Below are 108,387 nucleotides of genomic sequence, written 5' to 3' on the forward strand. Positions count from 1 at the left end.
AATGTAAGAAGGAGTTTATAGAAAAATCATACCTGCACAATTGAGAGAAATCCACATGTAAACAGTCACAAGCAGGTATTTATTGAAGGTATGCATGATATATCTAAAAACAAAGAAATAAAAAGAGAAAGTATTTCTACAGTGTCCTAACTTAAAAAAAAAAATCTTAAAAATTCAAAGAATTTAAATAAAACCTCTGTGTTTAAAGTTAGAAAAGGCAAACCATCTAAAAAGAGAAATATTGATTACATTACCATCTTATGTAATTTAATTAAATGACTACTTACTGTGTTATGACATTTCTCTAGAATGAAACCCAGGTTAGAAAATGATATGAGGGTATGTTGTCCTCTAAATATATCCAGCGCAGGACCTTTCCTCAGGAGACAAAATCCACGCCCAATCTCTTGTTGATAAGTTATTTATTAATCATAAAGACAGTAATAAACATAAAAGGATCTGTACATGGGTCAATAAGGAACAGTATCCGGAACCAGTTAATCTGATGATGAACCAGATAATTAACCCTTTCATGAATCTGTTTCTTTTTCACACCACTGAGACCCAGACTGGTAATTCTGATTGAGATATATGCTTGTTTTTTTTAATTTGTGTATGATTATCACTCATGAATGTGGGAGGAGACACACCTCATAAATGGTTAAAGATTAATGGTGCACGTTGTATGATGAAATACTGCAGCAAAGGCATGACTCTTGCTAAATAGGAAGAATATTTCTGATATAGAGTCAGTGGTGGGTGGGTAATGTATTTGTGTAAGCTTGTTCTGTAAAAGTTTAGTGATAATAAGAGCAGCATGTGATTGAAGCTGGAGGGATTGATCACTAAAGTATGAAAGAGCCACATGCTGTATTTTTGGAAATGCATTAATTATAATAATGTCACAAAAGATAGCACATGACAATAAATATGCAGAACTGTTCATGGTTTCATGCATATATTCGTGTGCCCAGTATGAGTCTACCATCTTAACAGGAAGTTGTTTCAGATCTTAAGCAAACAGTTCAGGTAATGTTCCTTCAGGTGTTCAGATTAGATTTGGTTCTTCCAGATAGCTCTCACCAAACAAATTTAATTAGATTTTATTGTGGCAACCCAAAGCTCTCTCTGAGCTTTCATAATTCGTATTTGGACAGATATTTGCATGTTTCACTTGGAGACATACTTTGTGATTATTTTCTATTATATAGCATATTTATCTTTTTATTATTATTAGTTCAATGTGTGTCTGCCATTGTAACATTAAATGACATGGAACAAGTTTTATAATTAATGGCCTGTAATTTCTTTTAAATTATAATAAAATAACTAAAACAACAACAACAGTGCTTGTAATTTTAGATTTCATTACCAATGTTTTTAAACATTTAGAGAGACGAGTAGTTGCTGATTTTATGTGGACATTCTGCGTTATTGAACATCTTTGTCTTTATTCCCAAATACCACATGAGGGCGTTATATTATGTGATATGAAGCTATTAGAAACTAGGGTTTGATTTTGATGGGGATATAACAGCAGACAATAACTACATTATTCCTGTTAGCTAAACTTCATACATAAAATTATTTTCTTTATCCAAAGTTAATCTAGACAAGCAGCCTATATGGAAACTATTCAAAGCGCTGATAATCCTAAAACAGTGAAAATGCATCTATTCATCCTACAGTATGTGTCCCTACAGTCCCGATCTCCCAATCAAATGAGTCAATTCATCATTTCAGATTGGGAGTGTCAACTTGTCTTTTAAAACACATATGATGAATTTATATGCATTATCATTTAGCACTTAGGCCTATCACAAATTATTAGTAGCCTACTATTAAAGGCTTAGCTTGCTAGATTTATAACATTAACTAAAATAAGCTGAAAAGTATGATGTTTACCAATAAAATAGTAAAACATGTATTTTGCACCTCAAAATATATGTTAGTTGTGCATTATGATTGAGCATAATTTGCTATCATTTAAATAGCCTGATCCTGCAATTCAATTGGGGACAGATCAATGGGAAATCAGTTGAAAACATCCAGTCATTTTATAGGCCTAACATTGAAGAATATTAAATGTATTATTATATTTTGAAATAAATATTTGAGAACTTATTGTTGTATTAGTCTAATAGGTAGAGTGATAGTCAATGTAAAAAGAGAAACTGGGAGAAGAAGATGAACACGAAACAGCAAGGGCAAAAATTTGATTTTGACTGTGGAGGGGACATAACACCCCCCTCCCCATCCAACTACCCCAACATTTTCGCATTTCCCTTATGAAAATGAACCATGGGTTTATTATAGTAAAAGTGTAGTAACCAGGGTTTTTTGGCGCATTGATGATCATTTGTGTAACCAGAGTTTTACTACAAATACCATGGTTAGTTTAGCAAGTTTTTTTTTGTTTTTGTTTTATTTGAAGTAAAACCACAGCTTAATGTCATCTAAAGTGTATTCCTATTGTAGCCAACATACATTTATGGTAGCCTACTCATAATGAATAAAGAGAGCTTTTTATGTTAGCATATTCATCAGACAATAATTACACAATTTTGATTATGGATTATGTAAAAACAACAACATTAAAGCAGTATCAGAGTGCTATGAACTCGGTGATGAACTCCAAGTAGGGCTCGCTGCAGTCCACAAGATCCAGGGGGCAGGGTTGGATCCACATCTAGGGGGTGGAGATGGGTAGGTTTAGGGGTGGAGATGGGGTGGGTTTAGGGATCAGGGGGTGGAGATGGGTAGGTTTAGATATAGGCGGGTGGGAGGAGTTGGATCTGGATCAACCACGCCCCCTGGATCTTGTAGGCTGCAGCTAGATGCTTCTCATGAACTCAGCCGGGACCCTGCTGTTGCTATAGTAACAAACACAACCGTCACGTGCATCTTATTCACAGATAAGCCACACACTCTTCAGTTTTAAAGAGGGTAAATATAGGCCTAACATTCAACCAAACATGTGCACATATGTTTTAACATTTTTACTCCACACAAGCATGTTAATTAAAGCATGTGGTTTTCTAGCGTATTTACTTTGACTTGTCAAGTAGGCCTAATATCAATAGTAGACACATCAGCAGTAATTACATGGGCTTGTTTGATCAAAATTATTGCTAGGGACAGTTTAGTCACTGGATATTGGTAGGGGCATGTCTCTAGCATCCAATTCTACGCCCTTGCTTGGAAAAGCATAAAAAGCCCTGATTTCCATTACAGAAATCTTACTGTTTCAAATTACTAGAAAAGTGAACTGCAAGTGAATAATCCAGCATGCCAAAAATAAGGAGGTTTGTCTCTACCTATCTAACAAGACATGAACTAACTAACTAAATAAATATTGGTTTAGTGGGCATTTCCCATATTGTATTTTATAAATGCTTGACATTGAGTATGGACAAAGCTGTGAAACTTATTAAAGAAGAATGTAGACATAATTACAATGAGCCTCTTTCTTCTCTCAGCAAGACAGCACTTGTTTTTTAGATATACTGTATATTTTAGAGGCATATTTCTATTTAATCTTAAATTCTGTACATAGGCTATTTTAATCTATATCTTGAAAATCAAAATACATTTTAGTTAAGAACATTCTTAACAACCACCATCTCTGATTGATTTCAATGTGCAAATGAAGCTATTTTAAAAATGAGTGGCAGGTAAGTTCTTGTTCAATGTCTCACGAATTGAGCAAGAACATACCTGCCGCTCATTTTTAAAATATGGCAAAATCATTGACTGCTCTTAGTTTCTTTCTTATATTTCCAAAGATTTACACTGTGTGTTTTTCATAAATAGAAGAGGGAGTGTTGCTAAAACCGTTTTCAAGAAAGGGATTAATCAACTTCTGGTTTTATGTCTCTCTGTACTTTTAACACAAGGGGAAAGGAAGGTTTCAGCCTCCACTTCACAATTTCCTCTAAATTTCCCATTCAGGGTATTTCTACAAGAAGCTTGAAAGTATTTACCACAAGCCTGTGAAAAATTACACAACCGTGTTCCTGTGTAAGAGGTTTCACACATACTTTTATACATCGCTTTTTTCAACATTTGACACCAAAATTATGATTTCACGCTTATGGAAAGACTGTCAAGGCTGTGACAGATATCAGTTATTTTAGTTTATATTTAGATATCATCAGTGTTCAATTAAAATACATTCAGTGCTGCTTATTATTTTTTTGACAATAATGATCAAAGCACAGTCATTGTGAATATTAATACAAAAAATACTACCTTTTGCAGAATGCTAAAAGTGTAAGACACTTATAACATAGCATATCTTCAGCTGCAACAGTTACAACTTTAGTTCAGGTCACACAAGTTTTGTTTTACCCTGCACTGGTCAATGAATTAGTCATAGCAGCTATTGTTATTGTGGCTGTGGGATGTATGGGCTAGAGCTTCATTATGCTCTGTATAAAGCCCTGACATTCCCTCACAGGCACATCCATTACTGACTTACAGTAAGTGTTAACACAAGTGCTGGTGCAATATTTAATATGTGTAACTGATACAAGGCTCGGCTTTCTATAAAAGATGAATGAGGGGCCTGCAAACTATGGCTAAAATGAAAGGAAGCAGTCTGAGATGCCAGAAAAGCAGTACTGCCAAAGGGAATATGCTGTTTTCTTAAAGGGAGGGGTTGACCACAACGTTGCTGATCCTGTCAGTTTCTCATTCAACATATTGTCAAAGCTCCAGTGGTAAAAGGAAAATATGCTAAGCCTGTGCACCAAATCCCTTGTTTATTTATTTTATTTAATTTTTATTTTTTTGGAATTAAAAGCATAACTCAAAAAAAAATAAAAAAAATAACAATAAAAGTAAAGTAAAATTATCTAAATTGTAATAATAGTCCTTGAACTTGAACTGCTTACACTTCACATAATAGGCCTGTGTATGGGGCTTCATTTAGCCAACAAGTTTCATCTAACAATAAACGGTATATCAATACGCAGATGTAAATAAGAATAAATTAATACTTAGAATGAATGTCACTTCTTCTACTTTTGCTATTTTAGTTAAACAAAGAAACAAAACTAAAAAAAAAAGACAGTGTAGGTTTCAACCGATTTACGAATAAGACCGGGAAGATACTGCTCCATTCACATTGTCCAATGAAATTTGAGCTTGTTTAAGATGCACACAATCTATAGAAATACAAAAACGTCTCAAACTGAAAGATATAAGTAAAAAATAAACAGGTATTTTCAGAGTTTTGAGCCATTAGTTACTGTTTTGTACACAGAATACTGACCACAATATATTGTTGATAACTGTTGAGAGAAGGGCACTTTTGGTTCATTTTGGAAAAAGGCGGGGGGGCTCCATCCATACATAGATACATAAAAGATAGGCTAATAACAGTGGAGAGTTTATAATAAGGATTTTCAAACTGTTTGATGCTAAGGACCCTTCAAATATTATATTCATTCATAAAATATAGCCAATTTTCATCTTTTATAATGTGTGAGAAAAATGTTAATTGTGATTTTAATAAGACAACATGCTATTTCCAAAATCAATTAAATAGATTTTATATTGTCATTGTACTAAAGTCAAAGCAATTTTTTTAAAATATTATCTATTATCTTTACCTTATATGTGACTCTGGACCAGTCATAAGAAGCACAGATATATGTGTAGCAATCGCAAATACACTGCATGGGTCGAAATTATTGATTTTTCTATTATGCCCAAAATCATTGGGATATAAGTAAAGATCATGTTCTATAAAGATATTAATTACGATTAATATTTTTGATCAGGAATATGCAATGTTAAGAACTTCATTTGGACAACATTAAAGGCGATTTTCTCAGTTTTTAGAATTTTTTTTATTTTTTTTATTTTTTTGCACCCTCAGATTCCAGATTTTCAAATAGTTATATAGTCAAATAGTCAGCCAAATATTGTCCTATCCTAACAACCATGCATCAATGGGAAGCTTATTTATTCAGCTTTCAGATGGTGTATATCCCTGTTGACTGGTTTTGTGATCCAGGGTCACATATACCTTTTTTAACTTTTTCTCAAATTTCCACGGACCCCATAGCACCCTCTTGCGGTCACGGACACCGGTTTGAACAGCACCGAGCGCTCTTGCTTTGTTCTGCAGTGCGTGCTGCCAAACGCTAGATGTCGCTGTCGCCGTCTGCAGTCGGCGTCCCCGCGCGCCTCTAATGTGTCAGCGTCAAACAGCAGGAAAAAAAACTTCGGCAAAAATGGCGGAGGGTGCAACGTCTCTGAAAGGGTTGCGGGCGCAAATGGGTAAGACTTCACTGATTTACAACCAGTTTTGACAAGTTTTCGTTGTGTAAACCAGTCATATGGCAAATCTTTAGTATTGTGGCTTTGTTTGGACGACTGAGGGCTTAAATCCGTTACTTTCATTGAGGCGGTTTGAGGGGGAGAGTTAGCGGGCTTAGATGGACGGATAACGGCCAGCTAACTGCTAAACTTACTGCAGCACCAGACAACAAGTTTGTGTTTGATCACGTTTATGTTCTTGTACAGTTTAATGTTTAGATAGGATGAATTTAGTGTTGTGTATGCTGGGTCTGTAGGGAGGCTTGATAAGTGATGTCTGGTTTGACAGCGACACATCATCTCATATTTGTATGTCTCTCTTACCTCTACAGAGACTATATCCTTGCGTTTATTGTTTTAAACGTATTTTTTCCCTATTATACTGAATATTCACTTAATATAATGCTGTTAAATGTATATATAAACTGTGCAGTGTCATACGTTGGTTTCTACATACACTTCCTATCTACAGTAACGTTACATGGCCAAAAGAGACACTGAAATTGTTCACTTGTAAGTTAAATTACAGAACCAGTCGGAGAACTTCATGTGATGGAGGTATTTTGTATTGTTTTGAGCTATATAAGTGAAACCATCAACGTGTATAGTTCACCTGCAACAATAAACTACACATAGGCAACAATAAACTACACACAGGCAACAATAAACTACACACAGGCATCACTAAACTACACACAGGCATCACTAAAGTAGTGTTTACTGATCTGTGGATGTTTAGCAGCATTTTTCTCTTTATATCTTATGTTGAGTGTATGAGGTGAGCTTTTGTCTTTTTGGCCATCTTGATCAGTAATTGCTAAACAGGATGTCTACACGTATGACTCTCATTAAAGTTGGAGATGGACCCATAACTTTGTCGTTTACCATCTGATCTTTCAGCAATATAAATGGTCATTTTCTCACTATCAGTATCATTGCAGTTCCTGTGTGCTGCAAACCATCAAACTCTATTTACTAGTACCACCCTCAAAGGAAAACATGCATGGGTTGCTTGCTTTGCATCCTCTTCTGCCTTGCTAATGAAGAATGAGTTGCACTTTTGATGCATTGTGTTTAGCCTATCCCACTAATAAACTAGTACCTTTAGCTGTCACTGTAGCCTGTGGTTAATCTCACGGAGTGGTAAAAGTTCTTGTGTAAGAAACATAACAGTCTTGAAAGACTTATGCTTTTTGTATGTCATTTTAGCTTTTATTCTGGAAGGTTCGTTGTTGTAGAGCTTTAATTAAATTTATTAAATCGCTCGAAACGGGTCACAGTGTGGTTAGAAACCTCAAAGTTGGTTGACATCAAGATCTGCATCCTGCCAGTGTTAACCCTGGCCTGACTGCAAACGTAATATAGGGTGGAGACCAGTTGTCAGAAACTGCACATATTTGGTTATGTCTGCAAGAATGAATGCTCAAATACCACTTTACTTTACTTTTTAGGTCTATTCAGTTTTTTTGGCAAGGAATTCATTCCTTTGTGTTTTTAAAGCTATTATTGAAGAGCATGAAAAATAACATGGCAAGTTAGAGTCATGTGATATTGAGCTGTTGTTATTGTAATCCACCAGGCTGGTTATAAGTGAATATTAAATGGGTAGCACCTTTGTTTATCAGGTGTACTCATCATTCTTGGCTGTCAGAATTGTCTCCTTGTTAAATAGTCAGTGCCTCTCCGGGTGATTATTTTTAAAGGCAATAGCTTTTTAGAAACACAAGTGTGTATGGAACAAATTTGTGAAGCAAAATGGCTTATATTTGTATTTCAGTCCTGCAGGTGATGAACATTGGCCTGCAGAGCTTTTTTTTGCTTTTGCTTTTGTAGTAAAGACATTTGTTTAAGTCAGCAGTCAGATATGCAACCCAGGATCATTGCATAAACCTGTGTTACATTTCTCCAAAATGATATTTCACAACACTTTCAAAGTGAAATGTCTAGTGAATGGTGTTGCATTCAGTTTTACCCAAACTTGATTAATGTGAATTTGGTGTTGTTTTATATGGTTGGTTATTGTTTGCATTGCAGCAGTTTTGAAATGAGATGTCCAATATGTGGTGCTAAAAACTTTAGTCCAACCTTAAAAGCGTTAAAACACCTTAAAACGTAATGCATTTGCTGAAGCAATCATGTCATTTTAGCTCGTTCTACAAGTTATTGAGCCCTTTATCATGACTTGTGATTAACGGGACTCTTACCCAAGCACTCTGCATCGCAAGTGCAGTGATGTACCAGGTGAGCTACCTACGTTGCAAATAGTAGATAGTAGATATGCAGACTTGCTTAAAGGTCCTGTGCTGATGATAACACTATTATTAGCCTCCAGGAAGCAAGCATACTTTGCTTTCTACATGTCATCATCATCTTGAAATAGCCCAAGCTTACATAGTCCAGGTGTCCCCACTAATCCTGTACAAGAACTGCATTGTGGATAGGGTTGTCAACCAATTAGTCAATATGAGGGTGACTAGTTCTTTTAAAAGTTTTGATATTTTTAGCGGCAGTGCTTTTGCTTTAATTAATGTGCTATAATATAGCTCTGATACAGTTTGCTTGGAAATACCCACTCAGAAAAGATGCATCTTTTAAATTCGTAGTCTTTAAGCACCACTGGTACAGGCACACGTGTTCACATGGATCTCTTTAGATATTTAATAAGTTGCTTGCACTGTTTTTCAAGCATCACATTACAAGGCTTGTATTTTTAAGATGGTTTCAAATTAGTGTCAAAAAAGACTCTTGCATTTTGTGCTTATAAATTTTCGATAAAGGTCAGTCAAACCCTGAACCAACCTATTGTATATGACTTACTTAAGACCAATTAGTTATCCATGCAACTCGCAAGCTAGTTGATTTTAAAAATATGTATTTTTGCTATTATGTGTTAGTATGTGAGTGTATGTAAAACTACAGCTGTGCGTTCTGTTGAGGCCTGAATAATTGGAAAAGGCAGGCACGTTCCTCCCCAGGCATCTGCCCTAGAGACTTCCTGTTGTCCCAATAACGGGACAACAAACCCAAAAGAGAAAGAGAGTGAGGCAAACAGTAAGCGGTAACAGGACCCCACTGACCCACTGAGCACTGACTCTCCCTGACTGCTGCCTCTCCTTGGATGTGCATGGCAGGACATAGAGAGCGTAGTGTTGCTATTTGTATAACTGTTCTTTGTGTTCTGTCAGCCTGAGTGAATGAGGGTTTGTTGAACAGCCCAACTTGTCATCTGACAGTTTGAACTGGGCAGCTGTTGTCAGAAGGGGTGATGCAACCCTAGTCTGGTTTTAGTGTGTGTTTTTGTTCAATATACAATTTAAAGCTCAATGATCAGCAGTCACGGTTGTTTAAATATTGGGAACAATGCAGATTGGCTTTTGATTTTGTCTATGACCATGACATAAGGTAATATTGAAAGATCTGATAGCCAATGATATGATAGCTTTGTTTTGGCAACCGGTAATCTGGAGTATTTTAATCTCATCAAAGCATTGTGACACAATGCATTTTCCTTCTGGTACAGATTAAAGAAATAGTTCACCAAAAAACATTTTTTTGCTAGAAATTCAGTCTCAGGCCATCCAGAATATAGATGAGTTTTTTTTTATTTACTATTTAAATTTTTTTTTTTATCAGAACAGATTTAAAGAAAATTAGCATCGCATCACTTGCTCACCAATGGTAATGAATGGATGCCGTCAGAATGAGAGTCCAAACAGCTGCTAAAGTCATTACAATAACCCACATGACTCCAGTCCATCACTTAATATCTTATGATGAGAATAAAATCCATCATTAAGGGGTTTTAACTTTAAATTGTTGCTTTCAGGCCAAAATATGAATCAATAATTATGCTTCCCCAAGTAAAAAGTCTCCCCTGTTGTCCTCTCACATCAAAATCCATCGACATGTTTGTTGAGAACCGTTTCATTTGTAAACCATGCTTAATATGTGAATATTTCTCTCCTGATTCAGATGAGATTACTTTTTCACATGAGAATATATTATGGATAGAGGACTCATATTTTAGCCAGAAGCAATGGATTGAAATTAAAAATGCCTTAATAATGGAACTGTTATTTACAAGTGCACAGCTTTTCACTTCACAAGATGTTAACTGATGAACTGTGGATTGCTTGTGGATTATTTTGATGATTTTATTAGCTGTTTGAACTCTCATTCTGAAGGCAGCCATTCACTGCAGAGGATCCATTGGTGAGCAAGTGTAATGCTAAATTGCTCCAAATCTGTTCAAATGAAACACATAATCAGCCATTAAAGCAATTGGTGGTCCATGATGATGAACTGTTTGCTTTGTTCTCATTGATGCCGGTCTTATTTCCCCTGTAAGGTACCAATAAAGGCTTAGTTGATGCTTGCAATTCCACAGATGTTCATGTTTGTTTATATCATTAAAACATTATTGTTTAGTGGCCTGTAAAGAACATGCAGACTAATTGGAGTTGCACTGAGGAACAATATGAGGTCAGCTTGGGCTTGGCTTCATTGTCTTTACTTTATGAATGTATGTGCAAGGTCTATACAAAGTCTCCATTGTTTTTATCCATTGTAGGGCCGGTGTTCATTTGCATGCCGCGTGTCACAGAGCCCACAGTGTGAGGTTCAGAGTATGACTCAGATGGCGTTTGCATATTCAATAAGCACTCGGACTATGGCCTGAGTGCTCTTCAGACACATCTCTCCTGCTCATAGGTCATCCCAAGCTTCAGATGAGACATTAAAAAGGACAATACTAAATTCATTTCACAGCAACTTTCTTTAAATGTACGCATGTCCTTTAATGAAGCATTTTGTGCAGGTGAATGTTATTTTCACTTCAGCAGGAATTACCCAGCCTCCCCCGTTTGCTGCTATTTTGCATCTGTCAGTAGCTGCAGGAGAAAAGCTTAAGCTATTTTAATATAGGGATGTGCAAAACTGCACTTTAAAAAAAAAAAATTGGCTGCTTGGTGGGCTGTCAAAACAACTAGTCAATTGGCATATTAATATAATAGCAATTATGATATCAATAATTAAGATGATTTAATGATGATATTGTTAATGCATTTAAAAATTAAAGCTAAAAACATTAAAGAACTAGTGAACTAATCTGTCTGCCAGACAGTTATTTCATGATTTGTACCATTATTTCTACCATTATTTTATTTTAATAAAACATACATCGATGTTGCATATCAGGTATCGAACACGTCATAATTTAATACCAGTTGATCTCCAAACATAAGTCATTTTTCTTCATTGCTAATGTGTTAATGTAACTGATTGATTGAAGTGCTCTGACTGTTGTATTGTAGTAATACAGCACACAGATGCAGGTTATGTCGTGCATCTGATGATTGCGCCGTTATGAGTGTCACTCAGCAACAGTTGCTATGCAATTTCCACACAGAGGAGGAATCAAACCGTCTCAGGCAGGCTCTTACATTTTTATTAAAGCGTTGAAACATGTTTTTGTAATCTCACTCGTTTCATGCTTTTCTTTTTTTTTTATCTCCGTTGTCAAGAGGTGAATTGCTGTTCTTTATTTAGAAGCCTGCAGTCTGACGGCTCAGACATAACATCCTCCTACATCTCTCTCCTGAACATTCATAATTCAGCTGTCTGTAGTGCTCATTAGGCAGAGCTTGACCTGCCACAGGTTTTGTGCTCTTTTATATGGATATGAAGGTATATTCATAATACATCATCTTTTTTGAGACCTCTGTTGAAAACATCTCATCTTAGGCATGAATATGAGAGGATGGCTCTTCCCTGCATATACATTCATCTAATGGTACAACAGAGATTTTTCTAGACAGATTTTTGTGCTACGTCACCACAACAAAAGAAATCATAGTTTACTTGTTGAATTTGAAATGATTGTGATGAAATTAAAGACAGTTGCTGAAAAATATAATTACAAGAAAACATCTTTCAGTTGACTGAAGTGACGAAAGTCAAGCTATTTAGACTTGCCCTTTAAGAAAGAAGCTTGTCTCATGCTAAGATTAAAAGATTTAAAAAAAAGACAAGATTAAAAAAAAGACATTTTCAATTGAAATTCAGGCAATAACATTTTAAATAAAAATGTTTCTCATTTCTCAGCCGTTACCATAGTTTCTGCAGTTTGTTATTGGAAGGCAGCATACATAATACAGTTTAACAGCAAATGATAATAACAATAATAATATTTCATCAAAATTCAATTGAAAAATTTAATAAAAATCTATATACTTAAATTATCATGCTGATAATCTCAAAATTATAGAATCCGATATGTGGCTCTCTCTGTAGCTTGCAGCTTGTTTTTATTCAACTAATCAGTCCTTAAAGAACATGTCCATTGATGGTTTGTCTTTAGTGTTCCCAATTTTACTTTGCTGATTAAATGAAGTGTTTTTGTACCCTCTAGTCTATACTGCATACTTGGTCAGCTGATAACCCCCTCTGTTTTATTGTTGTCAGACTTCCGGTGGAGTTCCTTTTCATCATGCTTTTCTGCTGTGGCTTTTATAGATACTCACACTGCAGCACATGCCAGCGTCTCGGCACAAACATGCCTTCAGAAAGCCTGATGTCTTATTCAAAGTCTCTTAGTTTCACAGTGGACCACATGATCACCAACAAATCAAAACACTTTCCTAATGAGCATAAATCAGTGCGCTTTTTCCTCATCCAGTAAAATGTGCCAAGTGGTGCCCTCTCTTCAGCTGACGGTCTATCAGCAGCATCTTGATTTTCACCATACAGACATCACATGCTTTTTAATCGCCAGAACAACAAACACCCTCTCTTTTCCACTCTCTCTGACACTCTGTTTGGAGGGAGAGAACTGTTACAAAGGCACACGGACTTGTTGGTCGCGTTTTTTCTATATCCTTCCTTCCTCCTCTCCTGCCTGCCACAAGACCGCTGAAGAGCATTTGAAAGGTGTATTGTTTTGAGCAGAGATGCGAGTAGAACAACTGTATTATTTTCTGTTATTTTAACTTCAGCAAAATGTACACAACTCACACAATAACATGCCATCCAGATGAGCAGTCAGAAGCAGAGTAGTTATTTATGCTACCTTTTTTTTTTCTTTTTTCTTTTACTGTTTAAGCAGTAGTGATACCTGTTTTTAAGTGCATTTTGTATTGTTTCATTTCCAGCTGCAGCTGCGCAGGCGCAGGCAGAGGAACGGCGCAGCCAGGCAGGGAACAGCCCAACACCACCAGCTCCAGCCAGCACAATGAAGAGCCAGAGCAGGCCAGGTAACAAACAATGGTCTCAGGTCTCAGTCTGTCTGTCACTGCAGGGATCCACATGGACTTTTATTTTTTCTGAAGGCCCAGTTATGCAAGTAGTTCAGAATTTTAAACTGAAACAAATTTAGTTATTAATGTAATTAAAAAATTAAAAATGTAAATATTTTTATTTATTAAGGAGGGATTTTCACAGATTCAAAAGGTAACAGTTAAAAAAAAAACAAAAAAAAAAAACAGGTTTGCACTAAAACGATCCTTTTCCTGTTTTATTATTATTTATTGTTTTGTTTATCCCACAGTCTTGCTTTGGTTAATTGAGTAACATGCTGTCACATGACCGTCTCTACACTCATTAGGGCCATTGCAGCACTTCCTGTAGCAAGTCCTCACACACACCCATGACTCAGTGTCAATAATGTATCAGGTGTGGTGAGCTCATAGCTGAATCTGTAACCTGAGCCATACGTAAGACCATGCAAAAGGATTATCTGCACAACGGATACTAGTGCAATCTGTCTAGAGCCTTTTGAAGGCCCAGGAAGTGTTCAGATTTCACCTGATACACTAGTTAGTGATGTTGTGTTCTGTTATGTGTCCTCAGTTATTGATGGGGCAGCCCTGAGGATAGATGACAAACTCCGAGTGGCCAAAGAGAGGAGAGAAGAGCAGGAAAAGCAACATGGTGACAAAGCAAAAAAATTCACACATCAGGTGTTGGCAACTTTAAATGTGCATGTGACCACTGACTTGCAGAAGGGTAATCATTGGCACACAGGTGATAAGCACAAGAGAAATAACACGTAACTCAAAGAGAACAATAACGCTGTTTACAAAACAGTGAGGCAATCATTTGCATGTTTTATTCATGCTTAGGCGGATGCTGGGAAACAAGAGTTCAGCATTCTTTGAAAACCATAATATATACTGTATTAATTTTGAGTGGTGATGTGACGCAAAGTGAAAGTGATAAAAAAAAAATTAAAAAGGCCCTTTGTGTCAAAACGTTTGCCAACACCTGCACAGAGCTGGAGATAATTAATTTTCTTTCTTTACAACAAATCATACAATCACACCTGCTAACGCACCCTGTTTGGCCCATTCAGCGGCCCGTGAGACTCAGCTCCTGGAGCGAGAGCGCAAGGCCCGGCTGCAGGTGGAGAGACAGATGGAGGAGAGACAGAAGAAGCTGGAAGAGCAGCGCAAGAAAGAGGAACAGAGGAGAGCTGCAGTGGAGGAGAAAAGGAAACAGAAATTAGAGGAGGAAAAGGTAAACTGTTTTTTATAGGGTCTTAGACCTTACCCTTTGTAAAACACTACCACCCAACTCACAGAGAAGCAAACTACCATTCAAAAGGTTATGGTCAATAAGATATATTTATATAATAAGATATTAATTTTATTCAGCAAGAATTCATTCATTTGGTCAAAAGTGACTCTTATTCATTGATGCATAATAAATGCTCTTCTTTTTGACTTTATAGTCATCAAAGAATTCTGAAAAAAAATTGTCATGGTTTTCACAAAAATATGAAGCAGCACATCTGTTTTCAACATTAATAAATTAATAAGACATGCTTCTTGAGCAGCAGATCAGCATATTAGAATGATTTCTGAAAGATTGTGTGATACCGAAGTGGTAAGTAATAATGAAAATTCAGCTTTGCATCACAGGAAGAAGTTGTATTTAAAAATCTAAATTCCTAATAGAATACAGTTATTTTAAATTGCTGTAATATTTAACAATTTTACTATTTACTGAATGTTTGATTTAATAAATGTATCCTTTGTCAGCATAAGAGACTTTCACAAGCTTCACAAAAACTTTTGAATGTGCACATTAACCTCCTTCGGCAATATTAAATATTCTTTTTAATATTAAAATGCTTTCCTACATAAAGACTGTATAATCCTTTTGTCACCGAATATAATATTTTAAAGCCATGCAAAATGCTAAGTCTGAACCTAAACCAGCCTAATTATACAGGACTCCCTTAAGCTTAACTAGCTGTTTAGACAACCCACCACCCAGGCTATTTCTGGAAATGTGTGTTTTGGCATGACCATACAATCAGCTGACCTCACTGGTCCCTTCACTGACTTTTAGAGATGGGCTATGTATTTAATTTGAAAAAGGTGATTTTTTTTTAGTCTTACAGTCATACAGCAGGAGTCATGTGTGTTCTGTTCAGTACCTAACATGCAAAATAGCCTGGAATCATGGACTTTGTTTTAGTATTGACACCCACACCTTTTCCATGGTCCAGTGCTGCACAGCTCACAGGAAGTATCATGGCTCTATTTGTCTAACAAAGTGTGTGTGCGTGTGTGTGTGTGTAGGAGCACTATGAGGCCGTGATGAGACGTACCCTGGAGCGCAGCCAGCGAGTAGATCAGAGACAGAAGAGATGGTCCTGGGGTGGACTTTCAGATTCTGACAACAAAAATGGTATGATTGCCTTTTCTAAATTGCAAAACATCAGAAGCACCTGATATGTTCAATGGTTTTTCTTTATAAAACTTGAACAGCCCTCTTTCACTGATTGTCCTACAGCCTGTCCAAGTGTGTCACGACTTATAACTCTATGAATAATCAAAATCTTTTGACAATCCTGATTCCGGTGATTTGTTGTTAAAGGTGAAGTGTGTAATTATATATGATTATGGTACTATTTCCCACACATCCCAAAAATGACACGCTTCACCTTTAACAAGTCTGTCTGTTTTGTTTAATGTTTGTTGGTGGTTGTGTGCAACACCACAGGGATGGAAGGATATCTCTTGTTGTCAGCTGCATTTTTCCACCTCTCTCACCTTCTTGTGGGAGAGAGTGTTTCCAATAGCGACCTGTCTGTCCCTGCCCCTCCCACAGGACAAAGTGACAGTGGCTCCGCCTCCTCCCCGATTGCTATAGTAATCTCCCCTGCTTCTCCAGCCTCCAAGCCACCCAGGATTCAGACGTCACAAGGTGGTTTATACAGTTTGCCTGCCCATGGCGTGACTTGACACAAACTACCCACTCCTCCTCTTCGCTCACACGTGCACTAATCTGACTGGGGCTGTACTGGCTGTTACTCGTTCACTCACTAAGTTGTTTAAAATAATAAAATTTCTTCACTTGACAGGGATTGTAACAAAGACTGTGTTCTTCGAAGCACTTACCTGGTTTCTGGGGATGCATGATGCTTTGAGATTTAACTTTTTTTTTCACTTTTTATCCAGATTTAATTACCATTTGAATGTTTACTAACAGTGTTATGCTTGATGTTTTAGACTGAGTTTGCTGTAGTTGCAACTTTTGCAAAATACTGATTATTTATAGTTTTATAAATATTAATTACTCAATAAAAATTATATATATATATATATATATATATATATATATATATATATACATACATATATATATATATATATATATATATATATATATATATACATACATACACACTATTAAATATATTTATAATTATTAAATATATTTTCAAAAATATTATTAGAATTTAACAGAACTATAAGTCTATCGTAATTTCAAGTTTATCTGTTGAGTATTCTTTTTTTTATGTGCAGTTGTTACCCTGTCTTTAAAATGTAGATAAACCAGCTTGTATTAGTGTAATTAACAATAGCTTAGCACGTGCAAACCCCTGTAACACTAATTCCACTCCCTGTCTGTCTCTGTGTGCGTATTTACCCTTACCCGTAGACAAGCGCTCCTCATCTACTACGAACCTGAAACAGACTGACTCAGTCATCAGCAAGCGTCTCTCCTCATCCTCAGCCACCCTCCTTATTTCTACTGATAAAAGTAAGTGCCCTCCCTGCCCTCTCCTGCCCTTTTCTTACCCATACAGCATGAGTTCTTTTGATGCATGAGCATACTTTTTAATGCTGGTCATGTGATCCAAACAGAAAACAGTCACAAGTCATGTCTCACACAGGTGCCTCTCCCTGTGGTTTGCTTGATGAGCTTCATTTTACAATGTTATTTAAATGCAAATTCAGCATTGTGTTTATTTGAATGGACTGTAAGTGTTTTTGCCATCTTGGCAGCTTATGATTTTTGCAGACATGCTGTTTCTATCCACAGTTTCCTTTTCCTCTAACAGGAGCAGTCAGCCATGACTCAGACAGTTTCACACCAGACACTTTGTGTTGGAGTCTCCTCTTCATTTCCTTCTCTGCAGGCACATTTTAGTGTGGTTCCACAAAAGATTTTTGATCACTTTTGTGTTGGCTGTTTTATCTTTGAAGTCTGTCTTCAGTCCCTCTTGAGTGAAACCTGTGTTCTCGATTCAGGAGCTGAGCTCTCTTTTGTCCCTCAGGTGCAAAGCGAAGAAGTTCGTCTTTGAACCGGTTGCCTAGCAATGTTCCTCAGGCCTCTAAAGAAGTGCATAAGCAGCCTCAGGTGGAAAAGACAGGTGCCAAACTACCAGTGCTGCCCTCTTTTTGTTAAAAAATGAAAATTCTGTCTTTATTTACACACCCTCAAGTTGTGCCCAACCTGAATGATTTTCTTCTGTGAAACACAAAAGGAAATATTTTGAATAATGTACTAGTTGTCATTTCCCATTCATTTGCTGACTGGAGCTTTTAAAAGAAAAAGAACAAAAGCTCCATGTAAGTATCTGCAATTTCTCTTAATTTCTTCTTTTGTGATACAGAGAAGTCATATAGGTTTGGAGCAGTGAATAAAATGATGACAGAATTTTTCATTTTTGGATAAACTATCCCTTTAACTTTATTTCTGAGAACAATCACAAGGTCTTATAAAAGAGTTTCCATTTAATTAAGGGTGTGAGCCTTTATTTGCCTACTTTAGCTGAGCAGTTTACTCATTGTCATTCTGAAAATCTAGTTTTAATGTAAATAAGCTTTTAAATAGGTGTATGCAGGGAGCTTACACAGGCAACATGCACCTCTTAAACATTTACAAATGCAATCCTCCACATTGTAATTAAACTGAAAACTATTATGAATACAACCACAATTATAAAGCAGAGTCTAGCTACATTGTTCTCATCAAAATATCCATTTCCTCATTCACTGCAAATGGCATGTGTAAGCTTAGACACAGACAAGGCCTTGCTTCCTGAATGATTTTAACGCCTCCCTGTCCACTTTTTCTGTAGGCCCAATCCTGAAGAAACGAAGCTCCTCCCTCTCTCGAGTAGGGGCTAAAACAAAGCCCACCACCAAACCAGAGAAATCCACAGAAGATGAATCAGGTGCTTAAATCCCTACTGGGACATTTCGCCATGCCTGTTCACCGTTTACTAATAAATAAGCGCAAACTGTGTTCACGTCTATGGTCCGCCCTGCTCTTGTTTAATCCACAGCCAACAGAACACGATATTTGGGTAATAATGGATGTTGGGGGGAGCATGGTGTTTACAGAGTTGGTTTGTGGTTATAAACGTGCAGCGTCTTTCTCCCTATGTTCTTTGCTTGCCATGTCCTTCCACTCGTGCATCACATCATCATGCAACCAGAAATATAACAATCGGCTAATGTCTGCTAATTTGTCCACACACTGGTTGGTGTGTGCTGCTGCCTTGAGCTTCCAATTAGTCTTAACCTCTCCTCGTTGCTTTTTCGTTCTCTCAGGGAGTTCTCACTAACTGACCTACTCACCAGAAATGAGCTCTTTGTGTATGTAAATACAATGTGTTTTTGTTTGTGTGAACATTATGCTGTTTTTCTTCCTATATGACATTAACCAAGGAGTTTGGCCCCTAGTGCCATGGCTGTTTTCGATGTGCGAGTGTGTCTGTTGTCATTCCAGGTTTAAATATTCAAAATACTGAATGGTTTTACAGGAACACCACCATTCTCTATGCTTAGAGCACTTCCTTATTATTGAACTCCCTTAGTCAGATGATCAAAAGCTTCCCAGTCTCACCCTCTCTTCACAACTTGGAGTGCATCAATACAGTGCCAAGGGGCGAAATAAAATAAATGGATCATTCAAAAGGCATATGAAGTTTTTACTCCTTCATTTTTCAGTTTTTCCCAACTGTTGATTTGTAACTCTGATTACAAACATAGATCTCATGAGAGCAAGAGCTTTTTGCACCCTGTTAGCATGTCCTGCTACAGTTTTGCAGTGTACTACAAGCAGTATCAAATTAATTCAGTTTCATCAAATTTTTAGATTCTGTAAAACTGCAATAGAGACCAGACTGAATCAAATGCTGACCTGTAGTCCGTTTCTTAATTTAACACACATAAATTAACACGCCTCAAATTAAAAATGCCTGACTTCAAGCATTTGACTTTTGTCTGATGGATCTCAAAAAGCTCTTCAAGTTACTCTTTAGTCCTGGCTTTATGTTTCCCTTTTGTTTTCACCTCCACTTCCACAGCCCTGGTCCTGTTCCCAATCACCTTCCTCTTATCTCACTAATATTCTTTTTGTCTCACCAGCATTGAGAGTCTGAATTGACATCTACTGTTTACATTTAAAGCACGTTTCCTTGATTTTTGTGTTGATTCTTGTATTTTAATTCACATTGGTGTCATTCCCCTCTCCTTCCTCTTTTGTGTTATTCCTCAACCTTTCTTTGTTCTTTTCCCTTTTGTCTGTTCTGTTTTTCGTGTCTGTACGGGCACACCGTGTCTATAGCTCGCCGCTCGTTGGCTGCCCCCGTGGATATCAGTGTCCTCAGTCGGCTGCTCACACCCACCCAGGCCTCGCTAGCTAGAAGCAAGAGTGCTGCGGCCCTGTCCGCCGAAGGAGGCGACACCCAAGGTAACACTAGAGAGAAAGGGAGGCCCAGCTCATACCGGAACCTTCCACTTGTGTGTAGATTAAAGGAGCTCTGCAGGGGTGCTTGGTTGGCGTGTTGTATTGGGCATGCTAGAATCCTTTAATGTGGCTTGAATCACATTCAAGTTCTACATGCATTGACACAAATTTAGCAATGTTTGATTTATAAGCTTAGCAGTCTTTTCTAGGGATGCACAGAATTTTTTTGTCTTTGAACTTTTTTGCCAGAATGCGGTTTAATTTTTCATGACTGTTTTTATCCAAAAGCAAAAATACCCTGGAAATTATAATAGAAACTGTTACATTAACCAAAACATTTGAATTGTTCCAGGTTTAATTCGATTAAAATGTAGATATCATCTGATGTTATCAGAAATGAGCTCGCATTTACAGTTCATGAGACACGTGTACCTTCTCTGTGTGACTCACATGGAGAAATCCTGTGATGGAATGGACAAATACGTCCGGACATGTGAATATAGATTAAAAAAAGTTTAACAAAAGCATAGATGGAATGCAAGATTGCCTCATACAGAACCAAACTTTAGCATACTTTCTCCTTTGCCTTGAATCAAAAAGCAGCAAAAAGCTGTGCGAAATGTTACTTGTGTATACATTATAGCATTATGTATATCAGTACAAGCATTTGATGCCTCAAGTCACATGCAGAAATGCGCCAAAATAATTTGCACACAGTTATATTTTAAATTTTAATTTCGGTGCATCACTAGTTTTTACCCTGCTTGCATTCTCTAAAATACACATGTACACATCAACATTTGCAAGGTGTTCAAGGGCTATTGCTGAGGGATCTTTTGTAAGCTGATTACTGTGCGTGAGAGGGAATGAGTGGTGTGAATCTGCGCCCTGCTGTTGCTACTTCAATCCCCAGCTGATCCACACAGAGCAGCTCACGGCCCCTGCAGACCAGCAGCTTCACCCTAAACTATCTTCAGTTCCCAAAGCTACCAAACTCACTTAAAATTCCCAGCAAAGACTGAAGGTCATACCTGATTTGTAACTTGTTCGACAGGGTTTGATGTTGACTTGATGCGATCAGCAGAACTGAGCCTGATAGTATCTGAACTGTCTTATTGGTTTCTTAAAATAGACAGAATTATGAATCATCAGCTTATGGATCAATTACATTTATAGGCTTTCCATGATGATAACAGTCAGAGTTAATTATAGTGTGTTGAGATTAGCACAGAAATCCCACTGTCATAGCAGACCCAATCCTTAGGTCAGCTCTTGCTGCTTACCTCACTTCACCTCACCTCCACCAAAAGATACTGGGCAACCCCTGATCAGTTACAATCTCTATAGAGCACAACAGTGACAACCACAATTTCATTGTCTTTGGCTCAAAAGTATTTTCCCCATTTGTTTTCTTCATAGATTTTTTTTTTGTTCTAAACCATTAAGTAAACCAATCAGCTTTAAGATGACACACATTACAACCTTTGATTTGAAGCAAAGAAAATATTTGAAAACTTGACAAAAAAGCAAAGATCCAAGAAATCTGAAGGAATGATGGTTTAATATGAAACGGTTCACTTATTGTCAGTAATTTATAAGTGTAATGTTCTGGTGATTTGTGGCAGTTAACATTTTCATGCAAACAGTGGCTTGTTTATGATTTCGTAAATTTAGCAATTAACAAATTTAAAAGAAAAAGAGAAAAATTCTTGATCCTCTGCTTCCCTGTGGAGAAATGAATGGGGAAATCCAACTGTAGGATGTGCTCTTTTTCTTTTCTTTCCTGTCTTGTAATTTTGCCTTTGTTTATGCTGAAACCAGCATAAAAAGTCAGAATTACCATTAATTTTCCAATAAAACATGATTCCTTAACCACTATTTCTGTAAAATGGGTGGTTATGAGGAATTACGTTCAAAGTAATTTGTAACTGTTAATTATTTTGATGGGGTTTTTTTTAGATGTGTTGGCATTGATTTTTTGTGTGGATATATTCATACATTTATTATTCATTAATTTGTGTATAAGCAGAGGGTAACAGCTGCTTCACGACCAATTTGAAAGTTCAGTACAACTGCCAGTAAATGCAATTAAATGTAAAAGTCGTAAACAAATGTCAGAGATGGTGAAAAGACAGTTTGAGACTTGGCTTGGAGTACATTTTATGCTGTCTGGTGTTCCTGATGTGGATGTAAGGGGAGAATGAGTGAGTGAATGTTCTTTAATTTGTGCTATTGTTGATCTTAATAAAACTACAGCCTAAGGTGCTTGCTGGGTGCAGATGGTGTGCTTTAGTATATTGGTGACCAATGTCTGGCCAGGATGCTGTCTGTCCCCTGCCATGTCTCTCTCTCTGTCTCACACCCACTAATCCACCCATCAAACCAAATCTACCTGAGGCCATCAGTGCTATCAGCAACAGTTCCCCATCAGCCTGTATGATTGATCTAACATACACCAATGTTTTGTGCTTTTATCATCCCTTTTCCCTTCTCCCTTCCTCTTTATATATCTCCCTCTTTCTTGCCCTTCCTATACCTTTGCTTTGCTCACCCACTCGGCTGCTTGTGACGTCCCTTCCCTGCTGTCCCTGGGTGTGCACCACTGACTATGTCCTTTACCAGAGTCTCACCTGTGTCCTCGTTCAGCATCTGCAAGCCCCATGCAGCCCTCGGCCCACGGACCCTTACGCAGTCGCAGCAGCGATCGAAAGAAAGGCCCGCCTACTTCTGTGTCTGCAGATGCCATTTCCAGTATGACACAGGTGAGCAGATGATGCATGGCAACTTCCACTTTGAACTGGGTGTTTTTTGTTATCGCATGATCTTTCAGAAATCATTCTACTGTGCTGATTTAGTGCTTTTTTAAAACAGAAATGTTTTAAAGCATTAAATGTTATTATTTTTGTGTAGAACATGATGCATTTTTTTTGCGTTCTTTGATTAATAGAAAGTTAATTTATTTAAAATAGAATTCCTTTTTAATTTTATAAAATGTGACCCTGGACCACAAAACCAGTTATTGTCAATTGACCATAAGTGTCAATTTTTCAATATTTAGGTTTTTTTTTCAATATTTGGCTGACATACAACTATTTGAAAATCTGGAATCTGAGGGTTCAAAAAAAAATCTAAATACTGAGAAAATCACCTTTAAAGTTGTCCAAATTAAGTTCTTAGCAATGCATATTACTAATCAAAAATTAAGTTTTAATATATTTACGGTAGGAAATTTACAAAATATCTTCATGGAACATGATCTTTACTTAATATCCTAATGATTTTTGGCATAAAAAATAAATTGGATAATTTTGACCCATGTAATGTATTTTTGGCTATTGCTACAGCGACTTAAGACTGGTTTTGTGGTCCAGGGTCACAAATTAGAAAAATGCTAAATTTATGCATTTTTACTGGTGTTTTCAGATATTTTGATCCAGCAAAATCAATGTGTGCTAATTTGTTCATATATAAGTATGATGCTATCAGTAACAGTAAGATTTTTAATGTTTTTTAAAGAAATCTCTTCGGCTCACCAAGCCTGCATTTATTTGATCCAAAACACAGCAAAAGCAGTAATATTGTGAAATATTTTTACTATTTAAAATAACTGCTTTCTATTTGAATATTTTCAAATGTAATTTATTCCTGTGATCAAAGCTGAATTTTCAGCATCATTACTCCAGTCTTCAGTGTCACATGATCCTTCAGAAATCATTCTGATGTGTTGATTTGCTGTTCAAGAAACATTTATCATTATTACCAATATTTAAAACAGTTCAGTAAAAAAGCATTTATCAGCATTTATTTGAAATAAAAAACATTTGAGCAGTGAATCAGAATATTAGAGTGATTTCTGAAGGATCATGAGACTGGAATAATGATGCTAAAAATTCAGCTTTGAAATCACAGGAATAGATTACATTACAAAATAGAAAACAGCTATTTTAAATAGTAAAAATATTTCAAAATTTTACTGTTTTTGCAGTACTTTGGATCAAATAAATGCAGGCTTGGTGAGCAGAAGAGACTTAAAAAAAAACATAAAAAATCTTACTGTTCAAAAACATTTGACTGGTATTGTATAAATAGAACTTCCTGGTATATGTATATAATTTGATTTCCAGAGCATCCGCAGGCTCTTTACCAGGATAAGTGTTATCTGTGTCTTCCTTAGTTGAAATGCCTTAAAACAATATGTACTCATTCAGACATTTATATGTCCGTATATTATGGTTTGCTTTGCAAAACAGCTTGGATTTATCCCTGACGTTAATCAGTGAGCTGTTCGTTCTGAATAACACTATCTGATCCAGGCTTAAGGCCGCTCCAGCAGCAACGTGTGCTGGAGAGACAGGGAACTGGGTTACATCAATCACTTTTTGACCAAGTGCCAAACTGTTCTTTTCAAACTGCTGATTTCCTGTGACAGAAATCAGAGCACAAATGATGGCATTTAAACACATTTCCACAACACAGGAGTGTGTGTAGCTGAAAACACTAGCTTTAACACACTTTAGTAGAATTTTTCATTCAATACTGAAAAATAGTCCAGTCTTATTAAAAACTGCCTATTTCACCCAATATTTGCATGTATTATGTATTGTCTGTTTGATTGAGCATTGTGCTGTTAGCTTAGCAAAACAGGGAAATGTTAAACTACAGTACCATTTCAAAGTTTGGGGTTGGTAAGAATTTTTAAAACACTTTTGAAAGAAATCTCTTAAGCTTAACAAGGCTACATTTGTTTTAACAAAAATTATTGTGAAATATTTCCATTTACAATAATTATTTTCTGTTATAGTGCATTTTTGAATGTAATTTATTCCTGTGATGCAAAGCTGAATTTTCAGTATCATTGCTCCGGTATTCAGTGTCACATGATCTTTCAGAAATCATTCTAATATGCTGATTTGCTTGAGAAACATTTCTTATTATTATCAATGTTAAAAGCAGTTGTGCTGCTTAATATTTTCTGGAATCCACAAAAACTGCATTTATTATAGAAATAGAAGAATTAGTATTATTATATAATTGTATTTATTATAAATATCTTTACTGTCTTTACTACAGTGTGCTAGTCAGACCCCAAACTATGATTATCTTTGGAGATTTTAGGGGCATTTAGGCTCTTAACATGGCGAGTTTTTCCACTTTAACGTAATCAGATGTGAGCTACATGTGACAGTATGATCCCTCATATAGAGGTTTAGAAATGCCCACTTCAGTGATTCATTCAGACACAGTTCATTTGAAACATTGCCCTACATATAATGAATGCTAACCGAGCTTGAGTGTGTGTCTCAAAGAGAAAGCGAACGAAAGCTTGCATTGTATGGTCACTGGAAGAATTTAAATTGAATCTGACAAGTTTCCTTCTGATGGCCAAACTGTACTCTAGCTTCACCAGTGGCTTGGCCTTACAGCTCTCTATATCTGATCTGCCTGATAGTCATTTGGAGAGATATCTAGAGTTAGAGAAGTAAACATCCACATTTATCTTCCTGTCCTGCATTTAGTTCATTTGTCCCATTGACACCCTGAGCATGTGGTCAGAAGATTAAAAATAGATTGAAAGGACATGTTTACCATGGTCATTTTCAGATTGATGACAGCAGTAAAATCCCAGCTGCAATGGAGTGATATATAGCTTTGATTATGCTTAACAGTAATTATCACTACATAGACTTTTGGATCAAAAAGAAGGGATCACATTTGATCACTGAGACAACATCGAAAATCTTGGATCCAAAATCTAATTTAAATCTTAGCCAGTTTTAGTATTTTGCTCATTAGTTCATTGAGTGGATGAGATGTGATCTCTCTCTCTTTTTTTTTTTTTTTGCATTTGTAAAAGCAGAAAGGTGAGACGGAGAAGCGCTTCACGTCACCAGTAAGAAAACGCCCTGCCTCACCCTCTAGTCGTCACCGATCCCCGTCTCCTTCTCCTGCTGCTAACACCACCACAAGAGCGCCCTCACCTGGAGCAGCCAAGTAAGATTCGAGATCAGGTTTAGCCTGCAGTGGTTTCACTTTAAAATGATAGTTTGATTTCAGATCTTTACAATCTGCTGCTCAAATTGCATCTCCCATTGTCTATAGTACGAATGTGTGTAAGCCCATCTTCTAACTTCGCTTCTATGTTTGTGTCCTTTAGGCAGAGTCCACGCTTCCGCCCTCCTTCCCCTAGTGGTTTGAAACAGCGGCCTCCATCCCCTCAGCCCTCTGCCACATCCAAACCTCCACCCATCCAGAAACCTGCTCTCACCCCCACCGGCCCGCCTACCCTTCGCAAGAGGGACTCCAAGCCAAAGGATATGTCTCCCATGATGCCTGTCACCCCACAGTCTCCAGAAACCAGCACACCCAGCCCGACACCTGCACCCAAGACCAAAGAGGGTGAGTAGGAAGTCATTCTCAGTGCTTCATATAAAAAGGGCAGACACTCCTGAGTTCTTTTAGCACAATTTGCTTATTTCAGTTCCATGATTGGTAGAAATGTCTTTGAAGAATCATGGGAAATATAGTTTTTCTCCTGGAATTCCACTGTTAAACAGAATTATATATATATTTTTTTTTTAAATAGGTTAAAATATACAATATAAAAATGTGGTTTGGCAGCTTCAAATGAAAGCCTGTACCATTGATTAACAACATCATAGCTCACGTTGTTATTGTTAAAAAATTTGTTCCCCTGTGAAAAAATGAATGATGTTTTTATACTTCTAGAACCCAACTGTTACACACAATTGTTGATTTTAAATTCTACCTAGAATTTAATTTTGGAGTCTTACTGGCATTTCTCTCAGGATCAATTTCAAATGATAAATTTAAAGTGTGAAGTTTATCAGAAATTTTGTTAAAGATGAAGCATGATGGATTTCAGTATGGTACTGCATTTCAGACTCCCCTTAATGTACCTTACGCACATATAGGATCCTCTGCCAAGTGCTGCAGTCCTGATGATGAAGCAGGTCATTTCTTTCATCTAATGTTTAATAGGAAATAAGCTTTGAAAATGATTCAGCTTTTTACTGCCTCCTGCCTTGCCAAATGTCTGGCCAAAACAAAGCCTTTGAGCTATTACAGCAGCTAACCAGCACCGTTTGTGTAATGAACTGTCTTTTGATATCTACTAACAAGGTCAGATTCTGCTGGGGTTACGGAGTTTGTATACAATGTGCAGGGTTATCCTTGAGACACAGTGCCCTCTGCTGGAAACATAAATCTGTTATAATTTTACTTGGTGAAAGAGACTTTCCCTTTCTTTCTTTCTATCCATTTTATTGTTTATTATTATAGAAGTAATTAATTCATTAACTGTAAATAACAGCAAACATAATGTTAATATGCGTAATGTATATGTGTTTACAGAATCTAGTTCCAAAGCTATCGCAGGAACTAACTCGGCTGCAGAGGCTTCTAAGATCCTGGCGGAAAACCGACGTCTAGCACGCGAGCAGAAGGAGAAAGAAGAGCTACTCCGCATACAGAAAGAAGAAGAGGAGAGGTTTGTTTGTTTGTTTGATAAGCTTCAGTGTTGTGTTTCAGCGTCAGCTTTGACACTTTACTATGCACACGATTCTGCTTTGACTACTTCCGAATATACTAGCCAAATAATATATAAGTATTATGATCTTAAACCTACAATTACTCTGAAGAATCATAACAAAAATACTGGCATTAGTTTGTAGTTGTATTCTTCTTTTTCTTCTTTGTAAGAGCAGGTTTGTTGTGCAGTCATTAAAGCTGAAGTGATCCTCAGCGTGGTGTGTTAAAACTATTTACGTTTGAAGTGTCAGAGGCCCTGAGGTATCATGTCTCGACAGGCTGAGGAAAGAGGAGGAGAAGCGGCTGGCGGAGGAGGAGCGCTTGAGGCGTGCAGAGGAGGAGAAGAGGCTTGCGGAGGAGAGGAAGAGAGAAGAGGAGGAGCAGGCTTGTATAGCAGAGGAGGAGAGACAGCAAATGGAGCTGGAGGAGCAGCAAAGACAGGCTGAGCTACAAAAAGAGGTGAGTTAACAGTCCCCTTGCACAGAAACCCCAATAGAACTGCTCTGTTTGAATAATTGACTCCTTGCTCATTCAATGGCAGCGCGAGGAAGCTGAAGTAAAGGCCCTAGAGGAAGCAGAGCGACAGCGTCAGGAGAGAGTACGCATTATGCAACAGAACCAACAGGAGCGGATGGAGAGAAAGAAGGTAAACACCAACGCCATCACATGATACTGATATTTACACAATTTCAATTTAAGGTAGCAGCTGTAGTTTAAAGAATCGTACAAGTTGCTTCAATGTTCTGTCTCCATCTGCAGAGAATTGAAGAAATTATGAAGAGAACCAGAAAATCAGACCAAATTGATTTTAAGGCAAGTTTACCAGCTCTAATTTGATATGGCTTGTTATATAGATTTGAGACATGATGTATCTGCTTGTTATGCACCATTTCAACTCCCAAGCAGTTACTTATTTTGTGTCTGCGTGTTCTCTCAGGGTAATGATGAGAGAGACATTTCTGATGAAAATGGAGAGGAAGCTGAGGACCAAATAAACTGTGAAAATAAGGGTCAGTTTGTTTATGCCAGAAATGGCAGAATATTACTTTGTTGGCAACAACAGTGAGTTTCTATGTAGCAGATTACTGATTGTTCACTGAACTATAGGAGAATTGCTGAAGGGTCTCAAGGATATAATCTCTCACTATATGTAACATACAGCTGCACAATACTAGAAAAAACTGACATTGCTATATTATACACATTGCAAAAATACTTTTTGTACAAGTCTTGACTCATTCAGTTTGGCTTTAAAATAATAATTATAATTTTTATTGTTTTTTTTTTATTATTTATTTTAATCTGAAACCATTGAGCTGCAGGGATCCCTTAAAGTTTCTGTTTTGCCGAACCAATTTATAAATGACTCTCATGACAAATCTGTTAAAATGAGTGGCACAGCGCATGTAGAGAATAAAGCAGCATTTACTGCAAACTGAAGCCTTTGAAAACACCAGAACACCTCACTCTGAGCCTATGTTTATTTAATTAGATCATACCCTTTGCAGTTTGATAATCACACTAAGACATATCACAATTTTATCTCAATATATTGTGTATCCATAATGTAGGACTAAATGATTCATCTGTGTCATTCAAATTTAGAGAATGAGGCTTTCGAGTCAGAGCAGAATGCCAAGACGACAGAGCCATCAGACTCTGAGGAGGGTCACTTATCTGTGGACGAGCCAGTCACAGAGCAAGACGGGCCAGTTGTTAGTATGAACACGCAAAAAGATGTGGACAATAAAGATAACAGCAATGGACCCAGCACAGATGTTCCCTCAGTGGACAGGTACAAAAATGACTTCATTTACTCTAGTTTCATCTGGGTTACCCTTGTGGGGCATACTTCACCTTTTACATTTGGGCTTTAATCTCCAGCAACCCACCTCCCAAGTCCTGTCTGGTGGAGGGCTCAGAGTTTGTGAACGAGGACTCTAAAGTAAACCTAGTGCAAGGGTTGAATGGTAAAGGAGGATCCTGGAGCTTCGAGGAGCTGATTGATCTGGGTGTTCATACGAAGAGCAAACCCCTGATGGACGATGGGGGCCCTGAAGGGCCTAGAGTGGCCTTCGAAGAGAAAACCAGCTCAATTCATCCAGCCCAACCCATTGAAGCCCTGTCTGGTAAGGGCTTTTTACTCTAAGTCGTCTGAATGGTGTTTATATTGATTTGACCTCACAGAATTGACGATGTTTCTCTTGTTCTCTCAGAGATGTGAATGCGCAAGTCTGTTTAAGGCCTGCTGATTATTGCACTCCGTGAGTCACGTCCAGCTGAGCCTCAGAGTGTCCGCGCGCAGACTCGTCTGGACAGCCAGGGAAAGCGCACAGTGCCGCACAGCCTCTGCAGATAATAGATGGATAAGGCAAGAGAAAATAAAGACAAGTTGGAAGTAACAAGCTAAAGAAATGCTTCAGGGAAAATGATAGATTCCTTCAGTGTGCTTGCTTTGTTTATCAGCTCTACATCTTTATAATAGACATCAGGATTTGTTTTTTCATACATTTCTTAAATGTTTTTTTTTTTTGTCTTTTAAATGTGGAGACAACTTATTTATTCATGCGGCTTCTTCACATTTAAACCACTGCTGTCTCTTGACGGTTACCACGTGCACTTTTTTGCTAAATTCCAGGTGTTCACGTGGCACATACGAATTCGTTATAGCTTAATCTGGTTGGTCGAGTCAGTGTAAAGCATTTTGAAAAAGGAAACTCTCACATATCTTCAGCTGACATCGGTTCCAGTCAGATGTACTAATTAAAACCCTGTGTCTGAACTGTTGAGTGGAGCTCAGGAATGTGATCCAATGTAGAAACATGAGGTTAAACGGACTGCTAGTGCAGCAACTCTCCAGTTCTGATGTGCTTTTAATGTGACCTCAGGATATTTTCCTCTAAGCTTCTGTTTCTCCTCTCTAAAGGCATAAACATGATCATTGTATAGTGTTTAACGCTATATCCCCTGGGCAACAACTTAAGCATTCCTACTGTGTAACACTTGTAGATAGCAAATCTCACTCGAGATGTTTCATTAAAACCGTTTACCAAACTGATTGTAATTGAAATAGAGTGCATAAATGTTCATACTGCCTTGAGCTCTGAGATTGAAGGATGATGGGGCTCAATGCAGACTGACGTTACACTTTTGTTTAATGAGGTTTTTATGTTCGTTCCTGTTCTGTAGTAAATGCCTGTATTGTTGATATCCTGTTCTACCTGTACATAAATATGACTAGTTAGCAAATATCTAATTTAAGTGACCCTCAATATGACTGCATGAATCTATCTGCTACTATATTGCGTAACATAACACAGAGAATTCCTGTAACTCTTGCGCACTTTCTGCATGTTTCTGTTTCATTTGTTCCAGTGGCTAAACTTGAATGATTTCATATTCTTCAATGCCCAAAGTCCCCTCAGGGTTGTACTGTACTACCAGGTCCTGACGTTTCCTCGTGTATATAGTTACTGTTAGTTCTCGCATCCATTCATGGCCTAAATAATCACAATAAATTTAGTTCTCTCTTTAAAAATGCATAAATACACTATATTGCCAAAAGTATTGGGTCACCCCCTTCTAATGAACATGTTTGACTACTTTAGTCATTTCTATGAGTACAAATCTTAATATTTAAGCATATAATGATATTCTAGGGAATTGTGTGCTTCTAATTTTATAGCAACAGTTTGGACAGGACCCTTTTCTATTCTAACATGACAGTGCCTCTGTGTATAAGGCATGGTTCAAAAAGACATGCTTGATTCAGTCAGTGTGGAAGAACTTGACTGGTCTGCAGAGAGCCAAGTCTTGATCCCAGCTGAACACATCTGCTGTGACTTTATATGCAGACCTTGAGCCAAAAACTCATCACCAAACACCAATGACTTGTACATAAGGGTACTGTCGTTTTAGACACGTCCAAAACTGTTGCAACAGAGATGGAAATACAATTTTTAAATACATTAATTGTTTCCATCTTTGTTGCCACAGTTTTGTTAGTGCCCTTTTTTGTTCTAAAGAAGGGGATGTCCCAACACTTTAGTCCTTATAGTGTCTATACAAGTCATTGGTGTTTGGTGATGAGTTTTTGGCACAAGGTCTGCATTTAAAGTCACACGGGTGTTCAGCTGGGATCAGGACTTGGCTTTCTGCAGACCAGTCAAGTTCTTCCACACTGACTGAATCAATCATGTCTTTTTGAACCGTGTCTTATACACAGAGGCACTGTCATGTTAGAATAGAGGGTCCTGTCCAAACTGTTGCTATAAAATTAGAAGCACACAATTCCCTAGATTATAATTATATGCTTAAACATTAAGATTTGTTCTCATAGAAATTACTAAAGGAGTCAAACCTGTTCATTAGAAGGGGGTGACCCAATACTTTTGGCAATATAGTGTATTTATTGAAAACTCTTCTAAGTATTATGTAATCAGTATTAGGCTGTCTGGCTATACTTGTGGTTGGGAATAAGAACTAGGCAGCAGGTTAGTTTACTGTACTGTAAGAAAAGCTGTTGCTAATCTAACAGGCCAGATGTAACGAACTGTACACAGCACTAGCACGCATTTTTGACTGTGAAGTGAGTTGGAAAAACGAATGTGAACTGAGGGTTACAAGTGAAGTCAAGAGGGCTATTTGATTCTGAAGCTGCTTTGTTTGAACAGGGATGTTTGCAGAGAATCCATTAAGCATGTTGCCTCTCATTGAGTTTGAGAATTGCGATTTACATTTGCAGCCAGAGGATTCAGGGGAAGTTCAAGTGATTTATGCACTAAGTGTGATTTGGCATTTGACTGTTGATTCAAATGTCTAGACTGATTGGTCTCCATATGCTTGAAGAGTTTAGTTGGCTTTGTGTATTGTAGTTGTGTAAAATGCTGAGTTTCCTTTGAAATATTATTCACAGATCAGTTAAAGGCCACAAAGCTTAAAGAAACAGTTAAGCTTGTGTTTAGCTGACAAGTAAAGTTTCCTTATTTGTATCATTCCATCCCCACTTAGAAATACTGTAGATCACTCAATATGTATTTAATGTTCTTCCGATATTTTATATGCAACCGCTTTCTGTGATTTTTATCTTTTGTTGTATAATAGTCATTTTCCAGATTGCTTTTGGACTCAGGCTCTTAGACTCCAGTGGAAAAGTGTTTGCGGAGGTTAGAAGTGACCAGCGCTCATTGAGATCATTGTGATTCCCTTGGTTTTGGCCTTTTATACTCGTAACACTTTACATTTCCAAAATTGCTTCATGTTGTGGTGTAGCTGCTGCAGACCCAATCATTGAGGCATGGGTGTATGTTAGTTGCGTTTGCTTTCGTAATACACTAACACAGCCACTTTCAGACGAGTTTACTCCAATGCAGATGTTTCCACTAATGGGACCTTGAGAGCCCTTTGCGCTTTATACATCAGAACTAAAACTGCTCTTTAATGTCGAGTACCCAATACAGGGCTAGAATAGGACGGTGCCTTAGATGCAGAATGGGCTGTATTTTATTTTCATATATTAATACCTTAACGTGTCACGTGAGCTTACCTCGGCCATGACAATCACTCTCCTCGACCAGGGTCATGAATGGGATCTGCTTTTGTTAGAGCAGTTTCTTGTCTTGAAATAGCCCTGTCCACAAATTATATTTGTAAATATATCTAAAGTGTACTGGGAAAATATAAATTGTTAAAATAAAGTTTTGGAAGATAAATGTTTGGAGTCATTTATTGTTTCATGTGCAATGGGTTGAGTCTGTTCATTAGTTTGTTTGCCTCTTTTCATTCTTATAGTTGTATTAACAGAATGACTTGCATAAAAACATTTCAAAGGAATTATCCAGAAACTAATCAAACATTTTTTCCACAAAGCAAAATGAGTTTACTAAAACAATGCATGTTGTATTGCTATTGTAACATCACACACTTTCACCATAGATTTGCAACAACCGAAGCTTAAAATGCATTATGTTTGTAAATCCAGCGATTGCATTTATGATTGCGGTAATATGTTTTGCATAAGAAAAGCCCTTCATATAGCACTCATTATCTGCTCCAAGAATTTGATAAAAATTATCTCAATCTTCCAGTGATTTATCAATGCAAACACCCTCACTGGTTTCTCTTAACTTGAACACTCAAAGCTTTGCAAGATTTCAACACATTTCATCATATCTATCTTTATTGCTCATTAATCAGCTGTATCAGGCCCTCACAGCTTTTTGGCGCAGTCAGAGCAGTAGATGTCATTTCCGTTAATGACAAAGCGCTTGTGGGCCATGGAGAGGGAGCATTTTTTGCAGTTAAAGCAGTATTCGTGCCAGGTTTTGTCCTCGTAGTTTACCACATTGGTCCCTCTGCCAAATCCTGGAACACAGAGAGACAACAAGGGTAAATATGGATTTTTTTTTAATTATAAATGCAATTATTAGTGATGTTTTCTATTCCTTTAAAGGGATAATTCACCCCAAAATGAAAATTCTGTCATTAATTACTCACACTCATGTTGTTCCAAACCCGTAAGAACTTTGTTCATCTTCAGAACACATTAGATTTTAACAATGTCCTTGCTATATTTCTGGGCCTTGAGCATGTCAGAAAGCTCTCGGATTTCATGAAGATGAACGAAGGTCTTGCGTGTTCAGAACAACATGAGGGTGAGTAATTAATGACAGAATTTTTGTGTGAACTAACCCTTTAATGTTGTGTAGTTAGAAGTGTTGCAAGTTTTCTGTAATTGTGGGGAAAAAATAATGATTATTTAATACTGGCACAGATGCATGTTTGCAGATTATACCTGTAATGGGATTTTGACATCCAGAGCACTTCTTGGCCACATCAGCCTTATAGCAGTTCACACAGTAGAACTGATCTTCATGGGCCGTGAAACGAGCTCCAGCCAGAGGTTTCTTGCACGTGTTACACACAAAGCACTCAGAGTGCCAGGGCTGGTCCTGATAGGTGATTCCACCGCTGCTGATGGCCTGATTATTAGGACAAATCAGACAAAAGTATAGAGGGTTCAGAACATGCCTGATAGGAATGGTTAGTTCTGGTCTTCTAATTTGATTGTCTGGGTGCCGTTTCAAGGGTCGTTCATTCAACCGACAAAAGATGAGCAACAGTTAACTCTGCATTGACTTCATTTACTACAAAGCAACAAGAGATCCATGTATACTATAAAAAAAATTATAAAATAAAAAAAAAATCCAAGTTGCATATAAAAGAAAAGATTATTGGAGTATGGTTTTACAAGACTAATTTAACATGTTTCTTGCTGTTTCTTTGTAAATATTTGTGAAATTTACTAGCAATAGTAATAGTTTGTTCAATGAGGTGTTTTTAATGCATTAAACTGATCAAAATAAAATTTTAATGGAGATTTCAAATAAATGTTCTTTTGAACCGTCTATTCATCAAAGATTCCTGAAAAACAAAATGTATCACGGTTTTCGAATAAATATAAAGCACAACCGTTTTCAACATTGATAAAATTGTTACATGAAATGTTTCAGCAAATTGGCACACATGAATGATTTCTGAAGGAGTAATGATGCTGTATCACATCACAGGAATAAATTACATTTTAAAATATATTCAAATAGAAAACAGTTGCAAAAACATTTCACAATATTACTCCGTTTACTGTATTTTTAATCAAATAAATGCAGCCTTGATGAAACAATTCACAAGACTTTTTTTTTTTTTAAACATTCAAATCTTACCAATCCCAAAATTCAAAGTAATTTGTTTGCTAAGTACCTGTATAATAGTTTGCTTCCAAATTAATTTTGCAATAATGGCCGTCTGACTGCATTATGCCCGAGTTTCTACTGCACTGTAATAGCCACATTCTGTTCCATCTATGAAGTCTTTTGACCGTACAATCCTTCAGTATACTGTTAACTGACCTCTTTGCAGCGGACACAGTTCTTGGCAAACTTCTTCTCATGGCAGGCAGTGCAGTACATATCATCACCCTTGGTCAGGAAGCTCTGGGTGTGGATTGGCTGCTTGCACTCAAAGCAGATGAAACACTCTTCATGCCAGACTTTATGCTTGTACTCCACATTCTTAGATCCTACAGAGAAACGCCAGAACTTTGCAGTCATTGACAACACTCTGTGCGCGATATTTTGTCAAAAGGTGTTTGTGTGCAGTGCACACACCTGGCGTAATCGCTTTGTAGCAGCCCTGGCAGCGAGACGATCCGTCACGGTCTCCACACTTCCCACACATGATCTTGCCATCGTCCTTGGCAGCAAAAGACTCATTGGCCAGCGGTTTGTAGCACTTGGCACAGCGGAAGCAGCCCTCATGCCAGTGGCGGTTCTTATGGGTCAGCTCCTGAATAGAAAGCACCGTGAGCTCTGCACAATGTAAAATGCTCTTTAAAAGGATTTCACCACCCACCTTTGCATCAGCACCTATAGGTTTGCGACACTCGGCGCAGGTGTTGGCGCAGAGCTTGTCGAAGCAGCGCACGCACACAGGCTTGTCGTCTTTCTTGACATACTTCTTACCCTGCAGGTTGTCTCTGCAGTAGAAGCAGTCGAAACGCTCGGTCATGGTGGAGCTCAGATAGCTGCGGGGGCCTCCTGGGACAAAACAAAGGCAAAGTATAAAACTGACTTATTTATTGTCGGTAACACTTTATTTTAAGGTGTCCTTGTTACACGTTACATGTACTTACTATTATAATAACACTTAAATATGCATAATTACATGCAAGTAACCCTAAATATAGTAAGTACATGTATTTAATTAATATTACTCTGTACTTAAATGTATAATTACACTGTAACAAAGACAGCTCAAAATAAAGTGTAACCGAACTGTCAAATTAGGACTTTCTGTGAACAAGAGGTAAGAGGTGATGACTTTTCATCTGAACAGTTTGGTGGTTAAATGATCATTCATTCCCACCTAGCAAAAAATAAATCAATGAGATAAAAAATAAAATATATATTCTTTCATTTTAAAATACACAAAATATATATTTGCTAAAATGTTATATTTTTGTACCAATATATTACTGGCTATTTATTCAATAAATGGAGTGCAAAATAAATGTTTTTAAAATATAAAAACACATTTATTTTACCCTCTATGTTTTTAAATCCAAGGAAATACATTCACATACATCCAAAAAAAAAAAAAAGGAAATGTTTTGCCCCAGAAATACATTTTTAAATATATTTTGGTATATGACAAACTGAGTGACCAGACTAAATTTGTGGTCTCTCCCACTCCATTCCACACCTACTTTCCAAATGATCAAACTTGTGCTGAGAACTGACCTGTTCCAAAATAGAGAATATTGGAGCATGATTCTCTCTCTATTCAGTGCTACATGTTCTTTAAAGCGTCTAATGCTGTTGTGAGTAGCGATTATTATAATTATATCAAGTCACCACAAGAGGCCAGTATAATAACGCAATAAGAATCCGTGTAGGCTAAAGGGGACTGATTTGACTGGGAGGGACTCTTAAAGGCTTTTAAATTAACTTCAGGAATTTCCTGTTTCTTTTGCAGATTATGTTTTCTAAATACTCTTGAAATAATGAAGTTGACACACGCACAGCTACTCTTTTATATAGATCATAAAAAATGTTGTACTTGGCATTGATCAGCACATATAGTTCTGACTTAAATTGATATTTCCTTAAACCAGTGTCCCTATAGATATTGTTAGGATGTTAAATGTTTTGACTGCACGTCTGCATCTGTTGTAAACACATCTTAGCAACCGCAAGCCAAACAACTTAGGAAAGTCTGCTAGAAAATCACCCCACAGATGTGGCCGTAACACTTCAGAGGCTCTGATAGTGCCGAAGCTGAATTGTCTGGCCTTTGATAAGTGAAGCTGTATTTTTAGAGTACAGACTCATTCTTACCAGCGGGGTTTGTCTGTCAACATCCTATTGTTAGCCCTTAAGTAAATATAGCCATCGTTATGGTTGCATTCATTAAATTCTACTTATTTAATCAAAACGATAACATGACGATAACTATAAAGTAAAATTATAATAAACAAATATATTATAAAAATAGACTGAGAAACAATAAATGCATTAAACTATACAATTATAGCAAATTAATAAATCATATAAATGAAAAACTTCAAATAATGAATAAAACACAAATATAACAAATACATTAAATTATAAATTAAAATCCCTCATCAAGACCATGGGAATCAGATAAGCCCTTTACGCAATCTGACATGGCTGGGGTTGGAATTGAACTGTGGGTTTCGTCTGGCCAGAGGAGAACTGGCCCCCCCGACTGAGTCTGGTTTCTCCCAACGTGTTTTTTTTTTTTTTTCCATTCTGTCACAGAGGGAGTTTTGGTTCCTTGACACTGTCGCCTCTGGCTTGCTCAGTTGGGGACACTTAAATTCTAGCGATTATAGTCAATTTGATTTTACAGATACTATTTAACTAAACTGAGCTAGACAATGACATCACTGAATTCAATAATGAAATTGAGTGTTTAATCTTATCATTAAACATTACTCACACGCTATCCTCCAATTTGATACTGTTAAGTGCTTTGACAAAATCTGTATTGTTAAAAGCGCTATATAAATAAAGGTGACTTGACATGATTCTTGAAACGAAACGGGTCAGAAATGCAATGTGGAAGTGAACATCAAAGTTTCCCCACTTTTTTTGGGGGGGGGGATCAGTAAGTCTATTTTCCTGCGTTTTCTCCTCTGACTTCAGATTTATTATCAGCATTAGTGTTGTGGCTTCTGTCAACTGAAATATCTTTGTGACCTGAGCAGTATGCTCAATCCTTAAGCCTTTTGGGATACCGTCCATCAGCTGTTCATTTTTATCTAGCTCTGTCAGAGTGTTATCAAATGGACCACTTTGTCCCAAAGCGAAGCGCAAATGCTGCTCAAAAGGTCAACGTGAGATCAAATTCAACCATGAGGAGAACAGTAACCAAAGAGAGCATGTCCACATTAAAGCAAACACTGATTGATGCACCTATATTTGACACTAACAAATGTAGTCCAAATAAGTCCTGACAAAACACTCTCTGATTGTGGAGAATCAGTGAATTAGCTTGAGCACTAAAATGGTCTAGATGAAGACCACAATCAGTTAAATAGAAGAACACAGCTGATACCTGAGCTCACCATCACAATTACACAGAAAAAGAAATATTTACTACATTGGGTTATACCAGGCTAGCTAAGATTGTCTGATACTGATATTGCACAGGTCTTCGAATAAGATTAATATTGAGCTATACTGGAAATATGAAACAAACTTTACTGGAAACCCCTCCAAAAACATGCAAAACCAATGCATTTTCATATTCAAATCACATATGGACAAACCAAATCACAAAACAGCATATACACTACCATTCAAAAGTTTGGGGTCGTTAAAATTTTATGTTTTTGAAAGTCTCTTATACTCATCAAATCTGCTTTTATTTAATGCAGTAGAAACAGTAATATCTCAAGCAACATTTCTTATCACCAGCGTTACAATAAAATACTGAAACCAAACTTTTAAATAGAAGTGTAAGTTCAGCTATAAACCATATCCAGCAAAAGTACCACCGATGGATGCACAAGAGGAGAATCCATGGGCCGATCCACCAAAAGCTTTTCATGACTGCACATCTTTACCTGAGTGTTTGTAGAAAGTCATATCTGCTTTCAGGAAATACAGGAAAGCCTTGAGGAAATGAAAGAGATGGAAAGATGGATGGAGAGAACCAAACAGCCAAAGAGTTACAGGGGAACTCCACTCTTCTCTTTGAGTTATTAGTCATATATACGACCGCAGCTGCCCCTTAACACCTACCCCCTGCCACCAGTTGCCCACCACACCCATGGCCTGTCCTCCCAAACCAAACAACCAAATCCCAACCAAAGCATCAGCTGTCCTCTCCATGTTAGGCTATGCTACAAAAGATAAGTGAAGGGGAGGGAGCCAGAGAGAGGGAACTGAATTCATCTGAATTCCTTGCTTGTGACTTCAGAGAGCAGAATAAAGGAATTTTTCAGGTTGCTGATTGTGATGTATAAAGAAAACTATGCTTCATTTGGACCCAACCAAGATTCCTGTAGTGATTTACAAATATGTTTGACATTATCCAAAAACTCGAAAGATGAGTAAACGCTACAGGAACAAATGGTTTCCATGAAAGGACTGAAGCCGTCTGAACTCATCCACAAACATCTCATCTGGAAGATCAACATTGCAGGATTCTGGACACATTATTCACACAAAACTACTGTGTATTTTTATCACTGGCACACATAACAGCCTTCATACTTCCACTTAAAATATGTTCAAAAATTAGTAGGCCTAAGTCCTGAGAAAAGTGATTCTATCATCATTTGTTTGTAGATGCCACTTGGTTTCAAATTGTATGTTACATCCTCATATTTTTAAAAGTGACTTTTTAGAACCTCTCTATATATTAGAACATGTATGAGGTGTAGAGAAATGTGTTTTTGTTTGTCTGGATGAAATGTTGAAGAAATGACTCATTGGTGGTCAGTGTTGACCCAGTGTGGACAATGAAAACAGACCCACCTGTCCTCTACTAAAGTCCTGTCTCGCGGGAGGCCTGAAATAGCAATCTGGCATCATGCACTAAAACAACCCCCTCTCATCTCTTATCTAAACCCTGCTAGAGAGCAGATCACAGCTGAAGGCTGTTGGCAGGACCTACGACCTGAAGAATCCACTCGTGAAGAGGATGAGGAAGATACTAGTCAACATAAGAGTGGGTCAGTGTTGACGTTAAGGAAAACATTTGCTGTAGGCTCTTGTTCATCTGGATATGATGAATTCACTGAAGAATGTGAGGTAACAATAAATTGGAAGTGTGGGGCAGTTTGGAAAACAAAAGCACTATTATGGCTCATAAAAGTGAATGGACCAGTTCTTCTAAACGTGTAAACTATTCATTTTATCTCTCGCCAGAGATCTTATGCATTTTAGCTTACCAGTGTTACTTGGATTCTGGCATCTATTAAATCTACTCCATTAGGAATTAACCAAGTAACCAAAATAGGCAGCTCCGCTTTCAGAATTTCCAGGAATGTGTCTTAAAAGCCTCTCAGTTACGATAATAAATCCAGCCAATTTATCACAATCCTATTCACAGACCAGTGACTCATCTGATGACCGTCCAGAGCTCACACAGTTAGGAACATGACAACATGTGTGCGGTAGGTCAGCATACCAGTGCTTTCCATCTCATTGACCAAGAACAAGCACTTAGTAAAGATCACTGGAACATTTTCAAACCAGACCTTTTCTTACATGTAAATACATGCAATCTTGAGCCATTTTAACTTTAGGGTGCAAATTACTTTTGTCGACAGACAAGTCTAAGCCAAAACACTGTTGTTTCAGGTCACATCCACAAATGATTCACCCTATGCTTCTGGAGAAAATATATCCACTTGTGCCATAACAGATGACTATTAGAGAGAATGTTGATTTCTACATTCATGGCTCTATGATGAAAACAGTCCACCTTAACCATTGACCATGTTAATAGAACACAAAAATTCTGATTAACTGATTAAACGAATAGAGAATGCTAGTGTTAGAGGGTCATTTTTGAAAATAAAAAGAAATATATAGAATACAGTATTATATATAACAGTAAATAAACCTTCAGACAAAATATTTAAGTTCATATGTGTGTTTTTGTTGAGCATCACATTTGATACATCAGCCTTTCATGGTTAGTCAAGATTCTGATAGTGTATGATAATGTAAAAATCATTCAAATCTTTATAGTAGATTACATTCATAAAACGTATATATTTATAAATATCAGTTATCATTTTATATTTCCCAATAATATATTTTAGTAAGATTATATTTAAATGTTTAGTTTTATAATCAAAGCTCTGTAGTTTTTATTGTGGGAGAAAAACGTATAGACCTATAGGTTGTTTCAGTCCAAGTAAATGTTCCTTTTGAAATATCACGAATGATATTAAAGATATTCTAACATTTAATTTCTTAAATATCAGTTAACCACGACCTGGAGGTGGTCATTTTTATAATTAGACTAAAAGGACTTTTACTCACTAAAAAAGCATAAACTATCAATCAGACGGCAAAAGGCATGCAGTAGACAGGTTTTCCAGCAAAGTTTTCATCATGTTGAGAATTTAGAGGTCTTTGTATATATTTATGTACAGTGGGGTTGATAGGGTTAATATATGTTTACAGTTTAGCTTGAAGAGGGAGAGCAGCAGAAGACAGGAGAGATGTGGGGCCCCCAGTGGACAGAATGAAGTTGCGCAGTCTACAGAGCCCCACATTTCCTAATTAGGACCTCCACAGAAAATGTTGTGTTTTAGACATATACACACAGTGGATTACAAAGATATGTTGAGACCGAGACTGTTCAGCTGAAGTGTTTCAGTGTATGATTATACCTGTGTGGGATCCATAAAAATCTGTCCAGGATGATTTCTACTGACACAAATATTCTGAAAAGCCACTTTACTTCGGATGCTTTCAGGCTAAAAAGCCACATGAACAGAGGTGTAATGTGCATGCAGTGGATAAGATGGAAGTGAGAAATTTCCACAGTATCCTTAAAAAAAAAAAAAAAGATTAAAAACTAAAATAATAATAATAATAACATTCATAATAATAATAATTTTAAAAAATCCTGAAGTCAGTTTAAAAAAAAAGTTTCAAGTGGTTTTGTTTAGAAGTCAAGTATACAATTATACAATTGTATTACAATAGAAATAAGAATCCTTGAAGAATAAAATGTAATAACATTTCAAATGTAATAGAATCAAATGATCTCCTGCTGGATAAACTGAAATTCTGAACAAATCCAAAACCATAATAATTGTTTATTCAGCAGTCACTTTTGTAAAGGATTTTTTTTCCTGAAGGAGTTTGATCCCAATGAGAATTCCAATAGCATTCCTGACTCTCAGAAAAAATCATGGGACAAACTGCAATAAATGTCTTAAATTAAATCCTTTCTCAAATGCAATAATGTCTTTACAGTATAAAAGTAAAATTCTACAGGTGTGGCTCAGGAAAAATAACCTTCAGGACAGATTTAGATTTAAGGGCTATGCTTAACTTCGGCATTTGTTTGGATACAAGTCGGTCATCGCTTGCACTATAAAACTCAATTACATGAGAAAAAACTAAATAAACTAAAAATTTGATTTATATAGATTTTGTGTAAACTCACCCTAAACACCATAAAAACACAAATGTTACATATTCTAAAGTTTGTGAAGTCTACCGGGTACATATTTCATGAGAAAAATACTTTGGTATATACATGATAATTTAGTCTTTAGACATTTCATACGATCAATTACTATATTACTAATAAATACATGCATTTGTATTAAAGAATTCCACAGAAACAGTTATGCATCTATCTTCTATAATCCCTAGATCACACTTACCAGTGAGAGTCGCAGCTGTCTGCAGCAGTGATGAGAGACGGTCTCCTCCTCGTCTGCAGGATCACCGGGCTTAAAAACATCCACAAGGGGGAGTGAAAAAAAAAAAAATCAGGGTATGATCCAAATACTTCGAGTTTATATCAACAATGACATCAGACTGGAATTCACTCTTTGTGCTTTAACAATTGTGTATAAAAGCCTAAAGAGAAGTGCGTTGTGATAAATAATCATTCTATGATTAGTGATTCATTCAGAATAAATTAGAACACGTTTATAGTCTTGCATATACTACAGCTCATTTTTTTTTAACAACTACTAATGCGTCACTTCAGATGCTTTATTCTAGTAGAACACATTCCCTACATGCTTGCTGAAAAGAGAAACCACAAAGATTTCATAGCTTTCAGAGATGATCCAGAGTTTTTCTACTTCTACGGTTCCATGACGAATCTTTGACATCCATGAAAGCCTTACATTCCACAAAAGGTTCTATATCAAGGAAAATGGTTCTTTAGATTGTTCTTCACACTGAGAACTGTTCACTGAAAGGTTTTTGGGGAACTATAAATGGTACAGTGTAAGATCTTGAACACTTGTGATATATAAAGTCTTGTGGAATTAACAGAGCACTACTGAGGGCACAAATATCATCACCTTTAAACAAACTCCAGCTTGCCATCAGTTCCTGGAGAGCCTCCAAACGGTTAAAGACATCAATGACATGGAGAACAGAAGCTATGAAGGGCCTGGCAGCAGCAGCACATCTATGCTTATTTATGTCCTGGCACCAGAGACTGAGCCAAACCAATCCCTTCTGCCACATAATAATGTTTTGTTTAGTAATCATTGATAGCAAGACAGGGGGCTAGTTGTCACAAGGACTAGATCTCAGTAAAATTGGGTCAGAAATCCAGTTGCGTACATTTTGCTAACTCTATATCTTCCAAACAAGCACTTTTTTATAATTGCTGTTGAGTAAAAAAAAAAAAAAAAAAGAAAAGCACTGATATATATATTCAGTCAAGTACATAATTACATGATTTTAAAGGTTGAATTGCATGCTCGGAACACCTAGTCTCTGCCTCTATTAAAGGAGTTAAATAATAGTTTAGAATTGGAGTGAATAGGATTTTTCTTCCATCCATTTGTGTTCACTTTGCCATGTCACAATATTTGTCTCTGCTGTTGATGTCTGAGAAAACAGAGTACTGAAAGTGCTTGTGAAGCAGAGGTGCTTTTACCCTTTATTTAGCCTCAAACAGAAATTAGTTGAATATGAGAAGAAAAAAAGTCTTCAGTCTAGTTCTGAGATGTTCCTAAGCATGTCTGCTTCATTACAGTGTGGCTGGGTGAAAGTATGCTATGTGTTCCCTTATAAACAGACACAAATCCCTTTTTTCTGCATTGTTGTCAGACTATGATGTAAATGTTGGACTGGGTGTGATTCCAGTGAGGATGTGCTCTTGTTAAGAGTTCTGACCATATAAGGAACATATTACCTGATCTCTCCTCTGCTCTCCCCAGTACGAGGGAACAAGATAGACAGAGCAAGAGTAATTAATTAAATCAACAGACATTAAAGTAAATGGTACAAGCTTAAAGACCCTTAAAGGTATAGTTCACCCAAAAATTAAAATTAATTACTCACCCTCATGTGGTTCCAAACCCGTAAGACCTTCATCTTGTGTTCATCTTCGGAACACAAATTAAGATATTTTTTGATGAAATCCGAGAGCTCTCTGACTCTGCATAGACAGCAACGCAACTGACAAGTTCAAGGCCCAGAAAGCTATAAGGACATCATTAAAATAGTCCATGTGACATCAGTGGCTCAACTTTCATTTTATAAAGCTACGAGAATACTTTTTGTACGCAAAGAAAACAAAAATAATTTGTGTTCAGAAGATGAATGCAGGTCTTACGGGTTTGGAACGACATGAGGGTGAGTAATTAATGACAGAATTTTCATTTTTTTTTCCCAAAATCCATGACAATTAAAATAATGCATTTAATATTTATCCAACAAAAAGTTTTGTATGAGAATTGTTTTGAACTAAGAAATTATATTTATATTAAATATAAAGTTAGTCAGAGAAGCCAAGTGGTACCTAGGTAAAAACAAAACTTAAGTCTTTTACCCCAAAATATCCTTTTTTTAAAGGATAGATAGATAATAAATGTTTTATACTGTATTTGTGATAACAATAAATGCAGACTGGGTGAGGATAAGAATTATGTAAAAAAAAAAAAAAAAAAATCCAACCCCACACATTTGAACTGTAGTTTATGTGGAACAGTGATTCTCATAAGCTAAATAAATTGCCAACGTCTAAAAAAAAATGTGAAACATTAGATCAAATTACTTCAAATTCAACCCCAGAGTCTTTGTGCGCAATGATCACATGGATCAAGTTATTTTCGCAGTGCTTAAGGGCAAGCATGTTTAGAAAGGCACTGTCATGGTGCTTGTTGCTATTTAGTGCGTTACAAGAAAATAAATCAAAAGGGCCTTTTATCTAGGGGCCATTAACCCTGCTGTATCACACATATTTCATTTACATAGCTTCCAAACAGCTGCTTTAGGAATGATGTCAAAGCTTAAGAAAAGAGTTCCAGCAATGAACCAGTTGTTGTGAATATAGTCTGGGAATATAAAGATTAAAACAGCCATACAAGATTATTTAATCGAAAGCACAGGCTTCTGTTTATTGACCATTACACGCACATGAACAGATGAGAATATTTACACAGATGTAAACAGTCAGTACCTGCAACACATTAGAGTAGAGCTGCACATAGTGTGACTAACACACAGCTACGTACACAAACAGCACATTTACCACCATTAGAGCCCATTCAACTTCTGCTACTTTGCACAAGCTGGGGTGCACAGGTCTGTTTAGTCTTACACTCAAGCTCTCATTGTTTGTGTTTTAAGTATTTCTGGAGGAGCACATAGATTAATCGAGAGTGTTAAAAAAGAAGAAAGGTTTATGCAAAATAATCACACCCCTGAATAAATGTTTTTTTTTTTTACTGTAACAATGTCTTTACAACATACAGAAACCCCTAGTTTATCTGTACCTTTCATTAACCCTTTAATCTCATAGAGTCACATACTCCTAAATTCATTTGCTGTCTGAAAGGAACAAGATTCAATCTCCAATACTGCAAATACAAACATTTAAGAAATTCTGCTGCAGACATTAAATCCTTTTCCTCTTGACATCTCAAAAAAAACATTTTGCAGGATGTCTGAATTTCATTTGCTCATCTCATAATGCTCTGATATAGAACAGTAGGTATTTCTCAGGTATGTTTTTTTAAAGCAAATTAAAAAGGCCAAAAAATGAAAGTGCAAATCTGCTAATAATGCTTATCTATTCACACACACACACACACACACACAGTTCCTGTGCATTACAATACTGTGGCCACCTCTCACATGATCCTGCACAGCAGGACATATCTGTGATGAAAGCCTCTGATGCCACTGTGATGACCAGTTGTCATCCTCTCGTTCCACAGCGTGTGCAATTTTCCATCACACAGACATTGCTGGCAGGGTGGAGTCTTATCAACACTTCCTGCTCCGCAGTTAATGATGCCACCCTGGCCAGAAGACATCCACACAACAGCGGTTCCTACAATGTCCACAGACAGACAGAAAGCAATAGAGAAACTACAAACACAAAGACTGGATTTTACAAAAGATCTGTTTGGTCCTCTACTAGTATTCCTTCATTATCATGGCTCTCACTTCATCTTAAAATTAAGAATAACTAAATCAGTAGCTGCATCCCAATTCACAAACTTTTAGTGCACACTTAAATTATGTACACTTTACCAATGGTGGGAAAGTACACAGTAGACAGTATCTGGATGTCATGAAGTTGTCATGAAACAACTTGCAGAACTAAAAAAATAATAATAATTTAATTACATGCATGCATGCATACATAGATAGATATAGAACAATAGAATTATGTGATTATCTGACATAAGATATTCACGTATATACATCACAGTTGATCAATGAGGCAACCAATATGATGAACCATGGATATGTAAACTTTTGAACTGAATAATTTGTGTAATTTCACTTTCATGATTTTGTGTATTGGAATGCACTTGAATATCTGTGTTGGAGCTATTTATCTCTCGTCAAATTTAAAATAATGCTGAACACCTTACATATTCTGCAAAAATAGTTTAAAAAGTTATGAGAAAAGTTCAACATTTGGGAGACACTAACTCTAATCCTCACATTCTATTATGGATGTGAAGTATGCAAATTGGGATGCAGGTCTAAAGGTAAAGATCTTACTCTAATGCCACTAATGCCTGTCCAGCCTGAAACTATTAGACAGAACAATACAAATGTTTTTTCTTTCCGTGGGTGTGAACGTTAAAATTTATTTTATTCATTCAGCCCTTTTAAAATGAGTCTAAAATCTGAACAGCTACAGAATTACTCTCAACCCAACCAATGTAAAAATCACAAAGGTGCCGATGCAACGCTCTACACTGATCTAGATAAAAAAAGAGCTTTCAATTTGTTAGAAACTGCTAACACACGAAAAAAGACTTTGGGAGGGAACGTGGAGGGTTATGCTTCTCCACATAACATGTCATGCAAAACATTAGGAATAAAAAAAGCTCAAGTGCCATTAGCATGGGTTTCTTTTTCTTTCTTTTTTTTTTTACAGATTGCTCAATGCATGATCTTAGATGGCCCTACTACAAAAAGTATGGGCAATTTTTATTTTATTTTTGCAATCCCAGTGGTAAACGAATGTTATTTTAGACATTTGTAGTTAAACATGACATTTAGTTCATAAAAGATTTGAACGACATGGACAAAAAGAAGAAAATATATTTTCAGAAAAATGTTGCAACAACAAAAAAAGAAATTGCACTGTATGAATGGCTCTCTACCTTCTGACTGGGCGGAACAAAAACTCAAAAAACAAAGCATAAAAACCTTCAGAGATTCACAGTCAAAAGGTCACAATATAAGATCCAAGCACATCTCTACAGCCAATCACAAGTTACTCTGAGTGAATGGCATCAGCCTGCACATCTCAGACAAACAAAACCGTATCAAAATACAAGGCCTCCCTCTAGTGGACGGCAAAGAGTGTCATTTTGCTCTAAGGGGGGAAACTACATTTGACAGGCACTTGATTGTAACTGCACAGCAAACACAGAGCCACCAACCAGCATGCCTCTGAAGAGAGAAGGCAGTGAAAAGCATCAGACCCACAGGAATGTGCCACGGACTCTTCACAACTCCTAAAGAAGCGCTCGCACGGCAAGAGAGGACACAAATAAGCATGCAGGCCAGGTCCCGGAAATTTTACGCCTTGCTATACAGACGATAAAAGTATGCTTATTCTGTTGTCGTGATAACCTCAGAGAAACCAGAGCATGCTTCCGATCCGTGATATCAGATGCTAAGTGGACTGATTAGCAGCTGTAAACAGAAAAAAGCCTTGCAGATGAGAAGTGAATAAATAATTTACATTTCTGTGATGACGTAAAAGAAAGAGTGAAGAATGAGGTAGAGACATCAAACCAGCTACTTCAGAGACAGGAGAGGTGCTGAGAGAGATCGCTCTGGATGAGACATGATAGAGAGAAGAGACTCGTTCTGTTCAACTCATCGCTTCGTTCTTGTGCCGGTGCCGGTGGGAGTCCAGAGACAGCGGGGGCTCTGAATCATCCATGGGCAGGACCAGTCGGGTGCCTCGGATCACCAGCTCGTGGTCACCGAACGCCAGCTCTCGGTCCAGAGCCTCGTCAGAGTTCACAGCCACTCCTCCGACGGGCGTCCCGCTCGTGTGAGCCCCCATAGCGTCTGTCCTCACAGTGATGTCACCGTACGTCAGCGTGATGTCACCATCGTTCAGGATCAGGTCTGAGTCGCTGTCTTTCAGCTGCTCCTCGTTCTGAGAGAAAACACACAGTGGTGATTTCATTGTTTGAATTTGAGCATGTGAGTAGTCATTTAGCAAAAAGCCTAATAAACCTATTACTGACTACTACTTAGAATCATCTTGGAGCCAAATGAGATCAAGGGAATAAAATTAGCTAAAATGTAATAAAAGTTACACTACCATTCAAAGTTGTTGGGGTCAGTACCATTTTTTTTTTTACAGATTAATGCTTGTATTCATCAAAAACACATTAGATGTGACAGTAAAGACACTTATAATTTTACAAAAGATTTGTTTTATTCTTTGAACTTTTTATTCATCAGATCCTGAAAAAAATGCATCATGGTTTCCACAAATGTCATAAGGGTCAATTTTTAAAAATTGAAGAAGCTTTCCATTGATGTATGGTTTGTTATGATAGGACAGTATTTGGCTGAGATACAACTATTTGAAAATCTGGAATCTGAGGGTGCAAAAAAAATCTAAATATTGAGAAAGTCGCCTCTAAATTTGTCAAATGAAGTTCTTAGAAATGCATATTACTAATAAAAAATTAAGTTTTGAGATATTTACAGTAAGAAATTTACAAAATACCTTCATGGAACATTATCTTTACTTAATGTCCTAATGATTTTTGGCATTAAAAAACAAAACAAAGCAATAATTTTGACCCATACAATGTATTTTTGGCTATTGCTACAAATATATCCGTGCTACTTATGACTGGTTTTGTGATCCAGGGTCACAAATATATTAAGCAGCTATTTTCAACACTGATAATAATAATAATAAATGCTTCTTGAGCAGCAAATCAGCATATTAACATGATTTCTGAAGGATCTTGTGACACTGATGATATGGTAATTTTAATGAGCATAAAATGTAACCCTTCACCTCTGTTAAACTAAATTTAGACTTGATTGCCCCAAACTGTCTCCAGTCAAACCACTGATAAGAGGATACAAGTCAGTTTTTTTCTTAAACATAATATCCATTTGGAAAGAAATTAATATTTTTATTTAGCAAGGGCACATTAAATTGATTAAAACTGATAGTAACAATGTTACAAAAGATTGTCAAATTTCAAATAAATGCAGTTCTTTTGAACCTTTAAAAATATTAAGCAGCACAACTGTTTTCAACATTGATATTAATAAGAAATGTTTCTTGAGCTGCAATTCAGCACGAGAATGATTTCTGAAGGAGTAATGATGCTGAAAATCCAGCTTTGCCATCACAAAAATAACTATATTCAAACACAAAACTTATTTTAAATTGTAATATTTCACAGCAATACATTTTTACTGTATTTTAGATCAAATAAATACAGCCTTGATGAGCCTAAGAGACTTCTTTAAAAAACATTTTACCGACCTCAGACCTTTAGACCGTAGTGTATATGAAGGTTATTTAATAACATGCTGTTTTTATTATCTTTTATATGTAAATGTAACATCTCTGATAAAATGCTTTCAAAAGTCTTTTATCAGCCAAATAAAATAATCTGTACTAGGAATTTACCCCATCACAGTCCAATAAAATATGTTTCAGAAAAAGTGGAACTGGAACTGGAACTACTTACTAGAGGTGGCTCAGAAACAGTTTATAAGCCAGGAAGAAAAGTTAATTTATTCTCAACTATTTGATTTAACTCTAATATTTTTCATGGAAGTAACACAAATGGCATGAACTTAGAGAAGCACTGGGTTTTAAAACAACAAACAGCGTAAAGTAATACTATTAAAAATGCATATGCAATAATAACAATAATACATAGATTTGCTCATCTGTACTATTAATAAACAACAGGCTAAGTGATACGATTTATGCATCTCGCATTACTTGTTAAATTTATGTAAAAGCATACAACTATCAAAACCTAATTACTGCAATAGATGAAAACGCTCTGATTATCCTAACAACACAGCAATAACAGATGGTTTTGCGTCTCTTGTTGATTATATCAATCCACATTCACTGTCTGTTCACACCTCGCTGAATAATCAGCTCTAGGAGGGGGGTAATTTGAGTCAGCTGTTCCAGTCTATTAAATGGCAATTAAGAGTGAATTTAAGGGGTCCATCCCTATAAACACAGACTCTGTCTGTCACCATCTGGTAGTACGCAGACATAAATTACTAGTTCCTTCAGGGTTATCTATCTAATCTAGCTAAAACAAAGGAAAACCCAGAACTACGGATAATTATTAGCTCACTGTGTGTGTGTAAAGTACAAACCTCATATGCCTGTGGGCTGGTGAGGCAGCGTGCCAGAGGGCCACAGCAAGCTGGAAGTGTGGCGGTGAGTGGTGGGCCGCTGTGCGTCAAAATGGGCTTTAGATAACTGCAAGTCAACGTGGTTAAGGTTTTGCACGATTTACCATTTTATGTGATGATGTCAAGATGCACATGTAAAAGAATATGTGAATCGGATTGCATTTGCAACATTTAGGTTTCATATAAACAGAATCTGAAATCCAAAATGTGTGCATGTAAACATACCTATCGTAGCACACTACTTAGCATATAACATGTAAAGTTGGAGGACTGGATTGGTGTTTTAATTCCATCTGATTCTGTCTTTGTTTTTTTACGCAGCTTATTAATAATACTTACTAATACTAATTGCTACACAGCAAAGGATACTTGTGATCAAAGTTGTACCAAATCCTGAAGAGCCAGGCGCACTCCTGTTTAGTGCTCCTCCTCTCCACTCCATCAGGGCCGATCTGCAGACGGACACAGAGGAAATTCATCATTAAACAGCTCTCATTAAACAAGCCGCTGTACGTCTGTCTACAGCAGACAAAAACACTTACAGAGTTCTCATGATCCGTGTCCACCCCAACACTGCCAAACACAAAACAGCATTACAGCAAATGTAATGAAAACACTTACAGAATAAAAACACAGTTGGTCGCAATTTCATCCTCTCTAATTTGAGTTTTACTTGTTAAATGAGTTCAGCCTTTTGAGTTTTAAATGGCTCATGGCATTTACACATTATTCCCTCTGGGCAGAAATGGAAAAGGATGCAAATAAGAACAAAAGCCATGTTTAATGAGTTACCCATTCCCATAGTCTACCTGTGTGACATTCAAACTAAAAGTGAGGTTCAAACTGACCGGATTTTCTGGCAGGACAGCATCTGAGTTGTGCCTCCGCCGCAGATCCAAACGGTGAAGAAGACCACCAGCAGCGTGGTGGAGAACATCATCTGCCGTGCATACGTGGCAGTGTCCCTGATTGACAAGGCAAAGGTCATGGCACCACGAAGACCTGGCGAGGAGTGGAGCAAGAACAGCAAAAATCGGTTCACATTAACCATTTATGACTGAAATGCATTTGCACAAATCTGATTTCAAATCTCACAAGGGATTGGTTTGGGTGGAGTATTTAGTTTTTTTCTGTTCACACTAAAAACCAACAAAATGGATTAAAAAAAAATTAACTCAAGTTATAAAAAAATAAACAAATAAATGAACAATGGGTTCAAGTCTGACCCATTTAACCTTAATGAGACTTTTGGGTTTGGTATGTTATTCTTCATCGTTTGGATATCGCCTGCAGCTCTATGCACAAACCTGCAAACATCATCATGTGCTGGAAGTTGGGGCTGATCTTGTTTCTACGGCCCAAGTTCAGCAGGAAGGAGAGGGGGTAGATGTTCGCCGCTCTGCCCAGAAACACAGACAGCTGGGACAAGAGGTGTCAAGGCGTGACAGGAAAAATGGAGCTACTGCTGCACTGACAGAATCTACACCCGCTTCAAAACCGTGACATTTTGTCCTTCCTGAGGCCTTCAGAGGGCTCTCTTCATGAAAAAGTGGTTCTGGGCCATTGATTTCTGGGAAACACAATGAGCTGTAACTCCCTGGTCATATCACTCAACAACAACAGCTTGCCACTTCCTTGATGACATTAAGCAAAGTACTGCCGCCCAACATAAACACACACATGCTTTTTTTAATAATAGTAATCCATCAGATTTTCCACTTGTTTTGCATTTGCTAAGAGCATTTTGACTATTCTACCTTTTTATTTTCTGCTCATTTATTCATTTTACATAGTCTTAGGATACGAATGCGCCCACTATGAAGATCGGGTTGAAGACGTGGTTATGGAAGGTAAACAGTGTCAAGCCCATGTAGGAAAATATGAAGTTCTCAGCCAGAAAATTCAGAAGCTCGAATAACTGAAAGAGAGCACAATGACAGAGAAACCATGGTGAGATGTTTTTTTATATTATGTATATTTCATATTACGTAGACCTAAAATAAATATTAACAAGTTCAGCAAAGCTGCTCAGCAGTTTTTATAGTTAAAGCATTACCAAGGTTAACAAAAATTCATAATCATGTTGCAACGTCAATTGTGTCCCATGTAATTGAGTCATCAGTGCCCCAGTCCTTACTAGGTCAAGGCCCTTGCTAGTGCAATTTTTTTTTTAAGAAGAAATTAATACTTTTTTTTTTTGGAATGGCACATTAAATTGATCAAAACATTTATAACATTATTTATAATGTAAAGATTTCTATTTCGTATAAACACTGTTCGTTTGAATGTTCTTTTCATGAAATAATCCTAAAAATGTATCATGGATTCCACCAAATTTTAAGCTGCAGAAATGTTTGATAAGAAGAAATACCTCTTCATGTGACACTGAAGACTAATGTAATGGCTGCTAAAAAAATCAGCTTTGCCATCACAACAATAAATTACATTTTAAAATTCATTACAACAGAAGGTAATTCTTTTAAAATGTAATATTTCACAAAATGTTACTGTAACTGTAATCACATAAATGCAGCCTTGGTGAGCATAAGAGACATAAATATGAAACAATCTTACCAACCCCAAAGAATTTAAATGTTAGTGTGCCTCATACACACAAGGAAGTGGAATGAGAAACAGCGTAAAATACTTACTTGTTTTGTCCTGTCCTGAGATTCAGGAGACAGATTGTTAAAGGTGTAATGGGCCTGTGTCATTCCACAGAACAGAACCGCCACCACACCTGAGAAACACAACAAGAAGAGTAGAAACAGCCATTAATTTATACAGTAGGAGTTTGCAATATGTTTATACAGTTTCTAGAAGACTCAATAGGAGTCTCAGTCTCACCTGTAAATCCACAGGCCTCGGCCAGAAGGAATGTGCTCCAGGACATGAGGAAGAACAGTGCCGTCTCCAGCAGCGGCAAGTCCCTAAGCTTAGTGAACTTAGTAACGTGGAAAGGAGTCAATGAAAATAACCTTGGGATGAAGAAACTACTAAATGCATTATTGAACATTAATAGTGACAATCAAATAGAAAGAAGAATGAGATCCATACATGCCACAGGTGAGATTCAAACATATTCCATTTATTTATCATAATACTCACCACAGTCATACAAATGTGTTATAACAAAAATAAGTGACATGCAATATTGAACCATTAAAGGATATCAATGCAGTTACGACTCCAGTTGCCATTCCAAGAGCAAAAGAGCCACTGAAGACCCCCAGGAAGATGCCAAAGGACTTCAGCATGGCCATGGCTTCAAACGTGTTGTCTCCCTGAGGCTGATATGCTACAATTGACCTGTAAAAAAAAACACAGATACATCCACACAAACTCATACATTGTATGATATTAACGTATGAGAGTAATTCTTATCTCAAACTTACAGAAATCTAAACACGTAAAGAATTTTAAAAGAAAGAGATTTCTCTGTTCTTCTTTTTGACAATAATGCAACAGTTCCATTTGCTACTGGAAATCCATCACAAACATTAACATTATGAGCAGGACTGGAAAATATGCTAATGTTTTTGTAACATCTAAACACATTAGTATCAGCTAAGGTGTGCTCTGCAGAGATATTTCCCAGTCTCTGCACTGTTTTCTTAAAGAGGTCATATTACACATTTTCTATCATCTATTGTTTTCTCTTGAGGTCCATAATGTCAGCAAAGTCCCTGTGTTAGTTAGTTAGTTAGTTAGTTAGTTTTTCCAACTTATCTCTGATCCTTAGATTGGAAATGTGAAATGAGCTCTTTTGTTTACTAAGACAAAGGCTGGTTTGCTGTTGTGCTCAAAGTAGTTTTTAACTTCATAATTCATAAAACAACTGTTGCTGAAACATACCACATAAATGGTTAAGACCTGACTAAAATGATTGGGAACCTTACTGAAAATAAACTAATGTAAGAGTTCTGGTGAACTTTGCCATGTTTTGCTGTTATAGCTCAGGAGTTGTTTTGCAGCTTAATTTAAATATATTTTTTCCTTGTATTAGGATAGAAATTAACTTCTGAAAGACCAAGGGAGGTTCGATTCCTCATGATATGACCCCTTTAATTGCTTTTTAAAATCTACCTGATGTCCAAATGATAGGTTCAAATTAATAAATTGCATTTTTAATATTTAGGACAGGCAGGAACAAGAGAAAACTTTCTAAAGGACCACAGCATCACTTCAAACTATGAAGCAAATGGCTATCATCCAATCTGCAAATACCCACAGCTCTGCCCCATCCACACCTTCCATAACTGTGACGCTAACGAACTGCAGAATTCCCCTACAGGTAGTTCAAATGAAAGTAGAAAGGGATTCTTCTTCTTCTCCTCAGAGATTTATTTAGCTTCGTTACAGGTGCTTGTGTGAGGCATAACTGTGGGTCATTTACTCAGCATGTTCTGGTCCAGACCAGTCAATGCACACACTAAAAATCCACTCGGCAGGCTCAAAGCTACATGTGCAGCACACCCATTGAGGGGCGTTCTCAGTGTCTGGTTCCCGCCCTCTGTATAAGCCACACCTCTAGGGCTGTGATGCCCCGCCCCACTTTGCCTCCCGTAATAAAGCAGCATGCTGGAGCAGATGAAAGGTCCAGCAGAGAAAGAATCGGATGTTAAATGAAAAGTATTAATTATTCATTCTGCATTGTGTTTATAAAAAAACAAAACAGTCATATAATATTAGTAAATGGAAAAAAAAGTAGTTTGTAAATATATCACTGTATAATCATGAGCAGTAGAGGACTTACGAGGATAGTACGACAGCGACAGCATCATTCAGAACACTTTCTCCAAACAGCAGAGCGTACAGGTCATCATCCACCTGCAGCTCATTGAAGATGGCCAGAACCGTCACTGCAAAACAAAATACAAATCAACATGTAGCTAAGCCCCGCCTTACAAACATTATCGACCAATCCTGCATTAGCACCTGTTGCAATCTGCCATTTCATCGGATGTGCTATTCTATTGCGATTTCTAAAGGAAGTCTGGATAGATTCAAACTCAATTTTACAATTGAGATTCTAAAAATATATTAAAATGTTGCCAGGGCATAATCGTGACACAAGGTACCGAAGATGATTTGAAGTTCATAGTATGCATTGTGTAATTGTGCATAATTTAACAATGGCATATAAAATATTTGCAATGTCACAATTCCATTCCATGCAAGAATTTAACATGTAGGAACACATTTTTACTGTAATTTGTGTTGGTACCATCATTTTCAGATTGCAACAGTAACCAATGAGAACTGAGCTTTGAAACGGGTTACTTCCAGACAACAAATTGCTTTGATATACAACTTAATTATAATAATTTCCTGAAACAAAAAAATAGCATTAGACTTCAGAATGTGCAGATTTAGTTTAGAAATTCCATAACACACCTCTCTTGCAAAAAACAAAAAGAGACAAGACCACATATCTAATTTTCCAAATAAATGTTTGATTAATACACATTAAAACAACTGAGGACTGCACTTAGGCACTGTTACAGGGACTCTGACTGTAGTACCTGGGTCAGTGGCTGAGACAATGGCACCAAAGAAAAGGCAATCAGTGAAGAAGAAATCGTCGCGAAGATGGCCAATTTGCTTCATCAGCATCACGCAGCCGTACATAAACAACCTGAAAAATAAACCGCACACCTCTGTACGCTGGTTCTCACCCTAATCACTGGAGCAACCACTTGAAAAAGCACTGACAAAAGACATTGTACACACTGACCCAATGATCAAACAAGACACCACGGTTCCCACAAACGCGTAGGCAAGAATGGAGCCCAAGTTCCTGAAGAAATGTCTCTGAAACACAGACAGAAGAATTTAAATGAATAACGAGCTTTGATTTATCTACACTGAGCAGTACATCATCTTGTGCACACAACATCTGCTCTGTATTAATGAATAAAAAAACAGCTCTTACTCGTTTTAAACTGTATCCAGCATGAAATATGATAGGAGGCAAGAGAATATTAAAGAAGACCTCTGGGTCAAAGGTCACCTGAAACAGAATTAGAATGATTAAAAGAAATGGTTTTAAAAACTGCACTACTATTCAAAGTTTTGGGGTAAGGTTTTTTTTATGTTTAGAAAGAAATCTCTTATGCTCACTAAGGCTGCATTTATTTGATAAATACAGTAAAACAGTCAAATTTAAAATAACTTCTCCATTTTAAGATACTTTAAAATGTAATTTATTCCCGTGATGCAAGCTGAATTTTGAGTATCATTACTCGTCTTCAGTGTCACATGATCCTTCAGAAATCACTATAATATGCAGATTTGCTGCTCAGGAAACATTTATCATCGGTGCTGAAAACAGATATTGTTAATATTAATGTTAATATTAATATTAACTGGGGACACCGTGATGCATCTCAATATAATTCTATATATTCAGTGACGAATAGAAAGTAAAAAAAATAATTTATTTCAAATGTGAAAATCTTTTGTATCATTATATAGTATGTCTTTACTGTCACTTTTGAACATTTGAATGTGTCCTTACTGAATAAAAATATTCATTTCTTTTAAAATGGATTTCTAAGAAAGCACATTGAAAATGTAAGCTATTTATAGACTATTTGGGCCAATCAAGACTAAATTCAGTTTGATAAAACATATGCAATTGGCATTTTTGAAGATAGAAGCAGTTAAATTTCATGCATCGGTCATGTGAGGGGCATGTTCTAACACAGAATTACAGTTTGTCAGGCACTGTATTAGTATATGTGAGTGTGTGTGTTGAAATTAAATTATTGGTACAAATTTAAACCAGGAATTTGTTTGAAACACCTAGCAAACATGATTGAGTTCAGCAAAACAAACTGGCTATCTATCTAAAAACAGATGCCTACAGAAGTATGAGTCATATTCAAATAAATTCAGAGTTCCCCATAACACTTGTGGTTTAAGTCCAGCTTTCGATTCAAATTCATCTGAATCTGTGTTGTAGGTCAAATGTCTGCTGTATGATTGTTGTGATGTGATATTTTACCTTGCGGAGCATTTCGTTGTCCTGAATGTCATTGACTTGACCGCCACTGATCTCTCCTTTCAGTGTGTACTCATAGAACTTACCACTGACATTCAGCAGCAGTGTGGCTGGACTGGCATTGACATTACAGCTCAGTGTAACATTGTTCATGTCACTGGGAATATGGATAGCATAACGCAGGACAACACCCACAAGCAACCCTGATGGGAGACAAAAAAATGGCATTGTACGGTTTTATTAAAATGATTCCGTACATTTTAAATTTCTTAATATTTAAGTGTCTTTTTATAATTCCACATCAAAATTTTCAAACTCTAGTGAGCTGCCAACCTAGACTTTGTCGTCATCACAAAAGGTGAAGCGATTCAACTCTCAACAGATTTTTGAAGCGCATCTGTTTGTGTACTATGGCTACTTCTACTAGCTTATAATAAACTTTTAAACATTTTTGTTAACTGAAATAAAAAAATAAATAAACAAAAAATTTAAAGGAAAATTAGAAACAGACCTGAAATAAGTTAAAAAAAAAATTTAATTACTAACTGAAAATGAAAAATAAATAAATTTCACTAAAATAAAAATAAATGCTGACAGTATAAAAATTAAAAGCTGACTCAAAATATGAATTAAAAACTATAATATAATATATAAACAATACACATATTAAAAAAATTGTACAATAACAGTATTGTGTACATGAGCTTCTGAATATCCTTTACTGAGATATGCTTCACAGTCAAGAGTATTTCTAGATAACTACTTGCAAGTTGCAAGTTAAGTACTAACTTGCAAGTTAAGAAAACTCAGTATTAATCCCCTTACAATTAAAAAAAGTTTCCTTAACTTAAGGCCCTAATAGAGAGATGCTTTTAAAATCTTATATGTGTGTTTTGCACATGCATATGCAGGGAAAGCAGTGAGGCAGATTAACTCCTGCTGGACAGGCCCTGGTCTCCAGTGCTAAACTCCCACACTGGCACTGAACAGTCATTATCATGCGTGGCGTACTTTAGTGAACAGATCCCATGCAGTTGTATACTTCACTGCAGTATGCATGCAGCGGACTACACAGTTCATATGTGCGATAAGAGGCAAAGGATCACGCTTATTCTTACCATATATCATAGCCAGCCCCGTCTCGTGCAGGAACCTGAAGCGGCGGTGTTTGAACAACCATATGGTCAAGATTGTCAGGGTGAGGAGCAGGATGAAGACCAGTAGGTCGGCACTGTCTTGTCTGTGGCTTTCTTCAGCTTTCTTCTCTGTCACGATGTTCTCCATCGCACTGTCTTCAGCTCTGCACGGGCACAAGCAGAGGGAGCTCGCCCAAACAAACAGAGACAGTCTTCTCCAAATGCTCATGGCGGCGTTGATCTTACATGTAGAGCCCATGTTGGCATTTCTTTTAGGTGGAAAGATAGAAGAAGAGGAATGCACTATGCTCAGGAGTATTAGCAGATACAATCATAGGCTGCTGTAGATTGTTCCTGATTCCCAACGACGCTCCGCCCACTGCACGTGACATCACGTGACCAAGAGAGCAGTGTGTTCGTGCAGCTCATAATGAGCGCGCGCTGCGCATAAGTGCCAATGTTTTCATCTATTCTGCATCGTCATTGTCGAACATTGGCATATATATTATTAAGTAATATTATGATGTAATTAATATTTTGTCATGACAAGTTCAAATCCCCACGCACTCACTTTTTTTTTTTTTTTTTGCAGTAAAACCTTCATATTTCATTCCACATATTTCTAAACTTTGTGAAACAGGTCAAATTCAGGTGTTACTGAGGGAGAACATTTATGATGCATTTGTCACAGGTATATTTGAACCACACACCCTCAGAAAAACAGCCAATATTTTGATCATTATGTTATTTTTTAATACATTATAAAGTTTCCTGTACAACAGTATACAGATAGATAGATAGATAGATAGATAGATAGATAGATAGATAGATAGATAGATAGATAGATAGATAGATAGACGTTATGTTTAGTTTACACTAGGTTTAATTCAGCGATTTTTTTATATTTTGTGATTTTAAGCATTACATGTGTTGATATTAATTCTGAAGTTAAAATATTTTATTAGTAGTAGTATTATGAATAGTTAAAATCTTAAAATTGAGTGTAATTTCAGTCGTGATATGTAAATCTCCCAGTTATGAATGCTTTTATGTGTTGTTGTTCAAAGCACTAAATAAAAATAAATACAAAACACGAAAGTAAAAATGTAAAAGAAAGAAAAAAATAATAAATAATAAAATCAAGTAAGCAAATAAATAAATAAATAAATACAAAGTAATAATTTTAAAGGGGAATCATAAAGATAGTGTTTCGCCTTATTATTTTATTATGTTTCTTTAAATGCATGTTTAAAGTGGCAGTGGGCAACCGGAAGTGCGATTAGTGCGGCGGTGGTGACGCAGCGCTCATTGAAGAGTGCTTCACGCGCTTCAGCAGCGGCTCCATCGGTTGTGCTCGAGTGAAAATGGCCTCGTCCTTCTGGAAAGGTGTTGTCGGTGTGGGCCTTTTCGCCTTGGCACACGCAGCTTTTTCCGCGGCGCAGCGTAAGTATTGTGGCTCTAAGGAGCGGGAGGTAACGGACAGCCGTGCTGTTGTTCAGTAAGCTGTAACGTTAGCTGATTGTGGTTCAGTGAGTGCGGCCTCTCTGCGGAGCTCAGTGTGCAGACAGCTTCAGTAGCACTCAAACCCTGGTGAGCTAACTATCTAGACAGCATTGTCGAGAGCTTTCGAACATTATATTGTGTTCAGAAATGCGATATAGGTAGGTAGCTCACTAGGTTTTGAGACACAGCCGTTGTAACCGCACCATACACGGTTAAGAAGTTGTTTTCTACCATGAATCATTGATCATGTCAGTCTGACTGAGACTTATGTTTGTGTTTGTGTGTGGTTTTATCGTGGCGTTCATGTAACGCAGTGTGCTTGGTATTTTAGAAGTAATTGTCTTACGTTACGTATTCAAACTTTCTCCAAAGATAGTGTGTTGAGTAACCTTTAATAAGGAACTAAACGATGTTGTAATGAAAAATAGCTCGTTGCCAAGCAAATATAGTATAAATAAAACACATTCATCCGCTATTTCTGTCGTAGCTGTGTCCTTTTCATTCGTTTGAGTCGGATCTTTTCTTTGAACAAGATCCGTTCATTAATCGCTCTGAACGATTCTGTAACATGTTCGACTGAATCGATTCAGCTGTTTTCGATTCACTGAACAGAGAATCGTCTCTTCTGAACAAACTGACTCGTAATGAACGGACAACAGACGAATTGTTTAAAAACCTTTGTTAAATCTAGTCAAATAACAAACAGGCATTTAAACACAATAAATGCATTAATACATTAATCCAAAATAAAATAAAAATATAGTTAAAATTAAGTAATTATTTGTAGTTAATTTTAAGTATAGTCCTATCTTTATTTTGCTTATATATATATATATATATATATATATATATATATATATATATATATATATATATATATATATATATATATATATGAGAAAATAAATAAAAGCTAATTTTTCAAATTTAAATGCAACAAAATTTGACTTCTACATTTGTCTAAATAAAACTTACCTCTAAGCAAAATATTATTCTGCAGAACTTCAACTTCTTTGTTTTGCATAAAAACACCAAACTTTATAATGTGATGAGCAAAATTGAGGCTGAATTGAGGATTTAACTTATGGTATGATATTTTTTTTTTTTGGCTGAATAAAATCATTGCTTCACAAACTGAACTGTGACGCGTGAAGTTACTACAAACACACTTAAATAATAAAACACAATCAAATCATACTAAAAGCAATATGTGCCTAATGTGGCTGAGATGTCAGGGACCTTTGACACTCGCATGTTTGCTAATTCTATATGCTTGGCATATAATGCAAAGTTTGGTTGACATGATAATGATGTTGTTAACCGATTCTTTGACACAAACTGTTCATAAGAACCAATCCACGGAATCAACTCAGGCTTCCCATGACAAGATGCAAACGGTTAGCAGTAGTGACATCCTCTTTTTTTTTTTGCATGTACCATCACTTGCAAAAAGCTTTGCATTACATGCTACGCATATAGAATTAGAAACCTGAGAAAACATGCAAATGTCAAGAAGCTGCACTTAAATATAAGAACGTTTAATATGCAAGGGTGGTCTTATTGTGCACTCTTTGTGTGTGCTATATGAATGAACTACACTTACTTGCTATAGGGTTAAGGTTAGTGTTTGGTTTAGGATTGGAAACTTGAAATGATGCATAATTTACTAATATCACCAAAGTACATGTAACTGTAACACTTGATTTAATGCCTCATACATCCTAAAAAGACATTTTCTTTTCTTTTTCCAGACCGATCCTACATGCGACTGACAGAAAAAGAGAACGAAACATTACCTATCGATGTGAGTTGCAATCAAATACAAGACTAATCATATTGAATCGCATGCATTTGTTGTTTTCCTCAATACAGCTTCTCTTGGGTTGTGTTTTCAGATAGTGTTACAGACTTTGTTATCGTTTGTGATCACGTGTTACGGCATCGTTCACATCTCAGGCGAATTCAAAGACATGGATGCTTCTTCAGAGCTCAAAAACAAGTAAGCACATGCAGATGTGTTTTTCTGAGATCATAAAGTACACCTGGCTGTATCAGAAATTAGCTGTTCCCGATGATACATTATAAGCTCTCTTCCGTCTCTTTTGCTCTAACAGGACATTTGACACTTTGAGAAATCACCCGTCGTTCTACCTGTTCAATCACCGAGGCCGAGTACTCTTCGGCCCTCCAGAGCAAGAGCCCTCCACTCCCAGCGCCCAGGCCTTGCCCTCCAATCCCCTGCGGTTACGCAAGCTGGAAAATTATCATTGAGACTGGCCTTCAGTGGGCTGCCTTGCCCGGTTTCATTTGTTTCTTTCTTAAATTTATTTGTTAGCTCCTCAGTTAAAAGGGAAAATAAGCATATTTTCCTGTCTTGTTGTATATGTGAATATGCTGTACAAACATGCATCTCTTGTGGTTACTATTTTGTCAATGGACTGTGCCAACTCCTTTTCCAGCTGATATGTTTGTAAATACTTGTCATTGCTTGGGAGTCTTAAGTCTGTAGGTTACGGCTGTAGCCCTCCGCTTGGCTGTCGCTCACAAGGCACGAATCCTACCATGTACAATGTCGTTTGCCACGTTTTTGGCTGAACTGACCCTAACTGCAACCAGTTCTTCCCTGTCCCCGTCTGAATTGAGGTCAATGTTGTGGACCATAAATTGCATTAGTGTTCAGAAGCAGTAGCTCTGATAACCGAACTTCAGATTTGAGCTCATAATACTGAAAAAATTATTAAAACTATTAAAACATGTCTGAACAAGGCCATAATAGATTATGTAGATTAATAGCAATTCTAACAATACTGTGAACACTCAGTGGAAATGAATGATACATTTGTGTTTTTTGAGGAGGGGGAGGGGGGGTAATGTTTTCTGGTTTGTGTCTTGTTGAGAGACAACTCCTTATTTTTACCTTAATAAAATGTGAAATTTTATTGATGAATTTGCAATTTGGATGAAATCCTTTTTTTTTTGCTAGATTAACATGTTCATTTTTTTACTATCTCCATTGTTTTATAATACTAAGAACTGGCCAAAACATTTTTATGTTGTACTATAAACAATTTCATGCATGGATTCAAGGACATATTTGGGTGTGGTACATCAACTTGGTTACCCATTGTTTTCTATGTAAGCAGAGGATGGGCAGTTGAAATGGTCTGATTTAAGCCTGCAATTATACTAATCCTTCACTAAGCCATTTTTTCTAGAGGAGACCTGCTAAGTAACAGCAATGGCAACCCCCTTATCCCAGCACTGTTTAGTCTCCTGGCATTAATTGCGGCTTGTGTGACATTCTTTTAAACATGGAGATCATATTTCTTTTGTGGGATAATGTCTGTTGTCAGTATGGCTTTAGAGTAGTTGCAGCACTTTAATATTAACATGATTCAAACACTTTGTTGAAAATCTTAGCCATATGCTAACATTGTAGATTGGTATCTATAATTGGTCAAAGGTTTGATCATGTCTACCATTTCTACAGCTGTATTTAGAGCTGTAGTTGTGGAAAGATGCTTGCATCATAAGTGTTTGTTAGTTTTGATTCGCAATGGCTGTTACAATATTGCAACATCACTGTGGGGCTGATAAAAAGTACTTTGACATTATGGGGTATATACCTGATTCCACCAAAATGTGTAAGCTCAGGAGACGGCAACATGTGGCACAAAACTCCATAGTAGACAATCGGGTCTATTAATAACGTGAGAGATACAGGTGTTAGAAGAGACAAGGCAATCAAATGCAGAGCACTGCATTAGTACAAAAATAAGACTAGATGGAAACCAACCCATTTTAAGATTGGAATGACTTCAGCTGCTTATGCTTCATGTTTTGGGATTTTTCTAAAAGGATGAGAAGAATAAGTCTGTTGACTTAGAAGATAAAGAACAACACGGTATAAAATCCACATCTTGTTAGCAGATCATATATACTTCAAACAAAGCATAATTTCAAAAAAGTGTGTTCTGTGCAAAATATCAACACTGAAGACGGCTTTATACAAAATACATACACTACCATTTAAAAGCTTGGGATGGGTGTGTTATTAAAAATAACAGCATTTATTCGAAATAGAAATCTTTTGTAACATAAAGGTGTTTAACATCACTTTATTAATGCAATGCATCCTTGCTGAATAAAAATATTAATTTCTTTTAAAAAAACAACAGATCTTATTGACCACACTTTTGAACGGTAGTGTGCATATAAAAAGATGTATAAATCATATATAAAATTACAAAATGATTCAAACATTTCCTTTGTAGTTTTTTATTATTTTTCATTGTTTTCATAAAAAAATCATAAAACTTTGTCTATATAATATCGGTTTAAAAAATGTTTTATACAATTCTTAAAATATTTTTATGTTCTTGTTGCAATACCATCAAAAAATAATCTATATTATTATTTATGAACAATAAAAAGTAGTATACATCGGTTTTTAAAAATGAACAAAACAAAAGAATGGGGTCACCAATGTAACTTGCGTCTGTGCAATGAAACGAAGCAGTCCTGCGACTTCTCCCCGATGAGAAGCGTAGGATGACGAAGGATGTCATACTGGACAGAATCAAAACTCTGCTGTGGACCAGTTCATTTCACACCATAGTTGGCATTTCCCATTTGTGTGATGAGCCAAGCGTGTTGTTGTTTTTGGACAGGGTGTTTAATTGGACACTATTGCTTATTGGACACTGAATGACGCTAATCTATGTGACATTACATATCACCATGAATACAACAACAGGCCAGCTAACAAATCTCATAATGAATCTCCAAAGAAAACTCTGCTTTAACTGTAAAAACATGTTTTTCATAGTTAAGGAGTAAAATTGAGCTTGGCGTACTGATGATTGTAGGGTTATTGCTATTGAGTCTACAATAGTGTAGTTCCCAATACAGACTGCTTTAAAGGTCCAACTGTGTTGTTAACCCCATGACTTGTGGGCATTTCATTTCATTTTCCATACCATTATCAGCTCTGAACTATCCATTGATGCCAAATAACAGTGGACGCACAGACATAATATATAAACATACTTCACGTGACAGACGCTGACCTCTGCCTCGGATGACCCTGTAAAATCACACAGTGGATGAGGCTTGGCTTTTCTGGAGTGTACTTATTCATTGTTCATTATCTTATGGTTAAATTACGGCCGCTTTCAGGCCCGGAAAGCCTGCAAATTGACAGAACTCCCCCATCAAACCTGGAACGCCCCTCTCTCCATTGTGAGCACTCTTTCAGAGTTGTGACACAATTCTGTAACTGGAAGCGCCTGGACCGGAGCGTGAGCCAGACAGGCCTCCATTCCTCTCTAATTTATTCTCTCCCTCGCTACATCTCCTCCTAAAGCACAGTACTGAGGCTGATGGGTCGGCCCGTGTACTCAGTTGGCATGCTCTGTCGTCTCGTGTGTCTCTCAGCGCTGAGATGTGACGTCCCACTATCTGCTGTGGACGTTGTTGAGTTGTGTGGGCAGCAACTGTCGGCCTTCAATCTCCTCCAGAGCGCTCTCCAGCTGCTGGATCAGCACACGCTTCTTAAACCTGAGCGAGAGAGAGACAGCTATTTAACTGGATTATATGACATTATATTATATATAATAACATAAACACACTTTACATACACATTACTTTGAAAAGTTAAATTCCATATTATTGCCTGCTTTCAGAGAATGTCTTAAACATTTTTCTGTTTTCTGTTTAGTTTATTCTTAAAAAATACTTATGCAAATTTGCTTCTAAAGTCAATTTATTTTGGTACTTTTATAAGACAAAATTGTCTTATTAATGAGATTCTGCATGAACTTTGGAGACAATTCTGTGCAATTTTATGATGCACATTAATCTTTCAAAATGTCATTTTTTTGAGAGAGGGGGAAAGTGACCTGATATGGGTCCAAGGTGAGCCATCTGTTTCACTACATGTTTCAAAACAATTATAAATTCTAATAATTGTAACTAAACTGTAGTAAAGATAGACAAATACAACGAGCATGCAAGAAATAGGTGACCAGTCTGGTTACTGTTAATTGAAACTAAAAAACTAAAACATTAGTTGAAATAAAGCTGAAACTTAAAGGGATAGTTCACCTAAAATGAGGGCGAGTAAACGATGACAGTTTTAATTTTGGTGAACTATCCCTTTAAACTTAAACGAAAATGAGAAATGTTACCTTGACAACTAACTGAAATGAAATACGTTTACGTACTAAAATGACGGAAATAAAAAGTGAAATAAAAATAAATGAAAACTAAATAGAAACATAAAAAGTAGCACATAACACACAGTTAATAAAATTAAAAAAGAAAATATAAAAAAATGATTCAAAATATGTGACCCTGGACCACAAAACCAGTCTTAAGTCGCTGGGGTATATTTGCAATAGCCAAAAATACATTATATGGGTCAAAATGATTGATTTTTCTTTTATGCCAAAAATCATTAGGATATTAAGTAAAGATCATGTTACATGAAGATATTTTGTCATTTTTTTACTGTAAATATATTAAAAATTAATTTTTGATTAGTAATATGCATTGCTAAAAACTTAATTTGGACAACTTTAAAGGCGATTTTCTCAATATTTAGATTTTTTTGCACCCTCAGTTCCAGATTTTTAAATAGTATCTCAGCCAAATATTGTCCGAACCTAACAGCTAATTTATTCAACTTTCAGATGATGTATAAATCTCAATTTCGAGATATTGACACTTAAGACTGGTTTTGTGCTCCAGGGTCACATATTATTAATTACTTCGGTGTTATATAAGTAATACTAACACAGCAATGCAGGGCACATGTAGAAATATACACATTAGAGACGTGTGGGGAATGATCTGTTTGTCTGTTTGCTTGACCAGTGGCTGGGGAGTATTTAGGAAACCTGTTTATTTGTACAGTCAGTACATGCTGACATCTTCTGTGGTGTCACTGGAGAGAGGAGCATGAAAGGTCTGTGGGTGTTTGAAGAGAGCTCTCACCTGGCTGCCTCTTTGATGGCATGATGAATAAAGTACCTCTGCACTGACACTGGCCCCTTCACCTCCTCCAGTAACCTGAATATTGCCTCATAATCTGCACAAAATAATTAGCAATTCAGTTAAATATATACACTCTTTCATAGTACAAGTGCACTTGATTTAAGCTTGAGAATAATTCAAAGAGAATACAGAAATGAATGGGCATGAATAATTAATTTGGTATTATATCTAGATACTCACTGCAGCCAGGCTTGCGGACTTCTTTGAGGACTCGAGTGCGCAGCTCTGCGTTACTCCCCTCCAGGGGAATCACAACAATTGTGCCCTGTGCCGGAGTGTCTCCTCCATTGCCCTCCTCCACCCCCTCCTGGCCTGGAGGACTCAGGTCCTCACAGTTTTGTGTGAGATCAGAGGGTCTCTCATCCAGACAGTTCTCCAGTCCTATTCTCTCCTCCTCGCCGTCTGGTGTCACCACATCTCCTCTGTCCTCCACAGGTGCAGGTCCTTCTCCCATCCCATCCTCTCCTCCAGGCCACCCGTCTCCAGCCTCCCCGACTGGCGCTCGCTCCCCATTGCTTTCTGTGCCTCCTACACTGTTTCCCTCAGCTCCTATAGGGGAAAATATATGACAGCATATTATTACTTATATTTATGGTAGGTTTTTCAATACACTCAATCTTTGCAACACTGTTTTGGGATAGCATACTAACTACTAACTACTATGATTTCTGCAGTATATAGCACATACACTACACCATTCAAAAGTTTAAGGGTCAGTAAGATTTTTAAGTAAGAAATTAATATTTTAATTCAGGAAGAATGCATTAAATTGATCAAAAGTGACAGTAAAGACATTTATAATGACACAAGGGATTACTATTTCAGATAAATGCCGATCTTTTGAATTTTATATTCATTAAAGAATCCTAAAAACTGTATTACGGTTCCCACACAAATATAACACAGCACTGATATTAAGAAGAAACATTTCTTGAGCATCAAATTAGCATATTATAATGATTTCTGAAGGATCATGTGACACTGAAGACTGTAATGATGATGCAATGATGCTGAAAATAGTGTCATTTTTACACGACATACTTATAGTAATAACAGTAAATTATGCATAATTACATGCAACTAACCGTAAACCAAATGCTAATCCTAACCCTATATTAAGGACATGTTGCTAATTAATATTACACTGAACTTAATTGCATAATTACACTGTAACAAGGACACCTTAAAATAAAGTATAACCTAACATATTATTCGAGAGATCATAACTGGATGCTATGAACATGCAATTTGATGAGTACCTGTGACAACAATGTAGCATACTATTGTTTGAAAGCATGGAATAGTGTCTACTGTTCCTCTTATAATTAAAAAAATAGTAGGCAGTATGCCGTGTCTAAGAATTTAGTAAACAGCAAGCTAAGAATCAGTCAGCTGTGACTCAGAGGACTTTACCTTTGTGTAGTGGGATGGGTTTGATGATCCCTTGCTGGCCCTGAGTCCCTGTGGGGCCCTTGCTGAGGACATGATTGGTTATTATTGGAGGAGATTGGGGTCGGCGCAGCAGAGGGGACATACTCCTCCTCCTCTTCAGGGCAGTGCCTGAGTTAAGATCCCCGGCGTTACTCCGTTTCTTATTTTGTGTGCCTGTCACAAACTCATCTGCTTCATCGATCATCATTCCCTGTTGTTGGGAGAAGAGCAAGAAAGAAAACAAAACAACTTAGCATCTAAGGCACTTCAGTTTTGACCTGTAATCATTTTTATTATCAGAAGACACTTTTCACATTTCTGGGGTTCTCAGAAGCAAAAGTCATCATAGTTGGGTGAACTTCTATAGTGGTGAATCAAAATGGATTTTTTTTGCATTCTCATTTGTTCTTACAAATTCATGATAGCATTTCTATGACTTTCAAAAAGAAAAAAATCAAGAGCTTGATTATGGTGGTCAGAAGAGAGAAAGATGTGAAATTTGCCAACAATCCCTCAGCTGTTGTATTAGAAACACCCACGCAACAGCAACTAGCTTTCTGAAATTTAACGCCAAAATAATATAATACAAAGAACAGTCCGTAGGTTTTACATGCAAGTACCTTCTTGTCCTGCTTGAATGGGTTGCCAAATGTGTGCAGTCGTTTAGGTTGGTCTGGATCAATCTCACGCAGAGGTGATGGCATCATCTTCAGATACTCCTGATAATTTCCCATCTGCCCCACTGGAATACTGTGCAAGGAGTCTACAGAATCATGAAAAAATATTCAATATTAAACAAATATCAGCTGTCCATTTATTAACTTTTTTGATTACATGTCAACATTAGAAATGTAAATATAGTGAAAAGAAATCAGTTTCTCTTGTTGCTATGCTAAATGCATCTGATCATTGTTAATATCCACCACAGTAAACAAAAAGAAACAAAACAAAATGAAAGAGAAAAAACAAAACAAACAATACCATACATGATATTGTGAAAAAAAAGCAAAATGCAATGAAACAAAACAAAATGAAAAACAAAACAAAACAACTACCATGCATAATATTGTGAAAAAGCGAAATGGAACGAAACTAAATAAAAACAAAACAAAACAAAACAAAACAAACAACTACAACACATGATACTGTGAAAACAAAGCAAATTGGAACGAAACAAAACAAAATGAAAAACAAAACAACTACCATCCATAATATTGTGAAAACAAAATAAAAAAAACCCAAAAACAAACAAAACAAAGTTGATTTCTGTTTCCTGCTGTGTTACAATAAAAAGTGAATATACATCGTGTAAAGATGCCATCACAGTTACCATTTTTGCAGGTGAAATCCAGTCATTTTAATAGAAATTGATTGTGAATTTCATGTGAGGGAAAAAGATTTCCCAATGTAAATTTCGCACAGGGCTCAAGTTAATCATGCGGATTGGTCACACCGACCAAAAGATAGCTTCTTGGTTTGTAAGTGACTTCTGTGTGAGCTGAGCTACATACATTTATGCTACTTACAATAGTAAAGTAAAGTAAAGTCGTGACGTATTGTCAAGTATGGTTACCCATACTCGAAATTGGTGCTCTGCGTTTAACCCATCCAAGTGCACACACACAGCAGTGAGTAGTGAACAAATGCACACACACACACACACCGTGAACACACACCCGGAGCAGTGGGCAGCCATGCTGCAGCGCCCGGGGAGCAGTTGGGGGTTCGGTGCCTTGCTCAAGGGCACCTCAGTCGTGGTATTGAGGGTGGAGAGAGCGCTGGATATTCCCTCCCCCCACCTACAATTCCTGCCAGCCGGGGGCTCGAACTCGCAACCTTTCGATTACGAGTCCGACTCTCTAACCATTAGGCCACGACTTCCCCTAATAGACAACAGCTTTTTATTATTGGCTGTGAGAATTTGCCAAATTTCATTAAAATCCGGCAACATGACTTAAGGTGCGGCCACATTAACAGTTATGAAGATTCACTTTGCAGAATGTAATTTTTTTCTCTGGTACAATTACCATCATCCTGGCCTCTGATTAACTTCTGTGTTGTCCTTAAAAGATTTGAACGCATCCGAGTCACTTGATCTAGAAGGTTCCGTCGTGGAATATCATAAGCATTCCTATAGGCCTGGGGCTTCAAATCCTTGAAGAGAAGGTGAGTAAATGATTATAAAAGTTACATTTTTCCCTAACTTAAAGAAAATCGCATATGTTTAAGTCAGTCAGACTTAGATGTCTAGTCAGAAATATTCATCAGATTTAACCTGCATTAGCAAGAAAATACAATTTAAAAGATACAAATGTATATATTAGCATAACTACATTCTGACCTCCAAACATGAACTGAGACATGATTGATTTCAAATAGACCCTGTAATGTAATTCAGCCCCACTCAAACTGTCTGTACCTTGTTGAGAAGTGCAATCTGGAAACCAGCGAGTTCTTTGAAGTTCATGTCGATGAGTCGGAGGGGTACCTCGCCTGTGATGCCCTGCAGGAGCTGCTTGAAATCGCGGCGGTGTGCCAGAGACAGGGCACTCGAGTGGTTCTTAACCTTGATGCCCGTCTCTTGAGGAGGCTTCTTCCCGACAGACACAATCAGACGGTCTGACTCAATCTTTGCCTAGAAAATCAAGTACAACTTGATTTAAAAAGCTGCATCACTTAGGCCTCATACAGATAGGATTTAATACTGAATGAATACAATATGTTAATATGTAATATAGAACATTTCAAGGAAAGTTATGAGTTTGAATACTATTTTAATTTGCAAAAACTGCGTCGGTTTAACTGTCAGCAGCTAAAGCGTGCTCACCTGCTGGCTGAGTTTTTTTAGGTAGGAAATGACACTGTAGCTCAAGCCACAATCCATGTTGTCAGAGATGAGATTTGGGGCTCCCATCATCCTCAGCGCCTTCTTGAGTGGCTACAGAGAGGAAGGGTGGAGAAGCAGAGACAAAGGAAGTGAAAATGAGGACACACTCAGGGTGAATCTGCACTCAGAGCACGTATCCTTGACCTCATTACAGCTGTTAACAGACTATAGAACAAATACAGCTCATAAGAAGGGTTGGATTACAAGTGACCCTTGAGTGCATCTAACAGCCCATGAATTGTATATTGCATTAATTTATATGCACAAAGATGTTGTCTTTTTTGTAAGCACTTCTGTGCTCTATTGGGATGTTTTTTTTTAAAAGTAGGAACGAAGAGCGTCTTACCAAGAGAAAGTAAGGAGGCATGGACTTCAGGTACATTTCAAAGGCCTGCCGCCACTTGAGGATTGGCTTTAGCTTGTGCACTTTAAACAAATCATCTGTAAGGAGAATAAGAGATGGTAAGTGTGCTGAAGAAAATCAGACTCTACATTGCAGGACTAAATTAAATCATTCTCCAGAAGAAGGAAAAGAAAGATGTGCAAAACTTGCACACAATTTACGCAGCAATGTACAAAAAAAAGTATAAATGTTACTGCATTATGTAATTTTTTAAAATAATTTTTGTGTTTTTTTTAAATAATTTTTTTATTCCAAATTTAATTCTTTTTATTATTATTCCTTTGTGTTTGTGTATATGCTGTTCAAAATTTAGCTACAAGTAAGATTCTAAGATTCTATTTATTTGATCAAAAATACATAAAAAACAGCAATATTGTGAAATATTATTACAATTTAAAATACAGTTTATTTCTGTGATGCAAAGGTGAATTTTCATCAGCCATTACTACAGTCTTCAGTGTCACATGATCCTACAGAAATAATTTTAATATGTTGATTTATTATCGATGTATAATCAAAGTTTTGCTGCTTAATATTTTTTTGGAACCTGTGATACATTTTTCAGGATTCTTTGATGAACAAAAAGTAAAAAAAAAAGCATTTATTCAAAATAGAAATCTTTTCTAACAAGCCTTTGCTATCACTTTTTATCTATTAAACACGCCCTTGCTGAATAGAAGTATTAATTTCTTTAAAAAAAAAAGTTTTTAGTTTTTATTCATATTTAGCTGTTTTTCTAAGTTATATTATTTATTAATTATTATTTTTATTCCTTGTTCTTAAATGATGTTTAAATTGAGTTTTACATCTTTTATTGTTCTTTCTCTTTATCATGGCTAAACATATCACTATGTATGAAATGTGCTATGGAAAAAAATGTCCAATTCAATAAATAAGTTAATTTATAGGATAAGGTTGGAAATGTGTTGTGAGGAAACACACGTACCGAGGAGTGGCAAAAGGACGGGATAGTTGTAAGGCATGACGAAGAGGTTGACACAGGTGAGCGTAGTGCTGGCCTTCAGGTAGCCGAACGGATGTGTTAAATCACTGTGTTTGCCGCTGCAGTTCACAAACACCTGGGAGACAGGGGAGAGGAGTTAGCATTGTCTGGTGTCTCCTGAGAGCTCAGCTCTCACATCGAACTGTTTCTCAGAGACAAAACCCATTCATTAATGGCTCATTAGGTGACAGGATTCCTCAGAGACTAGTGTGCTATAAATGCCTCTAAATATGCGTATAAATGGATGTGCTTTTTATCATTTACCTTCTTTTATAGTGAGGCAAGTAATCATGTAACATTGTAACCATGGTAAAAGAACACACACAGATGTTCAGTTATATTGGTATTTGATGAGCTTAAAGGTTAATATGATGCTTTTCTAAAAAATATTTCCACATCTTGGGGGTGTGTTTGAATGAGCCGTTTTAGGGGGCGTGGCAGTCTTAAATTTGATAAAGCATATCTCTTTGGTTTTGAGACTTCAGGGATCTTATCTGTGCACAATCAGCTTGTAACACTCCAAAGAGAAAGGAAAACTTGAAATTGCATCATATGACCCCTTTAAATGTGTGATGCTAGTAGGAAAAAAAAAATCAAAAGAAGCTGCAAAAAACATTTCCTGGTACTGACTAAGGTATTTATAGCAAGTGTATATTTTTTATATATATATATATAAATATATATATCCAGTGACAACAAAATACAGCATGGAAAAATCCTTTAATTTTACTGCATTATTGTCAACCCTCTTTCTTTCAAGAAACTAAATGGTCTGGGTAATAGCTCTTGAGAGACCACTTATCATCATTTCAGAGAAGACTAAAATGAGCTCCAGCAAAAAAAAATTATCTGTATAAAATTATTTCCTTTCCAAGAGTAATCATGCCATGCTCATGGCCCAGTATCAGTCATAGCAGCTTTCAGATTCTTATATTAAAATATTCAATAAAAATTTAATGTTAAAAAGCTTAGAACCACTCAGCTGTTTATAATTTAACTGCAGATACAGTCTGATTAATTTTAATAAAAATCAAATTAACTTGTTTTTAGATTTTCTGAAGAAAATCTCAGTGGTGCTTGCTTGTGATACTCGCTGCCATGACCCTAGGATGCTGCTATTCAGTTGCTAGGTTTTCAAACCAAACACTCAAACGAGGAAGGCCTCATTGCTGCAGGAACAGAAATAATAGTACTTTTTGTTAGTTGTTGATGAGATTGTTTCATTTCAGTGAAAACAAAAAGCAAGAAGATGTTTCAGTATTTAAAAATTCCTTAAAATGGATTAATTCTATTTTTTCTTATATTTTTGGAGATATCAAGTGACAAGTGAAAATTATATGCATTTTATGCAGTCTGTTATAGCAAGTGTGTGTATATATATATATAAAAATCTTTTAATCTTACTGCAGTATTGTCAACCCTCTTTCTTTCTTTTTTTCAAGAAACTAAATGGTCTGGGTAATAGCTCTTGAGAGACCATTTATCATCATTTCAGAGAAGTGAATGAGCTCCAGCAAAAACATTCTGTGTATACAATTATTTCCTATTTTATTTAAAAGAGATGTCATTGATTTTGAATTTTTTTGGTTAAATAAATATCAGTATCTACACAAAATTATGTTTTTTTCTTATACATAAAGTGGGATTTCATGTATACATAAGTATTTTCAGTTTGGTTGCTATTTTGGGTTATATACCAGGAGAAATTACAGATTTTGGACTACATCTCTATCGCGGTTACACACTCACGTGAAATAATTTTTGCTGTTTTATAGGCACTGAACGGTTATATGCTCACACTTCCATGTGTGCAAGTATCCTCCTAAAGTCATTTAAGTGAATAGTGAAAGCAAAACAGCTGAGAAAGAAAACACATGTGTAACAGTATTTTGGATCCAGGCAACTCTTAAAGTGACAGCAGTCTAATATTCCTGCCATTCATGTTAATCAAACAACAAAAGAAAAAACATCTCTCACTGCTCTTGACTAAATCACTTTTGTAACTTTAATAAGAAGTAATATATAATTAATTTACACAGAGAAGAATATGCAGTTATTCATTTAATTGCTTTATACAATGTATGCAGCATTTCTTATTTATTTGTTCTACTGTAGTTTTTTTGTCCTATTTCTTGTAATTAGTTTCTTATTCTTATTTAATCGCTGACTGTTTGTCTTCAGTGAGCTTGAGTTGTTTTGTTTATTTGGGCTAGAATTAGTCTTTTGTGATACTGACACTGGTGACAAGAATTATGAAATTTCTATGATATAAATTTTTGTTATATCATATTATTTTATATCATACACCTTATTCAAACTCATAACTATGTATATTTGGGCACTGGTTTAATTTGACTCTATTGCACTTTACGCTGCTCTGTATTTTGGACTACTACTGTGGCACTGATTATATCGTTGTTCCTCAAGTTTCCTCTAGTGTAAGTCAGTTTAGACTGTAATACTGTAAGAAACCTTGCACAAACTCTGTATTAATGGACGGACATAAAATAAAGTAATATTGTGAAATATTACTACAAATAACTGTTTTCTGTATTATGATACTTTAAAATGTAATTTATTCCTGTGATATAAAGCTGAAATTTCAGCATCAGTCTTCAGTGTCACATGATCCTTCAGAAATCAGTCTAATATGCTGATTTGCTGCTTAAGAAACATTGTTATTAAATATTATTATTATCATCATCATCATCAATATTAAAAACACTTCTTCTACTTAATATGTTTCTGAAAAACAGATTTTTTAGGGATTCTTTGATGAATATAAAGCTCAAAAGGACAATGTTTATTTAAAACAGAAATCTTTTGTGACATTATAATAGTCTTTACTGTTATTTTTCATCAAATTAACCCAGCCTTGCTGAATAAAGCTATTAAATTCTTGACAAATAAATAAATAATATCTTACTGACCCCAAACATTTGAACGGTACTGTCTAACACTGTGTTGGAATAAAAAAAACTATACAACAAAATCTCATTTCAGCTGCTGTTTGACCAGTTACTAAATACAGGACTTTTACAACCGTCACTGTAAATGTGTAAGCCATTAAACTGACGTTACATGTAATTTGTGTTGTGCTTTTTTTACATTCCAGTAAACATGGAAAATCTAAACACCCACTGTTTCTTTCCGCTCTTTTAACACCATGATATCTATCATTGTGAAACTCGGCTCTACCCAGACAACAGTCTGGGGGCTGTGAAAGATGGCATGCTAAATACGGATCAGATTAAATAGTTGTGTGAAAAGGTGTCCCACCTGCCAGCACATGTGAGGAGATTTTCTCTCCAAGATGAACTGGGTGAGCGGAGACGCCTCCAGCTCATATTTGTCAAAAGGCAGCTTGTCAATAACCATCGGCTCACAGTCGATACAGGAAAACCGCACCAGAGGATGGGCAGATCGTGGAGGCTAAAGAGAGAGAAAAAAAACAGAAATCCTCTGTAATACATTCTCACAATGGGTTTTCAAAAGATATGTCTGTTAGATGGCCAATTCATCCTGTAATCACAGCAGCAGTGGGTAATGACCCATGTCTTACAGGCACATGACAACACAAGCTGTTCATTCCCCGAGCAGATAATCTCACAACACTCTGACTGAAGACTAAATAAACCAAAGGAGTGTTTTACAGCAAATAAAACATCGACTTTATATTAGGAATATGAGAAAGAGCCCTTTATCTGCTCAAGTTGACATTTCTCAAGGCACCTGTGTTACCGTCTGCTCCCAAGACCATTGTGCTACTGATTCACAATACTGTAGACACGACAGCGAGGATGTCAGGAAGGAAATGACCTCATGTTAAGCTAACGCTAAGTGCTAAAGCTCTGGTGAGCTGCAGCAGTCTTATTCTGCTGGCAATGGCTCTCTCACAGTGCCCACAGGCTGGCACTTTGGCATGGCACCAGCTGCTGTTTCTACAGTGTACTGTTTAAGAGAGAATAGACAGTGAGGGGGTGGGAAACCTCAGGACAGTGAAGCCTTTCCTCGTGTTACCGCTCTTTTCAGCTCCCTTATCTTCATCCACATTCATTAGCACTGCTTGAGCAAGATGAAAGCTAACCTTTAGTTTGCAGAGGTCATTACCTTTGGCTAATAAATTGCTTCATCTACTCGGCTCGGATGAGCCAATGTTATTACACCTATCCAAACACCTTTTGCAATCCTAGTACTTTTCCGTTTTATTAAGGATCCTGTGAAATTTCAGCGTGCAGAAAGAAACAGCTGAACGTCTGCCAGGTCCCAGAGCTCCGCAGAAAGTCCTTCTGTGCTCGCTCATTAAATATTTTAGCCAATTCCATAGTGTTTTCAGCTAGATTTAACACATTTAACTATGTTTAAAAACCATTTACCACAAGTCAGTGCAAAAAACATGTGCTACATACAGTGCTATTTTAGTATTATTTATATACATTTACAGTTTTTATAGTTTTTTGGTCACACTTTATTTTAAGGTTAAATTCTCACCATTAACAAACCATTAATTATGCCTCAATAAACTCCTAATTTGCTGCTTATTAATAGTTAGTGTGGTAGTTGTTAAGTACAGTATTGGGTAGGATTAGGGATGTAGCATATGGTCGTGGAGAATATGTGCTTTATAAGTACTAATAAACAGCCAATATGATAATAATTGGCATGCTAATAAGCAACTAGTTAATAGTGAGAATTGTTACCAGTTTTTTTTACTCTATTACTCTATTGTAGTTTTTATATAATACTTTACAATAAGGTTCCATTTGTCAACATTAGTTAAATATATTAGTAAACATGAACTAAGAATGAAATATACTTCTGAAACATTTAATGATTATTAATACGTTATTAAAATCCAAAGTTGTATCTTTTAATATTATTTGATGGACCTGAGTTAACATGAATTAATGTTAACAAGGATTAATAAATACTGTAACAATGTATTGCTCGTTGTTAATGTTAGTTAATGCATTAACCGATGTTAACCAATGGAACCTTCCTATAAAGTGTTACTTTTTTATTCATTTTGAACTAGCTTTTATTTATTATTTATTATTTTCAGATTTAATTTAGTTAATTTTTTTTGTCATTTCCATGCACTTTTTTGGTCATTTTCTTTTTTTTTTTTTTAATTGTTGTAATATTTCAGTTAGTTATCTTAGTGCTTTTACTTAAAACTTTTTTCAGCAAGTTGCCTAAACAATATTTCTGGTTTTCACATCGTTTAGGTTTTTCATCAAATACTCATATTTCAGTTTTATTTCAATTAACAAAAGTTATAGTTATAGCTGTTATAATAATTAGTTCATAATAATTAAGTAATAGTTATAGTTGATTATAACAGCACTGGTCTGGACCCACTGATATAGAAACAGAAAATCATTGCTTGACTCTACACTCAAACTCTATTTTGTAGGTTATTATTTACCAAAGTGGGGGAGTTCTGGTCAGGCCAGAAGGATTCTGGGATTGGCCAGTGACCCACAGGAACGCCCGTCTTTGGGTTGGGCCGGACGTAAATGAGCTTGTGGCAGCTGTGCCAGGGCTGTGGACTGAAGGACGATAAAGGACGAGCTGAATCCACAAGACCATCTGAACAAATAGAAGACAATATTTGTGTATTAACTGTTTTCCCAATAAGCACAAAACTAACATGACATCACAGAATCAGCACTGACCTTCACCTATCAGAGGTGGATCGGGACCGCTCTTCTCAAAGTTTATTACAACTCCACTCAAAACCTTTTGGACAAGAGACTCGAGACACTGGTTCAGCATCCTTTGCGTCCTCACACAGTAAGAGCGGCCTTATAGAGAGAGTAAGAAAACAGAGTTAGCTGAGCTATGAGATTAACCAGCAAAACTGCATTATCAACTAAAAATAAAACCACAACTGTGCTTACGGAAACTAAGTGCATGGGAGGAAATCTTCCAAAACACAATATAACACAAGAAGCAGTTTCCGAAGAAATTGAACCATACAAGCAAATATGTGGGTGGCAACAGATTACTTCCTTTCAGCAACCTAATCAGTTGATATCACTAATAATCTTAGAGTTTGGACACCTTCATGTTGTTACAAACCTGTTTGACTTTATATCTTCTGTGGAACATAAGAGAAAATATTCTGAAAAAAATGTCTCATTGCTTTTTGTCCATACAATGGAAGTCAATGGTCATCAAAATGGTTTGGTTACCAACATTCTTCAAATTTATATTTTTTAAAAGGGGTCATTGGATGCCCATTTTCCACAAGTTGATATGATTCTTTAGGGTCTTAATGAAAAGTCTATGACAAAGTTTGGTTAAAATTTCTCAATGGTAGTGTAAAAACACCTTTTTTACCATGTCAAAATCAGCTCTGTTTTCAGCAAGCCGTTCTAGTCCATGTTGCTTTAAATGCTAATGAGCTCTGTTGACCCCGCCCCTCTCTTCCGTGGGGTGACGAGCAGTACTGTTTACTTTAGCCGCGAAACTGGCTAACTAGCACGTTATTAGGAAAGCTGATTTGCAAAGATTCATTAAAAAAACAACCCTTAAACTCACTTCTGTAGATGAAGCTGGATCACAAATGATTCGTGCGAACCGCATTAAGGCAGATCGGGATCGGCGCATTAAAAGTAATCCTCTGTGTCTTCAGCGGCTCAGATGTCGGGATAAATGACTACTGCTATATTCATATTTAAAATAGGGATTCAAAAAAAAAACACTGGGTGGAAAATTGCATTTTACTTCATGACTTCACTGGAACAAAGACCCTTCGCATGTGGAAGCTGTGCTGAAGAGCAATCACATAATCACGGATTTGTAAGGAGGTTGACAGATTAATTGCAGATTTTTAGAGGGGCTCAGATGAAAAACAGGACTGAGGCTCCCCTTAATAGGGTCTAGCAACACTTTTATCTAAAGGACAGTTTAGTGGAAACCAGACCTCATGAACTGAACTTTAAACGAGGGAAGGTTTATTTGATAAATATTTTAACCTGCATTTTAAAATGCAATTGATTGGCTGTACCTCCAGTGACCTCACACATCTGGGTGATAGCAGACTCATCAGTGGGCACGCTGCCCAGCTGCTCGCTGTCGGGCACGGCCACTCCTGGCAGCCGCAGCACCAGGGCGAAGAGTCGCTGGTCCCAGCGGAACGGCTCCTTAGTCAGCTCACTACCTGGCAACGGGGAATTCAGAGGCAGGTGTAGCTGAGGGAGGAAGAGAAAACAAGAAATGAGATGCCAATGGCGTTTATGAGAAAGACACACTGCTTGCAGTGCGTAACATTGTGTGTCAGGACAGGCTGATCAAAAAACGTTGGCATGTTGGTATAGAGTTTTTGTCCTTCACCTCCTCAGCCACCCCAGAGCTGTGTGTTAATTTGTTTCCATCTGTGATCGTAATAATGACCGATGGCTCCAGAAAGAACGGGTTCCGACCCTAGAAGAGAGGAGAGCATTTCTTAAAAAATCCAAAGCTCAAAGAAATAGTTTAAATAAACCATAAATAGTTCAAATGTTTGTACTCTGATTTGAAACATCTATCTTTGTTTTCATCCATTTTTCGAGCTACTTGTTGTGGAGATGCTGGTGCAAAAACAGTAACATTGTGAAACATTATTACAATTTAAAATAACTTTTCTATTTGAGTGTTATTCAGTGTAAATGTCTATTTTATTCCTGTGATGACAAAACAGAGTTTTCAGCAGCCATAACTTTAGTCTCAGAAACCAGAAACCTTCTAATACACTGATTTAGACACAAGAAACAGTTCTTATTATAATCGATGACATTTAATCATTCATTTCGTTTTCAAGATTCTTGAATAAATGAATAAAATCTGATGAATAAAACTTCAAAAGAACTATTTATTTGAAATAGAATTTCTTGTAACATTATAAATGTCACATTTGCTCAGTTTAATGCATCCTTGCTAAATAAAAGTATTAATTTATCATGACATGGGCAATTTGTATCAGAACTTGATCTTTGTTCAAAATGTTTCAAAATCCTAAACCTTTCTTTTTGTTCCCATGTTTAAAAAAAAATCAGATTTTCTATGTAGTTTTCAATGTTAACTGAAAGTACATACATAAGTGTCAACCGAATTCCTACACAGTTGAGAAAAAAATGGCATAGCAACATTTAACCTGACAGATGTTGTTAATTGTACAGTAAACAGTGAGTGAGCAGGAGATGCATTCTCTCTGTCCATACTGCAGGGGTCAGCACTCAGTTATTCACCTCACGCATGCAGACTGAGCATGTGGATTAGCACACTGCCTCAGGGTTATCTCAGACTGCATGTCTCCTATTTTAGGTAGTCCAGCATGGTCTTAATGTGTGTATGTAAAATATCTGAATATTCTGAATAACAGGTAATCCAATTAAACATTTCTCTGTTTGATGTTGTAGAAGAAACAACACAAATCACAGTAATTTAAGTTGATACCCGTGTGCTCTTGTGAAATACTGTTTTATAAGACGAAATACCCCACAAAATTGGCTCTGTAATCTCTGCGTGTTGCTACATCCATTCGTCCTCCCGAGTTAAGAGGACCCCCTGTCACTACTGATGAAAGCATCTCCACTACAAAGCCTCGCTGAACGGATGGTGCTGCTTGAAGCACTGGGCAGCATCAGGTTTAAAGCTTTGGACTACAGAGTATTTTCCCATATGTTAGCTGGGTCACTCTCATGCCTTCTGGCACACTTTAGATGTGCTGTGAAATGGTTATTTTTGAGTAATGGCTTCTTTCCAGCTATGAAGGAACATGTTGATGCACACTGGGTTTTCTGCAAATATATGTTTACGTTACATAAATATATAAAACGTATTTGTTTCCTTTAAAAGAGTAGTTCACTTTCAGAATGAAAGAAATAATATGGAAGTCAATAGTGCTCATCAACTGTTCAGACCCCAACATTTTTCAAAATATCTTCTTTTGTGATCAACGGATGAAAAAAACATATACAGGTTTGGAACAAGTGGGGGGTGAGTAAAAGATGACAGAATTTTCATTCTGAAAGTGAAATACTCCTTTAAGGACAAAATATTCAAGGCTGGATGGAAGGTAAAATTTGTTAAAATACTGATTGATCTGAAAATCGGGCAGATGTATTTATCTCAATGTCTACTCTTATTATGTGAGGAGATGTTTCTGATCATACTGCATATTATACTGCTATTATACTGAATAAAGAATGCTGAAGGGAGATATTATTACCTGACCATAGTTGTCGATGCCAGAGACTAGTCTGTTGAGATTGAGCAGGTCGAAGGAGGCGCGGAGAGCGTGACCCAGTGTAGTCAGTCCAGATGCCTGCAGGTTCTTCAGCTCGGTCATGAATGTGGCATGATTCTCTTTCCAACCCGCCTACCATATACAGGAAATACAAACAGATGATGTGAAAACCAGCTCCATATAACCTCGGCAACACAAAACATTCAGACAGTGACATTTATACAGTGAACCCAAAATGTACACTAACATTCAAAAGTCTTGTAAGATATTTTTTATGTTTATGAAAAAACTCTCATATGCGCACAGAGCATTTATTTGAGAAAAAATACAGTAAAATCATGTGATGTTCCAGCAGCCATTACTTCAGTCTTCAGTGTCACATGATCCTTCAGAAACCATTCATATGTATAAAAGTGTCTCCAAACACCTTTAAGGCCTCTGTATGTATTATTCAAAACATGATCAAATCTTATGAAAACTATTACATAAACTGTAAAAAGTGATAAGTTGACTTAACTTAAAAAAAATTAGGAAACCCCTTGCCTTAAAATTATTAAGTAAATAATAATTTAAAAAAATACGTTAAGTGAATTGTCAAGTTCAATGAAAAGTAATGACTGTATTCATAATATATTTCTTTGTGTTTGGCAGAACAAAGAAATTCATACAGGTTTGGAACTACTTGATGATGACAGAATTTTCATTTTTGGGTGAACTATCCCTTTAAGCACATTTTAAGCACAACAACACTACCTAAATGTCAGGTGAGAGAGAGAGCCAAGTAGGTGAAAGTAAAGTCAGACAATAAAGACCCAAAATGACCACAGGACAAGCTTTGCAAAGCATTTGAATGAGCATGTATAATTGTGTACCACTTATACATATATACAGCGGGCAGCCTGGTAAGTAGAAACACAGATCCGCTACATGAGGCTGGTTTTACTATCTTTAAAAGACATGTGGTTAGTGTGTGTCTGTCCCTGACCCACATTACCCCTTCCCAGCAGAAGAATACAGTCATTACTTTACTGCTCCCTCAAAACAAACACAGTAAAAACAACAATATAATGAGTTCAGATGCTGAGAAAAGAACCGAGGTTAATAGTTCACTAAATCTGCTTTTACAAAATGATTCCTGCTCCACATGAAGTTTGCTCAGCATGAATAAATCAACACATTACATAAACATGCATACATTGTAAATCCCCACAAGGGAGAGAAGACTTAACAGGTCAGATCCCGAGGTGGTTGAGCTTCACATGTTTGTGGGTAGATTTATTTGTACTGGGAAACATAAAAGAACAAAGCAGGCAGAGATTTGTCCTGACAGTGTGCGTCTCTATCCATGTATGGAACAAAAAAAGAAACCATTCAAGCGATAGCTCTTCTAACTGGCACTCAATAATTCAAGCAACAGAGTAATTCTATTTTTTTCCCCCATCCGTCTTTCTTTCCCTCTGCATTAACAATTTATTGGCTCTGAAGAAGTGTGACTGCAATCAGACTCTCCTTTAATCACACCCTTGTCCAGTGAGGCAGAAGAGGATGGGAGAGAATAAGGAATGTGAACACTGAATAAGCCAGGAAAAAGGATAATACCCTAATTGTAGCTTTAACAGAGGAAATGTAAACTCAAACCCTTCTATAAAGAATGAAAACCCGACGGCGATCCAACAGAGGAAAGTACAAACATTGTAATCCACATACGGGTTAATGTCACGAAAGCATATCCAGACCATATTTTAATCCAAAAGTAAAATTACTTCGTCTTTTTACTTTGTGATATTATTTTCGATTCTTCTCATTACTGTAATGTACTAGATATTTCACTTCTGAAATTTTTATATTTGGATGTTTATTTATTTTCAGTGTGATTCTCATTTTCATTACTGTAATACAGTATTTCTTTATTTGGATAGCACAAATTGAAGGCAGTACAGCAAACACTACAATGATGTATAAATACTTTACAATTTAAATAATTTATTATTACATATCAACATCATATTTCACCCCCAAACCAAAGGGAAAGAATAAAATAGAATAAATTCATATTTTATATAAAGAAAATTAAGACTAATTAGTCTATTATTTATTTATTTATGTACCAGATATTTTCCTTATAAGATTTTCATTTATTCTCAAAAGTGATTTTCATTAGATTTTCATTACACATGCATAAATAAAGGCAGTTAAGCAAATGCTACTCTGATGTATAACTGATTTATAATATATAATTTTTTATGCATTACAGTAATACAATGTGCTTAATTGTCATGAAAATAATGCAAAAGAAGTGGTCACAAAAATCCCAATGGTCTCTATTTTGCTTTAGGCAAATGTATCATTTTTAATTTTTTTTGCTTTTGATTTTGAGGTGCAATATGAACCGGGTATCATCTTGACAGGTTTCATGAGATTCGACCATATATGTCCCCCCAGAGCAGAATGGAAAAGGCGATAATGTTAGATAATCATAAAGCTGTTGTTTAGTTACAGAGAGATCTAATGAATTTTCTTTTTTTCTGCTTTCAGAATTAGCGTACCATAAAACCTGCCTCTGTATTTCCTTGCCAAATGCAGGACAGGTGGCAAGACAAATGAGCAGTTTTACATAAACTGACAGATAAGCACTTGTTCCCTGTTAAGCTCCTGTTCTGAGGAAAGCGGCAGTCATATAAACACAGCTCTTGTGATTGCAGGAGGAATCATCACAGCAGAAAGGGCGCGTGACGACCCGGGGAGGATTCACACGGGTTAAACGGCTGACTTTATGGCCGGAGTATTATTCCAGGATCAGGTTGCCTTGTCCCAGGTTTTCATCTCTACTATCGCCTAAAGGTTGAGCTGATCACAGATAACCATTGAGCTCAGTTACATACATACACCCAGTTTTGCAGGAGGGACACGTCTGTGGTCTGCAGGGTGGTGCGTGTCATGTGTGATGATAAAGGCCAGGCAGGAACTAAAGTTGTCACTCTAATGGAATGAGAGCTGGTTAACCAGCCAAAGCACCGATCAGAGGGACCATCATGCTCATGAAAAATAGATCTCCATTTTGATGCTGAGTGAATTTTGAAAAATAGGGATCATCTTTTGTCAGCTACTTGTATAGAGCCAAAGAAAGGCAGCCAGTATATGTTCAGTTATTTTGCAAATGAGGTTTAAGGAGGAGGAGCAACATTGTGGATTTCTGAAGAAATATTTGGCCTGTCTGTCTGTCATGAAGAAAGGACCTCAGCCACTCCCATTTCATAAGATTCAGAGCACGATAAAGCATGAGGCAGTCTACAGGATAAACAGAAGGCCACTGGATTCACAGCTGAGATATTCCTGGGCTGCACCAAAATATTTTATGCATGCATGTATAATGCATGTAAATGTACAGTGACTCTAAAGCTATTTGGACACTTCATTGCATTACCTAATAAAATATCAAGTGGGTTCTACAAACTAATGATGCTTCTCCAAAGTTACTTGATTTTTCTTACTCATTTTTGCATTTACTTTCAAGCAACTTGTCCCAATGTCATTTTAACAGATTTATGATATTTTGTTATATAACGCAATGATATTCATAAAGTGTTCAAATGTTAGATGAGGTAATGTAAATATTTGAAGGTGTAATGTAATATGGAGGGGTTTGCTTTGTTTGCATTGTTTTCCAGAGCCTCATGGCGTAAACCACAAATGCAGTTACATGCATTTTTCTTCTCTCTTTCATTAACCAACAACAGAAACAACACAGTGTTTACAACAAAACAAATTCATTTCCATCTCTAACCTTTCGCTTCAGTGATAAGTAATCTCAGCAGTAATCGATTAAGAAAACTGCAAAGGGCAAAAACTGTGTCAACTTCAGAAAACAGGCAAGACTAAGAATAATGTTCTGCTTGGCCGGGGCTCAGACAACAAGAGAGGCACACAAACAGGAAAAGAGAGCTTTGTGAGGACTGGAGGCTCACTGGAACTCTTCACTGTTTAGCTGCTGAAAATCTCATGAATAATTGACGGGAAATAAAAAAGGCACACTGTCAGATACAGAGGCCAGATTCTTGCTAGGCTGGTATTTGCCCAGTGTATTCTAGTCGAGAACTGGGTTAGCCTGCTCGCTAATTCTGAAGAGCGACTGCTTGGCTGAGAAGTATTTTTTAAACAGGAGGAAAACGCTGGCCACGAATAGCTCAGAGAGGGCTAAGAGCTTATGTAAGAGGGCAGTTATAACATCTCATAACACTTTCTCAAACAAAGACATAGTAAGATAACAATGCCAAACATTTGCCACTTCCACATTCAAAATTTCATCACGTAAACGGCTAAAACATGCCATATGTCTACTACAAATCGTTATAGTACCCATTATAAGCAGTAAAAGTAGTTATAGAGTTAAGTGTTACTTGGAAGTCAGCCTCAGATTATCTTGGATAAACTGGAACAGGGTGGGAAAACTGCATGACAAGCAGTGGAGTAAGAAACCCCCCCAAGAGAGTAACTGGCTACCTGCCAGATAGTCCATACTAATGAACTGCTAAAGCATAGAGCTACTCTCATTGTCAATGTCAAACCACAAACAAAGAAGACAGGAACCCAGGCAGCACTATGTCACATGTACATGTCGGTAAGTACAGGCCTTGATTCAACTGGGAAAAAGATGGATGATACTTTGAAATTAGGCCATGCAAAGTGACCACATAACCACAATTCTCACATCCAATATAATGGCACCTCAAGAGAACTGGCACAGCAGTTTATAAACAGAAAATTATGCTGAACTTGGGGAGAGAAGGGTCTGAAAACTGCTGAAGAATTGGGTTTGTTATTGTTATATCTAATATTTTGACAGAGGTGTGGATTTTAAGCAAACTACAAACCCTATTGTCATAAAAATCAGCGCTCTGTTGAATGTACTCAGAGGCTCATGCCCATTTCAACTTTTTAGCCAAATGGATTTTAAACAACTTTTACATGTCAAAAAATAAATATTTCTACATTTGGTAATACATTCCATGATTATTTGAGGTGCAAAATTAATATTGCTCAGAAATCATCACCTTTTTTGTAAATTTTGCTCGTTTGAAGGCAAAATATATAATTTAGCTAATGTGATTTGTGCAAAACGAAAGAGATCTTACAAACTATTTTTTACTAGGAGTTATAGTATTTAATGAGATATGTATAATATATCCATTTAAATGTCAAGGGTTTTGTGAAAATGATGACTGGTTGAATCTGTGTCGCAGGTGCTTCATGTTTCTCTAAAAGACTACAGAAAACTGTTTCCAACTCACAAAATGCACTGGTTTAAAAACATATGTTTCTATAAGCTACAAAATATGTGACTGATGCATGACTTATATAATACTTCTAATATTGTGGAATAGCAAAAGTGTTAATATGTTCTTGCTTTGGTTCCTAAATCAGAAGTAGGCTATATAGTCATTGCAGTAATTAATAATAATAATTTATTTGGGTTTTTTAGGGTTTTTCAAACAATGCAACCACAAGGTTAGTTCTAGTCAGGTCTGTTTTCCATATATGAAAATGAAGGGCGATCACTGAAGTTTAGTAGCAATGTTGCTTAAAAAATGTATATTATATAAAGATGTTAACCTGGCTTCTATGCATACTACAGAATTACACCAATAGACTATCATGACTCATAAACATACATAGAAGAGCCAGAAATGTCTCTGCCTCCTCCTCGAAAATAAACTTGGTACATGATGCCCATTAATGTAATACATGCAAGTCTAGTCGTGCCCTTGTGTCTCAAGTCATGACTTCCATTACATTCAGTTAGTACTCTGAGTAAAGAGATTTGTTTGACTACAGTTCACGCAGATGCCCGACCACACAATCAACTCACAGACCCTGTTATCCTTACCCACAAATGGTAAAATATGAATAGCTGTCACATATGAAAACAGCAAAACACCTCCTAATTTCTGTCCTAGGTTTATTGTATTAGTAGCACTTGCATGTATTTGTACTTATGTGAGGCTATAGCATGGTTCATGCCTTATATGTAAGCGTTGGCTTAATAATGAGCAATTAGCAATTATGCTTGTATAGGTATATCATATGTTTGAGTGAGCTGATGTGACAGGCACGTCACCTTTCACCTGTTTGGGAGTTTTAAATATGAATGGGAGTGAGGTGAATGTACTAGGAGTGGAGAGGGAGGGAAGGAGGCAACTCACACAAGCGTCTCCCTCTCTCTCATAAAGAGCAACGCAAACCTGCAAAGCATCTCCTCATTTGCTTATTGATGGCTGTTGCACAAATCAAATCGTGTTGATTTGTTCAGGCTACAGTGGCCAATGAGAATGCGAGAGGAGGGCACGCGACAGAGGGCAGGCTGCTTGTCCAATCCGGACCGAGTTGGGCCGTGCACGCGTCACAGTGTTTAATAAATCTCTCCGCCTCCATCTCAGCGCTCGAGAGCTTTCCCAACACAAAAGCAAAATGTCCGCCATGTTCAGAGGCTGCGCTGCTCCGGGTCTGCGGATATTTTAACAAAAATTAGCCGTTTTCGTCACCGGGAGGCCGCCTGACCCGATGCTACGAACCAGAGGGACAGTAGAGTCTCACTGTCAGAAAAATAACTCCGCTTTAACCACATATAAGCACAATTTAGTAGTATTTATTTACCTTTACGCCGTATGGTGGATCATCGAATGTAACTAGCATGTACCTGTCGCCTCTACTAGCCGGGTCTCGGGCACGCAGCTGTTAAAGAAAACCAAACAATAAACATTCATTTAAACTGATCCTGCCATAGGGATCCTTAACTCCAACAAGGTACAACAGCAAGCTGAAAAAGTCGGGGTAAAATTATGCTTTACCTTCATAAAGATCTCAACCGCGCCTTTAGCAATGTCCAGATACGTCGTACCCAAATAAGTGCGCTGATTCATAGAAGCGGACGTGTCTATCAGAAAAAGTAAAATAGGCATTTTGAAATGTATAGATAGACCTCTAGATGTTTGCTAAAATATCTACAATCGGCATATGACCTATCTTGCGGCCCTGGGCGTGCATATATGTGTGTATATATTTTGTTATAATCAGACCCCCCCAAAAGAGGGTCGTACTGCCACCCTTTGCAGCCGCCTGATTCTCTATCTGTCTTTTCTGAGCAGGGCTCGCGCTGTTAGAGAACTTCTCTTCCGAACAAGACCGGAACGCCTTCGCCCCGCCGCTACAACGCCATTGGCTGAGCCTAGCCGCGAAGCCACGCCCACTCGGGTATAAAAGTGCAATGAGGTCGTGGAATTCCTCTTATTCTCCGCGAGCGGATGGAGACAGAGGGGGACATTACGTGTCGCCTGTACGCTTTGTTTTTGTCTTTTAATAGGCCTTTAGCTATTGCATTGGGTGTTACACAGATCTGACAGGTTCATTTGTGACATATATGTGATCACAAAACCAGTCATAAGTAGCACGGGTATATTTGTATCAATAGCCAACAAAATTATAGATTTTTCTTTTATGCCAGAAATCATTAGGATATTAAATATTTTTTGAAAATTTCCTACCGTAACTATATTTTTGATTAGTAATATGCATTGCTAAGAACTTCATTTGGACAACTTTAAATGCGATTTTCTCAATATTTTTGCACCCTCAGATTCCAGATTTTCAAATAGTTGCATCTCGGCCAAATATTGTCCTATCCTAACAAACCATACATCAATGGCAAGCTTTTTTCAGCTTTCAGGTGATGTATAAATCTCAATTTAAAAAAATAATTTGACCCTTATGACTAATTTTGTGGTTCAGGGTCACATAGTTTCATTTTCATCTCATATAAAGGGCGACCCCCTCCTCGCCTGATCCTGGTTCTGTGTGATTTTTATAATAATTGTGGCTCCCTCTGACCATGGAGAAACCCGTCCTCGTCCGCTTTCCCCTCCTCTTGTTTATCTCCGAGAGAGAGTATAGGCAAGCGCCATGTTAATACAACAATCCGCCTGAGACCGTGATAACAGCGGCACAGACGCGGGAGGAGAAGCAGCGTTGTCGGGCGCTGGCTCCTCCTAAACCACGCTCCTCGGTTTCCGTGGAGCCTCGCCGCACATGCCCTTTGAATTTGTGAATGTCAAAGGATACATTTTTAAAGTGGATCTGTCAGTGTTGTTCATTCATGAATTGCATGCGTGTCCCTGGAGAGGGGTTAAAGCTCGTCATGTTTTAATTTCACTGTAGTGTTTTTGTAATGCAAAATGCTTTTTAAATTTGCTCATTGTGCAAATGTGTGCAAGCGGTCACAAATGTTTTGATTATGGGTTGTGCCCTAAAAAGGCGGTGGTGGATAGTTGTCATCTGAATGAGCATTAATTTAAAGGGCGTGCAGGTTTCTTTAGGATTTCTTTAGGAGTTGTTTACTTAAACTTTATAGGCGACAAACATGCTGTATGTCGTGTTGTCAAATGTTAAGCTGTGCTTTCATTTGCTAACATCTATAGAAACATGTATTTGTTTCAACGAAATGCTTCCTTTGAGCTTTGCTTTTAAACCTTAAAGGGACAGTTTTACCTAAAAATACAAATTCAGTCACGCAAAAGAAGACATAACCGCATTAATATTCTGCCCAGCTCTCTTTAACAATTTTATTTTAGGGTGAACTGTCCCTTTAAGATTTTTCATAACCCAAACAGTGGTTAAGATTTAAAACGAAAGACGAACGTAATTTATCTTCTGAGAACATATCCATAGAAAAATACTATAAATAACAAAGTACATTTGCGAAACTCAATGACGTCACAGAGGAAGCCCTCCAGTATCCCAGCATTCAACGCGCCCTTGCAGCGTATTGTTGACAAAGAAAAATGAAAAGGGGTGGGATTTGAACGAAATATCGTTAAACGGTAAACGGGAGTGAGGTAAACATATATGTTTATTCATTTTTTTCGACATGCCTTATTCTTTAAATAACGTAACGTAAGATTGAACGCTGTGTTTACCATATTGTTATGCTAGCATGCTAACCATACCAGCAATAGGCCAGCATCTAGAGAACAATACTAAACATTATATCTATTAAATATGAACCAGTAACAATATTTGCAAGCGGAACGTCTTATTAAATGGTTAGTTACTGTGGAGAACTGAAATGACAGCATTTGCTAATATTTCAGGCAGATACATCGTTCTCGAATTCTGTTTAACATTAGACATCCAAATGTATTGTATGTAAGGAATATTTAACATCACGCGATTTGTGGTCGCAAATGGACGCTTTAATGTGTAGGTTTATTAAAATATGAATGTCATATTGCATATAGCGATCTCTCTGCTAAACACAATAGGCTTCAAGAGAACAAAAGGTGATATCCGATCAGCTCTAGACATTCTCTAGCTAGACATCAATCATTCGACGGGGATTTGAGTATTATACAGAGGACACTTACAGGGGGTTTTAGTATTTAGTTGAGGAGTAGCGTTGTTTTTTACGTGCCTGTTTGGTGTATTTATCTGTAAAAGCCAGTTAAATTCATATCTGGGCTGATATTTGAGAGCAGACACTCTTGTATCTGCCAGCTGTCATTCTGTGTCATTGACCTCACTAATATGATGTTAGAGACTGTTGACGTTATTTATTCAGTAAACACGGTCACATGACTAGCCACGTGGAGACAGGAGCTTGTTTAGGTACAGAGATTTTGGCCATCATCCATTAGTCATTACTACATTGACACCATTATCAGATTATATTGACACGTGCCTTGCATTTTCCTTTCGTTTTATTTACCTGCATATCTATATTAGCAGCTAAATTATAAAGTATTTTTATATAAACAACAGCTTTTCAGGTCATGCTTGTGTTTAATTAAGTTTTCCGAAGCATGATTATTCTCTTGCCAAAAATAAGTCTGGGAGAAACTGTTATTATTAATGTAATTTGTAATTTATTTAAACATCCTGTTGCAGGAGTTCTCAGCTGCTTGTGGTTTATAAGCTGCAATGAACTTCACAGGCATGACAATATGATATAACAGTATGGTACAATAATTATCAACAAGACACATTGAATTAGAGAACCAATCATTTTGGTTTCTGAATGGTTATGAATTCTGATCATCTAAATAACAGCTGATCATTTACAGTAAAAAATGTACCCGTTTTGCAAGAGCAACAGCTTTTCAATTCATGCATGTGTTTACTTCACTTTTATGAAGCATACTTTGATTATTTTCATGCCACAAATAAAGCTGTTGTTACTTAGACTTAATTCATGCTGTCAGATGTCATTTATTTAAACCTCCTATTGCGTTAGTCCACAGCTGGTTTTGTATTAGGATTCAGATTTTGTCAATTTGCCCTGCACTGTACCACAGTTGTTTATTGTACAAAAAATGTCTTTCAGATCAAATATTGACATATTACCACAAACTGCATAGACCTAACAACATGATAAATGATTAACATGACACATGAAATTGGATAATTGATCATTTTAGTTAGTAAATAGTTATAAAGTCGGATCATTTTAATAACATTTGATAATTTACAGTAGAAAATGTTTTTTTGGGGCTTGAGTGCTTGTCAGACAGTCTGTTCTTGTTGGTATGTGTCTAGTTTGGCTGCTTATTTCAAGTTGACAGATGAATCTGTGCCAAAAATAGATTTAAAGTTTGATAGAATATGCAGCCTTTGACGTCCGTATGGTTGATATGGCAAGTGTTTCCTCCTCCTTTTTGTTATCTTAGTCATGCACAATTATATCGTTTCATCATGTGAATTTAGCATTTAGCCATCTGCATCAGAACAGACCTGGATCATTTTTTTGGTCATGACCCACTATTTTTATCACTGTGTTTTTTGAAAGAGGTCTCTTATGCTCACCAAGGCTTCATTTATTTGATTAAAATTCAATAAAAACAGTAATATTGTGAAATATTATTACAATTGAAAAGAACTGGGTTCTATTTAAATATATTTTAAAATGTAATTTATTCCTGTGATTCAAAACTGAATTTTCAACATCATTACTCCAGTCTTCAGCATCACATGATCCTTCTCAAGAAATCATTATAATATGCTGATTTGCTGCTCAGTAATATTTCCTCTTACTATTAATGCTGAAAACTTAATATATGCTTAATACTTTTTTTGGACACTGTGGATTTTTTGGTAAATAGAAAGTTCAAAAGAACAGCATTTATTTGCAATAGAAATCTTTTGTAACATTATAACAGTCTTTAATCAAAAGTGACAGGAATGCATTAATTGCTTTAAATAAAATCGTACTGACGCCAAACCTTTGAACGATAGTGTGCACATAGTAACTTCAGCCATTCAATTCACACTAAACTTGGGTTTTTGTGTATTTTTGATGTTCCATTATGACAAGCTTTGTTATTTTGATTTAAACATATTATTTGTGTTTATGCATCCTATTGTCTGTCATGATGAAATGGCCCCATTTCTGTTATTTCAGAGGTGAACGTCATGCTGCCAAAGAGCTGAACTGGCTGCATTTAGAACTGGATCTCTACACCGTTTCAGCCCAGAGACGGAGTGGGAATACAATAAAGGGAGGAGGACGTGAGCTCAGCTGGAGCCAATGCAGCAGCAGAGCCGGCAGCCTGACCTAGTGGAGGGAAACCTTCCAGTGTTTGTGTTCCCCACTGAGCTGGTGTTCTACGCAGATGAGCAGGCTTCACATAAGCAGGTGCTCACCCTCTACAACCCTTATGAGTTTGCTCTTAAATTCAAAGGTGAGTCATACATTTTATTTTAGTACCCCATAGTGTGTTGCAGTGGTCCTTCCTTTCTTAACTGTTTGTTGTTCCATCAGTTTTGTGCACAGCGCCAAACAAATATGCCGTGGTGGATGCCACTGGTGCTGTTAAACCGCAATGTTGCGTGGATATGTAAGTTTCCAGATCTTGCACAACATTTTTTAACAGAAAAATTGAATTTCGATGTGTTTCAGCCTTTCACAACCTTCCATTTCTTGTGATTTTCGCCAAACAGTGTGATCCGCCATAGGGACGTGCGGGCCTGTCATTACGGGGTGATTGATAAGTTCCGGCTGCAGGTGTCTGAGCAGAGTCAGAGGAAGGCTTTGGGCAGGAAGGAAGTGATGGCCACTCTGCTGCCCTCCGCCGCTCAGGAGCAGCCCCAGGTCCGGCCCCAGGAAGAGGAGCGCAGGATGAAGGAGCAGCTTGCTGACAGAGTGTTCTTTGAGCAGACTGCATTCCAGACAGGTGCATTCTTGGTTCCTGCTGTGATTGATTCACAGGCGCTTGTATTTCCAAAGAAAAAAGCTTGTAATCTTTCATTAAAGAGTAATGGCTTTCTCCATCTTTTCAACACTCTTAATTTTTTTAAATATCCAATCCATATCCAATTTCCTTTTTTTTTTTTTTGGATATTGTGCAGTTGCTTTGACACAATTTACATTGTTAAAAGCGCTATATAAATAAAGGTTACTTGACTTGACTTGACCAGCCACTAAAAAACTTTTTGTAATCCAGGTAATTCACCAAGAATAAAATCATGTCTCAGCATTTTGCTTGTTGTTGAATATCTTGTTTCAGAATGTTAATCACAATATTAAAGTAAAATGGTAGTACAGTACAAATAATTATATATATTTTATACACATATATGTATATTATCTATTTTATATATATATATATATATATATATATATATATAAAATACACATCTTTTTTTTTCTTCACAAAAATACAAGTTACTGTTTATTTATTGGTTTTGTTTTATTTATTTATCACAAATTGAAATGTAGCAATGAGTTTAATATTTGCTAGAAGTAATACTTTTTTTTTATTTATTAAATTGCAAGTCTTTAAATGTTTTTTTTTTTTTTTTTCATTTCAAGTTTGTTCATTTCTATTTTCTTTTCTTAATAAATTAATTAAAGGTTTCTTCATTTGTTTCACAAAAGGAAAATAGAGTTATATTTTGCCTGGAAATCATATTTATATTTTTCATATTAAATGTAAAATTGTCTTTACAGTTTTTCTTTGCAATACACAAGTTTCATTTTTTGTTTTACAATTTTTGGGGGTTTCCTCACAAATTGAAATTAAGCAATGGATTTTTTTTTATATTTACAAGAAGTAATATGTTGTTTTTTTGACTTTTACTTTTGTATTTTCAAAACACTTTTCTTTTTCAAAACAACTTTTTCACAAAAATATACTTTGTAACAAGCTCATAAATTCATGAATGCACTTTTGCTTGAAAATAACTGTATACACTGTAAAAAAACGGATTGGTTGGTAGCTTTGGGTCTTACTGAGCTCTACTAAAGCTGTTGCTGTTAACTCCTTTTCCCACTGGGTGGAGCCAGAGAGCTGTATTATTTTTATTTGGTGGTTTGCTTTCATTTTTAAACCATCTGCTTCTTTCTTTTTCTGTGTTTGCATAGAGAGCCGCACAGCGCCTGGGGGCCCCAGCTTCCTCACTGTCCTTTTAGGCCTGGTGTGTATGGCGGCCCTTATGCTCCCAACTCTGGGAGAGCAGGAATCCACAGTGCCTGTCTACCTCCACTTAAGTGTTAACAAGAAACTTGTAGCTGCTTATGTTTTAGGTGAGTCGCAAAAAAAGCATAATATTGCAAATATATATTGTCTTGTGCACTTTCTCATGATTTCATTCCTATGTCGCACAGGTCTTCTTACAATGGTTATTTTGCGCACTTGAAGTGCTCTTGGAAACTATCTCGTTGAGAGGAACTAAAATGATGAAGAGGGGAGATATGGACATTAACACAGCCAGGAGGGTTGTGAGGATGGGGGGGGAAGCACGTCTGAGAACCTCCCTATAAACAGGAACTAACTTCTTAAATGATCATCACAAACTCACAGACACAATGAAGACACAAAGATCCAGGGGCGAGGGGAGGGGAGCGCTCTGTGTTTACAGGCCGAACACTGACTGAGCTGGCATTGAATCTGGCTGACTATTATGTTAAGTGGGGTGTGGGGGGGTAGAGAAACGTGAATACATGAAATTAAATGTGTTGTTATACGTCATATTCGGTGTCTGTGACTTTTTGTTGCTTTTCTCAAGACTGAAAATGGCTTTATGTTCTGATGTTTATCCGCCGCTTAAATCTTGTGCACAGTAATCTCTATAGATGCCACATCAAATAAAGAAATTGATTGTTAAAAGCATTTCTTAAACCTTTTATGTTCAAAAGTATTGGTAGTAACAGTTTCTGAATCAGTTCAGGCGGTTTAGGAAGCAATATGTAACTGAAGTGTGATAAATGTTTGTTTAGAACAGGATTAGATACTCGGTAAGCTGGCGTTTATTCAATGTTTTTACTTAGCTTGTTTAAATTTAAGTTACAACAGACTGAAGAACAAGTTTGAATATTAATGGGTTTTTCCACATTCTGTCAGAAACTGTATTAGAACCCCCTTCGGAACTAGTTTCTATATTACCCACAGTAACATAACGCATGGTTTTGAGTCGGTTACATTTTATTATATTCTGCAAGGGTGAAAAAACATTTGTTTAAAAGATTTCCATTTCAAATAAATGCTGTTCTTTTGCATTTCTATTCATCAAAGAGCAGCACAACAGTTTTCAACATCGATATGAAATGTTTCTTGAGCAGCAAATCTGCATATGACACTGAAGACTGGAGCAATGATGCTGAAAATACAGCTTTGAATCACAGGAAAAAACTACTTATTTTTTGCTGTTAAAAAAAAAAAAAAAAAAAGCAGCTTTTGTGAACATAAGAGACTTTCAGAAATATTAACGAGTTAACTGATGCATTCAAAGTTAATTGTGGAAATGCATCAGTCTGTGAAAAGCACCCACTGTAAAGCAGAAAGATTCATTATGACCGTAAATTAAGTACACTGACAGTACACCGTTATGACCATTGTGTTTTTGAAGACAATAACCAGACTGTCAACAGCAAATAAGTTTATCACAATTTATTTCTGACATCTGGAAGTCTCTGATATGATGGGAACAAGATTTGTTCAGAGAGCACAACCACACGTCCTCATGACAGCACTCAGGTCCTCCTCAGAGTTCATGTGCACAGGCTTTAAAAGCACTGCATGAGGCGATAGGACAGAGTAAAATCATTAAATAAAGAATTCGACACGTCCACAGGACAAAAAACAAACCAGCAAAGCAAACTACAAATACACGTCACCCATCACTACAGGACAGAATCTGGATCTACACGACCCACTTCCTGTATTTTTGTTTGCAAAGACAATCAGAAAAAGATTTACACCGCGGTTTCACTTTTCTTACGTGAAAAAACCCTCACTCAAATCAATTAAATGAAAAAAAAAAAAAATTACAATCACTTTCTTGAACAGAAAAATGAATTTATGATACATCATATCATGCTTGAGGAAATAAAGCAATTTCTTGTATTTAAATTTATAAAAAACATTTACAAAAGAAAAAACTATTTCCTAAAGTAACTACACCCCAAACAAAGAACTCCTACAATTAAAGTTGTACATTTCTCTTATATACAAATTTAAATGGCACACCGTTTCGGTATCAGTAGATTACATTTAAAACTCCTCAAATAACATTTTTGATGAGAGGGTTTCATTTCTTTGCACTTCTGCTCCACATTTTAAACTGCCAAACGCATGACTGTTAACAGCCTCTGAAAAACCACTAAAAAGGCTTTTAACTGCACCTGTAGAGCGCATTCTCCTCCAAATCCTTCCCGAGTAACAAACGGGGCAAAGCCACTGTGTGAAAAATAAAAGCCATACAATGGACATCATCTCACCCCCGGATGTTTTGCTCCATTCTCTGACAGCACGGCTGTACGCACGTCTTTAGGTTGACAAACATCAACAGGCAGTTTAGTTTCTCTGTAGTGTTCAAATCGAGGGTTTAGTGGTTACCAACAGCTGCAATATTAAATCCCATCTGCAGTAGTTGTGTAGAGCAACCATGAATATCATTCTAACAGAGAATGAAGTGCAAAGTGTCCTCCACCTACTTGAAAATCAAGAAAAGGCCATTCCTGAAAAACTTTATACGCAGATACAGACCAAAGCCCAAAATGAAATTCTGCCCCTTTAAAGTGCAGCTGCACCGCTAATAAAACTCCAGAAGAGCCAGCTGTCAGTTTGCCGGTCGAGCTCTTTGCCGCCGCACGTTTTGCCACGAATCTTATGTACATACTTGCATACAAATAAAAGCAAAAAAATAAGTTAAATTCTCACACAATACCAGTTGGCAAGCTGAGATTGTAAATCAAAGAACGTGCCTGTAGTTGTTCTCCGGTTTACAACTGATTCATTAGGGAACCAAAACAAAAAACAGTCCACAATCCTCCTCGGTGATGTCCTTCGCTTTGATACAGATCTATACACCATGTTTTACATCTATTTATAGCAGCTGATGCAAAAAATATCCAATCTCCATGCCCTTAGGGCCTGTCCCATACGGAAAACTCACGCCTCTCTTTAAAATGTAACATAACAGGACAATTCAGGAAAAGAATGAAAGCCATTGGGGAAGGCATTGGGAACGCAAGTAAAATGAGTGGAAAAGGGCCTGAGAAGCGGCCCAGTACTCCTGTGATGTCCGTGATGCTCAGCGGATCACTTAGGGGAGAGGTCCTGAAGCGGCGTGAGGGGCGAGTTACTGGAGGAGGGCGACACCCCTTCCATCTTGGCGGGAGAGTCTGAGGAGGACCCGACGCTACTGAGACTCCCATCCAGAAGATCTGGAGACAGACTGCTGGAGAGACACAAATAGAAAGCATGTTAAAAACAGGTCGTTTTCCACAGCTGGAATCATTCACAAGAAAAGTAAATGAGCTTACCGTTTTATAAAGTTTTCCCAAATAATTAAGCCAGACTTATATTGTGAATGGACTCCCATGACAAAATACAAATCAAGTGATTTTAAAACCAATGGGGTTGATATCTATATTCCAGTAGATGACACTTCATACAAACTTCACAGCAATATTCAACAAAGTAATAGGCTACTACACACAATAATTAAGTTAGCAATATAAATAAATGTCTATGACGTATTCAATACTACGAGGAAACACGGTCACAAATTAAAGGGAATAAAAATTGAACAGTATCTAATTTTTAGCATTCAATTGAATTTTTGATCAGTATATCAGTCAAATATTTTCTTAGCAACCGAAACTCATTAGTATTATACTATTTTTATAGAAATGTTACTATTCTAAAATGTGACATCATGAAAATCTTACTTTTTCCATGTTTAAGTGCTATAATCGGGTCCCCAGTGCATGTCAACCCAGAAAACGTGGGGACAATTCTTTAGGCAAGACTTTCTTTGCAACTTCATGAAAAAAAGCAGCTCAGATTTCGCTTCCCCTGCGCTGTAGTAAGGGGATCTCATTAGAATATTACTGCCCCTTAATCTGCAAGTTTCCACCCACGGCACCACCATTGTGTTTTCACAAGCGACAACGGTGTACCAGTTGTAACGGTGTAACACCATAGTGAAAGTTGGAGCAAAGCATGCTAACTGTTCTGTCTTTGGCTGCACAGAACATCGTTTGGAGTCCCAGCCTCAGAGACGACAAGAGAGCAGTGGATTTACTGTATATTGCTGCTGCCACGAAGAGCTAATATAAACCTGCAATTTCTTTCCCAGTTGTTTTCCTTCACAGACATAACCGACTGTTTTCGTAACTCGGGTGTTTAACAAACGTGTATGTATTTGACAGTGTAAGCGCAGTAAGACATGAAAGAACTAATACTCTCATACCATGTGACAGCCGCTTTCTCTGCACATGCTTCAGATGGGAGCGCTCAAAAAAACGTATACAAGAAATTCAAACTAATATGGTTTAAAACGTATTCTCAGTTCGATAGACTTTATTCAAAACGGATGTTTTTTGGCAGAGTATCCTTGGTACGAGCTGTAAAGGCACAGTCCTATCCTGGAAAAGAGGGCAGGGAGCAGCAGGTCTAATTTGCATTTAAAGAGACATGCACAAAAATTGTGTTTCTGCTTCCACTCAAAATAGGCATTTTCAAAATGATATAATAAATTGTCTGGGGGGTATTTTGAGCTGAAGCGTCACAGGCACATTCTGGGGACACCTGAGATTTATTACATCCTGTAAAAAGGACTCCTTCAAACTGTAAAAAGACTCCTTCAAAGTAACTCACTTTACAGTAGTAAAATTACAATACATCTGTCTTCACTTTCAAGAGTTATGTTTTATCCTGGAAAAGTGCAGGGACAGTAGTTTAGTTTCTATGACAATGGTTTACACTTGCGAAAAATCGTGGACTGTCCGAACAGACACAAAAATTGACCTGTACACACACCCGCCTGATGATTTCCAAAAAAAAAGATCAGATTACACTGACAGTGCGTGAACCATTGTGGAACGCAGACAGAAGTATACTTTGAGCTTTGTGAACAGAGCCTCTCGGAGATGCTGAAAACCCTGGATCATGTGCTGCAAGTGTGTAAATGATCAGAGTGCTGCGCTTCACTCTTAAATAGGCAATACAAATGTATCAATACTGGGAAAAATGAGTAATGAAAGTTTCAAGCATTCAGATGAATTGATATATACACCATTTTGTTTTTTTTTGGACAACACTAGTTGACAAATTAAAGACAGATGCAGAGTTTATAACCCAAAAACATCCGAGTACTCATACCCTTCACATATAATGCACTCAAAATGAAAATAAATCCAGTGTGAAACTCACCAGGTGTTAAGTTCAGGCAAGTTGGACCCCTCTGTGGACAGCATGTTGGTGGTTCCCTGAAAGAGTCTCTTGGGCTGGCTTTCTGTCTCCATTTCACCTGAGAATCCACCAAAAGATTTTACTTTTTAGTCATCCTAGTTGTAACGACATTACAAAACTAAGCATTGTGTGTGCTCCCTTACTTTTGCGTTTGAGAGGGCCCAGAATACCAGGCCTGATGCAGTTGATCGGGCTCTGACTCCTCCTGCTGGGCAAACGTTTGATGAGTGACATCAGCTACTCAACTTGATATCCTACACTATAGTAACCTATACTATTATGCCTAATGGCAGCAGAAAACTTTCCTGCTGTGGTGGGATTCCTGAACAGCGCTTACCTGAAGCGGCGTGTTGGGCTGGGAACAGGGCTGGGCGTCAATCCGTTACTGGTCACCAGGATTTGAAGAGACGGAGAGAAACACTGCTGCTCGTTGAAGAGAGAGGTCAAAGCATTAAACCTTAAATAGCAACAACAGTACAGCAAGTTATAAAAAAAAAAAGAAAAAAAAAAAAGGAAGAGATACCTTCTTTCCGATCCCTCTGGTGGGCGAAGGAGCAGGAGACACAGGCACAAAATCAATCCGCTTCGGAGATGATGATTTCTCAAGATCATTATCACTCTATAGAATCAAAGCACAACCACAGAAATCACTTACCCAATACGGCAGTATTATTACAGCTATTTAACCACTTGATTATTAATACAGTGTTGGAGTATTATACTACCAGTCCAGTCTGTTCTTGAAAGACTGGTGGCCCTGTTGACTCCATGAGCTTTTTTCTAGCATGCTTCCATTTTCTCTTCCACAAACCCATCAACAGGGGAAAGAGGAAGTGTAGCAACTTAGCTACCGCATGCATTCAGTTGTTGATAAATAATTGTGATGATTCAGGTTTAAAAAACCTAAATGATTTAATTTGCGATGATATTATTAATATACAAGCGGTTTAATAATCTGGGTCAGTACGTTTAATAAGCAAGGACACACTAATTTGATCAAAAGTGATTGTAAAAACATTATTAATGTTACAAAAGATTCCTTAAAAGAATGCAAAAGTATCCTGGAAAATATAAATAAATTCAACATTGATGATAAACGTTTGACCAGCAAATCAGAACATTAGAATGATTTCTGAAGGATCATGTGACACTGACAACTCAAGTAATGACTGCGGAAAATTCAGCTTTGCCATCATAGGAATAGACTACTTTGAATTATATTCAAATGGAACTATTTTAAATGTAGCATTTCACAATTTCAGCTTTTACTTCATTTTTGACCAAATAAATACAGATTTTGACTTGCTAACTTTTTAAAAACAAAACTCAAATGATTGAACGGCAGTATTTTTTTTAAACCAGTATCTTACCAGACTAAGACTCTCCTCCCAAGACTGGCTCATCTGCATGGCTGCCTGCACTTCTCTAGAAAAAATAAACAGAGGAAGAAATTAATAGATGCGTCACTAAATACTTACATTATTCTATCCAACAAATGACCAGAGTCAAACAGTCTAATAGAAGCCCTCATTTCAGTGTGTGCAGTACACGCCGAGCACTACTTGTCAATTATTGTTATGAACACTGGAAGCAGACAAAACCTGCTGTCAGCTGCAACTGATAAATGAGAAACCAATGCCCTGGAGGTTCAGCAGATGTGAGGTCTTACCGTTCATGAGCAGTTTCACGGTTCATCACATCAACACCCTCTTCCTATAAATGAAGCAGCACATAAAGAATCCTTATATGAGCAAACACATCAACACCAAGAAATTATTGTACACATCTATAAATGCCATGTTGGAGTGCGGTACTACCGGCCAGTCTAACTCTGAAAGACTGGTGGTATGCGATAACTCCAAAAATGTAATTTTAGCATTTACTTTTAAGCACACACTCCCATATGCACATATACAGGAGTAGTGAGTCTGAAATGCTATGAAAAGTCATTTCACAGTACATTGAAGCAAACTTTATACCTGTTTGATCCTCTGCAGTCTTGTGCTAGGAACACGTACCGGTGAAGATGGGACCTAAAAAGCATGAACATCCAAATAAGCAAAATGCATTAAACCATAGCAATCAGCACATTCTGCTGCAACTCTTTACATACCACATTGGGTCGAACAACAGTAGTACTGTTTCTTCTGCTGCGGAGAACCTCTCTCTGGAACACCTGAGAAGCATCACTGGGGAAACAGAAGAGCTTTTTAAACATCAGCATTTACTAAAAACTACTCATTTAAACTTTAAAGTCATGATAAAACTGAGCAAGTAGAGACAGATCCTTATTGCAACATATGTTGGCGTTGCACTTTAAAATGCAGGCAGAGGATGGGGTTTAAACATAAAATAAATGGATAAGTCCAACATGTCACCAGAGAGAAGTCTGGTGTTTCACCAGAAGGTCTAGTTCTGACATTAATGAAACATTAAAAGGTCAAAACGTGTTTTAAAAATGTAAACCAGTACAAACTAAAGTATGCATTTAGAGTAAATATTGTATTTAACACCATTGCCGTACTAATAATGTGAGAGTTTTATACTACCAACACAGTCTGTTCTTGAGAGACTGGTGGCCCTGATAACTCAAAGCATGTTATTCTAGCATGGCTACATATCTCTGCTCTCCATCAGTGAGAGAGCAGCCACAACAGTCATGCATGGTATCTCTCAACAATAAGCTATCCAGCATTTTAGACATCAAAAATCGTGTAGGAACATATGCATACCTGTTTGCAAACCTATATCCTAAATAGTTCACCAAAAAATTAAAAAGTACTGAATTTACTCACCCTCTTAGCATCCAAGATGTAGATTAGAGTTTGTTTCTTTAGAACAAATTTGGAGAAATGTACATGATTTGCTCACCAATGGATCCTCTGCAGTGAATGGGTACCATCAGAATGATAATTCAAATGAAAGGTTTTAAGTTACAAAACATCTTAATGCTGGAGTTATTAGAAAAAAAGCTGGTTTTTGCTGCACAAGACCAACTGCTGGTCTGGAGCCATGTGGATTACTTGTGTATTGTGTTGTTTTTAATCAGCTGCTTGAACTCATTCTGATGGCACCCAATCACTACAGAGGATCCCCATTGGGGTTTAAATTATGTAAAGCAACAGGTCTTCAAATCTGTTCTGATGAACATACAAACTCGTTTACATCTTGGATGGCCTGAAACGGAGTACAGTTTCAGCAAATGTTCATTTTTGGGTGAAATATTGCTTTAAGCTGTGTTTTCCAGATGGTAAACCTGCTACCAGGTTCCAGAAACTAGTTTGAACCAATTAGAAACCAGTCAGCTACCAGCTTAAGCTGGATCTTTCAGTATGGTCAAGTAGGCAGCTCACCAGTCTGAAAGACACATTCAATAATATACCAATATAATACAGTTACTGGTCGTCACCTCAGGCCGTTTATCATGGGTTCGCTGTTAGATCGTCTCAAGTGCCCATCGCTCTGAACAAGGGACGACGGGATGTCCAGATCCAGCTCCATCTTCTCTTGTGACATGATTCCTTGATTGTTCATCTTTATTGTCCTTGTATGTATGCCGCAAAAAAGCACGCAGGTTGCAAAGCTACATCGTTGAAAGGCACAAAGCAGATCAATGTTACAGTTCACTATGTGCTCATTTTGCAGCCTATATAGAAAGGCTAGGGCTTCTGTCGTTGTTGTTGTTGTTGAGGGTCAATGTAGGTATCGATCAATGCCTAAGGAAGTGATCCGTTGGTTTCTGCAAACCAACATTATGCTTGCTCGATCTGCACCGCGTTTCTTTCTAGAAAACGAACCACGTTGTGGTCCAAACCTGTAGATCCAGCGACTGGTTAGCTGCGAGCTAATATGTGAAAGGGGTTTGGCCCAGGCACACCATTCCTCTGCTGTTAGCTTAGCTTGATGGCGCACAAGAACCTAAAACAGAGCAGCTCCGGTCAGATAACTACAATTCTAGGAGTGCATGTGGAAAGGATGCATGAAAGCAACAATTCAAAGCAGGAAAGCATGAAGGTTAAACCGTGAGCGCGATAAAAAACAAGAGCTGGAAGCACAACAATGTTCAGCTGGTCATCATCATGTTGCTAACTAGCTTACCGTTCGTGATGGGTTGCTGGGCAAACGCATGGAAATCTCAAGACAAGCGCGCGGCTCCTCTCCGACATCTTCGGTTTGGCTTGTCAGTATCTAGTTGGATGAGTTTGTAACTTAGTTGCTTCTATCATAGGTTAGCAAATTCTGTTCATCTATTTTCTGGACGCCGCAGCGTACCCACAGCTCAGCTAAGAGTCCCGCCCCTTCTGTTCCTACCGGACTGACTGACAGCATCGTGAACCAATCAGAAACTCGACGGCCACCGCCGGTGTTGTGCCGAATTCCGACTCCCTGCCAGGATCTGACTCCCGTCGCGTGCACGCGCATGACGTCATACGATGCCGCCTATTGCGAAAACAAACAGACGGCGTAAGTAATACATTGCAATTTGTGTGTTGGTGTTTGATCGTGTATTTATTTCTATTTATCTTTGATCATGTACTTAACTAAACTTGTACGATTTACAGCAAGGACTGTCTAGCTGTGCTTTTATCGTTTGTGTGTTATTTACTACATTTACATTTAGTCATTTGGCAGACGCTTTTATCCAAAGCGACTTACAATTGGGGAATACAAAAATTACACATTCAGCAGTGCTGCCAAAATCATACCCCCCTACATTAAATGCTTATTATTTAATCTGAACACTTGTGCTTTTTTGCAGGTATTCTACAGGATGAGATGTGTCTCCAGAATGATTTTTATGGGTCTCTGACCCAGCAAACTGGAAATCATGGGGGGGGTATGATTTCAGCAGTGCTGCCAAAATCATACCCCCCTACATTAAATGCTTATTATTTAATCTAAAAGCTTGTGCTTTTTTGCAGGTATTCTACAGGATGAGATGTGTCTCCAGAATGATTTTTATGGGTCTCTGACCCAGCAAACTGGAAATCATGGAGGGGGTATGATTTCGGCAGTGCTGCCAAAATCATACCCCCCTACATTAAATGCTTATTATTTAATCTGAACACTTGTGCTTTTTTGCAGGTATTCTACAGGATGAGATGTGTGTCCAGAAGGATTTTTATGGGTCTCTGACCCAGCAAACTGGAAATCATGGGGGGGGGTATGATCTCGGCAGTGCTGCCAAAATCATACCCCCCTACATTAAATGCTTATTATTTAATCTGAACACTTGTGCTTTTTTGCAGGTATTCTACAGGATGAGATGTGTGTCCAGAATGATTTTTATGGGTCTCTGACCCAGCAAACTGGAAATCATGGGGGGGGGTATGATCTCGGCAGTGCTGCCATAATCATACCCCCCTACATTAAATGCTTATAATTTAATCTAAAAGCTTGTGCTTTTTTGCAGGTATTCTACAGGATGAGATGTGTCTCCAGAATGATTTTTATGGGTCTCTGACCCAGCAAACTGGAAATCATGGGGGGGGTATGATTTCAGCAGTGCTGCCAAAATCATACCCCCCTACATTAAATGCTTATTATTTAATCTAAAAGCTTGTGCTTTTTTGCAGGTATTCTACAGGATGAGATGTGTCTCCAGAATGATTTTTATGGGTCTCTGACCCAGCAAACTGGAAATCATGGAGGGGGTATGATTTCGGCAGTGCTGCCAAAATCATACCCCCCTACATTAAATGCTTATTATTTAATCTGAACACTTGTGCTTTTTTGCAGGTATTCTACAGGATGAGATGTGTCTCCAGAATGATTTTTATGGGTCTCTGACCCAGCAAACTGGAAATCATGGGGGGGGTATGATTTCGGCAGTGCTGCCAAAATCATACCCCCCTACATTAAATGCTTATTATTTAATCTAAAAGCTTGTGCTTTTTTGCAGGTATTCTACAGGATGAGATGTGTGTCCAGAATGATTTTTATGGGTCTCTGACCCAGCAAACTGGAAATCATGGGGGGGGGTATGATCTCGGCAGTGCTGCCATAATCATACCCCCCTACATTAAATGCTTATAATTTAATCTAAAAGCTTGTGCTTTTTTGCAGGTATTCTACAGGATGAGATGTGTGTCCAGAATGATATTTATGGGTCTCTGACCCAGCAAACTGGAAATCATGGGGGGGGGGTATGAATTCGGCAGTGCTGCCAAAATCATACCCCCCTAAATTAAATGCTTATTATTTAATCTAAAAGCTTGTGCTTTTTTGCAGGTATTCTACAGGATGAGATGTGTCTCCAGAATGATTTTTATGGGTCTCTGACCCAGCAAACTGGAAATCATGGGGGGGGTATGATTTCGGCAGTGCTGCCAAAATCATACCCCCCTACATTAAATGCTTATTATTTAATCTAAAAGCTTGTGCTTTTTTGCAGGTATTCTACAGGATGAGATGTGTGTCCAGAATGATATTTATGGGTCTCTGACCCAGCAAACTGGAAATCATG

The 108,387-nt window shown here is 37.0% G+C and overlaps 7 protein-coding genes across 19 annotated transcripts; 3 read left to right on the forward strand and 4 right to left on the reverse strand.

Annotated features, from left to right (window-relative positions):
* The first annotated feature begins 6,223 nt into the window (after nt 1-6,223).
* LOC306853574 (uncharacterized protein) lies at nt 6,224-33,572 on the forward strand. 3 transcript variants are annotated; one of them, XM_079391086.1, is made up of 22 exons: nt 6,224-6,288; nt 13,476-13,577; nt 14,173-14,253; nt 14,675-14,838; nt 15,909-16,017; nt 16,441-16,536; nt 17,275-17,376; nt 17,894-17,989; nt 18,701-18,796; nt 20,194-20,319; nt 22,939-23,078; nt 26,174-26,307; nt 26,471-26,712; nt 27,688-27,823; nt 28,143-28,323; nt 28,406-28,510; nt 28,624-28,677; nt 28,802-28,874; nt 29,470-29,659; nt 29,749-29,993; nt 30,081-31,125; nt 32,239-33,572. In XM_079391086.1, exons 1-21 carry the CDS (start codon nt 6,243-6,245, stop codon nt 30,086-30,088), a joined length of 2,526 nt encoding a protein of 841 aa, XP_079247212.1. In that variant the 5' UTR covers nt 6,224-6,242; the 3' UTR covers nt 30,089-31,125; nt 32,239-33,572. The 3 variants fall into 3 exon arrangements, with proteins under 3 accessions (XP_079247212.1, XP_079247213.1, XP_079247211.1); XM_079391085.1 differs by having other exon boundaries at nt 6,227-6,288; nt 26,171-26,307; nt 30,081-31,641; nt 32,035-33,572; XM_079391087.1 differs by lacking the exons at nt 16,441-16,536; nt 17,894-17,989; nt 18,701-18,796 and having other exon boundaries at nt 6,225-6,288.
* LOC306853575 (four and a half LIM domains protein 1-like) lies at nt 33,559-43,883 on the reverse strand. 3 transcript variants are annotated; one of them, XM_079391089.1, is made up of 7 exons: nt 43,670-43,883; nt 43,307-43,375; nt 36,274-36,458; nt 36,030-36,207; nt 35,772-35,941; nt 34,658-34,844; nt 33,559-34,227 (listed from the first exon to the last, which is right to left on the reverse strand). In XM_079391089.1, exons 3-7 carry the CDS (start codon nt 36,427-36,429, stop codon nt 34,073-34,075), a joined length of 846 nt encoding a protein of 281 aa, XP_079247215.1. In that variant the 5' UTR covers nt 36,430-36,458; nt 43,307-43,375; nt 43,670-43,883; the 3' UTR covers nt 33,559-34,072. The 3 variants fall into 3 exon arrangements, with proteins under 3 accessions (XP_079247215.1, XP_079247216.1, XP_079247214.1); XM_079391090.1 differs by lacking the exon at nt 43,670-43,883 and adding an exon at nt 42,299-42,459 and having other exon boundaries at nt 33,566-34,227; nt 43,307-43,361; XM_079391088.1 differs by lacking the exons at nt 43,307-43,375; nt 43,670-43,883 and adding exons at nt 39,512-39,560; nt 39,690-39,749 and having other exon boundaries at nt 33,566-34,227.
* Nucleotides 43,884-45,989: 2,106 nt separating this feature from the next.
* LOC306853441 (sodium/hydrogen exchanger 6-like) lies at nt 45,990-60,046 on the reverse strand. 2 transcript variants are annotated; one of them, XM_079390860.1, is made up of 17 exons: nt 59,646-60,046; nt 58,531-58,730; nt 57,457-57,534; nt 57,259-57,335; nt 57,047-57,159; nt 56,278-56,383; nt 55,998-56,102; nt 54,695-54,830; nt 54,369-54,474; nt 54,173-54,261; nt 53,326-53,439; nt 52,829-52,940; nt 52,370-52,523; nt 52,064-52,094; nt 51,891-51,973; nt 51,483-51,588; nt 48,012-49,257 (listed from the first exon to the last, which is right to left on the reverse strand). In XM_079390860.1, exons 1-17 carry the CDS (start codon nt 59,920-59,922, stop codon nt 48,964-48,966), a joined length of 2,181 nt encoding a protein of 726 aa, XP_079246986.1. In that variant the 5' UTR covers nt 59,923-60,046; the 3' UTR covers nt 48,012-48,963. The 2 variants fall into 2 exon arrangements, with proteins under 2 accessions (XP_079246987.1, XP_079246986.1); XM_079390861.1 differs by lacking the exon at nt 55,998-56,102 and having other exon boundaries at nt 45,990-49,257.
* An 887-nt stretch (nt 60,047-60,933) lies between these two features.
* On the forward strand, nt 60,934-64,778 carry mmgt1 (membrane magnesium transporter 1). Its single transcript, XM_079390862.1, has 4 exons — nt 60,934-61,106; nt 62,918-62,970; nt 63,062-63,165; nt 63,281-64,778. Exons 1-4 carry the CDS (start codon nt 61,028-61,030, stop codon nt 63,435-63,437), a joined length of 393 nt encoding a protein of 130 aa, XP_079246988.1. The 5' UTR covers nt 60,934-61,027; the 3' UTR covers nt 63,438-64,778.
* Nucleotides 64,779-65,464: 686 nt separating this feature from the next.
* Nucleotides 65,465-90,317, reverse strand: LOC306852854 (integrator complex subunit 6-like). Its single transcript, XM_079389967.1, has 18 exons — nt 90,027-90,317; nt 89,833-89,910; nt 83,164-83,313; nt 81,288-81,377; nt 80,962-81,145; nt 79,625-79,753; nt 79,375-79,538; nt 77,226-77,378; nt 73,890-74,022; nt 72,887-72,981; nt 72,481-72,591; nt 72,073-72,288; nt 71,681-71,807; nt 70,274-70,416; nt 69,636-69,864; nt 68,403-68,771; nt 68,163-68,256; nt 65,465-66,725 (listed from the first exon to the last, which is right to left on the reverse strand). The coding sequence occupies exons 1-18, from the start codon at nt 90,135-90,137 to the stop codon at nt 66,623-66,625; spliced, it is 2,679 nt and encodes an 892-aa protein (XP_079246093.1). The 5' UTR covers nt 90,138-90,317; the 3' UTR covers nt 65,465-66,622.
* Nucleotides 89,634-97,847, forward strand: mospd1 (motile sperm domain containing 1). Of its 3 annotated transcripts, none has more exons than XM_079389975.1 (6): nt 89,634-89,982; nt 94,625-94,904; nt 94,985-95,060; nt 95,164-95,396; nt 96,587-96,748; nt 96,830-97,719. In XM_079389975.1, exons 2-6 carry the CDS (start codon nt 94,751-94,753, stop codon nt 96,859-96,861), a joined length of 657 nt encoding a protein of 218 aa, XP_079246101.1. In that variant the 5' UTR covers nt 89,634-89,982; nt 94,625-94,750; the 3' UTR covers nt 96,862-97,719. The 3 variants fall into 3 exon arrangements, with proteins under 3 accessions (XP_079246101.1, XP_079246102.1, XP_079246100.1); XM_079389976.1 differs by lacking the exon at nt 89,634-89,982 and adding an exon at nt 90,465-90,901; XM_079389974.1 differs by lacking the exon at nt 89,634-89,982 and adding an exon at nt 91,840-92,066 and having other exon boundaries at nt 96,830-97,847.
* On the reverse strand, nt 97,632-106,270 carry LOC306852855 (P2R1A-PPP2R2A-interacting phosphatase regulator 1-like). Of its 6 annotated transcripts, none has more exons than XM_079389970.1 (11): nt 106,020-106,270; nt 105,331-105,839; nt 104,035-104,110; nt 103,901-103,954; nt 103,591-103,634; nt 103,292-103,346; nt 102,445-102,540; nt 102,259-102,344; nt 102,065-102,126; nt 101,883-101,979; nt 97,632-99,903 (listed from the first exon to the last, which is right to left on the reverse strand). In XM_079389970.1, the coding sequence occupies exons 2-11, from the start codon at nt 105,453-105,455 to the stop codon at nt 99,765-99,767; spliced, it is 834 nt and encodes a 277-aa protein (XP_079246096.1). In that variant the 5' UTR covers nt 105,456-105,839; nt 106,020-106,270; the 3' UTR covers nt 97,632-99,764. The 6 variants fall into 6 exon arrangements, with proteins under 6 accessions (XP_079246096.1, XP_079246094.1, XP_079246097.1 ...); XM_079389968.1 differs by having other exon boundaries at nt 105,331-105,504; nt 106,020-106,230; XM_079389971.1 differs by having other exon boundaries at nt 105,331-105,875; nt 106,020-106,224.
* Between the last annotated feature and the right edge of the window lie 2,117 nt (nt 106,271-108,387).

The sequence above is a fragment of the Barbus barbus genome (assembly GCF_936440315.1).
Source record: "Barbus barbus genome assembly, chromosome: 33".
NCBI lineage: Eukaryota > Metazoa > Chordata > Actinopteri > Cypriniformes > Cyprinidae > Barbus > Barbus barbus.

What these genes read in the sequence shown, in the direction of transcription:
- LOC306853575 (XM_079391088.1), bottom strand. Translation starts at nt 39,719, where the DNA reads ATGGGTGTGGTGGGCAACTGGTGGCAGGGG. An exon ending in CTATAGGTGCTGATGCAAAG is followed by an intron (nt 36,208 to 36,273) that starts GTGGGTGGTGAA and finishes CTTTCTATTCAG; the next exon opens with GAGCTGACCCATAAGAACCG. An exon ending in ACTGTGTCCGCTGCAAAGAG is followed by an intron (nt 34,845 to 35,771) that starts GTCAGTTAACAG and finishes CCTAATAATCAG; the next exon opens with GCCATCAGCAGCGGTGGAAT.
- LOC306852854 (XM_079389967.1), bottom strand. Translation starts at nt 90,137, where the DNA reads ATGCCTATTTTACTTTTTCTGATAGACACGTCCGCTTCTATGAATCAG. An exon ending in TCCACCTCTGATAGGTGAAG is followed by an intron (nt 79,539 to 79,624) that starts GTCAGTGCTGAT and finishes CTATTTGTTCAG; the next exon opens with ATGGTCTTGTGGATTCAGCT. An exon ending in CATTCAAGCAGGACAAGAAG is followed by an intron (nt 69,865 to 70,273) that starts GTACTTGCATGT and finishes TCCCAACAACAG; the next exon opens with GGAATGATGATCGATGAAGC.
- mospd1 (XM_079389975.1), top strand. Translation starts at nt 94,751, where the DNA reads ATGCAGCAGCAGAGCCGGCAGCCTGACCTAGTGGAGGGAAACCTTCCA. An exon ending in GTTTGCTCTTAAATTCAAAG is followed by an intron (nt 94,905 to 94,984) that starts GTGAGTCATACA and finishes TTGTTCCATCAG; the next exon opens with TTTTGTGCACAGCGCCAAAC. An exon ending in CCGCAATGTTGCGTGGATAT is followed by an intron (nt 95,061 to 95,163) that starts GTAAGTTTCCAG and finishes TTCGCCAAACAG; the next exon opens with TGTGATCCGCCATAGGGACG.
- LOC306852855 (XM_079389968.1), bottom strand. Translation starts at nt 106,087, where the DNA reads ATGTCGGAGAGGAGCCGCGCGCTTGTCTTGAGATTTCCATGCGTTTGC. An exon ending in CGTGAAACTGCTCATGAACG is followed by an intron (nt 103,347 to 103,590) that starts GTAAGACCTCAC and finishes TATTTTTTCTAG; the next exon opens with AGAAGTGCAGGCAGCCATGC. An exon ending in GGGAGGAGAGTCTTAGTCTG is followed by an intron (nt 102,541 to 103,291) that starts GTAAGATACTGG and finishes TTGATTCTATAG; the next exon opens with AGTGATAATGATCTTGAGAA.
- LOC306853441 (XM_079390860.1), bottom strand. Translation starts at nt 59,922, where the DNA reads ATGGGCTCTACATGTAAGATCAACGCCGCCATGAGCATTTGGAGAAGA. An exon ending in CTGGAGTCGTAACTGCATTG is followed by an intron (nt 54,475 to 54,694) that starts ATATCCTTTAAT and finishes ACTCCTTTCCAC; the next exon opens with GTTACTAAGTTCACTAAGCT. An exon ending in GCACATGATGATGTTTGCAG is followed by an intron (nt 52,524 to 52,828) that starts GTTTGTGCATAG and finishes ACTCCTCGCCAG; the next exon opens with GTCTTCGTGGTGCCATGACC.
- mmgt1 (XM_079390862.1), top strand. Translation starts at nt 61,028, where the DNA reads ATGGCCTCGTCCTTCTGGAAAGGTGTTGTCGGTGTGGGCCTTTTCGCC. An exon ending in AGCTTTTTCCGCGGCGCAGC is followed by an intron (nt 61,107 to 62,917) that starts GTAAGTATTGTG and finishes TTCTTTTTCCAG; the next exon opens with ACCGATCCTACATGCGACTG. An exon ending in ACGAAACATTACCTATCGAT is followed by an intron (nt 62,971 to 63,061) that starts GTGAGTTGCAAT and finishes TTGTGTTTTCAG; the next exon opens with ATAGTGTTACAGACTTTGTT.
- LOC306853574 (XM_079391085.1), top strand. Translation starts at nt 6,243, where the DNA reads ATGGCGGAGGGTGCAACGTCTCTGAAAGGGTTGCGGGCGCAAATGG. An exon ending in GAAGAGCCAGAGCAGGCCAG is followed by an intron (nt 13,578 to 14,172) that starts GTAACAAACAAT and finishes ATGTGTCCTCAG; the next exon opens with TTATTGATGGGGCAGCCCTG. An exon ending in TGCACCCAAGACCAAAGAGG is followed by an intron (nt 26,713 to 27,687) that starts GTGAGTAGGAAG and finishes ATGTGTTTACAG; the next exon opens with AATCTAGTTCCAAAGCTATC.